The 143,434-nt window shown below is 37.6% G+C and overlaps 8 protein-coding genes, 4 long non-coding RNA genes and 1 pseudogene across 17 annotated transcripts; 8 read left to right on the top strand and 5 right to left on the bottom strand.

Annotated features, from left to right (window-relative positions):
- Positions 1–14,265: 14,265 nt before the first annotated feature.
- Positions 14,266–16,751, top strand: LOC148868661 (peroxidase 4-like). Of its 2 annotated transcripts, none has more exons than XM_088971206.1 (4): positions 14,266–14,736; positions 14,851–15,033; positions 15,776–15,941; positions 16,134–16,751. In XM_088971206.1, the coding sequence occupies exons 1-4, from the start codon at positions 14,527–14,529 to the stop codon at positions 16,520–16,522; spliced, it is 948 nt and encodes a 315-aa protein (XP_088827332.1). In that variant the 5' UTR covers positions 14,266–14,526; the 3' UTR covers positions 16,523–16,751. The 2 variants fall into 2 exon arrangements, with proteins under 2 accessions (XP_088827332.1, XP_088827331.1); XM_088971205.1 differs by having other exon boundaries at positions 14,429–14,736; positions 14,815–15,033.
- A 13,822-nt stretch (positions 16,752–30,573) lies between these two features.
- On the bottom strand, positions 30,574–32,166 carry LOC148868660 (peroxidase 4-like). Its single transcript, XM_088968057.1, has 3 exons — positions 31,863–32,166; positions 31,539–31,733; positions 30,574–31,297 (listed from the first exon to the last, which is right to left on the bottom strand). Exons 1-3 carry the CDS (start codon positions 32,079–32,081, stop codon positions 30,803–30,805), a joined length of 909 nt encoding a protein of 302 aa, XP_088824183.1. The 5' UTR covers positions 32,082–32,166; the 3' UTR covers positions 30,574–30,802.
- A 13,702-nt stretch (positions 32,167–45,868) lies between these two features.
- Positions 45,869–48,589, bottom strand: LOC148868658 (peroxidase RIP1-like). Its single transcript, XM_088970776.1, has 3 exons — positions 47,951–48,589; positions 47,607–47,801; positions 45,869–46,973 (listed from the first exon to the last, which is right to left on the bottom strand). Exons 1-3 carry the CDS (start codon positions 48,170–48,172, stop codon positions 46,416–46,418), a joined length of 975 nt encoding a protein of 324 aa, XP_088826902.1. The 5' UTR covers positions 48,173–48,589; the 3' UTR covers positions 45,869–46,415.
- On the top strand, positions 46,923–48,428 carry LOC148868659 (uncharacterized). Its single transcript, XR_016107429.1, has 2 exons — positions 46,923–47,064; positions 47,258–48,428. It is a non-coding gene; the product is annotated as an uncharacterized LOC148868659 (long non-coding RNA).
- A 2,112-nt stretch (positions 48,590–50,701) lies between the features above and the next one.
- LOC148868657 (peroxidase RIP1-like) lies at positions 50,702–52,789 on the bottom strand. The gene is made up of 3 exons (XM_088971829.1): positions 52,486–52,789; positions 52,155–52,349; positions 50,702–51,528 (listed from the first exon to the last, which is right to left on the bottom strand). The coding sequence occupies exons 1-3, from the start codon at positions 52,708–52,710 to the stop codon at positions 50,980–50,982; spliced, it is 969 nt and encodes a 322-aa protein (XP_088827955.1). The 5' UTR covers positions 52,711–52,789; the 3' UTR covers positions 50,702–50,979.
- A 5,025-nt stretch (positions 52,790–57,814) lies between these two features.
- LOC148868656 (uncharacterized) lies at positions 57,815–58,929 on the top strand. The gene is made up of 3 exons (XR_016108284.1): positions 57,815–58,053; positions 58,336–58,630; positions 58,722–58,929. It is a non-coding gene; the product is annotated as an uncharacterized LOC148868656 (long non-coding RNA).
- A 1,274-nt stretch (positions 58,930–60,203) lies between these two features.
- LOC148868655 (cationic peroxidase 1-like) lies at positions 60,204–62,742 on the bottom strand. The gene is made up of 4 exons (XM_088973955.1): positions 62,379–62,742; positions 61,270–61,461; positions 60,993–61,158; positions 60,204–60,822 (listed from the first exon to the last, which is right to left on the bottom strand). Exons 1-4 carry the CDS (start codon positions 62,604–62,606, stop codon positions 60,437–60,439), a joined length of 972 nt encoding a protein of 323 aa, XP_088830081.1. The 5' UTR covers positions 62,607–62,742; the 3' UTR covers positions 60,204–60,436.
- Positions 62,743–69,443: 6,701 nt separating this feature from the next.
- LOC148868654 (mitochondrial import inner membrane translocase subunit TIM23-1 pseudogene) lies at positions 69,444–70,480 on the top strand (annotated as a pseudogene). Its single transcript, XR_016108283.1, has one exon. The product of XR_016108283.1 is annotated as a mitochondrial import inner membrane translocase subunit TIM23-1 pseudogene (transcript).
- A 2,416-nt stretch (positions 70,481–72,896) lies between these two features.
- LOC148868653 (sororin-like protein) lies at positions 72,897–83,430 on the bottom strand. Of its 2 annotated transcripts, XM_088973953.1 has the most exons (4): positions 82,920–83,430; positions 82,467–82,608; positions 73,625–73,700; positions 72,897–73,216 (listed from the first exon to the last, which is right to left on the bottom strand). In XM_088973953.1, the coding sequence occupies exons 1-4, from the start codon at positions 83,188–83,190 to the stop codon at positions 73,079–73,081; spliced, it is 627 nt and encodes a 208-aa protein (XP_088830079.1). In that variant the 5' UTR covers positions 83,191–83,430; the 3' UTR covers positions 72,897–73,078. The 2 variants fall into 2 exon arrangements, with proteins under 2 accessions (XP_088830079.1, XP_088830080.1); XM_088973954.1 differs by lacking the exon at positions 73,625–73,700 and having other exon boundaries at positions 82,920–83,370.
- Positions 83,431–83,557: 127 nt separating this feature from the next.
- LOC148868652 (Pseudouridine synthase family protein) lies at positions 83,558–115,474 on the top strand. The gene is made up of 7 exons (XM_088973952.1): positions 83,558–83,914; positions 84,004–84,036; positions 84,837–84,949; positions 85,270–85,418; positions 86,853–86,997; positions 91,523–91,969; positions 114,900–115,474. The coding sequence occupies exons 1-7, from the start codon at positions 83,653–83,655 to the stop codon at positions 115,320–115,322; spliced, it is 1,572 nt and encodes a 523-aa protein (XP_088830078.1). The 5' UTR covers positions 83,558–83,652; the 3' UTR covers positions 115,323–115,474.
- A 4,908-nt stretch (positions 115,475–120,382) lies between these two features.
- LOC148868651 (uncharacterized) lies at positions 120,383–121,715 on the top strand. 2 transcript variants are annotated; one of them, XR_016108282.1, is made up of 4 exons: positions 120,383–120,401; positions 120,480–120,992; positions 121,101–121,191; positions 121,331–121,715. It is a non-coding gene; the product is annotated as an uncharacterized LOC148868651 (long non-coding RNA). The 2 variants fall into 2 exon arrangements; XR_016108281.1 differs by lacking the exon at positions 120,383–120,401 and having other exon boundaries at positions 120,443–120,992.
- A 3,142-nt stretch (positions 121,716–124,857) lies between these two features.
- Positions 124,858–125,745, top strand: LOC148868650 (uncharacterized). Its single transcript, XR_016106550.1, has 3 exons — positions 124,858–125,049; positions 125,197–125,290; positions 125,408–125,745. It is a non-coding gene; the product is annotated as an uncharacterized LOC148868650 (long non-coding RNA).
- An 11,168-nt stretch (positions 125,746–136,913) lies between these two features.
- Positions 136,914–141,719, top strand: LOC148868649 (BTB/POZ domain-containing protein). Of its 2 annotated transcripts, none has more exons than XM_088968166.1 (3): positions 136,914–137,233; positions 140,367–140,540; positions 141,104–141,719. In XM_088968166.1, the coding sequence occupies exons 1-3, from the start codon at positions 137,051–137,053 to the stop codon at positions 141,560–141,562; spliced, it is 816 nt and encodes a 271-aa protein (XP_088824292.1). In that variant the 5' UTR covers positions 136,914–137,050; the 3' UTR covers positions 141,563–141,719. The 2 variants fall into 2 exon arrangements, with proteins under 2 accessions (XP_088824292.1, XP_088824293.1); XM_088968167.1 differs by having other exon boundaries at positions 136,916–137,751.
- Positions 141,720–143,434: the final 1,715 nt, after the last annotated feature.

Below are 143,434 nucleotides of genomic sequence, written 5' to 3'. Positions count from 1 at the left end.
AAGAGCCTAAGGTGTTTGACTTGTAGGAGGAATCTGATTCCCTCCTGTCCCTACACATGCATTTTGTAAAATAAATCAAGGCTGTTAATAAGGTAATATGTGACAATTTGCGGGTGGTTGGTTATGACAGAAACATTATAAGAACGCTAAAGCAAGTATATATTTTAACAGAAAAACCTTATAGTAAAAAAAAAAAAAAGTTGTCTTATTTCATATTCTAGTGAATACTGGCTGAATTGACTGATTACTTTTCTATAACCCCTAAGCTCAAATAAAAAGGGGAAGACATAGCCCGCGTTGTTCCCAAACCCAATATATAATTATCTCACCCTAAACCACTCAACCCTCCCATAAACAAGAAATATATATATATATATAAAACGAATAGAATCTTGAAACAGGAAAAGTAGATCTATCGAATAATCACCTTTATGTCTTTTAGTGACTTGTCCACTAAAAAACAAGGCAAATAAGTCATTCAGTCAAGCCACATCATCTGTTGGTTGAGTTGGTAGTGAGGTCTGTTCAACGACATATTGGGGTAATGAATACATTTGTTAACGGTATGGAATTGCCGATGTATTTGCATGGTGCGAACTGATTGACTGGTATGGTCTCCAACTGGTTGTAAAGGAGACTTGGGATTGAATACCGTCTCCACTAGGGTTGGGGGGATGGGCTACCTCATGTAGTGTAGCCCGGCCCATGTTGTCTCCCTTTTCTCTTTCACAAGTGAAAAATTAAAAATATATAATTTATCATACATGTCTCCTCATAAAAACCTTTTATATCTTAAATTTCCTTATTCTTCCATAGTCAATGTTTGTAATATCTACCTTCCTCATTTCAATTTAAATATCTTTGAACCCATTTTGGCCCTCTAATAAAACATGGGTAGTAATTAAATGGATTGGATGGGGTTAAGTGCCAACCAAGACCAAATTTCTACTCAACCCCTTGCAAATGCCCATGTATTTGCATAGCTTCAGTTGCTAATTTGTTTTTAATTTAGTCAGCATCTCCTGCATATAATGCTTAATATTTCTGATGTGGTGTACCATGCAGCAACTGTTCCACCACTTGTTTATGAAAGAGGAACATTGAGGGCCCATTCATATTTTTGGATTTTGAAAGGGGGAATATTGGTAAATGGGATTTTGGTTCCCATTGACTATGATGCCTATGTTATTTTTTCAAATTCATGTGAGGTCTATGGAAAATTTATTTTTCTTGGAGAGTAAATAACTTTTTCACCTTGGAGGTAAGTTACTAACACTTGGATGGGACAATATTATTCCTTTTAATAACAAATTTTTATGGTTAAAACAGTTAGTCTTATTTAATTGATAAATGAAAGAACATGGATAGATACACATCCCTGGACAAGTGTTTTTTTATTTAGTAAGTGCATTTATTCGAACAAATAATTTACCAAAAAGCAAACTAGGCCTGTAAGGATTCCATCACTTTTCATCGATGGGGTGATAAATGAGATGTGCCTCTGTAGCATCTTATGGGTATCAGACCTGGACTGATCTGAAAGTAGACAGATTTGCTATTTGTAGATGAAAAAATTGCCTGTTTAAATTTCAGGCTGTGCAACATGGACAGCCAAAATATCTCCCTCTCTTTACAAACAGGTATGCCAACTTCTGATTGGGTTTCGTAGCCAGTGCTAGAAATTTTGTTTTTATTTGTAATTGTAGTACACTCTTGAGTCATTTTATATATGCATGCGCTCTCTATTGTAATTTGCCGGAAATGAAAAAGTGCCTCTGAAAAGGATAGGCGGTTTAGGAAAAAACAGGCTGGGCTGTTTGGGAGTTCAATCCCAGAATCCCTTGCTTATCTATTTAACTAGACCAGAAGCCGCTATTCTTTTACGCCATGCTTATGGTAACCTATTATTTGCAAGAGGCATCCAAACAGTCTAAATTGTTTTTACCAAAACAGCCAATACTCTGTTTTGCGGGTTTTTTTTTTTTTTTTTTTTGTTATGATGGTTGTAAGATTAAGAGGCCCATCACATGAAATGGATTGATGTTAATCATATGGCATATATCTGAATTCTTTCCTTTTCTTTTAAAATGGAGAATCAAGAATGCGGGAGGTCAGGTAAACCCAAGTCCGGTGAGAAGCTCATAATCCTTCATATAATATATAATTTATAAGAAGCAGTGATCTGATGAGATCATAAAAATGATATAAAAGTATACAATTTCTATGCTTTCTGAGTATTCACGCCTGCCTGAATACAGAGCACATACAACCTCACTACGTCTCAGCCCAACCCAATAAAATAAAAATAGAAGAATTCAATGAGTTTTAAAGAAATTAAAAACAAACATTATCCCATTCAAAGAAGAGGGAGCTATTGGTTAGCAATACCATTAGGAAGCTAATGCGCTGAAGTATAAGGTGATGAAGTTTTGTTGACCTATTCTTCCTCTATAGTCTAAGCAATCCGCAACATGGAATGAGAGAAAAATTTAATGACACATAGTTGAACCCCTTCTTTTAATTTCACACATTATATATACATGATCTTTTAAGGATTTTCTAATGGGTCATGTAGATCTAGTTTTTCGCTATATAGGGTTGCTCTGGCATATTGGCATTTGGATGATTCTTTGTTTGAGCACTCTACTTTGTTTTTCTTGCAACTTTTGCCAAATGTTAGTACTTTAGTAGTGCCTTAATGGTCAATAAGAAAGTATCAATTATATAAAGGAATCTATCACAGTTAATTAGAAACGGGCAAGGACTTTTGGGGTCAAAACAACTTGCCCTAATTCTTTTTTTTTTCTAAATAAATAAATAAACAAGAGTCTATTTCGCTTTCTGTTTCAGATAGTGCATCCAAATTTCAAAGCAATTCAACCATGCCAAATCTAAACCTGATCGATCTTGGGTTTAAAGTCTAAACTAAATATATTAAAAGCAAAAATAGAAGAAGGCCAATTAGAAATTACTTTCCTCCAGGAAGATAAAAAAAAAACACATTACGATAAAGTGATAAACCAACCCAACAAATTGTACAAAGGGTGTCGTTATTATTTTCAATTATTGCCAATTGAAAGTGCCAACTCAGTTTTATTGTTGGAAAAGCAGGGGGTATCAAGTCAATTTTTCTGTAGTACAAAAGAAAAAAAAATATAATTCTTTTGTAGTAATCAACAATTTTTTAGTTCAACCGTTCAGATGGCTAAATTAGGATGAACAAGATGTCGATTCATTCAATTGTGTATTGAGTTTAACCAACACAAATCTTGTATTTGTCACGACCTGATAGTCATGAATTGAATAAAAACTTAACCTTATATCAAAAAAAGAAAAAAAAAAAAAAACTTAATCAAATGGCAAAATAATGACATTAAAATCATGAAATATTGACTCAACCCTAGAAGCATCTTGGTCAAATTTTCAGGTATTAATCCACTACTTACATGATAATCATATAGTGGGACTTGCTAACTTTATTATGAAGCGATGGAGAGGTGGGATGTGATACAGGGGGTGAGAAAAGAGGAGATAAGCCGGGACACTTTTGGACCAAAAAGCTAGTACGTCCACTTATCATTTTATTGGCGGAACCAAGTCTGGGTGGGGAAATGATTTAATTTTGGGGTCAAAAGGATCAGGCAAGAACAACCATTTTTATTTATTTTTTTCCTTTATGTGGTTGTGGTTGTGGTTGTGGTTGTGGTTGTGATTGTGGTTGTTCACAGTTCACCTAGCTGCTAGTGCGCCAGTCGGTACGATCAGATAGGAAGTATATGCTTAAGTTCCACAGGTACGATTGTCCACAATTTCATGGCTCTCTACTCTCTAGGACTTGTTTTATGCCATTGACCGGTGTCTAGAAGGGCTGGATAGTGCGTAATACGCAATTACCCACCCACCCATCCACCACCCAACTCACAATCCAGCAACCTCTCTCTCTCTCTCAATAGAAAGAAGTAAACAAACATCCCACGTGAGGTTAGCCCAACCAACCACTAACTCAAAGAAAGAGTATATAGATCACTTTATCCGACGTAATTAATCAATACCCACAAAACGTGGGTTACAATCCATTGAATTGAAATAAAGGAAGAAAAAGAGAGCCCCATAAGCCTATTTACAGCAAAGACTACTTGGCTAAAGGAAGCCTCCTTCGTTATTTCTAACTTCCAATATTGATATTTGTTTAATTTGTAGAGCTCCCATGTGGATAGATATATAAATAAATAGCATTTTCAATTTGTTTAACTAAATTACTTGCCTAATCAGCATTACTATGTAACCGAGGGTGTTAATTTCATTTATTAATTATCAAACTTAAATGTGTAACAAACACTACCATATGACTAACTAGTTATTGTCTGAAACCAAACCAAGAATAATAATGAAAGTTTGTCATCCCATGCTTCTATCTATTCTAATCTGTCTACCATTTATCTGGATTCTGGACAACCACTTATGCATTTTGATATTTTGTTAAGAATGAAGAAGGTGTTAAAACGTTGTGCAATTAATATAGCTAAATGGGGGTGAAAATGTAGTCTGTTGCACGATTTTTCTGTTGTAATATATAAAATATTAAGAAAACGACGGTCATAATAATCATTGTTAGTAGTAATAATGCGAACAAGAGTAGGGTCTTATTAATATTAGTTTTCATCAGGCCCACGCAACAAACCAACCTAGGTCCTAGTTCCTAGGTCCTAGCTAGAGTATGGGCAAAAGCTAGCAATGTTACGTTGTGTCTCTTGGAGCAACGAAGCAACCCATTTGTCAATGTGGCCAATGGAGACACCCAACCATTAATGACTGAAAGCTCAGGCTCCAGAGTTGAGAGTGAGACAAAACCCTCTACGTCCTCTTATATTACTTTTTTTCATTCAGAGATTGAGCCAAATGTCCACTTTGTTTTATTATTATAAAGATGCTCAACAAAAGTAGATGAGGACATTTGATGGGTAGTGCCATTAGGAACAAAATTGTCTATTGGCCACGCCACTAGCTATTCGGGGAAGCCAGAAAACAAATTATTGTGGTCATCTTCAAGCAATAACTAGTAGTAATAACGTCTTGTGGGAAGGGGTGATCAAAGTCGAGACTTCAAAAGTTGACTGGATTTATCTGACCCCATGTAGAGTCAATTCTTCTTCGTCTTCTTCTTCTTCCCACTTAGCCAACTCGACCATTTTTTTTTATTTCCCAACTGGTTTGGTTGACTGATAGTCAAGTTTATTACACGAATATATACATAAAAATTTAAAAGGCAAACCTATTAAACCATTAATCGAGATGTCTGGAGAATACTACTACTAATAATAACTACGGTTGGTTGGGAATTGGAACCGAGGACAACGTACCAGATGATGATGTGGGCGGTGCTCTGTAATTGATCATCTCGAACTTCAACGGTTTAAATAGAAATTGGAGTAGCAATATCAGACGTACAAAGCAATGCCCGATCATTTTCAAAATTTCCACATATCGAGGTAATAAGTTGAAAGGATCCATAAGTCAAACGAGTCCAACATGACAATGAACCAACACTAAAAGAAGGCCCCATCAGCTACAGGCTACAGCTGAGCAAACAGCTCAGTCGAACAGGCCGATACAGCAATGATGGTCCCGGCCCTAATTAATCTCCCTCTTCCAACTGTTTGAAAGAGTTATGGGTTGGGTCCACTGGTCCACCAGGTTCGATATGATGCTAAATTGCTAATTAACTCACCTACCCAGGAGGAAGAATTCATGCATGCACACAGTGGATGCCACGTGTGTTCTAGATTTTCTTCTTGGTAAGTGCAGTGCAGTCACTGCAGTGGATGATGGCGCACTCTCGTTTTACTAGAACTTTAGTGCAAACCCATTCCAGCAGCTAGCAAATAATCAAAGTTAAGGGACGATTGGGGGACGTCTGCATCAACCAACTGGAGACAGACTGGAAGCTGAGATCTTCCACCAAGTTGGGAACTTGCAGTGATGTGATGCTGATGAAGCAGAGAGCCAGAGACGAGACCTTAGCCCCCCACCCTTGCCCTTGCGTTGGCCGTTGGGCTACACCATGGCTCAAATCTGAAGACGACATTTTTACTTTTTAGGTCACGCCAATCGATATGATGGTTATTAATGCTTATGTCATGGAAAAAGGGATGGGTTAGAGATTCTAGAGTTTGGGAACATAATTCACCAATATTTGCGCTCTGGTGGCCATAGTTTGCCACCTGTCGCATGTTTTCTGCATAAGGACCAATACACATTGGACAAGTTAATACGTGAAAATATCTGTGTGACTCCATGAATCTCTGCCCTCGCTTGTTCTCTCTACTTGAAAAGGACTTTTGTAGAGCACTTATATTTATTTATTTATTTTTTCCACAACCAACTAGAAAACTGCCTAAACAAAGAGCTGCAGTATCGGGCAGATTTTTGGCCCATAGCCATATAATCTCCGTCAAGGGGAATTAATATAAGTACCTAGTAAATGATAATGGGAAAGTTATTGGAGCCCTGATGGATTACTGATCCTGTAACCCCAGACCCACCATTGACGAGTGTGTGCTCAACTGTGCATTGAATCAATTATTGTTCAAAAAGAAAACAAAAAAGCAGAATATCTTCTCTATTTTCCTTTTTGTATTTCCTTTAGATGGGGAATGTTCGGTGGCAATTCCCAACTCGCCAAGAAAATTTTCCGTTGTGAATATTGTTTTGCTTTTTGTTTTCAAAGAATCATTATCACTTGACTCAATTAGGTCAAAACCGGTTTCATGAAATAATACATCACAATCAACTCTTTTTTTTACTTTATTCAATCTATTTATCAAAACTCTAGTTCATGAGATTCTTAGTTGGTTGGCAATGGCTACTTATTATATATAGTATGTAAGGGGAAAAAAAAAACTGTTTCAACAAAATACCATTTATGTTCAATGGATACTTTGCCGTAGGGCTGTTCATAAGAAGGCCCAATCCGACTAAACCAACCAATTCAGACCAATCCAATCTGAGCCGGACGGGTTTTCATCAGTACGGGTCGGTTTCGGGTTATGCAAATTCCTAAACCGATGATTCGACCGGTTTCAGTTTTCACATAAGGAAATCGAAACCGACCCGAACCGAACCGACTTAGTTACTAGTTCAAACATGAAGTTCCAAAGCCCATTAGGCCACCTAGTTTTTGAATGGTTGCAAGAAACTTTAGATTAGTGAAAATTAATATTCAAATTCGAATTCAATTAAATATTTGAATATTTGATTCAATTGAAATTCGATCAATTAATTATTTTAGGTAATTAAAAAATATATAAAATAAATAGTTTGTTTATATAAATTATTTATATACTTTAATTGTTATATATAAATTATATAAAATATTTATATATTTTACATATTATATATAAGAATTAAAGAATTGATCGAATTTGAATATTTATCAAATCAAATCAGGTCGTGTCTGAATTCGACTAATTAGATATTCAAATTATCCGATTTTAATTCGATTACGTCAAATTTTGAATTATAAATTGGATTTTTGAATACTGTAGACACCCCTACATTTATCATTGCCATGGTAACGGATGCTTGAATGTTACAAAATTGTCCTTACTGTTTGTTAGGGCATCTTCCAGCATAATTCAAAATACCAAATTTGCCCTTCTAAACTTCACACGATCCTTATGAACTTATAAAATAAAATTACATTACTCTTTTCCGACCCCAGGAATTTTTAAGTTAAAAGTAGAAATTCTTTCAGGGATATTTTAGAAAATCTCTATCTGTTTTGATAGATACAAGGGTAAAAAGGCTATTTTCAAAATTTAATGCATTGGGCCAACATTTTCCATTTGGACAATGACAGAGGGGAGTTAATTGTAGGGAAAGGTTTTTGTTAAAGCGAAACTTCAGGAAAAGTTTTTATGATTGTCAGAAACCTCAGGGGAGATTTTTATATTTTACCTATTATTTTCTCTGATAGGGTGTTATATCCCCCTTAGGTAGTTCTTATGGTTGTATTTGGTTATCTAATTATATTTGTTTCGTAGGTGCGGTTGGGGCCTGGGGGAAGATTCACATCTCAAGGTTTAGTGGAGGAAGCAGAAGTAATGGCTGTATATAAAGGACTCCAGAAGGAGGTGCAACAGCAATGGCATGGCCTTTTAATATTTTTGGAGTCGAAAAATGTTCTACCAGCTTCATAGTTCAAATTTTCTCTCCCGTGGCAATGCTTGGATTAACTTTACTAAGTCTCTTCTTCACCGCTATCTTTTTTGTTATGTAAATACAAGCTCCAATTATCCTGCACCTCTGAAGGCCAAGGGGGGGGGGGGGGGGGGGCTCATTTTGGGTGCCAAATTAACTGAACTTCCTTGTAATGACCCAACTAACGGATATAAGTTGGGCCAGACAAGGAAAACCCAAGCCCAGATTAACTCAATTTTGGGCCTGGCCAGAAATCGGGCTGTATAGAGCATTGCCTTGACCAACCCAGTCCATTGGTCTATACGTTCAAACCACAAACATACTATCGTAACCATCATGTTGAAGTAAGCTATAAACAGTACGTCCAGTATTTAAACAACATTGTCTCCTCCACTGAAGAGGTTTTTGTATCCCAAAGAGGAATTAGTTGGGCTCTTTGTATTCAAAAATCAGAGCGGGTAAAACAAATACAATGCTTAATTTGGGAACGAAGAGTAGTTACAACATAAGAGTCCAAGTTATCTTAGCAATGTGGAATATGGCGCATGTGATATGGGACTTGGAACTCCGGACCCCTTATATAACTTCCTTCTGTAACTTCAAATTAACCCAATTTCATTCAATAATTCATTCTTTAGAACCATAACATAACAAAATTTGCAATAATCTAAAGGCTGAACCAGGCATCTTCAGATTATTTTCTTTGGCTTTTGGAGGGGGACTTCATTAAGTGTTGATTTTCCTTGAAAAATGTTGATTCTCCGCTATGTTGCCTTGGAAAATAACGAAAAGGATTTAACAGATTAATTAATCTTTGAAAGCAACTAAGTAAAAGGGCTAGCATAATTTAGTTTGCCTTAAACTAAAACTTAAGAAAGTGGAAAATCCAGAGGACCTTATACATGGTTTTGATTGCCCATGTACGGAAAAAAGTGCTGGCATAGTCAACATTATGTATAAATAGAAAGACTATTTATTATTTTAAACGTTTATCTATACTATCCTAATTTAAACATTTCTTGCTTTATTTTGTTTAGTTGTGCACACTTTAAACACTCATAAAATCATGCCACATTAGCATTTTGTTTCAAGAAATGTTGGGGTGTTAGGGGAAACGAAAATTTGACATTTCCCCAAATGCCCCATGCACAAAAACCAAGCATTTCAGTTTCTTAGTATTTATTTGATAAATGATGAAATCAAATTGTGGTTTTATATGCAATCAACATAAATGCCCATATGACTTTGATGGGTGGCATTTTTTCAATAAACGCTAACGGAACCAAACATCTCTTATATTTGATGCTTCTGATTAACCCACATTCTTTTTTTCCATTTACAGCCAATTGAAGTAGCCAAAGCCCAAATAAGAATAAACATGGTTTAAGAATTAAAAATTCTCAGTTATTATTATTTTATTTTCTAAACAAAAGCAATTGCCAGAGTAGCAAAATCATGTAGAGAAATGAATGAACTGATGAGAACTGAATTCCCTAAGGCTATATTTGGTTTGAAAAAAAATGTTAGAAGTAAAAGGTAAGATACCTATACAAGGTTTGTACAGGTTTCTAAACCTTTTCTTTCAAACCAAACACAACCTAAATTCATAACAATTAACTTCCCAACTATATAAGGCTGCAACTTGGGTATGCTCGGGTTAGGGTTAGGGTCGAAATTCATAAACCTGACTTTACTTCAGGTTGGGTTAGGGTTAACCTCTCGGGCTACTCGACCTAACCCAAACCCGAATCTATACTACATGTCATATATATAATATATCATACATTGATTTGTTTAGATGCATGATGGTTATATAGCCCTCACCACATAGTATCATGTATTTCTTTTAAGATAATCACTTCACTTAATCCTAATTGGAAAAAATAAAACCTTAATAACATATTTTATGCTTTCTTTTGAGTATTTTATTCTTCATCTCTTCTTTGTTGTTTGCCACTCATAAAAGACCTATCATAGTTATAACTCATAATAAACTATAATCATTTCAAACACTTATTGTTCTGAATGTTGTATTAAAAAAACCAATAAAAATGTCAACAAACAAATACTAATGAAACATTAGGTTAATATATATAATGAAAGCTGAGTTAAGATTAGAAATTGAGAAATGCTATTAGATTTTAAGGGATGGAAAGATTGTTGGATTGGGTCCAACCTGAGCCCAACCCAATCCCAAGTTGACTTCGAGTTGCATTGGGTTGGGTTAAGGTTAAAAGAATTTAGTTAAGGTTAACATTAGGATTGGGTAGATCGAGTTGAAGATCGGATTGGATTAGTATTAGGGTTGGGGATTTAGAACTTAAGATTGAATTAGGGTTGGCCTCAACCCGACCTAACCCAACCCTACTTGCATTACATGCTTTTTAACTGTCTAGTTTAAAAGCCGTGGTGTCATCCTCCTACATGAAATGAAAAATCTTAGGTGTTGAGATGAATTAATTGATTTTTTATCTTAAGAGTTTCTTATAAAGGGTTTCTATGTACAAAAGTTTCATGGACCCTGTAATACCTATCTTTTTTTTTTTTTTTTTTTTTGTTGAGGACCCTGTAATACCTATCAGTCCTGCAGCTGAAGCCACGGTCCATGTTGCCTATACCAAGGCTGAAAATATTTATTTATTTTCCATATGTGTTTGGGTTGACAAATAATGCTATGAACTACAGCCCAAAACATTCAGTATTGCCCTTTGAATAAATATGGGGCCATCCAGAACAAGGAAGATGCGAAACCAACTGGTGGGATCGTTACTTCATGCTCCGACAGCTCCGTACCCGATTCCTAAAATGAATCGCGTTAGTTTGTTAGCCCGTGGTATCTAGGGGAGCATGTTGGGCAGGTTGGGTCCGTTTATAGCATAACCGAGATCCAATCCCTAAGAATAGGGCTTTGGATCCAGGCTCAGATAAGGATAAAAATCCTAGCCCATCCCATATTAAATTGTGAGCTGGATTGGGCTTGGGTTGAGCCCACCCAAATTACAGCCCTAGTAGCATGGGTGTGAGGCTCTCCAGAGTTGGGAAGATCCGGAAATCGTGGTTGCTTGAATTGGTCCATGATCATCACTAGGACTCCGGGTTCCTGCCCACAATAACTCTGGATCTCCGTGTTGTGGGAACATCTTCCTGTGCATAATAACATATAAGATGATTTGATGTTCTTATGTCTAGTTGCGATGTTATGTGGGTAGAATTCTCGTGAACAGGAAATCCGGACTCCATCACCAGATACCAGACCTTTGTCAAAATCCATAAAATTATTCATTCAACTATAGATACCCCTCTTTCCTTGAGTGTAGCAAATATGCTACAATAAAACCTGTTTTCTATTACCGTTTCCCTTGCCTTTTGTACAAATGAATTTTCTCTATTGCAAGGTTCAAAGTATCGACACATATCAGACTGTATTGGCCAATATGTATCGTTCCAGTACCCCTCCGATACGCCCCTACAGTGGGTGTATCGGGGGTCTGACTGGTCCAGGGGATGGAGGAGACCTAAACCGCCCCCCCTGAACCGAATGCAAAAAATAAATAAATAAACATATAGAAAAAGGGTATTGGTTCACTCGATATGCCCATACCGGCATGTGGTAGTTAAGCATAGCATTTTCTGGCTCTTTTCCTCGAAACTTGAGGATTCTTCAATCAGATATAGCAATGATGGTTATAATTATTGTGTGTTACTTTGCACCATGCATATAAGGGTGTCAATGGACCTGTTTTGGATTGGACCCTGTCCAGTCTAAAATCAATTTGGACAGATTTGAGGGACTAGCAAGACATTTGGATTGGACCAATCCGGTCTAAAATATTTATTAGATTGGATTGGACCCTGGTCCATCCATAATAAAAATATATTGGATTGGGTTGGATTAAGCCAATATCTGGTCCATTGAACTGGATTTGGGTTAAAATCAATCTAAATCAAAATGAATTTGGATAGATTGGATGATTCAAACATTGAATTGGATCAATCCAAACTGGTCTAAAACATTCATGGGATTGGATTAGACCTAATCCATTTATAATAGACTCACATTGGACTGGATCAGATTGGGCCAAATCCAGTCCAATGAACACCCCTACGTGCATACAAAGTACAAGCAGATTAATTGATTAAATATGCTAGGAATATGTGAGTGAATATAGCACATACATATTTGAGAGAGCTCCATTCCCACTCATGTTTCTCTCGTAAGAAATATAATTTGCTTCTCAAATAATAACAAGCAACTGTGTAAATAGGCTAGTCCGGGTCCATGAGCCCAATAGTAAAGCTAAAGCCTAAGTGTCATAAGAGTGAATATATTAAGAATTTTATAATTGCCTGAATTATTAACCACTAATAAGAACTAAAATGAAGGAAAATATAAAAAAAAACAAGAATAATAAAAATATACAACAATAGATGAATTGACAAATGAAAAGAGAGGAAGGAGCTTCTGAAAGAAACCTGAACAGAAATTTTTATAATCTCCTGGGGCCAAAGTATATTGATAAGATTTTCAGATTTTGGGTCACTTTAGATAATAAATTTCCGTGGGCCAAACCCAGGCGACATTCAATAAATCGGGCTGGACTTGTAAGTGAAGCATACCTGTTGGGGCCTATAGGACTAGGGGCAGGTGTGGACTATCCATATCAAGGGAAGGAATTTCTGTATCGAAGAAGGTAAATACTAAAGGGTTCAACTATGATATGGAAAATAAATTTTTTAGGCTTGGGTAAAATAAACTTCTTAGTCCTTTCAAACAAAAAAAAAAAAAAAAGAAGAAAAAGAAAAAAAAATGAACTTACTTAGTTAATACAATTTATAAGGAGCGATGGATTGTTATGTCAAATGTGTTTTCGCTTTTTTTAATTTTGTCCCTTATTCCTTTTATATTCTGATTTGGCCTCTTCTAGGAGGTTGTTTGATTCTCTCCCTCTTTTTTTTTTTTTTCTCTCTCTCCCCATGCCGGACCGAGTATTGAACGTATGGACAACAGACAATTCATCATTCACATGAGAATCAATATAAAAGGGTCTCCCTTAACTAGCTCCATTATTGGGAACTTTTCGACCCCCAAACCAGTTATTTTCTGTGCTATCTTGAATTATTAAAGATCTGAAAATTTGGATGGAATTTCAATTTTGGAGAGTTCTAACAGCATGTGCGGTGTACTATTTATATTTGTACTCTTCCCAAACTAAGGCCATTACCTCAATTGGGGAAGAGAGAATGTGGATGGGCATATGATATCATATCAGGAGCTTCTCCATCTGGGATGGTCTAGATCAGTCTTATTCACATTGTTGCATATCTTTAGAGAAGAAGCATTAGTCCAAGCACATGGCTAGAGGCATGTTTTTTTGAATGTGGGCTGAGCCCACCATAAATTTTACTTTGGATGCCCACGGAAGCCCAAACAATTAGCTCAGATACTTTGGATGCCCGGGTTGACTTGGCCTGTGCATCTCCCTCGCATATGTCTGCAGCAGCTGATCCAATGTTTGGAAGAACGTCGTCCAAGTTCAAAAGACATTCCAAATAAACATTCAATTTTTATGTAAATTGGAGATTCCAACTATCTCGCTCTCTAGGCCTATCTCATATTTGAACAGAAAGTAGTACAGATCGACGGAACAAGGATGAAAGTTGAACCCCTGTGTCTGTGTCCTACAAATAGAGTAAAAACTAGAGAGAGAGAGAGAGAGAGAGAGAGATTCTCGAAGTTGTAAGTGAAAAAAAAAAACTTAAGAGGGAGGGAGGGAGGTTGTTTTCAAGAGTTCAATCAGTCCTCAAATTAAGGGGTTTCCCATATGACCTTTCTCCCGCAAGAAGACATGAGATTAGGCACCCCACATTGACGTGTTGACGAAATGAATTGATTTAACGATGGTCGATGGAGAAAGCACGGATAGGCCACCTCTGCCTTTACTAATGAGTGGTAATTTCTCCTGTGCTTCGTCCCTACGAAAATGACCCCATTGACATGACGACACGGTACTCCAACATTGCTTTTACTTGCTTTTATAAAGTGGGGGGAAAAGTATTATGACACCTGAATCGCTTGATTTTGGAAGGTTAGTGCAACTGGGAACCATTGGATCGGAGGTTGGGCCCCAACCAAGAGTTTCATGGTGAAATCTACCTGTTTCGTCGGTGCCTTGTCTTCTGAATCATTCGGAACGTTCCGATGTCAATACAAATAGAAGTATATCTCTGTACTTCGTAGGTCCAGCTGCGTAGTATTTAGCAGGCTTGCAGCGTGAGAAGGACCTCCTCTGTGTCGGTGTTGCGGAAAGTATTATAATAACCATTTTCATGTCTCCCTACAGCTTAGTCTGTCGTACCCTCATCATTTTTGCAGGTCTTTGTGCTGTTGCTCAATGCAAGCTTTCATCTAATCACTATTCATCGACATGCCCAGAAGCTCTTTCCATTGTCAATAATGCTGTAATTGCAGCTATTAAGAAGGAGATGCGAATCGGTGCCTCTCTACTTCGATTACATTTTCATGACTGTTTCGTAAATGTAAGCATTGTTTTGACCCCCGACCTATCATGCATCAATTTGTGTTTATGTTTAATGATTAGGTTAACGGACTGGCAGCTAATAATCGATCGATGCACTGTTTCTGATTATAAGGGCTGCGACGGATCCATACTTCTGGATGACACGGCGAGCTTCACTGGGGAGAAAACAGCAGTTCCCAACAATAACTCTGTTCGAGGGTTCGACGTTGTCGATGACATAAAATCACGCTTGGAGAAGAAGTGCCCTGGAGTTGTGTCGTGTGCTGATATTCTCGCTCTAGCAGCTCGTGATTCGGTTGTATATGTGAAGAAACCCCACCACATGAACATTGTCGATTTTTCTGTAGTGGCACTACTCTCTCTCTCTCTAGAAATGGACAGCTGGGTCAACGTTATTAGCTGTGTCGACTTCACTATTCAGCATTGAGTCGGCACGGATGAAAACTCAGGCCCTTCAACTTTGGTCGGCTAATCTTGTTGATATTTGATTACCTCTCTCGAGTCAGCTACTTGAGACTCCGAGTTAACTCTAGAATTTGCGACACTTGAATTAATGTTGGCAACTCCTGGTCTGTCTCAAACCTGTCTTGTATTTCAATGCAACCCACCCAGTTAAAATTAGGATCAAAATTATATTATATATGATAATCCGATATTTTCAGTTAGGGTTGAGTACTGGTTGATAACGAGTTTTTGGTCTAAGGTAAGGTAAAGAAACAGTTTGTTTAGCGTTTGCGCTGATTGAAGAAGAGTTCCAAAAGTGGAGTTGCAATGAGAATGAGATAGCTACTCTGGCACACGTTTGCTGTGATTTTGTGGACCGAACCGTTGAGCCGGGTCCGATGGTGAACAGCTGGTCAGCTGGATGTGGGGGACACCGACACCCTATACAGAGAGAGAGAGAGAGGGGGGGGGGGGTTATAGTTAATTTCTGGGGGTAGCTCTGGAAATCCAATATTAATTATCACCTAAAATTTGTATTTTGATGATTTTTAGATGAATTGAAATTGACGTGGAGTCTGGTCTGTATTTTTCAGCTGGGTGGGCCTTCATGGACAGTTGAACTAGGAAGAAGAGATTCTATTACAGCCAATTTAACAGCTGCAAATTCTGATATCCCAGCACCCACCTCAAATCTTAGCGTCCTTGAAACTAGATTTGCTGCGAAGGGGCTTTCTGTGAAAGACATGGTGGCTCTTTCAGGTACGTACGTTTAGGATGAAGATGAAATGAAGGTTGGCTCTTGGCTCATGAAACGAAACTCCTAATTAATTATTAACTTATTTTAAAGAGAACGGCACTGTTGTATATCCCCTATTAATTATATTTTGAAAAGTAGGTAGTAAAATTAAGATTTGTTTAATTCAACTGGTTCACCCTGGCCGGTTATTGCAGGTTCACACACAATTGGGCTAGCCAGGTGCACAACGTTCCGTAGTCGGATCTACAACGACTCCAACATCGATGGCACCTTGGCAATGTCGTTGCAGCGCAAGTGCCCAAGAAGTGGTAACGATAGCAAACTTGCAGGCCTCGATGCACAAACCCCAACATACTTCGATAACTATTATTATAAGAACTTGTTGAAGGGAAAGGGGCTTCTTCATACTGATCAGGAGCTATTTAATGGAAGCTCCTCCACTGATTCTCTGGTTAAGAAATATGTCGGCAACCCATCCAAGTTCTTTAAGGATTTCGCCAAAGCCATGGTTAAGATGGGTAACATTAGTCCTCTCACAGGTAGTGAAGGGGAGATCAGACTCAATTGTAGAAAGGTTAATTAATTACGGTCGATGCATTGGGTCTTGGAGTGGGTCACGCTATGCACATGCTCTCTCACTCCTGCAGGATTTGGCTTTGATCGAGGGTCCCCCGCCAAGTGCGAAGCCTCCTACATATCTTATATTTTAATTATCTATCTACCGTATAATACAATAACACTTTCATTAATATTTGTATACATTAGTTTATAATTAGCTTGTCTTTTTAATCAAAGGAAATTTATTTTCTGTATATTTTAGCTCCTTAAGATCATTAATTAAGAGAGAATTACAAGGAACAACCTAACCTGTTCCTGTTAACAACTTAAGATAGGGCTAAGGTACCAACAAACGATCTTAATTATCACTTGCATGGTTAGATGGGAGATTTTAGATCTCTTCAAAATCCAATAAGGCTGCGTTTGATTTAAACCAAAAAGGCAGGGATAGCCAGCAAGGGTGCATTTATACTAGTGCAATTTTATTTGCACTAATATAAATACATGGGAGTGCAAACAAAAAAATGCAAATTCTAGTTTAATTTTTTTTTGGGTTTTACTTTATTCTGTTTTATATCTTAATTTTTATTGCAATTAAACAAAATAAATTAAAATTTGAAAGAAAAATAGGTCAGAAATTACACTTAAATTATTTGCACTGTCATAGTTTTGCATCAATATTATAAATTTATTTGTATTACAACTAAACACAACTAAAAGAATGGATATTCCACTAGAAGAAAATTGTTGGGAAATGGGGTCATTGAAATTTTAGAGGAGAAGCTCTGAGACGCATCTAGAGGCACCGTCTTTAGAAAGTTATTTGCCCCCACTCAATTTCACTGAGTTTGTTATTGGGTTATAGGCAAATCCATTCTCAGGATATAACAGAGCCTTGAGCAAGAATCTACAACTAGCAAAGTTGAAGAGTGTTTGAAGAAACATTCTATGAGACTGTAGCAGACCGGATTGAGAGAGAGAGAGAGAGAGAGTGAGTGAGTGAATTTTGAAGTTGTGTGTGAAATGCCTGATTTATGCTCTTTAAATAATTTCTGAAGAGTTATGAAAAAAATGTAGGTGTTAGTTCAGAAAAGACACTTTGAATAGTCACAATTTCAAACATTGTGACTGTTTAAAAGGTAATTAACATTAATGATTGTTAAATTTGAATTGTGCATCTTGATCATATTGAATTGAATCATGACCTTTGATTCCCATCAACGGTGATCAACGATCAGCATCGCATCAAAACCAAATCCACCCTTTGCGAGCCACACGGGTGCACGCAAAGTGCACCTCTAAAGCGTCTCATTGCGCCGCACAAACACGTGCATTGGACGGTATCAAACCTCTATACTCTCCTCTACTATTTCTAAGAAGTATAAATCGGCTCCTATTAAAGAACCCAAAACAAAACTTGCAAATGTCCAATGTGAAATAAGTTCAAAACTAGTTTTAACAAGAGAAAAGTTGTTTCCTAAAACAAGTGTACATATGCAATTTTTCATGTAATTGTCCAATCAAATCCATTGGATTTAATCTCTAATGAGATTAAAATCCTACAAAAATCTTCAGTACTATTCCATTTATTGAATCAATGTGAATAAATGCAAATAGATGTTTTTTCCTACGACCAAGTAAGCTAATTAAAATTACAAAGAGACACTCAGACACTAGCAGAAGTCATCAATTTATTTTTACTGAACCATAACCATAACCATTAAAATCAAAACCAAGTAAGATTATTACTTGATGATACTTATATGTAGCAAAACCACAACTGAATGGTCCAGTACTAAAAGAAAACTGAAAACAACTAACAAGAGAGTTTTAATATAATTAATAATTAATATCCAGCTTAATTTCTTTAACATACATCTTTATCGAAACTAGTATGACATCTCTCCATCCGTGGTTTCTTCACAAATGAGAGATATGAAACTCTTATATATTTCATGCTTAACAAGATACGTTGATATGACAGAGTAAAGCAGATCGACCATGGGTTGCCTACATCTGTTTTCGATTCACTTTCCTACAATTATTAACCCGAACTTGTCCTTGATTTCCGGTCAATGTTCTTATATTTCCTATTTTAATCAGACTTGGCGAAATCTATTGAGAAAGCGCCTGGGTTTAAGCTGTATTTCTTCACTAGAGCATCGGTAAAGTCATTAAACAAAGCTTGATATGTGGGAATAAAACCATTATTCCTCACCAATTTCTTTAAATATGTTACAGTTAATGCGCTAAAAATTAAATATTTTATATTTTATTTTGTTTTCTCTAGAACATGTAAAAGATAATTTTAGTTGAGTTTTCTATCATTTTTGTAAACTTGGTTAGTTGTAAAAGAGTACAAAAGAAGCCTCTATTCGGCTTGTTTAAAAAGCTATCTTTTGGTATTACTCTTTGTAAGAAATCAGAATACGTATGAAGATGATTTTTTTTCAGCCATTCTCTTGTTGTTTTTGCTTTGTTTCTACTTGCATGTAAGTCCTCTGTTTAGAATATATTCTCCACTTTACATGCACCCATAGTTGGTTGAAACTACAGCCAAAATCTAACAAGACCTGCATGGATCGTTAGATTGTGAAAATCAAACAATAACCAACACTAACATTGTTAATTTAAGCACTGATGAGGGCAGATTTGGCCCTCTAGTGAAATTGTGACATGCGACACCTCGTGACAACTAGGTAAACACCTAGCTAACAAACTTACGAAGTTGGTGACACACCGGGCACCAGTCTAGCTGGCCTGGCACGACCTGCGTGCGGCCTGACACACGGCCCACGCGAACTGCGCGCGGCCCACGCAAACTGTGCATGACCTGGCACACGGCCTACGCGAACTGCGCGCGGCCTGGCACGCGGCCTGCGTGACCTAGCCGACCTGGACCAGCCTAGCACATGATCCGGCCAAGCCGCCCATAAGACGCCCACTGACAAACCTGGCCTAGACACTGACCCGCCGGCTGACACAGGCGCCAACCTGATGACCTGGCCTAGACACTGACCCGCTGACTGACACAGGCGCCAACCTGACGACCTGGCCTAGACATTGACCCGCTGACTGACACAGGCGCCAACCTGACGACCTGGCCCAGACATCGACCCGCCGATTGACGCAGGCGCCCCCCTAACAACCCGACCCAGGCGCCGACCTAGCCGCTTGACACAAGCACCAGCCTGACGACCTCGAGGAGTTCACCACCGTACCCCGGTTCTGACAGGATATGACGAGTCTTACCGTTTGGAAGCTTTTCACCCACCTAACCCGCGAGGACTCCGGTATATAAAGACCTCACCCCCCAAAGGGGAGGAGGATGGAAAAAAAAGGGAAGTAACCCCTACTCTCTAGCTCTCTCATATTATCTTCAAAGTTCTCTACAATAAGAGTGCTAACTTAAGCGTCGAAGAGCCCCCACTAGGAAAGTACCCCCGGGACCTCTGATTCGTTTCTCGCAGGTCCCTCAGCTCCCACAGCCTACAAAGAGGAGGAAAAGATGGAGTTCTCGCAGGTCCCTTAGCTCCAGCCACCTACAAAGAGGAGGAAAATATGGAGTTCTCACAGGTCCCTCAGCTCCCACTGCCTACAAAGGAAAGAAGACCACCTCATGCTGAGTGCAGTCGGATTGCGCCACACCAGAGAGCTCCACCATTCTCTAAGTCACCGGCCGCCTAGTAGGGAGTTCGCCACCAGGTAGCTCTCCGCCAGGCAGTTCGCCACCGAGTAGCTTGCCACCAAACAGTTCGCCACTGGGCAGTTCACCACCAGGCAGTTCGCCACCGAGCAGTTCGCCACCGAGCAGCTCTCCGCCAGGTAGTTCGCCACCGAGCAGTTCACCACCGGGCAGTTCACCACCATCGCCACCGAGCAGCTCGCCATAGGGCAATTCGCCACCAGGCAGTTCGCTACTAGGCAGTTCGCCACCAGACAGTTCACCACCAGGCAGCTCGCCACCAGACAGTTCGCCACCGGGCAGTTCGCCATCAGGCAGTTCGCCCCCAGGCAGTTCTCCACCAAGCAGTTCGCCAGTAGGCAGTTCACTACCAAGTAGCTCATCACTAAGGCACGCCACCACCGGGTCAAATGACGAGGTACTTAGCCAAAAAATTTTACATCACAAAACATTGGTACGTGGCCGAAAACGGTTACATCAAGCACAATCCAAGTTCCTATTTTTTATGGAGAAGACTATGATTTATGGTATGATAAAATGAAAACTCTATTCTTGTCTTTGGATTTATTGAATATTGTTGTCCTTGGATATGTAGAACTAGAAAATGTAGTAAATCTCACAACAACTCAACAAAAAGAATTAAAAGACAAGAGAAGCAAAAATGCAGAACCGCTTTCAATAATTCAAAGAGGAATTAGTAGATTTATTTTTCCAATAATAATGAGTAATGAAAAGGCAAAAGAAGCTTGGAATACACTTTAGTAAGAGTTTCAATGAGATAAAAAGGTATGGGCTATTAAACTCCAATCTCTTAGAAGAGATTTCAAAAATATGAAAATGAAGGAAAATGAAAATTTAGATGATTATTTAATTAGATTTATGGAGTTGATAAATCAGATGAAAGCACATGGTGAAAATTTTGATGATAGGAGGATTGTTGAGAAGATTTTAATTAGTTTATCTGAAAAATTTGATCATATTGTGATTGTTATTGAAGAAACAAAGGATCTCAATGAATTAAGTGTTCAAGAATTGTTAGCATCACTAAAATCATATGAGCAAAGATTGGCATGCCACTCCAAAAAATCAATAGAGAATGCATTCCAATCCAAGCTCAATGTTAGATCCAAAAGTCATGATAGAACATCCTCAACTCATGAACATGGAAAAGGAGACTCCTATAGAAGAGGTACATATGCAAGAGGAAGAGAAAGAGGTAAAAACCAATGAAGAAAAGGCAAAGGTACTTTCAACAGAAAATCTAGTGATGAAGGATCACCACAACGGTGTTCTATTTGCAAAAGAAACAGCCATGTCATTTTTGCAAAAAGTTTACAAAAACCAATGATAAGGATTGTTGGTTTAAAGAAAAAGTACAATGTCATTTTTGCAAAAAAGTTTGGGCATCTACAAAAGGATTGTAAATTAAAAAACAATCAACAAGCAAATTTTACAAAAGAAAGAGAAGATAAAGGAAATTTGTTTTATGCACGTCAAAGAGCCATGGAGGAAAATAATGATGTGTGGTTATTAGATAGCAGTTGTAATAATCATATGACATGGCACCCAAATATTTTTGTTGAGATAAACACATCATTTAGCTTAAAAATGAATTTAGGAAATGGAAAAATTGTTGAAGTAAAAGGCAAATGCACAATTAGTGTTGAAACAAAGGAGAAAAAAATTTATACATGATATTATTTGTACCTAAGTCGAATGAGAATTTTCTCAGTGTTAGACAACTTTTCAAGCATAGTTATTCACTCCATTTTGAGGATCTTCATTGTACCACTTATGACCATGAGAAACATGTGATGAAAATATGAAAATGAAGACAAATAGAATTTTTCCACTAGTGTTTAATTATGCAAGAAATGTTGTCAAGAATGCCAAGGAGATTAATGAATCTTGACTATGGCATAGAAGATTTGGCCAAGTAAATTTCAAGGGGCTAAATTTCTTATCACAAAAGGAGATTTCAACGGCTTTCAAACATTGAAAAAAAACATAAAGTTTGTGAAGGTTGTGCATTAGGAAAATTTCCTCGATAACCATTTACAAAAGGAGTTGTATGGAGAACCAACAAAGTATTGGAATTAGTGCATAACGATGTGTATAGACCCATGAGAACTCCCTCTCATTCCTAAAACATATATATTATTCTTTTTATTGATGATTATACTTTCATGACTTGGGTTTATTTTATGAGAAAAAAATTTGATGTATTCACTATTTTCAAGAAATTTAAATGCCTTGTTGAGAAACAAAGTGGTTTTTACATTAAAAATTTGAGAAATGATCATAATAAGAAGTACACTTCAAATGAATTTGACAAATTTTGTGAAAATGAAAAAATTGAAAGGTAACTTACAGTCCGTTATATTCTTCAACAAAATGGAATATCAGAGAGGAGAAACCAAACTGTGATGGAGATGGCTAAATCCATATTACATGAGAAGAAACTTCTCAAAAGTTTTTGGGTTGAAGCTGTAAACACGGCTGTGTACTTGATGAATCGGTACTCCATTGTTTCTATTAAAGGAATGACTTCACTGGAAGCTTGTATTAAAGGAAACCATCGATTAGACATTTGAAAGTGTTAAGTAACATGTGCTATGCCCAAATTTCAAGAGAAAAAAGATCAAAGCTTAATGAAACAAGTGAAAAGTGTATCTTTGTTGGTTACAACACTATGTCAAAGGGTTATGGGTTGTACAGTTTGAAAACAAATAAGATGATTATTAGTAGAGATGTATTGTTTGATGAAAAAGCTGTTTGAAATTGGAAGCAAAAAAAAAAAAATTTAAAGAAGAACATGTTCCCGTGTCTAATTTAGAAGAGAATACAACTCAACACGATGGGGGAACTTCTCGATCATCTCCAAGTTCAAGTTTATCTTCATTTAGCTCAACTCCAAGAAACATAAGGAGCTTGAGTGATATTTATGCAATCTGCAATTTCTGTATTATGGAATCGAAAAATTTTGAAGAAGCTATTAAGGAAGAAGTTTGAAAAAATGGAATGGAAGAGGAAGTTTCTATCATAGAAAATAATAAAACTTGGGAATTGGTTAATAGACCAAACAACAAAGAAGTGATTGGTGTTAAATGAGTTTACAAAATGAAGCACAATTCTAATGGTTCTATAGAAAGAAACAAAGCAAGGTTGGTTGTTAAGGCTATGCACAACAACCCGGTGTTGATTACTTTGAAACATTTGCTCTCATAATACGATTGAATTTTGTTAGAGCTCTCGTTGCACTTGCTGCCCACAAAAATTGGTTGTTATGGCAACTTAATGTTAAATCAACTTTTTGAATGGAGAATTAAAAGATGTGTATGTAGAACAAGGACACGGCATTGTGATTCAAGGTAAAGAAGAAAAGGTGTACAAGTTGGAAAATGCTTTATATGGGTTAAAACAAGCACCAAGGGCATGATATAGCCAAATTGATGCCTACTTTGTTGAGAAATGATTCATGAAAAGCAAGAAAGAGCCTACTTTGTATGTGAAGAAACAAGGTATGGATGATGTTTTCATTGTTGCTCTTTATGTTGATGACTTGGTTTTACTGGAAACAATATGAAAATGATTGAAGATTTCAAAAATGAAATGGTGAAAAAATATGAAATGAGTAACATGTACATCACTTTTTTGGTATTGAAATTTATAAAGGTGATGATAGTGTATTCATTTATCAAAGTAAATACGCTAAAAAAATTCTCAAAAATTCAAAATGTTTGGATGCAAACCTGTAGCTATTGAACTGGTTGTCAATGAGAAATTAATGAAAGAAGATGGTGGTAAAAGATGGATGAAACCTTGTAAAAAAGCTTGGTTGAAAACTTATTTTATCTCACTATTACAAGACCGAACATCATGTTTGCTACAAGTTTACTGTCCAAATTTATGAACAGCCCCAGTCACATCATTTTGGAGCTGCAAAAAGTGCTAAGAATGTGCAGGGCACTATAGATTATGGAATTAAATATTACAAAGGAAATGAAGTAAGATTGATTGGTTTTTTTGACACTGATTGGGGAGAATGTGCTGATAACATGAAAAACACCTCCAGTTATTGTTTTTCCTTTGTACTCAAAGAAGCAAAAATCAATGGCTCAATCTTCAGCAGAAGCAAAGTATGTTTCATCTTCAATGGCAACATCTCAAACAATTTGACTTAGGAGAATTATGAAAGATATTAATGAGAAACAAGAGAATGCTACCGTGATTAATTGTGACAACAAATCTGCCATTGCTATGTCAAATAACCCATGTTATAATAGTAGAACCAAGCACATTGCTCTCAAACATTACTTCATTCGAGATGTCATTTGAGATGGAGAAATTAAACAAGTGTATTGTAGGATTCAAGAGCAATTAATTGATATTTTCACCAAATCTTTGGCAAGAAAAAAGTTTGAAGAATTAAGAGAAGCATTAGGAGTCAAACAACATCACATTAAGGGGGAGAATGTTATAGTTCATGTGCTAAAAAGTTAAATATTTTATATTTTATTTTATCTTTTACTATAGAATGTAAAAGGTAACTTTAGTTGGGTCTTTTCTACACTTTTTTTGTAAAATTGGGTTAGTTGTATAAGTTATAGAAGAAGTTTCTATTTGGCTTGCTTAAAAATCTATCTTCAGGTATTACTCTTTGCAAGAACCCAAAATATGTATGAAAATTTTTTTCTGCCCTTCTTATGCTCTACTTTTGCTCTGTGTTTTACTTCAATTTATTACATGTAAGTCCTCTGTTCTAGAACATTTTCTCCACTTTGCATGCACCCACAGTTACTGAAACTATAGTCAAAACCTAACAAAATATGTTGTGTCAAAATGCGCAGGTGTGGGGTCTAAGGGTCCCAAAGTAACGCCACCACTGCGGCATGCAAATCCGATTGTATGACCGCCAGAGAGTGCCACCAAATCTCTCTAGCTAGCGTCCAATTGTTTCTTGAAGTTAGCGATGAGGCTCGATGATGGTCGAGGGAGGTGTTGGATCTCATTCGGGTAAGCATAGGTCGAGTCTCTCCTCCCTAATGGAATTGGTCCACCCAGATGTAAAGATTTTCAAACCCAACAATGAGCTTCAACAATTATATATAGCAAAAGTCTCTGGTGGAGAGTGTTTGTTATGTGGTAGATGGCTGTGGTTTGATGGTGGAGAGTGTTTGTTATGTTGTAAAAGGTTGTGGTTTTGATGGTGCACATTGCATAATGCATATATACGCACCGCCACAACAGAGTCCCCAGCCGCAACTGCGAGGATGTCAGCACATGATACTACGGGCCCCCGCAACTTGGTCCATGGCTGATTTGGGGCCTGTTTGGCATGTCTTTCGGTTGTTTACAAGTTAGGAAGACCGAAAATTGGTCTACTTCTGTTTGGTATACGAAAGATCTAGTGGCCAAAAGACGGAACACCAAAAAGACGCATGAAGTTCTTTTTGGGCTGATTTCGTAAAGCTCAAAATGAAGCTCCTGTGTTTTTTGCATTTTAATCTCATGCAGAATGACTTGAAACGATATACAGAAAGACACGTGTCTACCAAACGGTCTTCGAGCTACACAGATCTTATTTTAAAAGTTGAATGCATTTTTTGACAGTCAAAGGTACAAGAAAATCTTTTCAAAAGGACTTTCCAAACAAACCCTTGATTTGATCTAATAATTTATTGAGTTCACACCTGCACCCCACAATTTCCCACAGTGCATCCCTGCTGTGTATTGGAAACATCTCCCAATGATATATTAGACCTTGATAATGATAGAGATATTCCCAATACAAGGCAGAGATGCGCTGTGGGACGTTCTTATTAGGTGGAATAGTCTTCACCGTTGGAACAAGTGGAAAAATTATAATTAACTAATCTCATGATGATGAGTCCATCGGATCGCGGAGAGACATGTAAAGAGATGATAATGTGGAGCAAATTAATTAACTAATCTCATGATCGATCATCGAGGGCATCGGGACACACTTGATCATAAAAAACTGGGGGACAGCGAGCAAGGGGAATGCTTTGAGTTTGAGGAAGCTTTGATTGCTAATGAAGAAGAGGTGGTAATACATGAAGCTACGTAAAAGCATGCAGCCATATCTCTCTCTTGTAAAAGCCTAATTGCCGGCGTTAGCTACTAAATACTAATGGTGTAATGGTGTAATGGTGCATGTACGTATTCATCCTACGTACGAGGGCGTCGTTGATATTTATATATAGACCCAAAACCCGATCATTACATTGACTTTTCCAAGCCTGAACAAATACTACCTACCCAACTTGTAATGCTAACTTAAGTGCTGGATGCCCAAATCATCAGATTACTTGATTAATTTGATGGCTCTTAATGTTTTCTCTTATCCACAGATGCATAGAATTAATGAACATTCATGCATCAACGATCGTACGTCATTGTTATGTTGTCTAGCTACCATGCCAGCATTCCTCGCTGCTGGTTAATAGCCCTTAATCTACAGAGTTCGTGGGTAGGAGTGTTAATTGGACTGAATTTGGTCCAATCTGGTCCAATCCAATATGAATTTATTACAAATGGACTTGGTCCAATTCAGTTCAATGGATATTTTGAATCATTTTGTACCGATTTGGAGACTGTTCAATCTGTTCAAATTTTTATTAATTTAGATTGGTTTTAACTCAAACATGATTCATTGACACCTATGTTCTTATCTTCTATCAATGGATCAGATATTGGTTCAATCCAATATAAATTTATCATGGATGGACCAGGTCTAATCCAATATATTATATTGGTCCATCTAGTCCGTCCAAATTCAATATGTCTTATTGGTCCGTCCAATTCGTCCAAATAGATTTTGATTTAGACGAAATCCAATACAAAACCGGTCCATTGACACCCCTATTCGTGTGTTTGTGAAAGTTGCATGCAAAGTATTAATTAAAATTTTTAGCTAATTCATGTCTGTGTGATGGTCACCAAGCTGCTGCTATAACATGCTGCTATAACACCTTTGAATAAAACAGCCAACCATCTCTGCAACTCCGTCATAATAGATGTGGGATCTTGCTGGTCGACTGTAGAGAGGCCGCTGTGTTTATTGCTACCTCAATCATCCTTATCAACTGCACAATATTTTATAGCTATCCGTCTAAGTGCTGCGAATAGTCATAAGTTTTATAAAGAAATATAAATTGTGATAAAAATCTTATTTTGTTGTTGTTGTTTGTTATTATTATATACATTATGGTAGTCATTTCTTTGCCCAACGCTGTTATGTTGCCGAAGACGGAGGCAACAAATGGCAGTGGCAAGTGGTGGTGGGCAGCGGCGGACTGCGGCACTGGTAAATAAATGGCAAGAAGAAGATGATGAACAATGTTTTTGCCTTTTATTGATATTATTTTTAAAATATTAATCTATTTTTAAATTTCTTTAAAAAATATAACTTTTATTGATATTAAACCCCAAAAATTGCCCTTAAATGCTATTACCCCTTTTAAAAATCCTGGATGTCCACAATTCAGATAGTACGAAGAGTGAATACAGTAATTGAATGGATATTCAATTGGATTGAGTTAATTATTTAGGACCCCGGGTCCACACCCTCCAATTGGCATGTAGCTTATTAATAAGTGATACTATATATATATCCACTATCCACTACTCCTATACATTCTACCCCACCGTGTATTAATTATCAAAGCTTTCGCAAGGTGATCATATTAGCGTATTAAGGTGTTTGGTTCCGCTTACATTTATGGCTGACTGTTTATTTATGTTTTTTTTACTTTAAACATTTATTCATATTTTTTTCATTTTAAAAGTTTTTTAGTTTAAACGTTTTCTGTTTTAATTTGTTGTTTGGTTGAGCTCCATTTTAAATGTATTTTATTCTCTGCCTTATATTATAGTTGGTTTTTTATTCTACACCTCATATTAGTACTCATTAAAGTGTGATATATCAGCATTTGGTTTCAATAAATATCGGGATATTAGGAAAATAAGAATTTAGGGTTTTTTCAATTACCTCATGCACAAAAATTAAAGTGTTTCAGCTTTTTAGCGTTTATTATAGTACTGACATGACATTTTTTCAATAAATTAACGCCAACAAAACCAAACACATACTTTTTGAATGATGAAAAATATTATCATTGCTATGCTAAACATTTATTTATTGCATTAAGATAATTCTATGTAGCTCATTTGAGAGTTTAGCCACTTAGAGTTTTAATGAATAATCTTCATTGGTGAGTGCATGCCTTGATACAAGTGCGCAAGTGCAGGAGACTAACGATCGATCTACCAAATGAAATGAAATTATATATTCTTAGAATCATAACTATTTTAGCTTAGTTAAATTGGCAAACAAAATTATGGTTTTACTGAAATAAGTATCTTGTGTGATCAAATGAATGTGATTTATCATCAACATAATGACGAACCAAACGAGGCCTAAGAGCCGTCCTATCAATATTCTAGCTGAACATGGATTTAATTTAAACAAATCTTTAATAACCCAATTACATGACATGAATGACATAGCAGTTTGTACACAAGAGGGTAAATGGATCTTCCTCTTGACCTTGCTGAGTAATGTGGGAGGGTAGTCTTAAGAGATTTTAAAAACAACATGGTTGGTTTTGTTTTTAAAAACAATTATTATGGTTTTCAAAGCTGGACCAGACCGGAAAAATCGGGAACCGGTCATCTGACCAGTTCCATTTTCCCCCAAAACCGCTTTTTTCCTTAAAATCATTGATTTTGGTTAGCAAACTGCTGAACCAGCCTGTTAATTGTTCGAACTGTTCGAACAGTTTTGACCGTTTTCTAATTTTTTTAATCTTTTTTGTCAGAACGGGCCGACCGTTCGGGTTGGACGGTTGGACCATTTGAATCAGTAACTGGACCCCTGACCGGTTCATTTTTAAAAACCATGACAATTATCACATCAACAAAAAAAATATGCAATTTTACTGATGTGGTAATTGTTTCTGCTTTCAAAAACAAAAGAGACCATATTATTGAATATCCCTTACTTTGTCAATATAGATGTCCAAAGCCACGAGGCTAAACATGTCTGTTAAGGGTGGGCCTAACAATAAGTTTGTAAGAAGCATAGGAATTTGTATCTCATCATCGCAGCCATGTATTGGGAATATCTCCCATGAATAAAAAATACAGGTATGGAAATGAACCTAGTGCAAGGGTGCCAGAGGTGTGAGGACAAAACTCCAATTCCAAGGGTTTCTTTTTTTTTTTTTTGGATTTTGAGAGGAGGGAAAGTTGGTCAATGGGATTTTGATTCTCATTGACCAATAATCACATGTTCTTTTCTCAGATTAATGTGAGGACCAGGAAAAGTTTATTTTCTTAGATATACACATCTACTAGGTAGGTGGTAAATAACTTTCCCACTCAAGGGGAAAGATTCCAACACTTAAATAGGACAAAAATGTTACATTTAATAATGGATTTTTATGGCTAAAATGATAATTTTCTTTTTTACTTGAAAAATAAAAGAACATATACAAATACACTTACTTGGGTAAATGTTTTCCAAGAAAGACATACCCAGATAACATCATTTAGCATTTACCTGGATAACTAACTTATGGAACAGCAAACGGGCCTAAGTGTAAAACATCAACCCGTTTAGCAAGAATCTGGCTTGGACTAGTGGGTTCTGCCATGCTCACTCCTTAGTGAACAGTGATGTTGTGCAGGGTTTGGCTTAGCCCCAATTACTGGAGGATTCTTACTCAACAAGGCCCTCAAATATATTTTATATATCTATCTTACATATAAAAGTGATGTAAAAGATTCATTTATACTTTGTATGTTGGGTTATATTTACATGGACAAATGTCAATTGCCAAGACAAAGCTGAATGATACTAATGGAGTGAGTTTAATTAATATTAACTCATCGGCGTGCATATGTAAAATCTTGATTGGCTACATATAAGTAAATTTTATAACTATTAATCAGAACACAGAAAAATGAATAAAATTTTTTTAAGAGAAATTCTGTTGATACGAGCAAATTCCAGTGTTCGACTTTGAGGTTGAAATTTGCATCGCATGGAAAGGACGAGAAGCCGAGAAGGGAACCAACCCACACACTACGTGTTAGATTTTTCTTCATGAGCTATAGAATGGATGACTAGTGCCAGCAACAAGTTTTTGTTAGATCAGTCAGCGTCGTAAAGTTAATATTTTTTTGTTTAATAAAACTAAAAATTTGAGCCGGGCCAACACGAAACTTCCTATTTAATAACGGCGCAATTTTAACCCTACACGATTCTTCCTATTTATCTACTTCTTTCATTAGTATTTAACGCGATGCTCCACTTCTATCAGACAGCCAGACCACAATATCATAAAGCGGACCACTCTTTGGTATATTTGTAAATAGATGCTATTAATCCCTTATTTATTTATTTATTTTTTTTCTTATTATCAACTGCATAACGATTATATAACCAACTTCTTAACAGCTATATTATGAGATCAATATCTGCATCTTTCTCTTCACAGATGAGAGATGAATCTCTTATTTCATCCTTGATGAAAATGTATATATGTACGTAGCTAGTAAAGCAGATCGACCCACAGCGCGATTGCTCTGCTTTTAGTTGCGCTTCCCACAATTAACACGAATTTGTCCATGCGTTCCGGTCAATGGCCTTATATTTCCCATTTTAATCATAGATCTGGCGAAATCTGCTGAGAAAGCTCCTGGGTTTAAGCTGTATATCTTCACCAGAGAATCGGTAGAGCTACCATTAAACAATGCTTGATCTGAGGGAAGAAAACCTTTCTTCTTCACCAAGCTCTTAAAATAAACTGTGTCAAAGTGTGTAGGTGTGGAGTCTAGAGGTCCCAAAGTTTGGCCACCTCTGCAGCAATCTGATTGCTCTGGTCGGGCAAATCTGCACTGTGCTAATCCAATTGTATGACCACCCGAGAGTGCCACCAAGTCTCTAGCGTCCAGTCCTTGTTTCTTGAAGTTAGCGAGGAGTGTGGAGAGGCTCGATGCGGGTCCAGGGAGGTCGCTGGTCTCATCCGGGTAAGCATCCGTCGAGTCTCTCCTCCCTAATGGTACCTTCCATGTCGGTCCACCCAGCTGTAAACATATTCAACCCAACAACGTAATAATGGTCAGCAATTGAAGAGTATATAGCTTCAAGCCTCCAACATGTACAATTACAGCAATAGTGATCACTCATCATTGCAAAACCAGCTAAAAAGTTAACTTTGTTATGCATCAGATGAAGATTAATGAGCTTAATTTACAACTTTAAAACATTTCTTCAACTTATTATATTATAGGATCAGTAGGATGCAGAGAATGGATGGGTACGCACTGCAACCACAGAGTCCCGAGCCGCGACTGTGACGATGTCAGCACAGGAAACCACGGGCCCCCGACAAACTTGGTCCACTGCAGATTTGATTTGGTCTATGACTTCATATCCTCTAACAGAGTTGTTATTGGGTGCAGTAGTCTTCTCGGTTCGAATACCCGGCGCCTCATCCAGAAGAATTGAAGCGTCACAGCCCTACAATAACAATAGCATTAACATTACATGATGTGGCATGTCAAGAATATGTGTAATAAAGTGATGATAAGGAAAATATAAATGTGTGGCCAGTGGAAGCAAAACCAATTAATCTCATCAACATCTTACATGGACGAAGCAATCATGGAAATGAAGACGAAGCAAGGAGGCGCCCATTCGACGCTCCTTCTGCACTGCTGCTTGAACCATTTTCTTAATGGTGGGTAAGGCCTGGGGACACACTTTGTCATAGAAGGTAGGAGAGAGAGTAGCGTGAGAGGAAGCTATGATCGCTAAAGCAACCATGTTGCAGAGGTGGAAACAAAACAACCTATTTGAATAAGTCATTTCCACTCAAGCTTATTAAGGCCTAAGGGTATTAGTTCTAGTAACGACGTATTGGCGTCTGTATTCGTCTAATTCACAGCCCGGCCAATGGAATGGATGATATTTATAGGCTCAAAACAAGAGATTAGAGTGAGTGTGTGTGATGTCCATGCGCTCTCGTGTCTGTGTTGGGTTCATTAATACTTTGAACTGTCCAAAGTCTAAGAGCATGGGCGGACCTTCTCAAGCGGAAAAGTCTTAAGCCATTTACAAATACTGCCAAATGGAACACAATTTGTAAAATAAGATTTTCAGGGTGAACTCACCCTGAATATTGGCTTAATTTTGTTCTGTTAGGTGCAGATAAATGGAATGAATATTCATCTTCGATCGCCATGCATTATTATGTTGTCTACCATGAAAGCATTTCTATCTAAGTAGCCTAAAATAATCCTACATAGTCAGCGAAGATTACTCTTAATAGTTAGATAATTAGTGTCTGCAGATAGGGTTCCCTTAAAAACCTTCCTTAGTTTTTTATATATAATTTGCCCATTTATCGTTGGAGTATATTTATAACTTTTTTATAAATAAAAATAAATAGGATAAAAAAATCTTAATTGTTGTTAGTGTATTATGGTTACTTGATTTCTTGCGCAAAATTTTGATCGATGATCATTATGAATTTAACAATATCTTGTGTCTGGCAATTTAGAGAGTGAAGAGTAAATACAGTAAGATGGTTTGAATTATCTAACAACTGGGTTGAGTAGTTATTAAGCAGGTGGGCATCCATATCAGGTCTCTGCCCCACCTTGCCACAAACTGATGAATTAGTGATCCAATATTTCAAACTTCACTGGAAAAATGGACTTGTTTTTAACATTTAGCAACGGTGGGTTTTGGTCAGAAATTGACCCGTCCATGGAGGAAGGACAGAAGAAGATATTGAGTTTATTTTTACTCCGCTTCACAGCATATTCCAATTCCAAAATGTATTGTATTTGTATGATGACAATACAGAAGATGTTTTCGATGCATGTATGTACGCTGAGATATGCACATGGAGCGCATCTGCGCCACCGCATATCTCTGCCTCTACCGTATGTCCAGAACATCTCTTAATGTAGTATCATTCCCGAAGATGTCATTATCCTTTCAAAAGATATTTTCAATACATGGGGGATGTACTGTGGGGCGTTGTGGCGCGGAGATGTGAACTCGCATTCCGCCGCACTTCTAGCTACGTTACTTCACTTTACATCGAAGGCGGCTTTGATTTCCCAGTTATAGCGTGTTTCCCGGGATATATGTCCTAAAGACTCCGCCACTATACATATGGGCTATTCTATCCACATCAGCAATTTTAATCGGGTCATCATCCTCATAGTTATCATTGCCTATTGACCAGTAAGGTCAATTATAAGCAACTTTGTAAAAGAATTTTACATCAGCCATGAACCAACCCCATATCTGACTAAGGGTCCGTTTGGAAGGGTTTCAGCTTTTGATTGAACTGTTTTTACAAATTATTGATTCCAATACAAGGCTACTAAAATTTTAGAAAGTTGAGTTTTATTGGCTGAATGAAAGCGTAGGAAATTTGGATTTGGTCAGTGAGCATGTCTCACACTAACCTTAGCAGCGTTGCATTGGGAACATAATAAAATTAAGTAGGAGAAAGTTTGATTTCAAGCATAGGAGGCTTTTAAGATTTTGTATAGGTCATAAAAGTCAAATCCAAATACATATATATATATATTATGATTATATGGTTGGTTGTACTTAGCTACACAAGAATATATTACTATTCTTACACTAATGAAAGCAAATATTAAATTTTAAAGTGGTCATATATCAACCTCAACTTGGATTGGATTAAAGAAAATAGGGGACAATTACTATTTTACTCCACATTCCCAAGAAAGTTAGGCTCCCAACAGCCAAAGTTATTCGGAATAGTGATTGTATGCTTATTCAGTAGGATCACCCAACGTGACTACAACATCCAAACTACTAACATCGCACAACAGCTTAAAATTATTTCAACCATTTTGAGTTATGCATTATCTTGAGAGAGATTTCTCCAAGTCTGCAAGAAAATTAAATAACCATTTTCCTGTAGGACCTAATTGTTGGAGAATAAGTGGTTACTGTAACTTTGGAGGAGAAGCTTTGAGGCGCATCTGAAGACACTGTCTTTAGAACGTTATTTGCTCTCACTCAGTTGCACTGAGTTTGCTGTTGGGTTACAGGCAAATTCGTTCCTAGGATACAACAGAGCCTTGGGCGAGAATCTGCAACCAGCAAAGTTGAAGAGTCTCTAAAGAAACATTCTATGAGACTATAACAAACTGGACTGAGAGAGAGAGAAATAGTGAATTTCGAAATTGTTTGTTTTGAAGTGTGATTCATGCTCCTTAAATAATTTGTGAAGAGGTATGAAGAAAAGGTAGGTGCTGGTTTAGAGAAGGCACCTTGAACAGTCACAATTTCAAACATTGTGACTGTTTAAAAAGTAGTTAACAGTTGGTGACTGTTAACTTTGAATTGTGCCTCTTGATCACACCCGATTGAATCGTGACCGTTTATCTCATCAACGGTGATCAACGGTCATCAGCGCATCAAAACCAGAGCCGTCCATCGCGATCCACGTGAAGTGCGAGCAAAGTGTGCCTCTCAAGTGCCTCATTACGCCGCACACACGTGCGTGCGCGTTACGTGGTATTGAATCCCCATACTCTCATCTACTAATTCTAAGGAGTGTAAATCAACTCCTATTGAAATATTGAAAACAAAACTTATAATTTTCCAATGTGGGACAAGTTCAAAACTGGGTTTTTGTAAGAGAAAATTTGATTTTTCAATCAAGTGTGCAAGTGCAATTTCTCATGTAATTGACCAATCAAACCCATTGGATTTAATCTCTTATGATATTAAAATCCAACAATCTCCCATATTGATTGATCAATTACATAGTTCTCTCTCAATCCAAACTACATGACATAGCTATGCATATAAAAGGTGTTTATTAACTTAAACCTCTTGTTAGTATAGTTATCTCAGAGCCTTGTCAAAGTTGCTGGTGGTAAGACCTTAAACCAATTACTCTCAAGACAGACTGGAGACACCTATACACACAAAAATGTCCAGTCTCTGCAAGAGTTTCAAGTTTTACTCAGCACTGTTATGACCATGTGCTTCTTTTCTGGTTTCATGAACAATCCCGAGAGCAAACCCAAACCCTCATGAGAAGCGGCACCACTTCTATGTTCACATAGGTGAAGTTCCACTATGTGTTCCGTTATTTGACACATTCCAGAACTTCATTAAGAATTTATCTCAATCTCATCATATCAGACAGCACTGTTTATGTTGTGATGGGAAATTTCTCAATGTTAGTGCTAACAGTCACATTGCTGTAACTTGTTGTTACCTATTAAACCCAATAGTGATGGTTTTCAGTTTATGTTGGGTTACCATTACAGGTGACTAGGTAATGGGTTACCCATTAAACCCAATACTAATGGTTTTCAGTGCTAACAGTCACTAAGTACAGGTTGGGTTACCATTATAGGTTGTCATTCTTACCAATTCTCTGGCTAAACCCTAGGTAAGAGGATCAGCCAAGTTTTTACTTGACCTCACATAGGTTATAGTGATGACTCCATCTTGAATCAGTTGCCTAACAAATTCATGTCTCAGACTTATATGTCTGGACTTACCATTGTAGGTACCACTATAGGCCATTGATAGAATTGCCTCACTATCATAGTAATTGGAAATTAGAGGCATATGACTAGGCCAAAGTTTTATATCCAATAATAAATTCCTAATCCATCCAGCCTCTTTTCCAGCAGCCGCTAAGGTTATGAATTCGGATTCCATGGTTGAGTGAGATATACAAGTTTGTCTCTTGGATGCCCAAGAGATTGCACCCCCATCAAGGACGAAAATCCATCCAGATGTGGACTTGTTATCTCCATTACCAGTAATCCAACTTGCATCAGTGTACCCTTCTAGTACAGCTGGATAATCATAGTAAAACAAGCCAAGTTCCACGGTTTTCTTGAGATACCCAAGAACTCTCCCAATTGCCTTCCAATGCTCTGCACCGGGATTACTTGTAAACCAATTGAGTTTACTTACTGCAAATGCAATATCAGGTCTGATACAAAGCATAGCATACATCAAGCTTCCTACTGCATTAGCATACTCAAGTTGTGCAATTGCTCTATTAGTATTTTCTACTAGCTTTATACTAGAATCATATGGCGTGCTATGTTCTTTAAACCTAAATGCTTAAATTTCTCAAATGCTTTCTCAATATAATGTGATTGGCTTAATGCATAGCCCCTACTATGCTTTTTAACTTTTATTCCCAATATGGTATCTACTTCTCTTAAATCTTTCATCTTGAAGACAGAGGATAAGTAGTTTTTAGTTTCATTTATGCCAATCATATTTATACCCACAATAAGCATATCATCAAGAAAAAGACACACAATTACTCCATAATTTTCAGTGAATTTTGAGTAGATGCATCTATCAACATTATTATGTTTAAAACCAATAGCTAGAATGCAAGAATCAAATTTCTCATGCCACTGTTTAGGTGCTTGTTTTAAACCATATAGTGATTTAACCAGCTTACAGCTTTTCTTCTCGTTTCCAGGAAGAACAAATTCTTATAGTTGTTCCATGTAAACCTCTTCATTTAAATCACCATTTAAGAAAGCAGTTTTAACATCCATTTGGTGAACAGACAAGTGATAAATGGATGTTAATGTTATGAGTGTTCTAAAAGAAGTTGTTCTAGCCACTGGTGCATAGGTGTCAAAATAATCTATCCATTCCTTTTGACTAAATACTTTGGCTACCAATCTAGCCTTAAAAGTTTGTACAATCCCATCAGTGTTGTATTTTCTTCTAAACACCCATTTACATTTTATTAGTTTTGATCCTGGAGACAGGTCTACTAGTACCCATGTGTTATTTGACATTATTGAATCCATTTCATCATTTATAGTTTCCTTCCAAAAGGCAACATCTTTAGAGGTCATGACCTCACTATAGGTTTTTGGATTATTTTCAATGTTTAGGACAATAGGTATCTTATTTAAAATCTTCTCTCGATCAGTCTCAACCAAAAATACAATTGACTGAGTAGAGATAAAATCTGAACCTAAGTGTTTCTCTATTCTTTGTCTTTAACTTCTTCTAAGTCCTAATGTAGGTGTTACAGTGGTGTCATTTCTTCTTTCAGTCTCATTATTATCAACAGGTATTGAGATCTGAGTTTCTCTGTCATTTTCTGTAGATTTAGAACACAGTTTATTTTCAAAAAAATCAACACCTCTAGTTTCAATTATTATGTTGGACTCTAAGTCTAGAAGCCTATAGGCATTGCTATGTTCTGCATATCCAACAAACATACTTTTCTTAGCTCTGAGTCTTAATTTGGTTCTTTTAGGATCTGGAACTCTATAATAAGCTAAGCACCCCCACACTTTTAGATATGCTAAATTAGGCTTTCTTCCTGTCCATAATTCATATGGGCATTTGTTATTAACTCTAGAAATAATTCTGTTATGTAAATGGCAGGCTGTTAGGAGTGCTTCCCTCCACAGGTTTAAGGGTGCATTAGCTTTTAACAACATGCAGTTTATCATTTCTGTAAGTGTTCTATTTTTCCTTTCAGCCAGGCCATTCTGTTGAGGGGTATAGGGAGCAGAACACTGATGTATTATTCCAAATTCTTCACAGAAAGAATTAAACTCATTTTTAAAGTATTCAACACCCCTATCACTTCTAAGGATTTTAATTTTCTTTTCTAGTTGATTTTCAACTTCAGTCTTATACAGTTTAAACATGTCAAAGGCTTCATCCTTAGTTCTCATAAGGTAGACATAGGTGTACCTAGAAAAGTCATCTATTGTTATGAAGTATCTCTTACCCCATCTAATTAATACACCATTGAGTTCACAGATGTCATAATGGATTAGTTAGAAGTTGAGAATTTCTCTCAACAATAGGAAAATGTTTCTTAGCCATTTTAGATTTTACACAAATTTCACATTTTTTAGTTAATTCATTACTGTTAACTATTATACCAAGTTTGCTCATGTTCTTTATGGATTTAAAATTCAAGCGTGCTAATCTATCATGCCATAAAGAGAAAGAATCAATAATATAAGCATAAATTTTTTCTTATTAATACTTAATTTGAACATACCATTACAACCATATCCCTTTCCAACAAACATCCCATTCTTGGATAGGATTAGTTTGTCGAATTCAAAGACAACTTTGAATCCCCTCTTACAAACAAGATTTACTAAGACCAAGTTCTTTATAATATCAGGAACATGGAGAACATTTAGGAGAGTCAGTGTCTTTTCGGATGTGAACTTCAACTCTAAACTACATCTTCCAACAACTTTGGCACATGTTTGGTTTCCCATCTGTACATCCTACCCATTAGTCACTTCTTCATATGTCTTGAACAAGGACTTGTCCTTACAAACATGGACTGTGGTGCCTGAATCAAACCACCATTCAGAAGACGATTCTGCCATATTGATTTCAATAATCATGGCCACGAGATTGTCTTCTACCATGTTTGTAGACTTGGTTCCGCCTTTTCGATATCGGCAGACTCGGGCATAATGCCCATTCTCTCCACAAACATAGCAGGATCCTTTCTTATTCTTGCTTTTCTTGAAGTTCCCATCATTCTTCTTTACTTGTAATGCAAGGTTAGTCTTCTTCGATCCATTTTTCACAAAATTGACCTTAGGGTTCAGCATACCGGTCAAGGTCTTATCTCTACTGTCTCTAATTCAAGACTCTTCTTCAATACAAAGGTGTTGTTGAATTTGCTCCAAGGTAAATTCTTCAGCCTTGTGTAGAAGCTTCTTCCTGTAACCTTTCCAAGAAGGTGGAAGTTTGGTAATGATTGCTCCCACTTGGAAAGATTCAGAAAGGATGATGTTAAGGGATCAAATTTTGTTGACTATCACTTGTAGTTCATGAACTTGCTCCAGTATAGGTTTATGGTCGTTAATGGTGAAGTCAAAGTATTCTACAATAAGATAATTATTCGTACCTGCTTCTTGCACCTTGTATTTGAATTCCAGGGCCTTCTAGATTTCTTTTGGAGATATAAGTTCCTTGTAGAAGTTGTAGATCTGGTTTGATAAGGCATTCAGTATGTGTCCTCAACACAGAAGTGAGTCCTCTTCCCGTTTTACTCTTTCCTTCTTTAGTTTCTCTGAGTCTTTGTCAGTGGGTTCAGGAAGTGATTGCAGATTTGGGTCCAGCAGATAGTATAGCTTCAGTGTGGTCAAAAAGAAGAATATCTTGTCTTGCCATCAGCTGAAATTTGCTCCATCAAACTGGTCTAGTCGAACAAGATCTTGGTTCATCATCTTGATCGAAGTCATGTTTGCTTCCGCCTCCATTGCAGAATAACGTTCTAAAATTGTTGGAGAATAAGGGGTCACTGTAACTTTGGAGGAGAAGCTCTGAGACGCATCTGAAGACACTGTCTTTAGAACGTTATTTGCCCCCACTCAGTTGCATTGAGTTTGCTGTTGGGTTACAGGCAAATTCGTTTCCAGGATACAACAAAGCCTTGGGCGAGAATCTGCAACCAGCAAAGTTGAAGAGTCTCCAAAGAAACCTTCTGTGAGACTGTAGCAGACTAGACTGAGAGAGAGAGAAAGAGTGAATTTCGAAATTGTGTGTTTTGGAGTCTGATTCATGCTCCTTAAATAATTTGTGAAGAAGTATGAAGAAAAGGTAGGTACTGGTTTAGAGAAGGCACCTTGAAATTGTGACTGTTTAAAAAGTAGTCAACAGTTGGTGACTATTAACTTTGAATTGTGCCTCTTGATCACACCCGATTGAATCGTGACCGTTGATCTCATCAACAGTGATCAACGGTCATCAACGCACCAAAATCAGAGTCGTACATCACGATCTACTCAAAGTGTGCCTCTAAAGCGCCTCATTGTGCCACATACACGCGCGCACGTGTTGCACGGTATCGAATCCCCATACTCTCCTCTACTAATTCTAAGGAGTGTAAATCAACTCCTATTGAAATTCTGAAAACAAAACTTATAATTTTCCAATGTGGGACAAGTTCAAAACTGGGTTTTTGTAAGAGAAAAACTGATTTTTCAATCAAGTGTGCAAGTGCAATTTCTTATGTAATTGACCAATCAAACTCATTGGATTTAATCTCTTATGAGATTAAAATCCAACAACTAACACATACAAACCATGGCTTTTTAATTATAATGATCAAGTTTATGCATTATTGTATTAGAAATGCATTAGCTCGAGAAGAAAGGGAGAGTAGGGGTTTCAATTGGACCAAATTTGATCCAATCCAACCGATCCAATACGAGTCAATTACAAATGAACCAGGTCCAATTCAACCCATTGAGTGCTGGATCCGGACCATTTTGGACCAGTTTAAATCAATGTTAATTTGGAGCTTTCAATCTGTTCAAATTAATTTTAATTTAAATTGGTTCCAATCCAAAACTGATCCATTGGCCCTTATAATCTTATCTTTTATCAATAAGATTATATATTAATTAAATCTGATCCAATCCAATATAAATCCATTGTGGATGAACCTGATGAGTAGTTAGTGATGCTGTGGATAGCGCCACTATGTCTGTCTAACGTTCAGCACTTTTGTTTAACTTTATGGAAGTTAATGATGATGCTGAGAGGTCAGTAGTCCCATTCCGGCCGGTAAGCAGCCATGGAGTCTCTCCTCCCTAATTGCACCTTCCTTATAGGTCGATCCGCCTAGCTGCGTAATGGGTTTTTCAGTTAAAAATATATAACCCAACAATTAATATTATCAGTAAATTAAGAGTTTGATCAGAAGTCATATATATGTAATGTAATTACGTATCTGGTATGGAATTTGTGGTAACTAATAATTAAATTGGAAAACTAGTTAGGTGGTGACATTAATATAAAATGAGTAGGCAAATGCACCAAAGCCACAGAATCGCGGGCTGCAACAACCAAGATGTCTGCAGATGACACGACTGGGGTCCTGGCGGATTTAGTCAACGGAAGAAGCCTTATTTTATGCTCTAACAGAGTTGTTATTGGGTGGAGCGGTCTTCTTGGTCTCGTCGGAGCTCCGTCTAGCAGAATTGAGGCATCACAATTCACAACCCTTGGAAAAAAAGTGACCAAGATTGCGTCAATCCATGGAATGGCAGACGCCTCCCGACTGATCAATTACAGCACAAGGCAAATCAATTAATGTGAAATTAAAAATATCTTTCCATATATATCTTTCACATGGACGAAGCAAGGAGGCGCCCATGCGCCGCTCCTTCTGCACTGCCTCTTCCACCCTTGGCAATGGCCCTGGGTCACACTTGATCATATAAGGTAGGAGAAAGAGAGCAAGAGGACACTGTTGCAGCAGCCATGAACAAGATGGAAATTAAGGTGGAAATAGAAAAATTTATGTTATTCGTGAACAAGCCATTTCTACTTATCGTCACTAATGATTGATTTGTGTTCTCATCGAGATCGGATTCATTCCTCACAAGACCATGTTCACACAGTCCTCACAGTCACTTGGACCTGTGCATTAAAAATGTCTTTCTATCAATGAATTAAAATATGTAAGTATATATGAAGATATTTATAATACAGCCTTGCAAGTGGCTGTGAAGAAGATGGTGTGAACTGAAGAGGTGTTACGTTGTGAGGATTGAATCCGACGAGTTCATTCTCATCTTAAGAGAGTATGTATACGGATATTTATGCAAGCTACGTAGAGCTTATCGTAACAAACTTACAATATACTCGTTTTCTGTAACTGTGTTTGTATAACTCTTGCGCCCACTGATCGCTCTCCTGTAATGGGCTGAGCATTTATTGTTTGAACAATTGAAATTTAGAAGCACGGACCTTCCCCAATGGAAAAGTCAAGCCTAATTAACTCATTTATGTCGTCTCGTCTGTTGAGGAACCAGTGCTTAATTATGACTCTGCATCAATTATTCTTATCCTTATCCCATTATTTTCATTGTAATTCTTCACTCTTATATTGGAATTGGGTTTGACTATGATATTAGAATTGGGTTTGATAGATGATATAATCTTGACATAAGGTTCGACTACCATGCCGAAAGACATTATATTCTAAAATCTTTTGACCGATCAAATGGTATTATAAACATGATAGCCAATCAGATATTATTTATTAAAATTCATGAGTGAATCTTGATTGATCAAAATTTTTTCCATATTATTTTTTTTTCTTTTGACATATTGCAATCTAGATAATGCAAAATTAATAAACAATGGATGTTACAATTAACTATCCAAATGGGTAGAAGTTGTTATAAAGGACTCCTGCCCATATCCACCAATTTAATTATGTATATTAGTATGCTTTTATTATTTTGACTTCTACTACTTCCAAGTTCTACAAATATCTTATGTTATCCTAGTCCACATGGTCATGGTTTAACTAAAGTCTAATTAGCCGGTTTGGTCCAACTTTTTAAACATTGGTATTGTATATATATATTATATAGAATAAATTATATACTTTTATTTTCATTTTTAAGCTTTTATAAATAAAAAAGATAAAAATTATATTTTGAGGCAGAAAAAGGGGTGTTTTGGTAAAATGGATAAGCCAAGGTGCCTTCACCCCATGAAGTGCTTGGATCACGAAAATTTACCCCATAATTAAATAAAAAATATCACCCCAATCTGACCACCAAGCACAAAGTTGTAGCTCTAAAAGTTTTCATATAAGTTAATTGTCAGAACCCTAATTAGGTAAAACTTATCAATAGTTCAACCATTTTGGTCAATAAGTTATGACTTGTTCTCGAGTTTCAAACCATACTTCTATAGCTTAGGATCATTTTAGTTGTGTTGAAAATAGTAGTGTTTTCAACTCGTCATTGACATGGTCGATTGAATCGCTCAAACTGCCACCTAGTCAAGATTTTGGTTTCAGTTTAAGGAAAACCCAAAAAAAGGTCAAAAAAAATGTTAACTTGGTAAGAAACCATCTAAACTGGATGGTTGGATCGTTGACATGTTCAACCCGGTGACCGAATCATAGGTTGCATACTATGTATGCAAATTTTAGGAGGTCATGATTTTGCAGTCCAATGTTCAATTGAGGGGATTTTTTTTTTTAATTTTGGGTAACTTTTTGAGATCTATGTCCCAAAGCCTTGCCTTGCTATTATTTTGCAGAAAAAAAAAAACCCTTTTTGGCCTTGAATTGCAATTTTTAATATTTTTTACAAATAAAAAATTTAAAACGAATTAAAAAAAACATAAATTAATTATAAACTATTTCATATATTATATGTAAAACATAATTATATATTATTTATTGATAAAATACATGTTTATACATTCCTACACACACACACATACATACATATATATATATATATATATATATATATATATATATATATATATATATATATATATTTATATATTTGAATTTCCATATGGCTGATGTGACATGGTCTGACCTAGTCGATCAAGCTAATGACTGGCAACCCAAAGACAAAAATGATTTGGCCTCCAGGTCTGTTTTTAAAACACTAGAAATTAGTGTTGAATAGGGGTGTCTATGAAAAACCAAAAAATCAAATCGAACCGAGAAAACTGAATCGGAAAATGTAGTTAACCGAACTGATCGGTTCGGTTTCGGTTTGGTATTTTTGAAAAACTAATGGACCGGTTTGGTTTTTTGTTACCCTAGAAAAAAAAAACGATGGTAAACCAAACTGAATAGTATATATTTATATATATACTTTATATATATTTTATGTATATGTCACATATTTTTTATATATTGTATATAAATATATATGCCTATATTATATTTGTAATAATTTATTTATAACTATATTATATATTTTTATAATATTTATAATATATTATATATGATTTACTATTTATGATATAATATTATATAAATCCAAAATTGAAAAACCAATAGGACCGGTTTAGTTTGCAAAAATTGTCCATGGTTCGGTTAACCAAACTATGGAATCCCCTAGTTGAATGCTAAAAAGTAAAAGAAAAATCAAAGAGTCGAGAGTTTAGTTGACTAAGTGTTGAGTTCTTATTGGTAGTTGTACGGGCATTATAATTCCATATTTGTCCTTGATATGGTCTCCATATTAATTATTAAATTATTACTTAATTATTAATTCATTAATAGTATTTATTTATTTATTTTTCATAATTGTTACTTTATTAATAATTAGTTTATGAAATTAAATAATTTAGCTTAATTTTTTATATTATTTTTCACTAGTAGTTAACTATTGACTGATTTTAAAAATTAGATTAAATTTTTATGATTATTTTCAACTAATTAAATAATAGTTAATATTTATTCAATTATATTTTAGAAATTAGTATCTTTTATTAATGTACTTATGAAATTAATAATAATTTATTTGCTAGTTTAAGTATTATTAAATACCAATCATTAATTTATTATTATTATTCTTCATTATTAAAGAACTAATAATTTGTTAATTTTAATTATTATTTATTAATCATATTTTTTATTTTAATAGTTTCTTAGTGGTTAATTTACTTTTAATGGTAATTAATAAATAATAAATATTTTTAATTAATATATATTTTTTATTATTATTACTTATTAAATTTCCATGCATTATATTAAATTTTAATAATTGTAATAAATACTTAATATTTTATTATTTTATATGAAATGTTTTAAATTAATTAATTTTTAATATATTTATTATTTTATAAATATATTATAATATTTTCAAATAAACTTACAATAGCCATACATAACTTTTAGCCACGGATAAAGTGTTACTTAGCCACGGATAAAACGACTAGCTAAATATAAACCACAGATAACTGAAAACCGTGGTTGTGGTTGTAAATAACTTTTACCCATAGAGAAAATGCTCTTTAAATGCGAACTAAATGACCGTAGTTATAATAACTTTTACTGTTGTAACTTATATAGCCACGAATACCTTAGAACCGTGGTTATATGTATGTTTTAGCCCCGGACAAACATGTTTTAGCCACGGCCAAAATGCCGGTAGTTAAAGTTCATCTTTTTGCTACGGACATGAAGCATTAAGTTAGTGCACTATACTACTTTGTTGGGCCTGAGCCTGAGCCTATATTTAAGAACACAATGACCAAGTGTTGAGGATTTAGGTGAAGCTGTGGTAGCTAGAGGGATACAAGGACTCTGTTTGGGCAGTAAAAGATTGCTCGGTCATTCAGAGTTGTGCGCTGAATGATGAGGATGGTAGGCATATATCTTCCATTATCGTCAATTAAAACAGCATTTTAATTAGTTGCATCTTAGGAGGATCAGAACACAAAAATGAATCCGAATTCCGAAACCAAACATCAGCAAGAAATTACTTTTATTACTGTTTGGGAGATTGCCAAAAGACAAAAGTAAGTGAAAGCTTCTCTCTCACGGGGCCGGGTAATTAACATGAGCAAAAGTGCAAAACTATCACTTTCAAATATATATATACATATATATAATATTATGTTTCTATGTGCTGCTTTGTTTTTGTTTTCAAGTCAGAATGATCACTTCAACTTCAATGGTAAAGTCCCTTCATTTATTAACGGACCATATCCGCTATATATGTATCTTATGGCGCCACGTTACGTTATACTCATCATCTAAGCCATTATACAAATGTACTCTGTTGCCAAATCAAAGTAAACTTTTCATCACAGCACAAAAAGAAGAATAAACAAACAAATTAATTTTATCCCATTCCAAATATCAGGTCGGAGTTCCATTAATAAGATAAAGAAGCAGAACCTCACACATCTTATCATCCATTCCAAATTTCCAACGACAAAAAAAATATCAAACTAGGGATGACAGCCAGTTGACAAAAGATGTCTGCAACTCCAGCCTGCATGCGCACCGACACACCTCCAACCAAACATCAACACCACAGTGTTAACACGGCCGGATGACAAGTTTTCAGAGAGAGATTAACACGATCCATCCATCCCTTTAATTATTCACATACAATTTACGTCATTTTCAAAAAAAAAAAAAGAAAAAAATTGGACAATTAATTTACGTAAGAACCATAATCATACACCGCCTCTTCCCTCTAGGCCTCTACCATATAAAAATAGTACCATTAATTATTTATTCCCTTCCATAATCCCATTAACATGCGGTGCAAGTGCATGTTTACCCCGGGCCTCGTACGTACGTACTCACTCACTACTCACGAGTCACGATGGAAACCATCAAACCATTTTGTGAATAAAAATGAATCAACTATTGACCTTCCTACAGTTTACTCGAACCTGCCCCTGTTTTCCGGTTAATGGCCTTATATTTCCCATTTTAATCATAGAGTTGGCAAAATCTGATGCGAATGCTCCGAAATTTGAGCTGTAGGTTTTTACCAGCGAATCGGTGGTAGATCCAGCAGCTCCATTAAACAATTCTTGATCCGAGTGGAGCAGACCCTTTCTCTTCAACAAGTTTTTAAAGTAGACAGTGTCGAAGAGTGAGGCTGTGTGGTCTAGCGGAGCTAAATTGTTATCTCCACCAGATTGGGGGCAAATTGCTTGCCTGTTACGGGCGAAGCTAGGGTGGATGTTGGTATCATTGTAAATGTGGGCTCTGAAGCTGGTGCACCGTGCTAACCCAATTGTGTGTCCTCCGGACAGCGCCACTAGGTCTCTAACGTTCAGCCCATGTTTGTTGAAGTTGGTGATGAGTGCCGAGAGGTTCGATGCTGGTCCTGGGAGGTCCGTAAATTCATTTGCGTATGCACTGCTCGAGTCTCTTCTCCCCAATTGCACTTGCCATGTCGGTCCGCCTAGCTGTGTACAGTTACAGTACAGCTTTTAATTTTCACTTTTCAGTTGAAAACATACTCACAACCCAACAACCTTCACTACATCAAATTAACCGGTTAGTTTCTGTGTACTGGGTGGGTTAATTATTTGATTTTATTAGCTACTGAACCAATATATATATATATATATATATATATATATATATATATATATATATATATATATATATATATGTATGTATATATATATATATATATATCGATGGCTATTGGCTAAGAAATAAAAAGTTTCAGCTTAATTATATGCAGATCGAGGGGGGAGGGGCAGCAATGGAAATGAAGTGAAAACGTAAAGGTAGTCTTGGGGTTGAAAACGTAGAGAGATTGATTGACTAAAGGCAGTGGAACTGAGCGCTTGCTCCAGTGGAACTCGATCGTCTCCCTTTTTAATTAGTTATATATATATATAGGAGCAATAGATGTATATATAGGGGGCGGGCAGCCACCAGTGAGGTGACGCCCCCCGGGAGCCGGGGAGACTGATCCGGCCGGGGATGATTTGAGAGAGAAGTTGGAGTTGGAGTTTTTCATATCATACATGGATGATGGATGTATATGCGCAGATAGCTAGATGCATGCATGGTTAAGCCATACGCACCGCAACCACTGAGTCGCGAGCTGCAACCGCCAAGATGTCTGCACATGACACTACTGGACCCCCGCAGACCTTGTCCACTGCAGCCTTGATTTGATCTACGACTCCGTATCCTCTAACGGAGTTGTTATTGGGTGGAGTAGTCTTCTCCGTTTGAATTCCGGTGGCATCATCCAGAAGAATTGAAGCATCACATCCCTATTTAATTAAGAAAATTGTCAGTGTTACTATATATATGTTGACATGCCAAGACTTAGGAGATGGGTGCATGAAGTTGAAAATGTACTACAAGGAATTAATAATGGAATGGGTGTAATGTATATATATCATCAGCGATATGATCTTACATGGACGAAGCAATCGTGGAAATGAAGACGAAGCAAGGAAGCCCCCATACGACTCTCCTTCTTGACCGCCGCTTCCACTGTTTTCTTAATAGTGGGTAAGGCCTGAGGGCATACTTTGTCGTAGAAGGTTGGAGAGAGGTTAGCGTGAGAAGAAGCTATGAACGCTAAAGCAACCATGTTGCAGAGGTGGAAACAAAACAACCTACGTGAATAATAAGCCATTTTTACTCAAGCTAGGTAGCTAAGGGTATTGGCTTTAGTAATGGTGCTTCTATTCGTCCTAATAGCCCATGGATATTTATAGACTGAAAGGTGCAGATTACAGTGTGCCATTGTGTTTGTTTGTTTGTTTGCTTGTTTTGTTTCGGACATTTAATACCTGTAACTGTATTTTATAAATTAAGCTTAAAAGCATGCAACACAGCCACACTGAAACTTAAAGCCCTTTTAGGCTTTTACAAATAAACACATTCAACTTGTAATATAGCATTGTAAAGTAAACCCTGGAAGAATTTGAATGGTTCTTGTTGTCTTGCGCAGATAAGAACCATCATCGCCATTGTTATGTTCTTAACCGCTGCTTTCTTAGTAGCTTAATGTAGAGAGAGAGAAAGAGAGAGAGATAGAGAGATAGAGAGAGAGAGATAGAGAGAGAGAGGAAGGCAATTGATTAGCTAGATCAAATAAAGTCCAGCTGGATTTGAAAGTTGCATGTCAACAAAGGACCTATTAAAATTTATAGTTAATTCCATGTGTGGTCGTTGTTGCCTTAATTGTTCTTATCATGTTTACAATATTAATTCACGATATATATTTGGTAACAAAAGCCTTCCCAGTGATGGTGGATCAGTTGATACAGAGATCTGGGATCAAATTCCGCTGCCACTAACGTTACTAGGGTTTAATTAAGGGGATGGAACCATGGAGATGGAGTAAAAAAAAAAAAAAACTTCGCAACATGGTAATTACTCAGATTAATGTAGAGAATGAATGTATGTATGGGTACGTATGTTAATGGATATTTATCATAAAAATGCCACAACAAATACTTTTTTTTTTTTTTTGCTTCAATATGGTGCAATGATATTCAAATTAGGAGTTGGCCAATTAGTATTTGCATTCGGTGGCCCTGAAAGCCGTGGAAAATGGCGCATCAATTATTGGAGGGCCGGCCAAATAATAAATTGGTTTTATTGTCCAACCCACATGGTTTTTCTTTGATAGGCCTCTAACCCTATTTGGCTAATATTCCTTGTTGCGTGCATTACCGAATGACCTGAACCAACCATTATGCCACTGCGCCCTCTCTCTCTCTCTCTCTCTCTCTCTCTCTCTCTCTTAACAGGAAAAATCTCAAGAACTATGATCAAAAGAATTAAACCTCCCTGCAAGTTTCTTTTAAATGATGAAATTTCCCCTCCCTTCCTCATCAGTCAGAATAATATATGTGGGAATCATTAATTAAAAACTCTCGTCTCTCTTTTGCCCATGTTAATTTTTTTAATTTTCAAAACACTGGAATCATATCAATCAGAAAATAAAGCCATACAGATCAATTGGGCTTCAAGCCGTTGAGTTCACATCAAAAGTGCTCTTTCAATTGATTTTGGCAATCTATCATGGATCATGATGGTACAGCATTAACATTCTGATACTTGTTTTTTTTTTTTCTTTTTTCATTTTTTGTTCCTCTGAAACATTATTATGCAAATTGATCTTTACAAGGTTAAAGTTTTTTTTTTTGGTGGGGGTGTTGATGTTTGGCATCAATGATGTTTTTCCGTAAAATGCCTTACGTTTGGTTAGACATTTTTCTGAAAAATGTTTTTTCATACCATGTCTTGAAAATTGGGAAAGGTATAGTCAAAGAAAACACCCTTTTTGGTTTTTCTAAGGTTTTTAAAAATGGATCCAACAAACAACCCGCTCTGACAAATAAAATAAAAAATTAAAAAACAAAAAATAGCCAAAAATCATTGTTTGGTTCGACAATTCAACCATCCGGGTCAGCAGTTCGCTGACCAAATCAATGGTTTAGGGCCAAATAGCAGTTTTGGGGTGGCATTGACCGGTTCCCAATTTTTCCAGTCCGGTCTGGTCTGCTTTAATTTAAAAACACTGGTGTTTTCCCATTTTTCTTACTCTTACTATCAACATTATGCTGATATTGAGTCCAGCTTCGGTCAGGGCAAAGTCTATTCCAACAGCCTTTACAGCTTTACATTGGGAATATCTTTATAATTATGTGATTTATTTTATGGGAGATATTCCCAATGCAAGGTTGCAATGGGCTGCTAGAATGATGCAAGCATCAACTTGCCCTGACAGAGACGGATTCAATGACATTGCATTGAAAAATGCCTAAAATGCGGATTGTTTATATTTTGAATGTTTATAATTCTACAGTGTAAATTAGAAATCTACATTAGGCCTGTTCATACTTTTTCTAAATAAAAAACCCAAAAAAATATTTTATGAAAAACAATATATGCATACACGGTCTAAAATAAGGAAAGTTTCATATGACATCATCAATACCATATGTAGGTCCTAGTCTATTACGAATTCACATTTTTATTACGAAAAGTGAAGGGAGGTTTAAGCACCGAAGAAATATAAATTCACATTTTTAATTATTCTAAATATGTTCTTTTAATGGAAATATTTGGACAGTTGTCAATTGTTCTAAGCTCTCAGGATAAATGCACAAATAAAGATGGTCAAATCTATCCGGTCAGAGAGAGAGAGAGATACATTTGAAGTTTTATGCTAATCACATAAATAACTTGACAGATTTCTTTACAGCTCTGACGCTTAGCGTCTCTGCAATCTCCATCCGTTTCTTCACGGAACAGAGATACAAGTCTTATTTCTACTCATGACGAAATTAACAAAACCAGAATCTAGGACTAGAGGAGACCCTCCATTTGCACTTGCGCTCCTAAGTCCAGACAAACATTCACAACGCGCACACGCACTCGCACTATATGAATTTCAAACTACTAATAGGATCACAGCAGTTTTGAGTCCTAGTTCACCTTCCTACAATTTACTCGGATTTGTCCCAGGTTTCCGGTCAATGGCTTTATATTTCCCATCTTAATCATAGACTTTGCAAAATCTGCTGCGAAAGCTCCGGCATTTGAGCTGTAGGTCTTTACCAGCGCATCAGTCGACCCACCATTATGTAGAACCTGATCCGAGTGAAGGAGACCCTTTCTCTTCACCAAGTTTGTAAAATAAATTGTGTCGAAGCGTGACCCTGTGTGGTCTAGTGGTGCAAAATTGTTGTCACCTCCAGAGCGGGGGCAAATTTTTTGCCTCTCACTAGCAAAGTTTGGGTGAATGTTACTCTCATTGTAAATGCGGGTTCTGAAGGTACTGCACCGTGCTAATCCAATTGTGTGTCCACCCGACAGTGCCACTAGGTCCTTAGCGTCCAGCCCTTGCTTCTTAAAGTTATCGAGGAGGGCGGACAGGTCCATGAATGGCGAAGGGAGGCTATTGATGGCTGCACTTCTGCTTGCTGTGGTTGAGTCTCTCCTCCCCAGCTGCACCTTCCATGTTGGCCCACCTAGCTGCAAATTAAGGTTTTAAATTGATGAATTTATATTCCTTTTAATACTCATCAACAGCTACAGTTTTATCAAGCGATAATAAATGCATGTGGCGAGTGTAAAGCCGATTAATCACTGATACTGTCATATTAATTTGATAAGATTAATGAAAAAAAAAAACAAATGGATAATAAACAATTCAGTCTTTCTTTAATTTAAACCAAACCATTGATGGATATGCTCTGTTTTTCAACGCAATATTATTCATTATACAATGCCTATGAGCAAGTATATATCAGACATATATGTCGGCTATATATTGACGTTTCAAAATGAATTAATTAAAGCAGCCAGCCATATCCAGTATCTACTACAGCCGTTGCCGTTCCATGGATATGATTTAACTTGCTGTTTTTGTTGTAATGAACAAGTGTTTGATATTTATATTTATATAATGATAAATTTCATCAGTTGTTAGAAAAACAAAAGCGAGGATTGTTAGTTAAGCTTCGAGAGTCGTAAAAACCAAGTGCAATTGATGCAGAAGATAAAGATAAATAGATAGATAGATAGATAGAAAATTAATGGAATCCTGCATATATGCATGCATGTGATTGCGGAGCGGAATGTTAGTACTTAGTACTCACCGCAACCACAGAATCGCGAGCCGCGACGGCCAAGATGTCTGCACATGACACAACGGGTGCCCCGCACACTTTGTCCACCGCGGACTTGATTTGATCGACAACATTAAATCCTCTAGCAGAGTTGTTGTTGGCAGGAGCGGTTTTCTCGCCAACAAAACTAGTCGTTTCATCTAGCAGAATTGAAGCATCACAACCCTGCATGGCCCAAAGTCGTACGTATATACGTCTTTAATTATTAATCGCCCAGGAATTAATAATAACAACACTACTTTCAGTTCAGGGAATTGAACAACGTAACAATATTAATTAATTTCTATTAATTCTATCTTACATTAACGAAGCAGTCATGGAAATGAAGACGAAGCAATGAAGCTCCCATGCGACGCTCCTTCATCACAGCTGCCTCCACGACTTTCTTAATGGCTGGCAAGGCCTTGGGGCACACTCTGTTGTAGAAACTGGGGGAGAGATTTGTCGAGGAGGTAGCTGTGGTTGCTAGAGCAATAGCCATGATCAAGAGTAGGAGATTAATCAACATTCTGCTATGTGAAGCCATGTTTATTGGGCCAACAAGGCTCTCAACTCGATCTCCACTAACTAGTATCAATGTCTAATGTTGTTGTGCGTACATACTTACGTTATGATCGATGCTATTAATATTTATAGATCGATGTAGACATTAAGATAGGGATCGATGTAAATGTTTCAACCACCCCTCCCCGATTTATTTGATTTTCACATTTTAAGCATGGAAAGAGGATAGTGGCCACATTATCTCCATTGGTTTGGCATCTGTGGTGGGCTTCTGTTGTCCTTTATTTCCATATTTTTCACTTTTTTTTTTTTAGAATTAGGTACTAAAGTACGTAATACACACACTCCCTTACAATTCAGGGGGGCTTTTGGAAATTTTCCAAAAGATAAAAGAAGGGAAGCAGGGGGGATTGGGGATGTTTGGATGTTGGACTGTTTTTAATATTGTGGACCTTGGAAGAGTGGGTAAACAGTCAAACCTTGCAACCGCACACCACTTGAAAGAGTCTGGTTTAATTCAACATTGTACAGTTGTAACCCGAGTTGCTTGCTGAAAAGAAATAGCTAGCGAGCATCCTGTGCTTCTTTGAACCAGTCTTAATCTTAGGGAGACTGCGCGCCTAACTACTTCGTCTTCGTAATTAATTATATATCATACATGTTGATATGTATGTATGACCATCATCATCCATCTTATATGTAAATTCTGCATATTGATTGAATATATATCGACCGTCATCTACAACATATAACTTTTTAAGCTAAGCAATAGATTAACGGCCCGTTTGGTGCATTAAGATATGAACAACCCAAAGTAAGATTGATAGATGTCCATTTTTCGGTGTGTCTTTCTGTGTGAAAATAAAAGATGAAAGACATAAAAAGTTTTATTTGAAATTTTCCAAAATTAGTTCAAAATGAATTTTTCGTATCTTTTTGATACTCCAATTTTTTATGACTAAATCTTCTGTGAACTAAATAGAAGCAGACCAAAAATTAATATACCTGACTCGTACCAAAAGACCGCATAAAAAAATATGCCAAACGGACCCTAAGATTAGAGTCAGAGTAGGCTTAGGAAAAAGTGCCACTTGAAAAAGGCCTTTTTAATTTATTTTTTACATCGAGTCACTGAGTTGAGATGGGGACTCGCAGCTGAACTGGACAATCTTTGAAGCAGACAGAAACCAAATCGTTGGAGTATTAATTAATGTGTATGAGTAACTAATAATTAAGGCCGCCGCCACACAACACCAACACCCAGATTATTGATGCTTTGACAGTCATTTTATCTTGTTAGCCATTATTATTTGGAATGACTAATATTATATATTAATTTAGAATCACCTCTGAAATCAAAACCAGCATACGCACGCTAGTTGCTGCTGGTCATCAGTATTAATTCTAAATTCTAATCATGTTGTTTAGTAAAATAAGGGTGACGTGATTGCATTTATATATGTATAAAGAAATCTGGCGTTGTACTTTCTTGAGCTCAAAGGAATTAATGGAGAGAACCACGTCTCCCGGCCGGCCGGCCCCTCTTTGCTACAGTCGAATGGCTGTTTTGGTTTCAATCTCTCTCTCTCTTAGTCTCATTTATCCTATCTAATTATATGTTTCAGTATAGTATAAAGAAAGTAGACTCCCACAAACTCCCAGAGAGAAGATAGAAAAGCTGGAGCTTTCAAGTCGGCTGTGGCCTGTGGGTCAACTTTGCTTAATGCACTCAACCACCTTCAACTCTTTCTTTCTCTCCATCTCTCAATGCATGATGGTCACATAAATGAATGAATTCTTTTAATGAATAATGAGATTGATTGATCCTGTGGAATGCCTAGACGTGACAAACTGACTATGACCTGCAATGGAGCCATGATGATCTGACCTAATCCCGATTATATATTCTTCTCTGATTGACAACATTACTGTATATTAAGTTAAATTCAAACTATATTTACTAGCAGCAAAGTTGAGTGAAAAAACAGCTTGAGTTGAGCTTGTTAATGGAATATGACCGACCGACAATCTCATAGAAACCATCTTACTAGCTGATTTTTTATATTATGAGTGACGACGTATCTAAACAATCAGATCCTATATATTTACACCTGTCAAAACAAACAATCAGATCAGATTTTATTGGAGGCAATTCGATTATAATTGCACGTATATCTACTACCTAGCTAGCTCCAAAACGGTGGCTGCTACCTCACAAATAGGGAATATTCGTCCAAGAAGAAAGAAAATGCCACAAAACATGCATTCACGCGCGCGTTGGCTAGCAGCTACACTTGGAGAGTTGAGACTGACAACACGATTAGATATGTGACCCCACGAAATAAACAGGTTTAAGGTGGTAGATATATCTGGTCAGATTAGAAAGAAACGCCAAAGTATGTTAATTGCATTATGTCTTGTAACAAAAAAAAAAAGAGAATTGGTCCACTGCATTAATAAATTAAGCAAACCGACAATTGGACCCAATTAAGCTCCATGCACAATTTCTCAATCAACGATTGGTTTGAAAGTTCTCTGCTTTCCCCCTTTTCTATTATTTATTATTTTATCAATCGAGATAACATTTATGCATAAAGAAGAAGAAGAAAAAGAAGAGATGGCGCCCCCAACTATTAACATCAAGATTCAAGGTCAGCTAGGGAACCAAGGAAAATTGGGTAGCACAACCCCATCTACTCATCCATCCTGAAAACGATTGATTGAGATGTATTTGGAGGAGGGAGGACCACCACCCCAAGCCAAGATGGTCCAATTGCTTGTCTTCCATGCTATCACCCGAAGAAAAGTCTTTCAAAATTAAATTTTAACAAATTAGCTAGGGGCTGCCCCCATGACTGTTTCACAGAAAGAGACACTGAATAGACAAAACCAACTGATGGTTATTAATAGACGCGTGGGTTTTTGTGGCTTGTGTTCTGATCTCTCTTTACCCTCTATTTGTGGCCAAAATTTCAGTCCACAAGCTCCCATGCATCAATTGAAATATTTCGAATTTAGTATCTCTTTTAGGTTTTCTTTTTTTTTTTTTCTAAATTAATTAACCTGCCAATATCTATATTCAATGTGTAGAAACCAACCCCGCATAAAAACGAAAGGCATATTTTTAGTGTTTAATTTTTAATCTAAAATTTCTTCCATGATGAACAGAGTTATGAATTTGGTATGTTCATATGACAACTCCAAACCACTTCATTCTACCATCTTATTTGCCTGGCAAATTGAACGGAAAGCAGGGGTTATCATCTGGCTGGATTTTCTTTTTCAGGCCAAGCTGCTAATCCAATTCCAACCATAAAATGTACGTGGTCCTCATTGCGGGCCTAATTTTGGATTTGAACTGAAACATGTGGAATCTATCAAGCCCCCAAAATGGTGACATGTCGCATGGACTCTGTCATGAAGCATGTCGGATGTATATTTGGTGGTGAGGGAAGTTAAAGTTGTCTGTAAACAAAACTAATGAAACAGCTATATATTCCTTCCTGTTTACCTCTCAAAAGTGGTTCAAGCAATAATGCAGTTTTTTTTTTTCCTCTTTCAAAATTGCTACGCACCTTCTAATACTAAGGCCTCGTTTGGTTTGCATGAATAGGGTCTGGAATCAGAATCGGAATGGGTTAATCCAATTTAACTGTTTGGTTGGGTGGAATCGGAATCCCATTCCTTTGCTGCTGGAATGGTCATCCTTGGGAATGAAATCCCATTTCTTCTGATTTTAATTTTCATTTTCATTCCTGTCTGAACCAAACAGACTATGAGAATAGGCCATTCTGATTCCAATTAGACGATTCTTGATTGAGGATTTTGATTTCAATTCCAACTGCAAACCAAATGGACCCTAAAATTACATAATTTGTTCGTACATATGGGTCCCTATTACTTGCCATATGTTTCATGTTTTAAACCATTGGAACCTGCCACTGTATGGGTCCAACCCAACCCATTAGATTATCTAGTCTAGACATAAAAAGTTATGTTTGGTTTGAAGGAAAAAGCAGGAAAAGAAAGGAAAGGTAGAGAAACTTATACAAGGTTTGTAACGGCTTCCCCACCTTTCCCTTCCTTTCTCTACTTTTCCTTCAAACCAAACACAGCCAAAAAGTCAGGCTTCAAAGAAAATCATAGCCATCTGATATTAATATATACATTTAATTGGACAATAGAGAAAAGTTTCTTTTCACCAGAAGCTCTACAAACAAGAACAATGTTATATATAATCAAACGGACAAAAGTCATCCGAGTGTACTGCCTTTTGGGTTGGTATACTAACATTTCAGTTGGGAGCCATTCAACCGTGGGCCGGATTAATTTTCAAACATGGAATGGGTTGCATGAGCTTAGACCCATCTACATTTCCTCTTGATCCATTTGCACAAGTAGTGTAAGCCCATCGACAATGGACAAATCGGTTGCAGAGGTTCTGGTTCTCCCAGGGATTGAGGAGAGATGATTGAAACGAAATGGGAAGGATAGGAGAGCTGGAAACCTGGTATTAGTCATGATCGTTATTACTTGCTTGAATGTGTAATATTTGGTGTTCCACAAAGCTTGCGAGGACAATTATGTATGTACTATGTAGGAATCAGGATCATAAAATGCGCCAAGGGCCCGTTAAGGCATTTAATCACACCACGATATTCAATTAATTGGCAACTCACATTATTTTAAATCAAAAGAAAAAAAGAAAGGTCAACTAATATTTATTAGAACAGAATTTGTATGCTTTATGTCTGAGAACGCCCCCATACCAGGCCGCTTATTTTGGGTTTTGACTGAATCTTATTGATACTCATCTGTCACAAAGCTGTGAATTATTTTAATTACACGTTCATATCATAATGGTTCCAATAAAAGTTTGCTTGTCGTTGAACAAAATCACTTTTGTTTACTTATTTACAAGATGTTAACATTGCAACAAAGGTGTTACATAGAAAACCATTGGGTTATTACTGACAAGACCAAGACATTAGTGACCCTTATATTTCATAAACCAATAACACTGAATTGGTTAAAATATATTGTCAAACCGATGGTGATGGGAACAGGTAAGCTAAAGTTTTGTGATCCTTCTTCTGTATAAACAACCCCCCCCCCTCTCTCTCTCTCTCTCTCTCGCTCTCTTTTTCTTATCATCATCTCCTTCATGAACCACCGCTAACATCCATGGAACCATGGCCGACCTTGTTACTGTTGTGATCCCCTCATGTTCAGCCCTGCGGCTCCCGAGTTCTCCTGAGGCCTTGCAGACCATCAATGAAGATTGTTGAGCAGGCTATTGAAAATAAGCCAAGCTTTAGAGCATCATTAATTGCTTCGTCTGCACTTCCATGGCTACCTTGTCAACGTAAGTTTAGTGAATTCTTACTCAGATATTTAGGGAAAAATCCACCTTCATCTATACAATGATTAGGGCAGTCGATGGGCCGGGTATAGATTAAGCTATAATTAGCCTAGCCCTTTTCCACCGTACCAGAATTGAAGGGGTTTTGCTAATAATATATTTCAGACCAAGCCCATTAGATTAGTATAACTTTAATCCGAGAGCCATTCAGTAGTTGAAGTTTACCAGGTCGATATTAAGCTAGCCATGACTGAGACCAGCTTTACAAATTTCATCCATGTTCAGGTACTTTCTTGGGCCTATAAGCTCGGAGCCCAACAGATCATTGAAATCCTTGGCTTCTAACTCGCTATCAAGCCCACCCAGAAGGTTTCAAGCATCTTATGAATCATGAATGTCTTATGTTTATTTTACTTGCACAAAAACATGTTGCTGTAGTTGAAGCTTCCTCTTGAGAGATTGAAGGTGAAAGCTCTATCATGACAGACATTTGCTTCTCAATTGGTCGTGGTTAGACTCTCAGGGCTGTGATGGTTCAGTTCTTTTAGACAATACCCCTGACTTTACTGGGGAGAAGACGGTAAGTCCCAACAGAAATTCCATTAGAGGCTTCAAAATAAATAGATGATCAAGGAGAATCCGGATTTACTTCTCATGTTCTCCATGCACAGCTAAAAGCGCTGTGAGGTTGGTGTGAGGCACGCTATGTGAGGAGCAAATCTAGATTTGATCAAGGAAGCTGTTAACTCGTTTAGCTATGGCAGTGTGGTCTCTTTGATTGGTATCTTGGCTGTGGTAGATCGTGATTCTGTTTCTGCTGTAAGTATCCATGGACCAAAAATACTTATATATGAGACTCCTAGTAATTTCAATGGTGCAGTTGTGCAAGATCCGCAGGCTCCCATTCTCGGTCCAACAGCCCCTAACTAGGCTGGGCGTGTTGGTTTACTCTACTTTTCTTCTTTGTTAATTTTAGGAGTGGCCATTCTTGATCCAGAAAAACACAGTAGTCCAGCAAAATTGCTTACTTCCTGATCCGGCTAGAGAGCTTTGTCTTTCTCCCTTTCTTTCTTTCTTTCTTTTGTTTTGTTTTGCTTTTTTTTTTTTTTTTTTTTATTTATTTTGGGATGGGGGTAAATGGGGTAGGGTAGCCCAACCCCAAACCCGGGTGAAAGTGGAACTCGATCCCAGATTCTCAGGTCTCTGCTACACTCAGCTAGAGACTTCACCAGAAGGCTAGTTGGCACCTTCGGGTAGAGACCTAGCTAAAACTCCCTATCTTCACCGTTGCATTCACAAAATCGGAGTGGAAAGTTGCTGAGTGACTGCTGTAGGTTATTACTAGAAAGTCATTGGAACCATTGATATTTGGGCTTTAATATAGGCCAGGTCCTAAAAACTTGGGGCTTGATCTTAACATGGGTTCAGACATTGGGTAGTTTTAGCCCGAGCTTAAATGCATGGACACCTAACCCGAGCCCAATGAACCTTTAACAATGTGTGTGTAGACATACATTTGTTTACATAAATTTAATAGTATCTTTCGTTAAATTTATACAATTGACTTAGGCCAACACTCATGCACAATAGACATATTATCCATTCCATGTCTATACATTTCTTTTTCTCAATGATATTTGCATGTTTTATTTTATTCTATTACACCAACTCAGATCCAACCAAACTAGCCTGAGCCCAGTCCGAATTGAATTGGATTTAGCTTGGGGCCTTGGGCTTGTTTTCTTTTGGCAAATTCGGACTTAAATATCAGATTATTGGACCAGCCCAAATTAAACCCCTAAACCTGGTCCAAACCAAACAAGGCTTTGTTTTTTTTTTTCTTTTTTCTCTTTTTTTTTATTTGTTTTTGGCTTCGCAAGGGCACAACACAACTGGAGGTAGCCCGTCCCCCTTACCCATCAACCGAGTTAGCCAAATGTCAGGACGCATATACAAGGATCACCTTTTGATGTAGGGTCATCCTATTGGTCGATCAGTATGCAAATACGTACTCACACAGGTGCTGTCGGCATCTCGGCTGGAAAGCTAGGCTGAAGAGTGGCTCTCCCAAACGGAGAAGGATGGATATGAAATTTCTCCGTGTAAATCTCATCACGATTCAATTCAGTTCAGTAACATATCAAGAAAGAGTCTGTAGCCAAAAGAACCAAGCTAGTAAAAGCAACTTTAAAAAGAACAACAGTACAATCTTATGAACACCACTGCCCGGCCATTAATATTAATACACCAAACCCAATTTATTTTCTTTCTTAATTAAGCTAGCTAAATCTGCGCTCCAAAGAAGCCAAGAGAAACTAAACACTTAAAAGAATGAAGGAGGTACAACTCCGACAACACACAACAGTAGTGGTGATCTCTACTAGGCTTAGTTGGTTTTCCTGCAATTGGTCCTTACTTCACCACTACTGCCGGTAAGTGGGCTAAGGTTGCCCATCTTCACCATAGCGCTTGCGAAATCCGAAAAGAAAGTTGCGGAGTTGCTGCTGTAGGAGCTAACTTGAGAGTCCGTCGAGCCAGAATTGTAGAGCTGCTGATCCGAGTGTAAGAGGCCCTTGTTGTTCACCAAATTCGTGAAATAGGCATTATCAAAAGTTGTAGCGCTTGTAGCGTCAAGAGGAGAGAGGTTGTTGTCTCCACCTGCACTCGGGCACTTTGACTTCAACGATGTCGTAAATGAAGAATTGATGTTGGTCTCGTTGTAGATACGATCACGGAAGCTTGTGCACCTAGCTTGCCCAATGGTATGAGCTCCTATATATACAAGGAAACACAGAACAACATAGCATAGCAAGAACGAGAATGATGCTTTGGTCGGTTTTAATGCATGGGATATCGTCATTGGCTTTAGAAACCCACTACTTGAATTCAGAAAAGAAAAAGGCAGTACGTAGCTGATTCTCATAAATTAATGTTTGTTTTACCTGAAAGAGCGACCATCTCTTTGGCAGTGAAACCTTTGTTTGAGAAGGCAGATATAAGGCCACTAAGATCCAAGGTTGGGGCAGGGATATCGCTGTTTGCAGCACTTAGACTTGCAGTGGTCGCATCTCTTCTGCCCAACTGTACAGTCCATGTAGGCCCACCCAACTGAAAACATCAAGAACAAAAATTAAGCTTTAACTAGCTTATCTAGAAGGGTTACAAACCATAATTGGAGCTCATGAGCCTAACGATATTGACAGGTGACGTTTGGCTTACAGCAACAACGGAGTCCCGAGCTGCAACAGCGAGAATGTCTGCACAGGAAACAACTCCCGCGCAAACACTCTCTACTTGACTTTTAATGGTGTCGATAACATCAAACCCTCGCAATGAATTCGCGTTGGGTGTTGCCGTCTTCTCCCCTGTGAAGCTCGTGGTATCGTCCAGCAGAATAGAACCATCGCATCCCTGTTCAGAAACATACACACAGTTATCATCATCGTTCTTAAAAAGTACAATCTCTCTCTCTCTCTCTCTCGGGTCGGTTGCATGGATCGGGTTAGGGGGAAAAGAAAAAAAAAACTAGTGCTATAACCGTGTTATTCCCCATTTAGCTTATTCATGAACTAACTATATAGGCTAAGAGAAAAGAACCCAGTTGACTGGAGGATGTACTAGTTTACATCAGACGGGTTCTTTTTGTCAAAAAAAAAAAAAAGCATCAGTAGCCGGTTACAAGAAATAGCTGGTTCGTGTTGACACATGGCATATGTCACAAAGAAGTATAACGCGAACCCGATATGAGTATACGTATGAACTCGTGTCGCAAACTCGGAAGAATTTTCTAACTGCCGTGTCGCAAACTCAGGACCATAGAAAATCCCGAGTGTTTTATTTCTGTACTGGGGATTCACGTATGAGAGTAATCGAAGAAAATCTCACATTAGAAAAGTAGAATAAAGGTGCAAGGAAATGGCCTATAAGGAACTAATGCTTAAGCAATGAATGAGGCAATTTGGTCCATCATCTATATGCCACAACCAATCCTAAACTATGGGAAAACTGCCCAAGACTGCAGTTATCTGTAGCTGTAGCATTGCAAAGAAAATACGTGCATGGATTAACTCCAGTGCATCGGGATTTGCTGGCTCGCTATCTATAATCTATTATATGTGATTCATTGAATGAATGCACTTTCACGCGGCAATCTGTACTTCTGTAGGTGCATTCTTATGAACCAGCGGATGTAGAGCGAACGAGTAATTCTCAGCTATATATATATATAAGGTCTAATTGAACTAAATTGAGCCTGCAAACACCAACACACACAGAGTTGGAAAATTAACGAAATTAAAGGAAGGATTAGTAACAAGCAAGGGACTTGCGTTGACGAAGCAATCGTGGAAATGGAGACGGAGCAAGGAGGCGCCCATGCGGCGCTCTTTAGCTACAGCAGAGGTCACCGCAGATTTGATGGTGGATAGGGCTTCGTGGCATGAGGTGGAGTAGTAAGTAGAGGATAGCTGAGCAGACGCCATCCCTGAGATCACCAGCAACATACACAAGGACCACAAGCTTATGGAGCTGGAGGAAGAGACGGATGCCATTGCCATGGACTTCTGAGAACAATAGCTAGCTACGATGACACACTATTCCTATTGAAAACAAAACAAATAGACAGAAAGTCACAGAAGACAAGAGCTTTGCTGTTAGCTCTGTCTTGGCTCTCTGGGTTTGAGTGTTGGTCGGGCTCTCTGCACTCTCTATTTATAATAATTAATGCATGCATATATCTGGTTTATTTTGTGGGCGGTGCACTCGCAGCTCGCAGCCTCGCAGGCGGTGTTATTTCCAATTCCAAACCACCAAGGTCAAAAAATGAATGAGAATCAATTAATCAAATAAAATACGAATCATCGGCCTACGCCATTTTGTTTAAGTGCGCGACTGCGCGTTATCTTTTTCAGTTGTGTTTACTTTGCACGAATGAATCATCGGCCACGTCCAAATAATGATCAATAGCCCAGCCCTACTTGAAGCTTCGAAACAAAATGTTGGATCATAGACCCACCAACTAGGAAAACTTGACTATCCAACAAAATCGCCATCACCATCAGTGAAACACCCCAGAACATCAGCATTCCGTTATGTGTGTGTGAAATCAACGAAGATGATGGAAATTTTTTTTTTCTTTTTTGTCCGGTGAAAAGGTTCGAAAGTTGTAACTTGTAGACCAGGGCCTACCACACAGCAAGTGTAGCATCTAGCATGTCCCACAAAATAGAACTCCATTATGTTGATCAAACAATGTGGCATGTGGGTCCATGATCCATATCCTCTCAACATGCAACAAAATGCCCAGGGCCCGGATTCCTCCCTTTTTCAACAAAATATGTTAGGTGGGGACCCATTGGTTTTCTCATCTCGACAAATACCTGGAGGCTTCCATGGCGTACCAACAACATCAAGGAATCTCGATGACGCTTGAGTTATTCTCTTCAAATTGGAGGGTATTTCATGAAGAGTACGTGTGAACGGAACCTCGTAAAGGGAATCTCAGTTTTGAGTGATTTGGTCAATGAAATCGTTAGCTAGAGGCTACTACTACATACTTAGCTTCTAAGCGATCTAATTTAATTTGGAAGCTCCACAAACTCGGGTAACTTACAAGTCAAAACCTACCTAATGGTGGAAGTGGGTTGGGTAGGACGGGTCGGGCCACGAGTTATTAATCCATTTTATTATTGCTACCACAGTACCACTTACCCATTAATTCCATCATTAAATTGCTCAAAATTTTTGAAAAGAAACGAAAAAAAAAAAAAGAAAACGAATTAGAATAGATGACCATGCATTGAAAGAAGTCTTTATTTCATGGGCTTGTGATTTTTAAAGGTCCCACACGCTTCCATGATGGGCTGGTTATGGTTAACCATGTCAGGCTCCATGGTATTTTCTGCTGTGAAATGTGGATGTGAGTGAGTTACTTCCTGGCTCCTGCTGCAACCATTCCTAAGTCTTATCTTTTCACACTGTTTTTTTTTTTTTTAATTTATCTTTTATGAAGTTGTGGATGATTAATTAGTCTATGGATATGATCTACTTAGTACTGTATGTATTCCATGGTGAGTAAGGACATGTGTGAACTGTGGACACTCAGCAGGGCAATGACAAAAAGAAGACAGTGGATTCGAATGTGGTAGCTGAACCGCGTGATAGCTGCTGATGAATTGGTTACTTCTAGGAAAGCCGAAAGTACTCAAATCGATCATATATATTGTTTAGGTTGTATGAAAAGCTAAATCTGATAAAAAAAAAAATCGGTCTAATTAGGATGTTGCTTTTATATAAATGCCCACTTAATTAAGCTACATATATAAAAAAATTAAAGCTGGATGTCATTCCCTTTGACTCATGGAATTTTTAATTTGGTTTACTCATCCTTACATATATAAAAACATTAAAGCTGGTAGGCATTTAAGATTAATCTAATCATAGCTTGGAGGAACCACGAAGCTAAAATTCAAAAGATGCATGCATGCCCCTCTCCTCTCTGCAGATTGGTTCCAGTGCAAGCTCCCCTACCTCTAACCTTTCTTATTATTATTACTAAAATATGAATATACCAACAACCATTCCATTGAACAAGGAGTAGTGGTGTTTTCTGCCACGAGCTTAATACAAAAAATAAGAATGGAATGGTTGTTTTGTTTAGGCTTAATTTGAGAGGGCTTGTATTTTTTAGTATACAAAAAAAAAATGGGGGTTTTCCACTAAGGATTAGGACGTGAGAACACTTTTGAGATTCAGACACGCCTCCGCCCTTTTCGTCTTTCTTGACTTGTGTTCACCAACAAATTCCAAGGTTAAGGTTCTTCTTTGTCAACGTCGACCTCACAAGTCAATCTTACGCGGTAATGGTAAGATACTAAGTCAGAACCATAACTCCTCAACCATTGTCATGGACTATTTGGTCACGCATCCCACAATCGTAACATATGCAAATAATTAAGGGTCGGATTGGTTTGTAGTTGGAATCACAATCAAAATCTTTCAGAATGTTTATTCGTTTAGACAGAAATTGGAATCAGCTGAAATTTGGAACGGGATTTCATTCTCATGGAGGGCGAGAAAATGATCATTCCCTCAAATGGGAAATGTCATTATTCTGATTCTGTTTAATTAAACAGTTGGCATCGGAAATTCGGAAATAGCATACTGATTCCAGTTCCTAGCCTTTATTTCTGTGAATCAAACCGACCTTAAATATTTTTTTGGTAACAAATGCATTTTCACTCTCAAAGTGGAAAAAGTAAAAAAAAAAGAAACTTTTATCCCCAAACACACACATCCCTTAGACCCTTGATTATTTGTTAATATGTACATATTTCGAAAGACAATGGAACCCCAAGTATTAAACTTTTATCGGTTACAGGCATGGATACAGATGAAGATCAAAATTGACCACAAGGGTGAGGATGTAAAGCTGCTGGAGTTGGGTGTCACCTCTCTTGTTGAGAGAGACCTCTAACCATAAGAAATGTCAGAGGCCCTGGGTGAGATGAGGCAAGAACTCGTGTAGAGAGCTAAAGGGCTTGTGAGGAGAACTAGTGAATTTGTAAGGAGAGCTAGACACCCTACCCCAGGCCATAAAGCCCAATAAAAAATAACCATATAGAAATATGTTCATAAATTCTTTCAAAATTTGAGTGACCTCTCCAGCCAAGATGCAGGATAGAAACCAAATTATAGGCCATCGTCCAAATGCTTGTTAAGGACTGATGTAGAGCCTAATGATTGGGTAAAGAAAATTGACTAGAAACATAATAATGATAATTTAGACCTCTACGGAACCATCATTTTGATTTTTGAAGCATGCAAGTTTATATATATATATATAAACTAGCATGCTCAGTAGAGATTCAACTTAGGATGCCCAAACAAAAGAAGCCTAGGTCCGGACAATTAACCATTGTTCTTACCGCCCACAGCTTGACAGATTGAAAAATGACTAAGCTCCATAGGCCCAAAATAGGATTCCACCCATGAGGCCATGACACAATCGAGGGAGCCAAACAGTTGAAATGAACCCGGCTAAGGTTTAAAAGTGCAGCTAACGAAAGGCGAACTTGCAGAAAAAGGAGGAGAGAAAAGGGGGGGGGGGGGGATCCTTTGTTTCGTTCCCTGGTCTTCTCTTAGTAGTTTCTCTGTTGCAGTTTTTTATCCGGTTTTTTTCTGGTTTTCTCTTAGTAGTTTTCTCTATTCTAGGCTTTAGCAGTTTGTTTTGAATCTTGCTCCAATTTTAGATTGTCATACTTCTCCTCTTGTTGTCTTCTCCCTTCAGTTTTTTTACTGGTTTTGTGTTGAGTGTTTTCTAACAATTCTTTATGTAGGTTGGATCATGGGAATTAAAGGTAACAAAAGGAAACGCAAATCGTGTATCCAAAAATGTTTTAAGGATCAATGCAATGTTTTCTACTCTAAGGAGTCTGAGGCTAAACCCATCAAAAAGAATGGTGAATTCCCTCTTCACAATTAGGATACCAAGTGCTATGAAACCAAGATGATGGAAAAAGCCATTGTAGATCAAACATGTGCAAATTATAGAGATCTAAGAAGAGCTTCCATGAAATAGTTAAACGATACTTAAGGAATAATGGGTATGAAACTGACAAGGAATCACAGAAGCAACATTGTGATCCCAGACTGAACAATGCAGGTAGCATTTGCTTTCAGTTCAAGGGAAACTCTTCCTTGTCTAATTTCCCCCATGTTTGTGAGATGGCAAACGGGAATGTGGTCAAGGAATGTCCTGCTGGCGAAGTCCATTCAATGAAAGATGTTGAGATTTTTAATCGGGGAAATTTCTTAGTTCAGACATGCAATTTTTTTAGCATAAAGAATGGACAAATTCTGCTATGGGACCAAATTAAGAACAACCACAAGTTTTCACCATGGCGTGAAAGGATTAACATAAAGATTAAAATGGTTGACGTTCAAATAAGAAGAAAGGATCAGTATAATGAAGTGGGCAGTAATGAAAGCTTGCCGAATGTCCTTTCTTATGAAAGGGTGAGTCTTGAACCCCCCCCCCCCCCCTCCCCAATGGTAGGCATGTGCTTGCATGGGCTTAAGAGCAATGGGTTGCTTGGCAATAAGATTGGTGGTTCGATGACCCAAATGAACGGAATTGAGAAAATAACTGATGACGTTTTGGCTCTCCATTGTCCCCAAATAGAAAAAGAAAAAGAAAAATCAGACTTGAACGTTGATTCAAAGAAAAACATTTCCCATGCAAGGGTGATGGGTATGTCAAATAATATCTATTTTCACGTCCCAATATGCGTTGATGTTTCTTGTCATACCAATGGTATGTGATTATGTGTATTATTGGTGCGGTGGCTAGGACCCATAGGGGTGAGATTCTAGATTTCAAAGGCTATCTCTTGGTGTTTCTACGATCAACAATGCAGACGCTTGGGCTGGGTGGGAGGCTTACAACCTAACGACAAACTTCAGAGAGGCGGAGGTGGTGATTATTGAAGGGGATTCAAAGCTTGTTACCTCTGGTCTCAGGAACCAGACCCATCCTCCTTGGAATGTAAGGAATAGCATCCAAGATTGTCTAAAGTTGAAGGATCGACTAGAGGGTTGAGTAAGCTACAGACACGTGTTTAGAGAGGCAAATCAAGAGGATTGCTAATGAAGCTCATTCTAGGTTAGGTTGCTTGCATCTTGGATCTTTGTAATCTTCCGAGTGGTTTAGTAGCTATTTGTATTTGTAAAGGAGACTTTTGGGGACGTGCTACCCCCAGGCTTGTGTAGCACATCCAGGTTTCTATGAAAAAAAAAAAAAAAACTCAGGATGCCCAAACTGATATTGGGCTTGGGTTAGAGTTTGGATCCATTCAAAATTTAACAAATGATCGATCAATCCAACCCAACCAAACCCATGTTGCACTTGCACCTCCTACTGCTTGGATAGTTCTCTTCTTTGATGGAAAGAGCCCCTTGAAAATTGAAACCATCCAATTCTCCTAGTTTTTGGTTCACATGTATTGACAACAACCTCCGATAGAGGAAAACTCAAAGATGCGTGAGAATGGCATGGCACTTCATTCAAAGTTCAAACTGCAACCCAGTAGTCACCCTATACCGAGGAATTGAGCAATTTTGTTTTTCCAAAATTACTACGCTGGTATATCTGGATATAATTTCCTAGCCAAATTCCCAACTACAGACATAGTACTTCAAAAAATTATTTTTCCCTACAAAATTAACAAAGATTGGTTAAACGAGTCTAAGGTGGCATTCGGTAGTGTGTCCACGATAAGTTATGGTGCTCTGCTATCTATGGACGGTCCCCATCCACAAAGTAGCGTGAACAAGGACGGACCATACCCCAATTTATCGTCCACAGTATTTTCTCATGGATGGTCCACACTATGGTGTGGACAGTTTGTGGAAAGGTTTCAGTGTAATACACTTGCGTCACATTTGTCCAATTACTCTCATTTTATTTAATCTTTTAATATAATTTTTAAAATTTAAAATTTTAATATTTTATCAATAAAATAATAACTTTTAATGTTAATTCTAGTACAGGTCTGATGGTTCTCCCTCTCAACTATTTTTTCATTATTTATATATTAATTTTTTAATATTTTTATCAATAAAAATATTTTATTTTTTTAAATTAAAATAATATTTTTAATTATTTAAAAAATACAATTATTGTTTACATATTGATGTTTTTTTTTTCAATTTATTTACCATATAAAATGCAAAATTAGACATTCATGACCGACTATGTAGATCTCTCATAAAATGTATATGAGATACATGGAATAAAAAAGTATGGTGTGGAGTCCACACCACACCTACAGAATGCCACCATGGGTGTGGACTATTCCGGTTTACACAATCTATTCATAGTTCAGAACAACTGTGGACTGTGGTGTGGTGTAGATTGGTCGGTGCTACAGAGTGTTGTGTGGACTGGTCCACATCCACCAATTTCTCATCCACACTACAGAATACTCCTAGATCATCTGTCAACAAAATATGTTCCAACACCCTCTTCCATTTTTATTATAAGTCCCAACAAAATTTTCTCACCTCCCAATCTCACCGTGAGATGCATGGTGTTAGATCATATCGGGAGGGTGTTAGAACATATTTTGTTGGTAAATGACCCCAACTCTGATTAAGTTAGGTGTGGTGTCAGATCATATTGAGAGGGTATTGGAACGTGTTTTGTTGGCAGATGCCCAACTCTAATTAGGTTAGGTTGTGAAATTTGCTGCCTTGATTGGCTTAAAAAATTAGAAATAGGGAGACGGACTAATCTGTTATCTGTCCAGCAGTCACCATGCCCACCCACGAAAGTCTGTTTTGAAGTGGGCTATACATATAAAAGCCCAGTTGGACATATTAATGCTTCTTGTGGCCTGGCCTTCTGGGCCTTTTGAAGTTAAAATTTAAAACCTTAAACCCTACCAAAATAAAACCGCATAAAACTTAAACCTCATAGCTGCTGCTAGGGTTTTTGGTCTGAAAACTGTGACGAGCTTCCTCTCTAAGTCCCTAAATCTCATTATTTTTAGTCTGCAAGGAAATATAACATTACCTTCTCTCCTCGATCGCTTCTAGTCACCCCATTTTCTTTCTACTATGGCGGACTGGAACGAGCACTCTGATCGCAAAACCCGTGTCTACCATCCTTACCAAGACCTCAACGTCCCGATCCAAAACCTCTATAACCTCCCAACTTCCCCTGAATATCTCTTTGACGAAGAGGCTGTCGTTCAACGCCGTACTTGGGGCCAGAATCTGACGTACTACTCCGGTTGTGGTTACCTCGCCGGCGCCGTTGCTGGTGCCGCCAAAGGATCCGTCGAAGGCCTCAAAGCTGCCGAGCCCGGTGATACTATGAAGCTGCGGATCAATAGAGTTTTGAATTCTGGCGGCCATATTGGAAGAAGGTACGGGAATTCGTTTGGTATTGTGGGTTTGATCTTCGCCGGATTGGAAAGCGGGATTGTATACATGAGAGACAAGGATGATTCATTGAGCAGCGTTTTGGCTGGGCTGGGCACTGGAGCTCTCTACAGGGCTGCCTCTGGGCCGCGCTCTGCTGCCATTGCCGGCGCAATCGGAGGATTGGCTGCAGGTCTTGCGGTTGGGAGCAAGCATGTGTTCAAAAGATACGTTCCGATATAGAACCTATCCTTTACTTTCCGTTTCTTCTTCTGGGTTCAATCGTCTTGAGTCTAGGCCTCACAGAGATTATTTTATAGTTTTATGGGTTTACCTCCTTTCTTGTTACAATTGATGGGATTGGTATATTACTGCTAGATGTAAATCAATCCGTCGACTTGCCTAGTTGCCTTTAGGCTTTAGTGCTGATCCGATCCTCTCTGCAGGGTATTTTGATATAGAGATTGTAACCTCATTTTCAATCAATCAATTCAGAAGTTTAATGCTATGGGTTTTGATTTTTCTGTGATGTGACCATCACCGTGGTTAAATGTAAATTGTTGAATATGGATCATGGGTTCCTTACTTTGTAGATGGGCATTTTGATGTTTATGCAATGAGCATACTAGTTTATTATATTTTATATGGAATTGTCTGTATTTAAGCGGGGTAAGTTGGTACCATTTTCATTGATAATTTCTGTAGCTTCCAGTCATAGCGGGGACACATCACATATGGAAGAGATTGTTATACTTGTTAGGAAGTAGGTTAATTGCTGTTGTAAAAGATTGGATATAACTTTGTAAGTACGATTCAATGCATGGAAAGTAATAAAAACAAAAAAATGAGGGAAGTGATTGTCAGGTATGACGGCCTTTCTGGTGCAATAAATTTTATCTTTGATTGGATGGAGCCTGTTGTTATTGTTTGGCTTCCTTCATTCTTTTCTTCCCCCCCCCACCAATTTAGAGTAAGCAAATCACTTGTGAGATATGGCTTGCAAGGATGCTCTAAATATATTGAAGGCAGTGTTGAATCTGGTCAGACACCTTGTAGGCTTGTTGCTTAAATATTGGGAGTATGCTTGAGTTTTAATCCTCTTACAATTGAATGTTGCAACTGGACTAAGATAAGTATGGTGGCAATCAAGCATTAAATTTTGGACGATTATATCCTTGAAACTGAGATGGGATTTGGAATGATAATCAGAGGTATTGAGGGAATGTTGCGTGTTATTCTTTGTGCTTTAGAGCATAAGAGAATTTGTGGTATGGAGGTGTGGGAAGGCATTGAGTCATTGTCATAAATATTGCTTGTTTAGTGGTTGCTAGATAATGATGGTTTCATGGTTATGTTGATTATCTCTGTTGTGTTTAGGGTATCTCTGGAAGCCTTGCAGCTACTTTACAAGTCCCTAGTGAGAAAAAAGTTCTGCCATATTTGTTTACAAGATAGTTGAGCTGCTAACATTTTTGGTATCAAGAACCACTTGAATGAATTCTTTTGCATAATTTCTTGCCTTCCCTAAACGATTGGCCTGTTAATGGTTTGAAGCTGTCTTGGGGATTTTGTGGAATATTTCCACTACCCTATTGAGTGTAATACTGATTTTCTGAACTAATGAGATGCTTAAGCACTTGGCTATGATTGGGATTTGGGAAGAGGCTCAGCCTATAACTTTTCCGCATCTGAATAGTATTCCTTTACCATAGTTTTGTTGCATGACCATTTGCAGCTAAGATATTCATCTAGTAGTTTTTCAAGACACTTTTAACTGTCTACCCCATGAAAATTTCCCAACTGAAGTATTCCAACTAATACTTATACCTCCAAAAACTTTGTTTTTAAACCCCTTCTAACTTCTAATTTGTAAAGGGGCAAAAAATATAACTCAAATGTTTCAGCATGAAACTTTTTTCCAGCCATTTTACATTGGAACAACCCAACAAATGGGCTCTAAGATTCTATTCTACGAGGTAACCATCCCTGTCACACTGTCACAAAATATATAAGCGACAAATACATACATGCATTACTCACTATCTCATGAGTTTGGATCTGCTGACCACATTCATTCAGCCGCAAGTTGAGAATTTTGGTGACGCAACACATCTTATGTTCCATATGGCTAGGAATGTGTTATCGTTAGTAAGGTTTAAAGTATTGGCCGATAGGTATCGTTCCAGGACCTTTCCGATACGCCCTTACAGTGGGTGTATGAGAGGTCTGACCGATTCAGGGGGTAGAGGCTCTAAAATGTGTATCGATTTGCCTGGTATGCCCCAATCGGTGTATTGGGCATATTGATATTTTGAACCTTGATCGTCAGCAGATTCGAATCCCTCGAATCCATGCTCTGTTATGAGACTGGAGAAATGATCGCTATTCAGTAATCATCCCTCTGTAGTCTGGAATATCAACAGCCCCATCTGAGATATTTTCCATATAACTCACAATGCTCCGCTGTATCACAATTTCGGTTCTTTGCGTGGGTTCCAAACTGCCTTAACAAGTTAACAGAGGAAAGAGGTATTTTAACAGCTCGTCATCCCGCAAGGGTCGCAAGTCGCAACAACAAACTGTGGCTGTAATCAAATGCATGGTTTTGTTTTTGAAAACTAAGAAAATGTTACATAAGCAAAATCATCTGCCTCTAAAGAAAATTGTCCGTGTTCAACTGCCTGTATCGATTGAGAGAGCTCGTCAACAGTCAACAGCACAGGCTGCTGAACGTGGAGCTGTTACCAAAACTCAACCAATACAATTGGATAATTTAACTGCGGGAACTCAATTACAACTCCAGAAGAGTAAGCCATTTGGATCAGAAAATATGCATTACGTAATGATAGAGAGCTCACAGTTTCATCACTTTCTGATTAAACTCTTATTATAGTAATTTTGATTTTGATTAAAGAACATAGGCGTCAGGTAACTATGGCTCCCTGCATTGGTTAGAAGTTAGAACTACATTGGTCCAATATACATTGCGTAAACAGGCTCTTTTGGCAAGTTCCAAATTGCACTTTCTTTTAACCAAATCTTTACACCGACTATCTATCATACAACAAACCAAAAATATTAGCTATTTCCTAATTTGTCTCTTCGTCTATTCTGATTCGCTAGTTGTAACCTCCTCTGGCAGTTCAAACGCATCAACCTCTGCGAAGTATGCTCTTTGTTGGTCGATAAAATCTTGAGGTAAGGCATACTTGTTGCTACCTTTTCCAGGCACTGGAAAGCACTCCTGTAGAGAAAAATGGTAGGTTGAGAAGTTAATGTAAACGTGCCCTTATCAAAAGAAAAGTGTTTTGAATAAAAAATTATGAATGTAGAAAACCATATTACAAATTGGTACCTAAAGAACTGACACAAAAAAGCAATGACATTCAATAATCAAAACTGACACGTATTTTTCAGTTGATACCTAAAGAACTAACAAATCGGCAACTAAGCGAGTTAGTAAAAAAAAGGCTGCTTCAAAGTCCTAGTCTGAATACATTATATTAACATTGGAGACCTTAAAGAATGGGAAACTAATACTAATGAAAATAAAGCATAAGAGGCCCAAAGCAGCCAATGTCGAGTCTTATACCTTAAAATCCTTCCAGGAAAATCAGAATTTATGAGTAGATAGAGGGTTCAAACTTCAGACCTTTTTTCTTTTTGAACGAGGAACCGTGCATGTCTTAGAGAAGCCAAATTTCTTATGTTCTTCATTGGTTTTATCCCTATTTGAATAACAAAAGCAGACAGAAAATGTTAGATTATACATTAATGGTTAATAATATACCCTAAACATTTTCAGTATCTTAGAAATGATACTCTCATTAGAAGAAATTCAAGATCTTAAGGTAAGAAAAATATGAGAAAGAGAAGGGAAGGGGGTGAGATCAAAAGTTGCAGACACAAAGGAAAACAATTACCTTAAGGATAACAAAAGTCTGGAGAGAAGGGCATTCATGAAGAGGAATCAATCATTGAAAGCTGTTAGATTCTTTCTGCTCAAGGAAAAGCAAAAAGAATCTAACTCTATAGGCCGTGTCTCCAATAGATGTACTGACATAACACAGTTTTCATCATTGATTTTTTATGGGCTTTTATTTATTTATTTATTTATTTTGTGTATGCCCAGCATAAAAGCTAACAGCATATAGATAACCTATTGACGGCTACTTAAGGTAAAACACACTGATAATTCCTATATAGTAATTCAAGCAAGGATGCTAGAAAGCTTTGATTTCTTATTCTCTAGACGCTTGTTCTGGCTTTTCCTCTGCCAGTTAGGAATGGCAACCAGGTGGGTTCAGGGAGGGTTTTGTAAATTCTACACCCTATCTGCTTCCCTATACCTTCCAATCCATACTTTCCCTAAAACCCATAACAGGTTGGAGTTTAAAATCCAAACACTTCCTATACATGAAAATGCAAAATCCTCCCCAACTTTACCCTCTCTACATTTGAGGGTGGGGTGGGTTGGATTGGCAGGTCGGATCCAGAACCCACATCTAATTTCCTATTATTTTTTGTTATATATAAGCAATATACAAATTAAATAGCATGAACAAACATCAAAGTTTCCAATTATTTGATTAAAAGATATAAAAACGCAAACTATCAATTATCTTTACATACATTTCAAAATATTATTACACTCAATGCCAAATATATAAGTTCATATATGCCTTCTAACAATGAATTGGAGAGAGACCCATCTCCACCCCACCCCAAAATCTGTTTTCAAGCAAAAACCGCCCTGGATAGGGTAGAAATTGCATCTCTACTATGCTAAAACAGTTCTTGCAGAAAGCGAACATACAAGACAACACAATTTGTTTATATTATTTTCTATAAAACAAAGAAAAAAATCAGGTGGAAAGGATAAATACATGACTCCGTTTATACCCTAAGACCGCGTTTGTTTGCAGTGTAAATTGGTATCAATGTAAAATTCCACTGCTGGTTCATTTTTGTCAGCATTTGTTTTGCACTGTAAGTCAAGATTAATGTAAAACTCCACTTCTGGATCATATTCGTCGGCATTTGGATGGAGTGGAGTTTTACATTGTAAATCAATGTTACAATGGAGTTTTACATCAATAATCGACATAAATACTATATTGATAAAATCGATGTAATTACATCAATTATCACGTTTTTCAAAGCACAACGGTTCATATATTTTAAACTATCAGTGTTGAATTCCGTCGATAGACTTTTAAATCAATAGGGTATTACACCGCTTCCAAACGCAGCCTAAGTGATGACAAAACCGTGATATAAGCATTGCATCACTTAAAACAAGTGAGGCAAACTCCAGTTCCATTATGCAATTAAACAGGAGACATTCAGTTCAATTAGGAAGGATAATTTTGCTGAGTATACGGTTTAGAAAATATGCAAAAGCCATTTCTATCTTAATGATTAGCCTATTCAGAATTCAGAATGCGGCGAACACAGATCCTCAACTCACCAAACTAAAGAATAACAAATAAAGAAAATGGCAAATTTCTTGAAGTACCCTTATGGTTTAACTAATTGACTAACTATACCCCTATTGTTTACATATTGTCTTAAATTACCCTGAATTTTTCTGACAATTGACTAATCCTTCTTTGTCATTAACCGCGCCAACGGATATATGAAAAAGACTATTTTACCCTTCACTTTTCTTTAAATTTTCAAAAATACACCCATCTTCATCTACTATGTCGACATCCCTAGTGTCAACAATGTTATTCGACCAACCAAGACTGGTCACCCATCTTCATTGTTGACGAAACCAATGATCTGAAGCTCGATAGAAGTCATTCGCTTGAAGCAATCTGAAGCCAAAAAACAATTTCTCCCCATTTTCGCTCTTTGCCATTCACACCCATAAACATAATTTCTCCTCTCACTAGAGCGGAGAGACAGGAAGCCGACACTGCTGGAACTGCAGATCAGACAACAGTAATCTCAAATCTCTCACCAGATGGGAAAAGCATATCAGAAGAAACAGGAAGCCAAAACCTCCTGAACTGCCGGAACTGTAAATCGGACAATAGTAAGACTCCTCCAGTTATGGTCGGAACCACCGTAACTGTAGATCGGACAACATAAGACTCCTCCAGTTAGGGCCAGAACAGTAGATCTCTCAGATCTCTCTCCCTCTCCCTCTCGTTCTCTTCTCTGGAACCGTTGGAACTGCAGAGGTCAGATGCTATAGGGGAATCGCAGACTCGCAGTTACGGCCTTTCCCCCTCTTCCCTCTTCCCTCTCCCTCTTTGGTGCCATAGGGGAGCCGTTGGAACTGCAGAGTTTCAAGATAAAGAAGCGATGGCACAAAGATCACCGACGAAACTGCAAAAACAATTGCTAGTCAGGTCCATTCTTCTCTTGGTTTCTGATGTGTGGCTCACTGTGACACTAGCAAGTGCATTAGCCGTTCAAGTAATAAAGTAGTGAGTGAAGTATCGTTCCCACGAGGATTTAGGAAACAAGTATCCATACTAAATTGAGTACTTCTTATCTGATTAACAAATAAATCAAAACTTTAATGAAAGCTAAAAACCCTAAATTAAAATCTATCTAAATCATTGGTCCAATTGCCTTCAAATCAGGTTAGAAGAGTAAGCAGTAAATTTCAATATCAGAATTCAGCAATCTATCAATTTGGATCATTCGAATAAATCATAATTAAGCCTTGGTTTGGTGAAACCCCAATGTCATGAACAGCCTCTCTCAAGCGCATGTTCATCCTATGCATGAGTGACAATTCTTCTATCTCTAACAAGAATCTAATCCCCATGCATGCATTTCTTCAAACACTTCTAAGGCATCAATTCAAAACTGAATTGATCACCAACTGAATTGTGCAAGTTATCTCTAATCTTGCATCTAATTCGGTTCTTGAATAGTAGATCTGAATTCCTAGAGTCTCTCTCAAGCGCTCTAGGAATTCCAAGCTTTAGATCCATTCAGCCAATCTGAAAATTGCAGATCTGAATTATCTTTCAAACAATTCAGATCTTGCAATCTCAGATATGAGAATTCAGATCTGAGTTTTGAAGGTTAGTTGGCCGAATTAATATACAAAAACACCCTTATTCAAGAAACTCCAAGTATAATTCATGACCATTCGAATGAATAAAAAAGAATTAGATTGTTGAACTGAAATTTTACAAGCTGAAATACATCAAGGAAAAATGGAAGAAGGAGAAAGAAGAAAGAAAATATAACAAAGAAACAGAATTCAAATTAAAGGAGAATGAAACTACAATTGAGTTATTACAAATGATCTTTTAATCACAAACCCCCAATTTCGAACTCACCTTCTCTTCTAGCTTGCTTGTCTTGAACTTCCTTCAACCCTTTTTCTTCTTCTTCTTCTTCCTGGCGCCTAACCTTCTTCTCTCAAGGTGGCCGAACCTCTAAGAGTGGGAGAGCCTTCCTCTCAAGCAATTGAACACCTCTCCCCCCTCCTAGAGGCCTCATTATATAGTTTTTCAAGGGGGCTCTTGCCCCTTCTTGAAACATCTAGAATGGGGTGTATTACACCCCTTTCTTGAGCTTTCTAGAACTCTCTTGAATGCCTCCTAAGGGCTGCTATTTGGGCTGCACTTAGGCTCTCTCTTAGCACATGATAGTTATACATTGAACTGCTCTTTTGGGCTGAGAATGAGCCTTCCTTGTTGGGCCGAATTCTACTCTTAGCTAGGCTTTCTTTTCTTGGGTTTTCTCAAGGAATCCACTTGCTCTTCTTGGGCCGAAGTGCTCTCTCTTACTTCCATAACCGGGCTGGGCTGAATTTGGTCTTTTTGAACCTTATTTTTTTGCCTTTTTTCCTTCATTTTCTTGGATTAATTACCCCTAAAACTTATTCTTAGCATTAAGCTAAATTATGGCAAAAATTAATAAAACCGGCATAAAAATCCATGCTACAGTCCTAAAAAATTATAGATTAATTGTAGGTTCATCAAATACCTCCACGCTTAAGCTTTTGCTTGTCATCAAGCAAAGACATCAGTTATAAACTGAACATTCCCCCCTTCTGTTCTCACCATTTATCTGGTGACCTTTTTAAGATAGAAATGCATTGAGTAATCGGGGAACTTTTGTAAGTGTTCAACTCTTATTCTTGTAAATTACCATTTAAGATATGTATAAGATCCAAGGAAAGGAGAATATGAATTTCATCATAGTCTAGCATTCACTCCTAATTCATATATAAATCAGCTCCTTAATTGTCAAGGTTAATAATCAAATTTCACTAAGTTTCACATCTGTAACTAAATCTTAATGAGAGTTCAACTTTAGAGTGCCCCTTTTGAACCTCAGCTATCACCACAATTTCTTAATTCTAGGGGTGAGTGCATCTTATACTTCATCTCACCCTTTTCTTCTATTTTTTTTCGGTGTGAGTGCATTTTATGCTCCATCTCACACACTTTTCTCTCTCTTTTTCTCTTTTTTATTTTTATTTTTATTTTTTGCTGTGAGTGCATCTTATGCTCCATCTCACACTGGTCACTTGCTTGAGGTAAGTAAATAGGACTCATGTTCTTAGCTGCTAGTTTTACTATTCAGTTCAAAATAGCGGAGTCAATTTGGGCTTTTGTCATTCTTTGCAATTATTGAACCTCAAGAATCAACACTTCAGATGTGCGCTAGCTTTCTTGACCATTAACAATGAAATCAAGGGCTTCCATACACATGAGGGAAGTTAGGGCTAATCATGCTGAAAGGCATATTCAACTCTCCTTTTCTCATGCATATATCAAACTGGGTTATTCACAAGAATAAAAACTTAACAAGTACATCAGTCTCCCTCAACTTATTGAATTCCTTCTTAAAAATCATCAAATAAATAGTAATGAACTTGAGGAGTTCCAGTCTTTTTTTGGTTATGTCATTGCCTGCATATGTGTGTTGAGGTGAATGAGGTGCATGGTTTCAGCCCCCATACCCTAGCCTCGGGCTCACTCCCCCACACTTAAGATGAACATTGTCCTCAATGTTCCTAGTGTTAGGGGATCACAATAAAACCAACAAGAGAAATACCAAGTAAAAAAAAGGGTAAAGAGGATTTCTTGAAGATTAATTTCCAGATATGCAAGAGTTCTTTTGGTGGGAGCCTCTTCTGCTAGAATTTATTTGCAACAGAGATCAGAAGCTTTGTTCTAAATAAAAATAATTTAAACCAAATAATAAAAAAGACTACTATTCACAATTCAAAAGAATGTAAGTAATCCTAATCTACCATCTATACAAGAAAAATTTACAAAGCCAAGTAATTAATAAGACAAATCAAAGTCATTTGCTTCACTCTTTTCTCTCTCTCTCTCTTTTTTTAAACAAAAAAAACATAACTCCATTACTGAAACCAGCATTCAAGTGTGAAGTAGATCATTAATGAAAAAGAAAACTAGCTAAATTAGCAATAGATATTATTACACACTATTCTAGACTAAATAGAAATAACATATCTAACATCTACTGTAATCAGATCTAAAATCAATTACTGAATATAGTATCTTTAGGCTGCTTTTCAGGCTCTTAATAGAATCAAACATGAAGTCTTAGCTTTTGAGAACAGTCTTACAAAAAAAACCTAACATCAATAAGTCTGAATTATGATGCAATTAGGTTTGAAATAAGTCCAAACTCAAGAGTTTAAGATTTCTTATTTCAAGTCCCAACTTATATGTCTTGTATGCCTCAACAAAGTGCAGATGCATGAAATTAGATCTGCAAACTTACCTACTGAGAACAGTCACCTTTGGATCTGAGTTCAGATCTGAAATTACAGTAGTCATTTATACTGAAATCAGTGGTTATTAGCATTCAAATAACCATTGATTTTAGATCATAAATGATTTTGATTATTAAAAAGGGAATCCAAACCAACAATCTTATTTACATTCCTTAATTATAGCATTTGAATTCAAATGCAATTTATTTGAATTCAAATATGCAATTAACAAACCATAAAAATTGGAGTCTGAATTGAATATACTTATTGGAACTATTGCACATCACCATTTACATCTACTATACTGTAGGCTGCTATTCAGAGCTGAATTGTCAATGTGCCTTCAGAGGATTTAAATTGGGCTACAACCAGACCTAAGCTAGGTTTGGATTCAGGTTTGTAAGTTATGCAAGTATATGGCTTCATAATCTTGAAGACTTCTGTGACTTGAAATCAGGTCTGCAATGCATACAACCTGTAAATTCAGCCCACAGTTAGTTCAGCCCATGTTTTGTTTCAGATCTCATATCAACCCCTATCAATCCATATCAGCCTAAATTTGTCTAGCTCAAATATATTAAGCTGTTCAGTCCACAAATTTACAGAAACCTGAAATCAGGTCTGCACTGTTTGGCATTGTTACTGCTACAATTTAGCAGTGTTGCAGAACAGAACTGAGTCCAATTTCAGATCAGATCTCAAAGCAATCAGAGCTGGCCATCTAAACTTTGATTTTACTAATGGACATCCAAGACTATGTGCAAGAGGTTTAAAGCAGAAACCTAAAATCATAATGGCTCAAATTAAGTAGTTGCAGAAACTTGAAATCAGGTCTGCTAACTGTATACTATAAGCAGCCCTGAATGCTAGTATATTAAAATATAAAATATGAAGCTCTTTTTGGACCTTTCAGGCCTTACAAACATCAATCCTAATCTAATCAATTCAGATCGGGTGCAAGAGATTTAAAAGATAACAAAACATCAAGTTCAAGACAAGCAAGCTAGAAGAGAAGGTGAGTTCGAAATTGGGGGTTTATGATTCAAAGATCATTTGTAATAATTCAATTGTAGTTTCATTCTCCTTTAATTTGAATTCTGTTTCTTTGTTATATTTTCTTTCTTCTTTCTCCTTCTTCCATTCTTCCTTGATGTATTTCAGCTTGTAAAATTTCAGTTCAGCAATCTAATTCTTTTTTATTCATTCGAATGGTCATGAATTGTACTTGGAGTTTCTTGAATAAGGGTGTTTTTGTATATTAATTCGGCCAACTAACCTTCAAAACTCAGATCTGAATTCTTATATCTGAGATTGCAAGATCTGAATTGCTTGAAAGAGAATTCAGATCTGTAATTTTCAGATTGGCCGAATGGATCTAAAGCTTGGAATTCCTAGAGCGCTTGAGAGAGACTCTAGGAATTCAGATCTACTATTCAAGAACCGAATTGGATGCAAAATTAGAGATAACTTACACAATTCAGTTGGTGATCAATTCAGTTTTGAATTGATGCCTTAGAAGTGTTTGAAGAAATGCATGCATAGGGATTAGATTCTTGTTAGAGATAGAAGAATTGTCACTTATGCATAGGATGAACATGCGCTTGAGAGAGGCTGTTCATGACATTGGGGTTTCACCAAACCAAGGCTTAATTATGATTTATTCGAATGATCCAAATTGATAGATTGCTGAATTCTGATATTGAAATTTACTGCTTACTCTTCTAACCTGATTTGAAGGAAATTGGACCAATGATTTAGATAGATTTTAATTTAGGATTTTTAGCTTTCATTAAAGTTTTGATTTATTTGTTAATCAGATAAGAAATACTCAATTTAGTATGGATACTTGTTTCCTAAATCCTCGTGGGAACGATACTTCGCTCACTACTTTATTACTTGAACGGCTAGTGCATTTGCCAATCAGGTCCATTCTTCTCTTGGTTTCCAACGAAACTCACACTCAAACAACTGTCTCTACCACCTCTGCACTGATTTGTAAGACTCATCCAGTCAACTTTCACTTTCTCCTTGAACCCAGGAAGGTCAGCTTTGAATACATGGGCTTTTGGGGTCCCCTTCCAATCGATGCAAGCATTGGCTAATGCTGCTGCCTCAATTGGGAATTGAGGTGTGGTAAGCGCAGAGGTGAAAGGAAAATCCTGAAAAGGATCCCAAATGTCTAGAGAGAAGGGATAAAAAACATTGCTTCGTTGGCCACCAAAGATGCTTGGGATGATCAACATCTTTGCTCCTAGGATTTCGTTTGAAATGGATAAAGAAGTAAGAGAGAACTGAAACGCTTGCTAGCTACGTGTAGAAGCCTTTGAGTTTGAGAATGCTGGAATAATGAGGAAGAAAGCCTCTAGACGAGACTGAGGCTGAGACCCGGAGATGGAGATGGAGAGGTTTTTGGGATGGTATTTTAGGAATAGAGGTTAAAGGGTAATTTTAGGAATGGAGGTGGAAAGGGTATTTTAAGAATTTTTGATAAATATATCAGTCACGTGATGTTACATAGTTACTTGATGCTAACGGTGAATTAGTTAATTGTCACAAACAATAGGGGTAGCATTAGACATTATGTATACGTATAAGGTAGTTTAAGAAATTTACCTAAAGAAAATAAAAATAAAGAAAACTAATAATTTTGTTTTAAAGCAAGCAAAAACAGAATACAACCATGCCCAAACGAGCCATCGGAGAGATGTGAAGAACGTGGTTAGATGGGCAATTGGGCATACAGGAGAGACGGAGATGGACATACCCAATGCGCGTGATCCTTCGCACAGGAGGGCAACTGGATGCTTTTCCCACTGCAACCGCCTTTCCTTCATTCTTTCTTTTCTCCTCACTCCGTGTTCGACTATAGACTTTAAGAATTGCGGAATTATTACCATGTATAGCTTCTACAAAGACCAAACCAAAGATCCGTGGACTTCAGAATTCAAAACCTCTTGTAGTCTTGTTGCAATTAAAACATAAATAATCCACGATTTGGTTGAGAAAACCAGCAAATGATTCACTAAACGACGTCAAAACCCTAGAAATTGCACGTAAACGAATGAGCATTAATACTAATTTTGGGGAGCAAGAGGGCCAACTTACGGGCCAAGGGTTCCATATTCTAGATCAGAATAACAACTAATCAACTTGAACTGAAGTCAAATCCGAGCAAGAAATCTGAAGAAGAACGGGAAGAAGATATTGCGAAAATTACCAGAACTAACAGATCTTGTTTGTTGAGGAGGAGGAGTAGAAGGTGAAATTGAAATTCCAGGGTTTTCGGCGGCATTGGATCCGGTGCTGGTATCATACTTGAGGGAATTGTTGTCGGCTGCTTTTGTAGAGCGAGAGTGCTTTCTGGGTTTAGCGTGAGAATGTGAGGAGATCCGAGAGCTGACGGTGTTGGTGCAGTCGGAAAGGGGTTTCCTCTTCTTCACCCTTCTCTCATCTTCCATGACTTCCCTCCCATTCACCATTCTGCTCATACGAAGTTGAGTGAAGCTTCCAAGCTTGTCCAAGAGGCTAACTTATATCTATAATTCCATCTCAGAGAAGGATAGATGGCGGGAAGCTTGTTGAGATAAGGACGGGTGATATTAACCGTCAGAGGTCGAGGGCTTGTCAGTTTCCACAGACGATGAGATCTCCATCTCACTCGATCGTTCGTTCCTTTCAAGTTTCAAATGGACGAAGAAATTTTATTATGATTTCGACCTTATCGTGACAAATGTATGGTCGCATCGTGAGCGCTTAGATATTTTTTCTATTTCTTCTGATTCGTTATTCATTTGATACTGAATTCCTACCCGACCTATCAAACGGATATTATTGACCCGGTTTACTGAATTGCCAAAAAGGGACAATTTGCCCGCTCCGCCGCTCGGGTCTTCTTTATCCATACTTAACTGTAAACTGTCTTGGGAGGGGTTTGTCTTTGCAATGTTTCCATGGCCGTCTCTTCTCTTCGGCTACCGCTCTCGCCGTGGATAAGGAAGCCGAGCTCAAGTCTCCTGCTATCGAAGCCTAAGTCCTTGAGGATTTTTTGTTGTTATTTTTGTTCTTCTTCTTTCTCGATCTCTTCCCAAACCCTACCATCGTCTTCGGAGCAGCCGGTCGAGGCTGTCGGACCGGCTGCCGGACATAAATGGGAGCCCTTTCGGAAGAAAAAAGTCGTAATGCGTGTCGGATATGTTGGAACCGACTACAGGGGTAAGCCTTTGAAGTTTGTTGATGAAAGAAAGAAGATATGATATGCTTAGTTTACTTTGCCTCTGATTTCTTATCTGATTATTTTACAGGTTTGCAAATGCAACGAGATAGCTCATTATCGAGTAAGCTTCTGGACCCCTCCCCGAAATAAATAAATAAATAAATCCTAGTCTCTTTACTTATTCTGATTTTTTTTTTTTGCTTTTTTACTTCTGATACATGTGAACCTCACATTAGGTTTCCATTTCATTTTCTAACTAAGGAAAACCCCTGAAACTAAGGCTATGTTTGGTTTGAAGGAAAATGTACGGAAAGGAAGGGAAAGGTAAGGAAACCTTTACAACCCTTGTATTGATTTCCCTGTCTTTCCCCTCCTTTCCCTACTTTTTCCTTCAAACCAAACATAGCCTTAGTTTCCCATGATTCTGTATTAAGAAAATCTTTGAGTGGAAACCTTTTGGTTGTGACGCTTGCATTCTGAATTTAGATTTTATTCTTTGTATGTGTTTTTAATCTTTATGCTTCTCAACTGGTTGACTAACCAAACGCACTTTATATCTTGAATAAAAGCTCTTACCATAGAAAAATGCGCCAAATATGGATTCAAGACCTTTACAGAATTGAGTCTGAAGCTTCATTGGCCCCCTTTTCTTAACTAATTGAAATACATTCACCATTAATAGATATTTATAATTCTGGCGTTACAAGAGAGGTAAGGCAATGTTGAGACTATGATTCTGCCGTGTCAATTTTTATAACAAATGAATGATCTTTATTCATCAGTTCTTTTGATGAAGACCCTTCTTTTCTTTGCTTGTTTATTGTTTCTTTAGTCAACAAATGTATCAGTTGCACCACACATTTCATCAGCCTAGCTACCGTTGATGGGGTTTTGATAAAGCATTACAATCTTGCCATGTAGCCATTGAAGCAGAATTGGAAACTGCCATCTTTAGAGCTGGTGGAATTCGAGATAGTAATTTTGGAAATCTGCATAAGATTGGGTGGGCAAGAAGTAGCAGAACCGATAAAGGAGTAAGTATATTTATGATGCGTCCCTCCTCCCTATAATTGCAATAGAGAGAAAACAAACAATCGTGCATATACAAGTTGTGATCTTATAATGTTTTCTTGTTCCAACTGGCTTCTCATCTGGAATCATCTCCTCTATGAGACTCTACACTTATCATTAATATTTCCCCTCCTTTCCACTTTAAAACTCTTAATTTATCCCTAATTGCTTGTATATTCAGCAATTCCATTGCTCAGTATACCCATTTTTGTACTTTTTTGCCTACTTCGTAACATGTGGTGTTCTAATTAATTTGCAATTGTTTCTCTGATTGGTTTTCTAGGTCCATTCCTTGTCAACTATGATATCTTTGAAAATGGAGATCCCAGAAAATGCATGGAAAGATGACCCCAATGGCATTGCTCTTGCAAACTATGTTAACTCTAATCTTCCCACTAATGTCAAAGTTTTCAGCATTTTACCTTCCCAAAGGTGAGAAAAGGAAACTCCTCTTCCTTTTTCTATTAAATTCTTACTTCTACTTTTCTTTTAATAAATTGATTTCTGTTGTTGATCAAAAAAGAAAAATCTTTGGACTTCTAGCCAATAGTAAATTAGATGTAGTCTACTAATGAAGGGTAAAAAGGCACAGAGTTAGACCCTGTTTCTTTTTCAGTAAATGGAGGGGAGGGGTTGGTCAACATGAAAGTGGTTCCCAGTGACCAACAATCTCTTGTTTGCCTTTCAGTAAGTTGTGAATCTCACAGTAAATTGCTTTTCCTTGGGATCACTTAACTGGCTAAGTGATACCCATCTCCTAGGTGGGCAAGTAACTTTCCCACCTGGGGGAAAGTTGCCAAAACATTATGGGACAAAATTACCCCATCTAATAATTGCATTTTATTGGTAAAAATGGTCAAAAGAACAGTTACCTGGGAAACACTTTTGATCAAAGAACATGGGTAAATGCACTTACCTGGGTAAGTCTTTACCCAGGTAAATGGCTTACCAGAAAATGAACAGGGCCTTGGTGTCAATGTTTCAAAGGTTATAATGATAGATGAGTAACTGCAATTATTCCTCAAATGATTGATCGAAAAATTATTCCTGAAATGATCTAAATGGGCTTTTAAGGCATGAGCTCTAAACAAACAGGGGGAAGTTGGGGGAATTAATATATTGGTATATCCTTGAAATGATTTGAAGCACATCTTCTGCAGCCTTTGCAATATGATCACTCTGAGATTCCTAGCAATCACACCAAAATATCATTAGTTGACTGTAACAGTGCTTACACATATATTTAATTTCACACATGTAGGTCACGATAGTTAACTGGATGTAGTAACTGAACTTCCCCTGCTTAAAAAAAAGGTGAGAAATGAACTTGAACAACTCCTAGCTTACTGGCTGGATGACAATTAAAAATAAATCATTACTCATCAATTTCTAATGGCCAGATTGCACAGTAAATTTATTAAAATGCAAAGATACCCCTGAAATCTCCAAAAATAACATGATGACCTAACCAGTCCGCACAACTCTCAGCCATGTCAAAGCATAATTGATTGACCTTCTTCCTTCTAGTATATGTCCTTAAAGGCTTAGGACCCCCATTTCTCATTATACACTTCATAAATACATACAAATAGGGTAGACAGAAGTCCTGTCTTCTCAAGAAGATCCTGTGTTGAGAAGAAGTGGATAGACTTGCAATAAAACTCTCTACCCTTGCAACTATTCCAATATATGTGTGGCCAAGGACTGCTCTCTCCAAATACTATTCTATTCAATGGTCCTAAAACCAAATTATACAATAAAGGCATGATTTGGTTATTATATTTCTAAAAGCATATTTTTGTATAGTTATCGACCAGGGTTCCCATTTTCTAAAAGCATTTTTTTTAACATTTTCTCTCTTATTAGGAGCTTTGATGCTAGAAGGGAATGTAATGTACGGATGTACTCTTACTTACTTCCAGCTGAAATTATTGGGATCAAGGGTGGCCTCAGCCCAGCAGAGGTGGATCAGCATTTGTTAGAGTTCAATGATATATTGAAGGCTTTTGAGGTATGAGCTTTCTAATGCTTTTCTTTTCCTTTTTTGGTCATCAAACTGGTCCAATGAAGGCAAAATAATGCAACCAGGACCATGAGACTAAAAAAGTTTATATCCATAGACCCCATCTTATGAGCTTCCCAACATAGTTTTCAAGGAGCTAGGTCAAGGATGGGCAACAGTAGATGCCTTGTTAGTTGCTACAGGTGACTGTCTGCCTGTCTAGCATCACCTAGGTGATTTTTTACATTAAAAGTCAATTGCTCTGGTATTAAATAATGTAGGACCATCTATTTTGGTACCAGTTATTGTAAGACTGATATGATCCAAGATTGGATTGGTGGAAAATTTGAGGAAAAACTGAAAGGGAACTTATATTTTAGAATGGTCTAGGTCTAAGGCTTGGATTTGTGGAGCTAGGGGCAGATCCATGGAATGGATGAGGGTTTACCTAGGATTATAGGACTCTTTGATAATATCATAAAAACTATTGTGGGACTAATTTTTTGCAATATGCAGAAATACCTAGAGAAAGGAAAGAGGAAAAAAATTAAATATATTGAGATTGTAATCATAGTTGTCAAGGCAACGCCTAGGCAGGCGCCTAGGCAACAAGGCACCCTTGGAGGCTCGCCTCGCCTAATCACCTTGCAGTTTTCTCTAGTGTGTTATAAAAAAACTTTTATATTCTTAAATTTTGAGGTTATAATTATAAAATACATTTTTAAACTAAAATATTCATTTTCTGTGTTTATATACTAATTTCTTTTTATTATTCTCTTATTTGTTAGGGTTTAGTCAACACAAACATTGCTAAATGCTGTGTTAAACCCTCAAAGACTTCAAAACCAGAACCAATAAGGAAGAACATAAAATGTTGTCTAGTCAACTCATTTTCTTCTTTTTCTTTACTAATTTTGTGTGTTTATATACTAATTTCTTCTTCTTCTTCTTCCACCTTTTCTTTTCTTCTTTTCCTATAACAGAAATAGGGGTTCAACCCCTATATTTTTTTTTTATTTTCTTTTCTTTCTTCTTTTTCTTCTCATGAATATGTTGATTTTCTATACTTCAACATGAAGCTTATACTTTTCTTATGAAAACTATGGATATTAAGGAAATATGATTATGAAACCTAGGGAACGACCCTTGGATACATGTTTTTACTTAAAAAAAACCTTCGCCTAGGTGACGCCTAGGCGAAAAGGCACCTCATCAAACTCTTGTCGCCTAGCCTCGCCTTGGCGCCTTGAAAACTATGATTGTAATTTGATTAGAAAAAAAAGAAAAGCTTAGAACTGACCCGCCATAGGGGTTTCTTTGAGGGAAGGTATCCACCAGATGGATACCTCTCTATTCTTAATCTTGCCTTCAATCCTCATCATCTAAGGACCCATAAGCGCCTGCAAACAGATTTATAGAACTTCCTCTGGTCTGATTTCATTGAAACATTCCTCAATCTCATCAAACTCTTCTGTTTGCAATAGAAACAACTGTTGTTGCTTACATTTATGTTCGGGTGCAAATTTCTTGTTGCAATTGTATCAGAGCCCACACTTGCAATGAAATTGCATCTCAAACCAACTATGCTTGTGAAGAGGTCTAGTAGTTCTATTGCCATTTGTTTTAGTGAAATTGGATTCAGGACAAGATGGTGGTGGTGTTTTAAGAATAGGATGTAGTCCCTTGTTGACTCTTCTCAATTGATTCAATCTGTCTTCATAGGGTCAAGCTAGGCTAGCAGCTGCCGTGATAGTAATAGGTTGCATAGATTTTATCTTTAAGTGTATATCTTCTCTCAGCCCACCTACAAAGCAGCCAACTAAGGCTCTTTTAGGCCAGCCATACTCGAGAAGCTAGCTTCTGAAATTCATTTTGTTAATCCCTTGTAGTTCCAATTTATTGCTTCTCAAATTCATTTTGTTAATCCCTTAAAGCTCCAGTTTGTTGAAGTTTAGACAAGGATTCATAAAAATTCTTACATCCAGAAGGGCCAAATCTGGTAGACTGGCACATAAGGCCTCTGTGAAGTCCGGCCATGTCAGGTGTAGGGCTGTCAATGGGTCGGGTCTGACCCAGTGGACCCAAACTGATTGGGCCGGTACTGGTTCCAAGATCTGGTACCGATGGGTTGGTTCCAGTTCCTAATCTATTGTCGTAATCATTATCGGTTTGGAACTGGTCCTACCCAGTCCTGAACTGACTCAGTCCGAACCTGAGCCATATATAATATTTTCTGAAGTTTCATTATAACCGGATCCATTGGATCCGACCCTATTATCCCAAGAAACAATCGGTTCAGTTCTCGGTCTAAAACTACAGACCTAATAGGATCTGGTTTGGTTCCGGTTCCTTAATATTTCTTCTTGGGTCGGTTCCAGTTCTACCCAGGCCCAACCCATTGACAGCCGTAGTAAGGTGAGGGTGGGATCGTCTATACCACTGATACCACATAATCGCCTCCACTTCCATGTGAACCAAAGCCACAGACACTTTCTGGTGTCCAGGGACCTCATTGAATTCAAAAATTCATTCAGCTTGAAAGATCCAGGAGATCAGATCATCACCTAAAAATGGTGGGAAATCGAGCTTGGCTGTTTGAGGCTTTTTCCTTCACTATCTCGATTACTTGCTTAAATCAGTCATTGACACTATGTGGCCACTGTTGACAGGGTATCCCTAATCTCTTTAAGATCACCAACAAATTTGTGCAATTCTAGCTCAATCTTTTCAATTCTCTCCTCCATCATCACAAATCTCATTACTGGCATCCTCTGTTCTAGATCAAAGCTTTGATACCAAAATTGATGGGATACTGGCATACTGCCCAATGCAATGGTTTCTTCAAGGGAACCCTTGCCTCTTGAAAGAATTCAGGGAAGAGAAGAGAAAAGGAATTTGAGAGGGAAAGCTTCAAACTAGCCATCTCTTATTCAAACTTCTATTTAAAGGATTGTTACATCAGCAGGCACGTGTTAGAGCATGTGAGAGTCTGTGGTCATGAGCTTTGACCAATGTCAGGTCATCTTGGGCTAAAGCTAATTGTGGATTGGGTCTTATCCATAGTTGTCAAGGTGACACCTAGGCGACAAGGCGCCCTTGGAGTCGCCTCGTCCAATCGCCAAGCAGTTTTCTATCGTGTGTTAGATAAAATTTTATATTCTTAATTTTTTGAGGTTATAATTTTAAAATAGACATTTTTAAACTAAAATATTCATTGTGTGTTTATATACTAATTTCTTTTTATTATTTTCTTATTTGTTAGGGTTTGATCAACACAAACATTGCTAAATGCTGTATCAAACCCTCAAAGATTTCAAAACCTGAACCACCTCTTAGTCTTAGTCCACAATTTATCCCTTTCCAATGAAAACCTCCACAACCACCTCCCCTGTAGAGCCATATTCCTTTTCTTGAAATTACCAATCCCAAGACCTCCTAGTTTTTTACACCTAGTGACCACCTCCCAACTCATCCTATGATCTCTCTTCTCCTCTCCAGGCTCCCACAGAAAGTTCCTTATTAATTTTTCCAAAAGATTGGAAACCTTTGAGGGGATCTTTAACACTGAAAGATAGTACTATACAGGCAGTCCATTGACTTGTCGTCTGAGGATTCTTGGAACTGGGAGTTTAGTGTGGATGGTAGTTTCTCGTTTAGCTCTTTCGCGGAGGTTCTAAATGAAGTTATGCATCCAAAAATTCCAAATGTGAAGATTTGGAACCCTTCTATGCCTTCAAAAGTCAATGCATTGGTTTGGGCTGCATCTCTCAATAGATGCCTTATGAAAGACTCCCTGGTTAGAAAGGGGTGTTCAGATTCAGGACCAGCTGTGTGGAGAAATGGAGGATGGAAAGCACCCATTCATTCACTGTTCGGTTATAGCTGCAATATGGAATCACTTTTTATCAGGGGTGGGGCTGCAATGGTGTATGCCTTATTCAGTTCTGGACAAGATATGGAGTTGGAAGCTGAAGGGTGGTTCAAAATTGGCAAATTGCATTTGGAGTGTCATGCCTGCAGTCATCTTATGCACAGTCTGGATGGAAAGAAACAGAAGGATCATTCAAAATAAGGCCTCTAATGGCCTAGGCTCCTTTGTACTGGTTCTTATTTTAATAAATTACCTTACCTTTTCAAAAAAAAAAAAAGATGGTTACCTAGGTGGCGGCGGCGAAGGACATTCAGGCTTCAGTCCTCTGTTCTTATTTTAATAATTTTTAACAGATCTTTGCATAGAGCGGTGACATTTCCGATTACTCATTCTGTAATTTTTGTTTTTCATTTTTTTGTTTTGAGGTAAGAATGCATTGTATCAATCGAATTTGAATAGAATCGAATATTCGATTTTCTAATCCAATTCGAATTCAGTTTTTATTTTTAAATATCTGTCGAAATTCGAATCGAATTCAAATCATCATACCTCTAATCGAAATCGAATTTGAATATTGAATGATCCGCTTCGAATTCAATTCATTTACACCCCTAGTTATAATCTGTGCTAGTCTCACCTTAACCCTTGTGCATTTGTTTGCAGGGTGAACATCCTTTCCATAATTATACTGCAAGATCCAAGTACAGAAAACGGCTTACTGGGAAAAACTACATTGATAGAAGGGCACAGACAACTAACAAATCATCATTATTGTCTGAGTCTGAGGAAAGTGATCGATCTGAAGATGAATCTGAAAAAAGTGGGTCCGATGTAGCAGCTACAGTAGATAGTGTTGGCAGTGATCTGAATTCTTCATACTCCTGTGGCTTTGATATGCAAACAAATGAACAGGATGGAAATGACTTGAAGAATCAAGATTCCCTTTTAACAGTACGTGCCAGATGGTTACACATGCCTGATGAGACAGACAGACTTAGTGCATCCCATTTTAGAAAGATTTTTCTCTGTTCCTGTGGGAAGCTGAAAAAGTCACTGGATATAGACTACATTGAAGTCACTATCCATGGCGAGTCCTTCATGTTGCATCAAGTAAGTGAAATGAAAATTCTTGTAATTATGAAGAAAAATGTGTCTCTTTGCTTCCTTCTATCCAGTTCTTGGACTATTATCTCATTGAAATAGAATCAATGGAATTTAGGAACAGAAGAGTTTCACTGGTGTCCATTGTGGTGACAAGATGCAACCACCATTCAGTTATATGTAACATAGTAGAAAATCAGCTGCTATTTTATTTTATTGAAAATTCTTAATGGAACCATCATTGTTTGATTTACCTATCAGAAATTGTCATGCATATAGAATCTTTTTTTACTATTCCTACTGATTTGGACCTTTTGTATCAGCCATGTTCTTTTTTTATCAGTAAACATGTATTTTATTAAAATTCAGATTGTAAGCAGTTTATACAACTTGGTGATGGGACTGTTGATCCCCTTTAATCACTCTATTCTATCCCTCATTACAGTGCAGCCCAAAATAATTGTTGTCTCAATGCCCCCTGTTTCGCTAAACCATCAGCTAGCCCATTTGCACTTCTTCGGATCCATTTAAATTCAGCCTCAACCTCCTTTGCAATCTTCTCCACTTCCCTAATCACATGTTTAAATGTCCATGGGGTATGGCTGCTGTTTGCTGCCCATGAAATTACTACTTTTGAGTCCCCTTCCACTTCAACATGCCTGCATCCTAGTTGTTTGGCTAGCTTTAACCCTTGTAGCAATGCCAATAGTTCAACCTTCAGCGAGTTTCTAGTGCCAATTGGTCCTGAGAACATACCCAATATCCTCCTTTCAAAGTTTCTTAGTACTCCCCCTATTCCTGAGATGCCCAGAGTTCCAAAGGAGCACCCATCAAAATTCAGCTTTACTTTATTGCCTTCTGGTGGTTTCCACTCCAGCCTTACTTTATCTCTTACTCTCGAAGACTGTGCTACTTCGGACCATGTTCTTAGAATGTCAGTGACTGAGAAGACTTGGAAGCTATCCAAGGGTTTTACCCAATGGGTTGCTTTCACCTTGATACTATCAATCATTTCCTCTATTGTTCTACCTTTTTCCAAGAAAATTTTGTTGTTCCTCTCTTCCCATATTACCCAGCAAATTGCTGCCTTTGTTGCTCTCCACATTACCATCCTTCTTTTCTTTCGCTGTCTCAAGAATTCATGATTAAAGAGTCCTACCATATCTTGAGGGGGAACCCACTTGCAACTAAAGAGAGTACAAAAGAATTCCCAAATTCAATGCACAAAAGAACCGGATATCATTAAATGAGAAAGGGTCTCACCACTTTCCTTACATAATGAACACACATGAGGAGAGGCAAATATATGGCCTTTATTTTCTACAGCATATCACAAGTGTTTACCTTACCAAGGAATATTTCCTAGTAAAAGGCTTGGATCTTTGGGGGAATAGGCTTGCACCAAATTTCTTTCATAGGGAAAACCCCACCTAGAAAGTTGGGGGAAGCAAGTACTTTGAAGAAAGATGACCAAGAAAAGAGGCCGTCTAGAGAGCCTACCCAAATTCTAGAGTCTTCCAATGAAGGGTCCAAGTGGATTTGCCATAGGAGGCCCAACAATCGGATTAAAACTCATACTTATTTTTCCTTAGTCCCCTTCTAAAGCCCAAATTCCAATTCACACTGTTTGGACATAGTGTTCCCAACAAGGATATAGCTTCCCCCTCGAGGTTAGATAATGCAAAGAGATCAAGAAATTGGTCTTTTAGTGGGGTTTCCCCTACCCATATATCTTCCCAAAACAAAATGTTATTACCTTGTCCCACATCTAACCAGATGGAATTGAGGAAAGTAGGGTAGATTTCATGAATTGCTTTCCAAGGAGAAGCTGAAGAACTGTGAGGGGAAACTTTTGCATCCTAACCATTTCCAACCACCCCATTAATGCTCTCAATCACTTTGTTCCATAATCCGTCGCCCTCAAAGGGAAACCCCCAAAGCCACTTACCTGGTAGAGCTGTGTTCCTTAAAAGGATGTTCCCAATTCCTAAACCCCATTGTTCCTTAGGTTTGCTAACCTGCTCCCACTTGATCAAGTGGCCCTTCCTTTCCTCCCTTGGGTCCCAAAGGAAATCTCGCAGATACTTCTCTAAGCACCTTGCTACCTTAGAAGGGATTCTAAAGGTTGAAAAGAAATAGGTGGGGAGGTTTGCCAGAGTGGCTCTAATCAAGGTTATTCTTCCACCCAAAGAAATATAATTCCTCTTCCGACTCCCTGATGATATGAATATCTGAAATTTCAATACCTTAATTTATAAAGCTCCAAAACAAGGGTCTTATTCTGGCCACATGCAATAGGGTCTAAGCTGAAATCTGCCTCTTGAGTAGAGTTTGCAACTGCCAATGATCCAGTAACTGAGGTGGTCACTCAGAGCGGCTCCAGAAAAATGGAGGTGTGGGATCAAATTCATGGAACTGCAGGGTTTATAATATATATAGTGTTGGGGGGGAGGGTAACCCTCCCCCAGATCCTGGTGAAGGTGGGATTCTATCCCAACTCTCCACTACAACCAGCCAGAAAACCTTACCAGTAAACTATCTGTGACCTTCAAAACATGGTTAGGTTTTCCACCCAGAAAAGGGGCTTAATAAATTTTAACTCAAAGTCGTGTTGTTTCCTGGTTGGAGTTAATAAGTTATGTCCTTATCTTTCCATTGGTAAGTTACATCTTTTAGTCATAAATCAAATCTAATTTAGTTTCCTAACTCAAACGGAAACACAAAGGTTGTTTAATGTAGAGAACACTAAAGTGGGCCCCACAGCTACGGTCCCATTGTGTTCGTAGGGTAGAAGATATTCTAATCTGCCTAGGGTTAGCTATTGGTCATTTAGTTGTTTCAGTTATTTATTTCAGTCTTTGTTTTACTCTATTTGTTAAAGTGGCGGCGGCAGAACATGAAGCTTCTGCTCCTCCTTTCAACCCTTGTGTTCTACTGCTTCTTCTCCCTCTTTCTCTTCTCTCCTCTTTCTTTCTGCTTATCTTCGATCCTGAGATTCATTAGGGTTCAAGACTGATAACAGTCCTGAACTTCTAGTTGGTATCAGAGCCAAGTTCTCTCATGTGAGTCTAGTCCAGTCGACCACATGAGAACCATCTAAGGCTGGAAGACTGAGAAAGCAGAGTTCGTTGATTGGTTCTTGGAGATCTCCAGAGGATTAGCAGCTGTTTGAAGAAGTATCACAGTTGTAGCAAGTTGGTGATCAGGAAGAATCAGAGAAGGCTAGGGTTCGGGTAACCTTGGTAGGCAGCGAACTGCATTCTACTGTAAGTTTTTTACTTTCTGAGAGAAGTAACATCAGAAAAGATAGGTTGGACCTATCCAGTAAGGGTGGCCGAACTACTCTAGGGTTTTATCTCTCTATTCTCTAGGGTTTTATCCTATCCCTACGGCAAACCCTAGTATTAGGCCGAAACTTGTGATCTTATTCCTGCGGCTAACCCTAGAATTCTCCTCAACATTGATCAGTTTTAGGGTTTCATATTAACCCTAATACAAACCTTATCCGTAAGGCTCTTAGGACTGATTAAAACCTCGAATTGGCTTCAGAATATCAGATTGCCCTTCAAACTGTGTTTCAGTCTTCTTTTGGGGTTTCAAACACTTTTGAAGGGGTGAAAACAGTTCGGACTGTTGCTGTTGTGTGTGGTTATTGATTTCAGATCAGTCTTATATATATTTCATGCACATCTGTCGTGAGTACAGATTGGTTCTCCACTGATTTTGTGACTGTTGTTGGGACTTCTAGTGCTGGTTTTGACTGTAGTAACCATAATCTTTGATACTTCTGGTTCTTGACTGAAATGGAGCTTAAGAATCAGACAGAAGGCAGTTTTGGGAACAGTAGTTATGGTGGTGGTTCTGAGACAGGTTTTCAGATTACAACCGTAGTTTGATGGATCAAACTACTTGGAATGGACCCAATCAGCCATGATGGCTATTGGGGGAAGGGGCAAAGTAGGATATCTCTTAGGAGATGTAGCAGAACCTTCCAAGGGAAACCCTACGTATACCAAGTGGGTCCAAGAAAACTACTTGGTTATGACATGGCTCTGTAATTCAATGCAGCCCCATATCGGCCGAAATTACTTATGGGCAAAGACAGCCAAGGAAATATGGAATGTGATGAAAGAGACTTACTCCCAACCCCTTAATGTTGCCAGAGCATATGAGTTGAAATGTGAGGTGAATGTCCTTAAACAAGGAGAGAAACCGGTGTCGGTCTATTTCTCTAACTTGCGGTCCCTGTGGCATGAGATTGATCACTTAGAGACTCTTGAGTGGGAGAGTCCCAAAGATGCTCAGATACATAGAAAGCACATTGAGACAAACAGAGTGTTTGAGTTTCCGGCAGGACTGAATTCAGAATATGATATTGTGAGGCAGCAGATCTTGACCAGAGATAGTGTGACCCTCTCTTAGGCATACTCCTTAGTGCACAGTGAAGAGACCAGGAGGAAAGTCATGATGCAACCTCAGCCGCTTACACCTGCCTTGGTAGCTGTCAAACCCAAAACAAATGGTGATTCAGAGAGGGATAGAAAGAAGGAAGATAAAAGGGATGTGGTGTGTGAGCATTGCAAGAAACCTAAACACACAAAAGAAACATGTTGGAAGCTGCATCCACATTTGGTCCTGGCAAAGTTGAGAAATAAAAGGAGTAATGCTCATGTGGCTACGACTACTGATTCAGCATCCTCATCTGGCACAAGAGGCACATCATTAGAGACCTTAGCTGCAGTTCGGGCAGCTCTAATACAATTGGAAAAGGAAGTTGGCAGTTCAACTCAGTTACCGCAGTCATCATCAGCTCCAGCTACATCAGCCTTTGCACACTCAGGTACTCGAGCCTCAGCCTACCATGCCTCCGCTCCAGGTACTACTGAACCGTGTTGGGTAATAGATTCAGGTGCATCTGACCATATGACCAGCTTGCCCTCTCTGTTTACTACTTATCACTTATCTTCTGGTAGGGATAAAGTATCTATAGCTGATGGCTCTCTTGTCCCTATTTCTGGCAAAGGTGACATCAAACTGTCAGATACTATATCCTTGTCCTCTGTCTTGCATGTTCCTAAACTGGATACTAACCTCCTTTCCGTCAGTAGCATTACCAAACATCTGAACTGGTCAGTAACTTTCTTTCCTGACCGATGTGTTTTTCAGGACATGGAGACGAAGAAGGTGATTGGGACTGGCTGTGAGACAAATGGGATCTATCTGCTCGGGGAGAGTTCTCGTCGGGAAGAGTCAGTGGATAAGAAGTTACTTGTTTCTCAAGTTGTGAGTCCGGTTATGTTGTGGCATAACCGATTGGGTCATTTATCTTTTCGGTCCTTGAAGAGTCTGTTTCCTACTTTGTTTGAGTCTGTTGAGTCATCTCAGTTGAAATGTGAAAGTTGTGAGTTGGCTAAACATTGTAGAAACTCTTATTCATTGAGTAATAAAAGGAGTAATAGTTCTTTTGATATTGTGCATACTGATGTTTGGGGGCCATATCACATTCCTTCTATGGGGCTGTACAGGTATTTTTTGCTATTTGTTGATGACCACACCCGTTTTTCATGGGTTTATCTTATGCGATCACGAGATGAGGTGCCTGTCCTAACCCAAAACTTCCACCAAATGATCCTAACACAATTTGATGCTAGGATAAAAGTACTTAGATCTGATAATGCAAAGGAATACTTTGCCAAGCCATTGGCATCGTACCTCCTTAATCATGGGGTTATCCACGAGAGCACGTGTCCTCATACACCTCAGCAGAATGGGGTTGCAGAGAGGAAGAATAGGCACATCTTGGAGGTGGCTAGAAGTATTATGTTTACCTCCAATGTCCCTATTCGCTTCTGGGGTGATGCTATCCTTACGGCGGTATATCTTATTAATCGGATTCCTTCTTGGGTTCTTGATATGAAACCTCCTTTTTCCCTTCTATACCCCAATGAGGAGTTGTTCACTATTCCCCTCAAAACATTTGGTTGTACCTGTTTTGTTCAGCTTCTTGGTCCCAATCACTCCAAGTTTCAACCCAAGGCCTCCAAATGCATCTTTCTTGGTTATGCACAAACTCAAAAGGGTTATTGTTGTTATGATCCTATCTCAGGGAAGAAGTTTGTATCCATGGATGTCACTTTCTTTGAGGAGACACCCTACTATTCTCAGGTCTCTCCTCAGGGGGAGAGTAGTGAGCGTGGAGATTTGGGTCTTTTTCTTCAGGGGGAGGAGGAGTGTAGTGAGGACAGGATTAATACCTTTGGGGTTGTTCCCTTACCTATTCCAGTTGATGATGAGGGCTGTAGTAGCGAGGGTGGTCAAAGGGATCGGGAGTTGAGAGTCTATCATAGGCGATGCAGGCAGATTGATCCTGGTCATCAGCAGTCCCAGCCAGCTACAATCTCTTCTGCGGCTCCAAGTCCAGATATTACAGTCCCAGGACCCACAGAGACTCCTTCCATTGTTGCTACCTCACCCTCTACAGATGACCTTGACCTTCTCATTGCCCTCCGTAAAGGAAAACGGCATTGCACCACATTTACAACCCACTGCATCTCCCAGTTTTTGCCCTATGATCGCCTATCTCCCTCCTACAGGTCCTATCTCACCTCTGTTGTTGATGTCCCTATTCCGAGAACAGTGCAAGAAGCCCTATCAGTCCCGGAGTGGAGAGGTGCAATGCAAGTTGAAATGGATGCCCTGTTGAAAAATAATACATGGGAGCTAGTTGACTTGCCCAAAGGAAAGAAACCAGTTGGATGCAGGTGGGTATTTACTGTGAAGCATAATGCGGATGGTTCCATTGAGAGGTACAAAGCTCGGCTAGTTGCAAAGGGGTTCACTCAAACTTACGGTATAGATTACTTGGAGACATTTGCCCCGGTAGCCAAGATGACCACCATTCGGGTTCTATTATCTCTTGCAGCAAGCTACACTTGGCCTTTGTACCAAATGGATGTTAAGAATGCTTTCCTGAACGGGGACTTGCAGGAAGAGGTCTACATGCAGTTGCCTCCTGGATTCTATGATACAGAGGCAGGTAAGAAAGTTTGTCGGCTCAATAAGGCTTTGTATGGTTTGAAGCAGTCACCTAGAGCTTGGTTCGACAGATTCAGACTAGCCCTTGGGAAGTTCGGTTATGTACAGGCCCAGTCAGATCATACATTATTCATCAAGAGGGTGGAGTCGTCACTGACACTACTTGCAGTTTATGTTGATGATATTGTGGTCACAGGAAACGACAACCATGAGATTGAGTCCCTCAAACAGTTTCTTCATCAAGAGTTTGAGGTGAAAGATCTGGGTACACTACGGTATTTTTTGGGTATTGAGGTTGCTAGATCTAAGCAGGGGATCTTTGTCTCTCAGAGGAAATATGTGTTAGATCTCTTGGCTAAAACTGGAAAGCTAGGTGTCAAACCTGCAGATACACCTATTGAACAGAACCATAGGATTAATGCAGAGAGTGGGGAGCTGCTTGAAGACAAAGTTATGTTCCAGCGGTTAGTGGGAAAGCTCCTATATCTATGCCTTACCCGACCAGACATCAGTTATGCCGTTAGTGTTATCAGTCAGTACATGCATTCTCCTAGAACCACACACCTTCTAGCAGCAGAAAGAATACTAGCATATTTGAAGAGATGCTCGGGTAGAGGTATACTGTTCAAGAACAATGACCACATGAAGGTGGAAGTCTATACAGATGCCGATTGGGCTGGGAGTGTTGATGACAGAAGGTCTACCTCTGGATATTGTGCTCTTGTGGGAGGTAACCTGGTTTCTTGGCGGAGTAAGAAACAAAGTGTTGTCTCTCGATCCAATGCTGAAGCTGAGTATAGGTCAATGGCTAATGGAGTGGCTGAAATTCTTTGGCTGAGATCACTACTTGAGGAGTTGGGTGTTGAGTATGAGAAGCCCCTGATGTTGTATTGTGATAATCAAGCGGCTATTAATATAGCACACAACCCAGTGCAGCATGACAGGACTAAACATATTGAAGTTGATCGACACTTTGTACGAGAGAGGGTCTCATCACAAGAAGTATGTCTCCCATACATCACCTCCAATATGCAACTGGCAGATATCCTCACTAAAGCTGTATCACGGAAGAAGCTAGAGGCAGATCTATCCAAGTTGGGAATGATAAACATTTATTCCCAACTTGAGGGGGTGTAGAGAACACTGAAGTGGGCCCCACAGCTACGGTCCCACTGTGTTCGTAGGGTAGAAGATATTCTAGTCTGCCTAGGGTTAGCTATTGGTCATTTAGTTGTTTCAGTTGTTATTTATTTCAGTCTTTGTTTTACTCTATTTGTTATGTAAAGACTAAGGGCAGATCTGTCCTTTCCATGTAATGAGCATAACCTATAAATATTAATTAAAGTGGCGGCGGCAGAACATGAAGCTTCTGCTCCTCCTTTCAACCCTTGTGTTCTACTGCTTCTTCTCCCTCTTTCTCTTCTCTCCTCTTTCTTTCTGCTTTTCTTCGATCCTGAGATTCATTAGGGTTCAAGACTGATAACAGTCCTGAACTTCTAGTTTTAATATTACAAATTAAAACTAATTTAATATCCTAAATAAAATAACAGACCATCCTAAATGCATTACGAGTTATCATGTGAGTAATAGGTCCCAAACAAAATCCTTATATATAGTTTCCATACTCAGCACAAGGTCATTAGCTAGTTATATTATATATATATAATGTCATTTATGCTTTGTTTTGAGGTCTTACTATTGAAATATAAAGGATCCATGAGTTTTGAGAAGTGAAAGGAAAGAATAGATGCTCCGCCTCCTGTTCTTTTTCTCTTTCCCCTATGTCCTGTCTTAAACTTTATTACTATAAAATTATAACCTTCTTTAGTTGCTAATCTGATATAAACTTACTCTATTAAATACTTGTCATGTTATAATTTCAATAATTATAGTATGGGCAATCCTGCAGCTTCAGGTATTGGTGGTGTCTTTAGAGACTATAGAGGGAGCATAATGGCTTTAGGACCGATTAGAAGTTTTTAATCCATCAGGGTGTAGGTATTAGCAATATGGAAGGCTAAAGGCTTAACATTGGCAGACAGCCTGAACATAAAGAAACTCATTGTAAAGGGGGACTCAAAGATGGTAGTAGAATGGCTGCAACAAAACGGGCGAGAAGAGCTTGGGGCAGATCAATGAAAGACATTGATTAGAAATGGACGAGGGCAGGTTCAAAGTAGTAGGAAGGTGGAGGTTTGAGGTGTCGATCGAAGCCAAGACTTTCAAGTTCGAAGAGGAAAGGATCAAAGGTGAGGATGTTTTGAAAATCAGAGAGAATAACAGGGCGACTGTGTTGGTGTTAAAGGCGGTCTTAGTCTGGTTGAAAGGTTTCATAGATGGGGCTATCAACTCTGGTAAGGTGATTGGATGGACAAATTCTTTGGCTGTACCAGGTAAGAAATATGTAGCAGAATTGAAAAGAAACAGAAAGGGTTGGTTTATCTCTGTGGTGGAGTTTTTTGGAACAAGTGGAAAGCAACTACTGTGTGTGCCAGAAGGGAGGCTACGGAAAGGGTGGATGGATTTTGTGAAGGTGCTACAGTCTTTTCTTGTAGCCTTGGAAGTGAAGAGAGCAGAGGGGATGAAGAGAACTGGTCAAATTTCCAAAGACCAGGGTAAAAAAGCTCAGGAAGGGGCAGTTTCGTTTAGTTCCTCTGGGAGCGTAGAAGTGCAAGGCACTCCGACTGAAGTGGTGGTTGCTTGCGCGTCTAGTCCTCGAAGATTATTGGTAGGAGCAGGGAAGGATGAGTGTAAGAAAAGAATGGTTTTAGTGGTCGATAGAGGAGTGACAGACTGGAGAAGGGTTCTGTGTATAGTGGCAGGGGAGTTAGGATCTGGGAGTGAAGCTATGTTGTTCCCTTTTGCAGAGACAAAAGCTGTGCTTGATGTAGGCGACCAGGAGCTAAGTTTTAAGGCAGTAGTGGTGGATGGAGTTCTGATACAGGTTCAGAACTGGAGTCCATTTTGCAATGAAGTCGAAGTCCAAGATGGTTGTGTCCGGCTGAAGCTTGTAGGCCTTCCATTTCACCTCTAGCGGAACTCTGTTCTTGAACACATCGTGCATTGTCTGGGAGGCATCTTGATGAAAGCTGATAAACGATTTCTGGGTGCCGCGGAGTTATAGGTTGCTGGTGTAAGGCACGAGAACTTGTCGAGGGTCATTGAAATATGCTCGGATGATGCCTGGTACAAGGTGTGAGTGGCCTCTGAAGTTGAATGGTCATGGTGGGGAGGTGTTCCTAAGGTAGAAGATGATGAGCTGGTGGGGTGGTGGACACGTGGAGGGTGTTTGTTGGGAGTCGAAAAGGTGTAACAGATGCAAGGTTTTTTTGGGGTTACTAAGCCGGTTGGGGAAAACCAATTGACAAGAAATCCCATTAAGGAAAATTTTTCAAAGAGGTTTGAATTAAGCAACTTAAGGGCGGGATTCTCTTCCTTTGCTGACGTGGCGAAATGCAGGGTGGGTTGGAGAGCCGAAAGGTTTGGTCTGAGCCATTGAAGGTGGCGGGTGGGTCGGGTGGGGTGAAGGGTGGGGTGAAGGTTGAGCCGGGACGGAATTGGAAGGGCCCACGTGACAACTTAAAAGGTCACGCGGGCGAGTCAGGTGGGCGTAACACTGAAAGGGGGATCCATTTAAAGGACCCACGTGATAACTTAAGTCGTCACGTGGGTCGAGGCAAAGGGGCCTCTCTTGGGGCACTGATAGACAGTGCTAATGGTCTATCATCGTCCCAAGTCGTGAGAAAGGGGGGGGCTTGTGCGCAGCGACGAAAGCTGGAGAAGAAACCAGTGTTGCAGTGGGTTTCCCAGCGATGTTTGGAGGAGCATAGCCAACTGCGACGCTCCTCAGAAAGGCCGAATCCAAGATTCGATGGGGATAGAACTGAAGAGAGGGAAGAGAAGGATGAAGGATGGGCGCAGTGCAGTGAAGGAGATGAAAAAGCGGAGGACCTTTCTGCTGATGGTACTAGCGTGGGCAGTGTAAATGACGAAGGTAGTTGTGCTGGTGGTGACGTGGATGGGTGGAATATTGCTAGCTTATTTCAGGGTGTAGGTTGCAATTGGGTCAACTCATTTCCAAGATTACAGAGCGTGCAAGGATTATCAAAAGGGGTAAACCGGGAGAACAGGAAGCTGAGCAGGAACACACCATCTAGGGGTGAACCAGGGGTAAAGGGGAAAGATCACCAGGTTGGCCAAAGGACAGAAATACTTTCAAACCAAGGGAGACAGATGTTTACCAACCTCTGGAACATGAGAGGGAGGCCGGGAGGAATCCTTTTCTAGCCTGTCCACCAATCCCAGGTAACCCAATGAATTCAGTTTGTGCTACTAATGTGTCTCCTATGTCTTTGGTTCCAGATTCCGTTTTTGTTCCATGTCCTGGAGCCCATGAATATGCAGTCGGGCTAGAAGGCGGGCTCTTCGAGGAGGGGGAGAAGGGGATGAAGGAAAGTGGGAAGGTGAGGGAAGGAAGTTTTAGGAGTGAAAAAGTGTGGGAAATCATTGAAGAAGTGTTTAAGGAAGTGGAAGGAAAATTGATTTGGAGGGAAGGGGAGGAAGGAAGAGGGGAGGGGCTAGTGGAGAGGAGGGAATGGTTTGAGGGTAGAGATGGAGGGAAAGGAACAGGGAAGGAGGGAAGTAATAGGAGAGGGAGGTTGGATGGAGAGGAAAGAACAAAGGTGGGACCATGGGAGAGGAAGAACGGGCAGATGGGAAAAGATGGAGGGGTTTTTGTAGGAAGGGTAGGGGTGGAGGACTCGGTGAGAGAAGACTTGCTAGCTGAATTTATAGAGAAGTTGGGTTGTAGGTTGGAAGATTTGAATGTGTTGAAAGAAAGATTACAGAAGAGGAAGAAGGAGATCAGAACAAAGAAGAGGAGATTGAGTGAAGTAGAGAGATTGAAGAGAGATGTAGGAGACAACAATCTCGGGGTAAAAGGATATAGGGGGAAAATAGTGGAAGGTGTCAAGGGGTTTAAATAAGAAGTGGAATGAAGATCCTTAGTTGGAATGTGAGGGGAATTGGGAGTGCAAGGAAGACAGCGACAATAAAAGAGGTAATAAAACAGTTTGACCCAGACATTGTGCTGTTGCAAGAGTCTAAGAAATGGAGTTTAATAACAATTGGGCACAGAGTGTTTGGAAAGCCAGGGGAATCAGTTGGGTGGCTGCTCCCTCTTGGGGTGCATTCGGGGGGATTATAACAATGTGGAAGAGGGATGTGGTTGAATGCTTGGAGGAGTTGATCGGAAAGTTCTCGGTTTCCGTGAAGTTTAAGCAGCTTGAGGGTGATTTTTACGTGGGTTCTCACAAATGTTTACGGACCGAATAACTACAGAAAGAGAAAGGAGTTGTGGGAGGAATTGGCGGATGTTAGAGAGTTGTGGGATGGGCCCTGGTGCATGGGTGGGGACTTCAATGTGATTAGATTCTCGAAGGAATCCCAATAAGGTTAACCAGAGGGTGACAAAAAGCATGAGGAAGTTTAACAGCTTTGTGGATGACTTTGAGCTTAAAGAGATCCCCCTAGCTCATAAGACATTTGCTTGGTCAAATCTCCAATCTAGACCCATTTGCTCTAAATTGGATAGATTCCTGTTCTCTGTGGATTGGGAAGTCCATTGGGGAACCTTGGTTTCTAGAGCTCTTCCAAGGGTGACCTCCGATCATTGGCCCATAGTGTTATGTAAGGAGGAAAGAAGGCGTGGAGGTCCTACCCCCTTTAGATTTGAAAATATGTGGTTACTCCACCTAGGGTTTAACAACAAAGTGAGGGAGTGGTGGTTTGAGTGTAACCCATTGGTGGAATGGGAGGGGATGAAATTCCATAAGAAACTTCAATTTTTGAAAGCAAAAATCAGGAAGTGGAATTTGGTGGAGTTTGGGAGGATAGAAAAAAGAAAGGGAGATATGCTGGATAAGATTGAAAGCCTTGACTCTAGAGAAGAAAGGGGAGAACTTGGAGAGGAAGACATTGAGCTCAGGAGAGATTTAAGAAGATAGTTAGAGGATTGCTTGCACAAGGAGGAAATTAGCTGGAGGCAAAAATCTCGGTGTAAATGGGTGCAAGAGGGGGACAGAAACACTAGGATTTTCCACTCTCTAGCAGAAGGCAGCAGAAGGAAGAACCTGATCTCCAAATTGGTAGTAGATGGAGTTGAGCTAGTGCATCAAGAGGAGATTGCCAGGGCTTGTGTGGAGCACTTCAAATCTATCCTAAGAAGGTTTGTGTGTAGAAGGGTGTGAGTAGAAGGATTGGATTGGCCAGATGTAGGGGTGGAGAATAGGAGAAGGTTGGAGAGAAGCTTTAGTTTAGAAGAGATCAAAGAGGTTGTATTTTCTATGGATAGAACAAAAGCCCCAGGGCCAGATGGGTTCACAATGGCTTTTTATCAGGACTGTTGGGACATTTTGAAAGATGATCTTTTGCAGGTATTTGAGGAGTTTTACAGGAGAGGAATTGTCAATCCGGGTGTGAATTCCACATTTATAGCCTTAATTCCAAAAAAGAAAGATGCTTTCCATCCAAAGGATTTTAGGCCAATTAGCTTGGTTAATAGTTTGTATAAGATCATTGCAAAAGTGTTGTCTTTGAGGCTGAAGAAGGTTTTGCCAGATATCATTGCACACTACGAAGGAGCTTTTGTGAATGGAAGACAAATTAATGATCTGATTTTAATTGCTAATGAGAGTGTGGAGAACTTTAAGAGGGATAAGAAGAAGGGAGTGGTTTGTAAGTTGAACTTGGAAAAGGCTTATGACTTGGTGGACTGGGAATTTTTTAGGAAAGTTTTGACTAAATTTGGGTTCGGGGCTAGATGGTGTAAGTGGATCATGGGTTGTGTCCGGAATTGTCATTACTCAGTGCTAGTGAATGGGACAGTGGTAGACTTCTTTCCAGCCAGTAGGGGTATAAGACAAGGAGGCCCCCTTTCTCCTTTCTTGTTCATTCTAATTGCGGAGGCTTTGGGGAAATTGATTCACAAAGCAAATTCTAGGGGGCTCATTAGAGGCTGGAGAGCTAACGACACGATTCTGTTTTGTGAAGGCGGTAATGTGAGCTTTATTAGGAATTTGAAGTCGGTGATACAACTGTTTGAGAAAATATCCAACTTGAAAGTTAACCTTGGGAAAAGTTGTGTTGTGGGGGTGAATTTGGAGGAGGGAGAGATCAGGGAGAGTGCTGAAGTATTGGGGTGTGAAGTCCCGGGTTGGCCTTTGAACTACTTAGGGTTGCCTTTAGGGGATAATCCCATGAGAGAGAGCTTTTGAACCCGGTGGTGGAAAGGTTCGAAAAAAGACTGGTGTCATGGAAAAAGAACTACCTCTCTCTTGGTGGGAGAATTACTCTTATTAAGGCTACGCTTGCTAATTTACCTATCTTTTTTCCTGTCGGTGTTTAAAATCCCAGCGAAGGTTGCTAATAGATTGGAGAAGTTAATGAGAGATTTCCTATGGGAACCGGGAGAGGAAAAGAGGGATCATAGAGTGAGTTGGGAGATAGTTTGTAGGAGTAAGACATGTAGTGGCTTGGGGCTTGGGAATATTAGGAGAAGGAATATGACTGTTGGGAAAGTGGTTGTGGAGATTCCCCTTGGAGAAGGAGAAGCTTTGGGCTAGAATAGTGGCAAGTATTCATGGGCTGGAGCATAATGGATGGGACGCTGGAATCAGAGCTAGGACCACAAGCAATTCTCCTTAGAAAGCCATTCATGGCCTACTACCAATTTTCTCCCCTATTATCAGGTATGATTTGAATTCCGGTAACTCCATAAAATTTTGGGAACAAACCTGGGTGGGGAGTGCCCCTCTAAAGGATCAGTTTCCTTCTTTGTTTGTTCTTTCTAATTTGAAAAATGAGCCAATCTCGTCTTTTACCACCCCATCTTCTTCCATTTCTGGGATTGGGTGGAACTTGGGTCTAAGAAGGGATTTGAGGGACTCAGACTTTGACATTATTTTGAGCCTTATTGCAATTCTTGATAACGTTGTCTTAGACCCCACTAGGGCGGACTCTAGAATTTGGACACCTTCTCCCAATGGCATTTTTACTTGTGCTTCTTTCTTCAAAGTCTTAAGTTAGTCCACCAGTCCTACCTTCCCTCCTTTTCCTGTTGTTGAGGTTTGGTGCATTGCAATACCTCCTAGGGTTGGTAGTTTTTGTTGGGAAGCCTATCTGGAAAGAATCAACACTGGTGATTTACTCCAAAAGAAGAGACCCAATACTTGTTTGTCACTTCAGTGGTGTGTTCTTTGTAAAGCGGATGGGGAGACTGGTTTTCACCTACTGGTGTCTTGCCATTTTGCGAGGTCAATTTGGGAATGGGCTTTGTCTCTATTTGGTTGTTGTTGGAACCCCCCATCAGACTTGTAAGGCCTTTTTTCCCCTTCTTTTTTCAGGTGGCGAATAAAAAGGGAAAGGACAATGTGGAGAGGACTAAGGGCTGTAGTATGTTGGACTCTTTGGGAAGAAAGAAACTCCAGGATATTCTCAGAAGCTCAGAGAGGAGCAGCAGATCTGAGGGCTATCATTCATAGTAGGGGGCGGTACAGTGACTGAAATCTTTGGAGCTTTTCACAGATTACACTGTGGATGACATGTTGAGGAAGTGGGGTGAAATTGCATGTTGCACACAAACTAAGTCAGTAATGAGTGTGGCTTGGACCCCTCCACCTAGTGGATTCGTGAAACTAAACTTTGATGGGTGTAGCAGGGGAAATCCGGGACAACCGGGGATTGGGGGTATTTTTAGGGATGAAAATGGGGTCATTTCTGCCATGTTCTCATGACCAATTGGAGTGGGTGACTCCCTTAGAGCTAAGATCTTTGCAGTTATGGAAGGAGTCCAAAAAGCTAAGGAGTTGAACATCAGGAAACTCTTAATTGAAGGGGATTCAAAGATGGTGATAGGGTGGCTGCTTAAGGATCACAAAGGCTTATGGAAGTACAATAATGAGAGGAGGAAATTCAAGTGGCTGGTGCGGGAGATGGAAGTTAAGTTACGTTGGGTTAAAAGATCGGCTAATTCCCTAGCTGACGGTTTAGCTAAACAAGGGGCAGAAAGGGATTCACTTTTTTGGGCCAAGCTGTAACTTTAGTGTGTTTTCTTTCTTTTCTCTTTCTTTTTTCCTTTTCTTGAGGTTCTTTGTTGCTCTTGGAAGATAAGCGTGTTTGTCTTCCTTTTGTAAATCTTCTATTGATGAATAGAAGATTTACTATGTTTCAAGAGGAAATTTAATGTTAATAATAATAGTTTTTTTAAAATATTTTATAGGTTTAAAATCTATTTCTTTTAGAAATGATGATTTTCTATGTTTCAAGAGGAAATTTAATGTTATTAATAAGGATAATTGCTATGTTTTCAATTTATATGCATGTTGATTGGCTTTTAAACAAGGGAACTATTGTAGATTTGGATTTTTATTGTATAAAATTCTATCACCTAGGCACCTTCCTGGGCAACTAGATGCTCCACTATCACCTAGAATTGTGTTTACACTTTAAAACTATGGTTACATGGAAATCTGTTACTAAAAAAATAGATTACACCGAGGATTTCTGGGTTCTTTAGACTCCTTTTCCAAAAAACCAACTAGCAGGCACTTTTCTGTCATCCACAATAATCTGCATTTTGTTAAAATTATAACCCCAGATAAGAAGCCTCACGCTTCAATGTTTCCTGAAATGAAGTACAAGCAACCTAAGGTTGAAATGCAGACTACAAATTGAACAAACACTTCTTTGCACATCAACCCAGCAGACTCATCTGCACTATAACATTACAATAAATCATCGCCCAAAAGTACTTTTTGTGATTACTGATCAAAAAACTATTTTTTATTATTTTAGAGAAAATAAAGAGAAATGTACATACATGCATGCCATGTTGGTAGTGTCTGCTTTTGTATGTAAGGACCCCAGTTCTATATCATGTACACTGTATTTTTTCATAGGAGCTGCATTTGGCATGTCTGGCAATCTTCTGTACACTCTTGCAGCCTTGCCTATTCTTTCATTTTCTTAATTCTCTAGCATAATTATGTGGAGGTGTAGATATTACATGTATACCATTTTCATTTTCATAGTTATGTGCTGAGTCTGTTGGAGAGCAATAAATCTTCGATTAAGGCATTAAATGAATTTGCCATATAACCCAACAATTATCCTGTCAGTACATAGTAATGATCCTATCACTTTATTGTGTGGAAATGAAAATATCACAACTCCTTTTTCTGTGTTTGTGTTGAGGCGAGGGGGCTACATGTGAAATCTTTAGTTTGTCATGGTTGGTGTTCAGTCTGATCATAGTTTTCAAGGTGCTGAGGCGAGGCTACGCAATAGGGGGCACCTTGTCGCCTAGTCACCTAGGCGATGGGAGTTTTTTGAATCAAAACCATGAATCCTAAGATAATTCCCTAGGTTCCATAGCAAGTAGCAACCATTTTTCACTATTAATTGTCTATAATCTTCATAAAAAAATTATAAAGTTATTTAAAAAATAGAAAATAAAATTGAAGAAAGAAAATAAATTTCAGAAAATAGAGGGGCTGAACCTCTACTTTTGATCTAGGAAAAGATGAAAAGAAAGGAAGGGATGAAATAAGAATTGCTAAAAAAAGGATGGAAGAAGAAAAGCAATGTGTTGATTGGACAAAATTTTGAGTTCTTTCATGCTTATTAGTTCTGGTTTTGAAGTCTTTGAGGGTTCAAGACAGTATACATCTTGATTGAACCCCAACTAACAAGAAAATGATAAAAAGATACTAGTCTTTTAACTCAAACTGAACAATTTAGTTTAATAATGTTTGTTTTATTATTATAATCCCAAAAAGTTAAGAATGCACAAGTATTCAAGTACATCATGTAAAAAAGTGAGGGACCCTTCATGAGTGCCTTATCACCAAGGCATCATTCTAAATGTTAAGTTACTTTTACTTGATTGACATAGGTAGTCTATCTCAGAGGTAGTCTCTATTTTATATGGTAGTGGGTTTTTCTTGTATCATTTAGTAGCAATCAAGGTTCTAAATATCGACACGGGCTGATATGCCTGTGTCGGTGCTTTTTTTATGTTTTATTTATTTTTTTCAAAACCGGTTCAGAGGGGTCGGTTTAAGTCCCGGCTACCCTCTGAACCATGGTCTGACCCGATACAACCCCTGTAGGGGCGTATTGGGAAGCCATCAACACGATACGTATCGGCCGATACGGGATGATACGTGTTGATAATTTGAACCTTGGTAGCAATATTTGACATGCCCTCACTGCGCTATTTAGTTTTTCATTTGATTGATAGCAGCACATTTGTATTTTATTGGATGGTCGGTCACAAGAATTTGTTGTAGCTTATGCTCATAAAAACCAACACCTAGGCATGCATCCGCTAGGTGATTTGGTTTATCTTTTATCACATGATAGCAGGTAGTTCATGTATCTCTTGGAGTAATAATAAGAAGCATGCACTCATTAGGTAATTTCTTCTTTTATTTGATCATTTGATTGATAGAATGTATATGTTTTATTAGAGGGTTGCAAAAAGTGTTGTGACCATGTGGACTAATCAAAACTAAATCACCTAGGCATGCACTTACAAGATGATTTGATTTGATTATTAGCATATTCTTGACTTATTTAAGGGTTACAAGAAAGTATTGTGACCATGTGAACTCATTGAAATCAAATCACCCAGGCATGAACTCACTAGGGGATTTGGTTTTTCTTTTGATTGATAGCATGTCAGTGTTTTATTGACAAGAAAGTATTGTGAGCATGTGAACACATCACAATACATTTTAGGCTACCTTGGAATTTCTTTGTTTTTTTTAGTATGGTAGTAGACTTTATTTTTTCATATATATGTAGTGCTTAAAAGTAAGTGCTCGTTGAATAAGTCCAACATTCCAGCTTTTTTTAAGTGCTTATACAATAAGCACTTATTCAAAATTTTTCTCCCAGAATTGTCCCCCGTCAATTTTTAAAATATCTGTTATTACCCTTTCAATGTAAAAAACATTGGGCACGACCAATTGAGGTAGCAGGTGAGACTGAGAGTTTCGGCGGAGGCAAAGACGAGGAAGGAGTAGTCATTCTGCCGCCACTCTTGGCTACAGATTACACAACTAGTGGCACTTCCAGTGACTTCCTGGACCAGAATGACGACATGCTGCTCAACAAATCGTCCAGTGACCCTATTCTTCCGTGAGTATGGATTCTGATTCCAGCAAGTGCCAAAACCTAAACTTTTGTGTTTGACAGAGGTAAGAAGAAATCTGGCATAAAAGAATATTTACAAATATTTTCAGGAGCAAAGCACTGTGTACCTTCTTCAAAACATTAGCCGAGGTTGTCCCAATGCTTAGATTCCTCAATTGATGGTAACGAGGTGAAAGGCTCTGCTTCTGAAGGATCCATTGTATCAGATTCATAATTTTCCTCTTCTTGTGACCTAGCACAGGGTGTCTCTGCAGACGAGTCAACACGAACCAAAACTCAGTTTTCCCGGCCTCATTTGCCGAATTCAAACAGAGTTCCAGATTGTTCGAAGACACATTTTTTCTCAAAAAAATGGCTGCAATATAGAGAGTGAGAGTGAGAGTCAAGGACAAAAGAGTCACAAGTGCTTATTGGAGAAACAGACCACCAAAACGCCCAATATGAAATAAGTGCTTGAAAAAGCTAGGTGCCAAATGCAAATAAGTTCTTATTCAAATAAGCACTTATTTTTAACACAAAAGCTCCCAAACATGGCCTTAGTGTATTTAGTATATAATTGGGCTTCTAAACAAGGCAGCTTTATGTTGGGCCTAGAGTAAGTGCATTGGAGTCAGATGAAATCCAAAATCTGAAAAATCCAACCAGAATTGAACTCAGATGCATTGTTCATACATCCATTCGGATTTCAGATCGGATTTGGATGCCTTTAATTCTTTATCAGATTGAACTCAGATTTTGCTGAATCCAATCTGATTGCAGGCCTACTCATGTTGGATTTCTTGGATGATGGTTGTGGTCTATCTTCATTTTCTCCTTCTCAGTGGCATAGATGCGAGAAGATGGATAACAATAAAACTGAAGTAACAGAGGTTCAGACTTCATCAGAGGACAAGGATGGATTTGCATGGAGCACAACTTCATACATTTACAAGAAGAAAGAATGGAAAGAAGGGTAAGTCGAAAACAAAAGTTGGAGGTTCCAGATTGTGTGCTCTCAGCACTGTAGATTGAGAAAAGAGAAATTAATGGATCTTCCAATCATGCAGGTTGCAAAGAAGCAAATTAATGAAGTAAAGGGTTCTTCCTGGGATGCACAGAATGTCAGGATGATTCGTGTTGATCCTAAGATTGGGAAACCATATGTGGAAGATGGAACAGAGGCAGATGTGATTCAACAAGGGGAGATGGTTTGTGATGTCAACATGGGGGAAATGAATGAAATCAGGTTGGATAAGAGAGAAGATGATTTAAGAGACCAAATGGTTGAAGAGGGAAGGGAGGTCGGGACAGTTTGTGATGTGGCGGAGCTGTCAGGTTCAAAAGTGTACAAGAGAAACAAGAAGCATGGAAGTTTCTCTGTTAGACAAAGAAGAGGGGGTAGGATTGAAACCAGAGGTTGAACCTTCAGAAGTGGAAGATGAAATTGTTTTGGATGAAACTTGTGAAATTGCAAAGGAAATGAACTTGGAGGCAGTGGTTAACAAAGAAGTAAAAGTAAGTAAAATTTTGGGTTTATTTTTTTCTTGAAGTCAGGAATTTGCAAGGAAGAAGATGTTTAGAGAGTTGGAAGAAGAATCTTGTAGGAAATCACAGAGCAGAGAAGAAGCTAATACAAAACCAGATAAAGGGGGTTTCACAAGTAAGTTGATGGAAAAGAAAGAAGAATTGAGGAATCCTGACGCTGAAGTTGATGCCTATGAAGATGTTGGAGAGTGGGAGGAAGCTCAATGTTTTGAGAAAAATGCAGTCTTTTAATTAGAAAGACTAAATGACGGTAGTAAGGGGATTGGAGTTGATGAGCAGACAGATACCTAATGCAGTGAGAAGGTTTAGAAATAAGAAGCAACTTCGAAATGTTCAAGTGTCAAGAGCTTTTAGAAGATTGAAGATGGGACTTATGGGGGGTGGTCCTATCAAGAAAATTAAGAAATCTAGGAAGCAGAAAATGTTTTTTTTTTTTTTTTATATCTTGTGAAAGGGCTACACAACAGGGGGTAGCCCATCCCCCAATCCAGGTGCAGGCGGGATTTGATCCCAAGTCTCCGCTATGACCAGCAGGAGACCTTACCAAGCAGCTGGTTGGCACCTTGTGCAGAAAATGTAATATTTCAATCAACAAGGGGGCTTCTAGTGGTTTTTTTTTTTTTGTAGGGGTTCGGTTTGGGTTGGGGAGTTTCTTTTTCTGGTTTTAGGGATTTGGGTGGATCTTACTTCAGGGTTGTGGTTTGCTGGGGTTTATTTTTTTATTTGATTAGCTGTTTCATTTTTTTTAGTTGAAGGGGATTGTTTTGATTGATCGGGCCTGGATATTTAGGCATTGTATTTTGGTTTTGAATGGAAAGGTTCTTGGCGGGTTGCTTGGTTTGGATCAGGTGTTTCTTTTGTTGTTGGGTGATGCCTTGTCACCTTTTTGTAAATCCTTCTCTTCTTAATAAATTTTATTGTTTATTTATATTCAAAAAATGTCTGTTTTATTCGAGGGTCGCAAGTAAGTGTTGTGATCATGTATGTGAACACATTGAAACCAAATCACGCAGGCAAGCACTCTTTGGGTGATTTTACTTTTTCATTTGGTTGATACATGATAGCATGTCATATTTTATGGAGAATCAAAAGAAAGTGTTGTGATCATATGAACTCATTGCACCATATATCTCTGTATTTTTTAACTGTCAAAGTAAGGCAGTGGACCCTAGAGGCATAGTTTTCAAGGCATTGAGGCAAGGCTTTTGAATAAAACCCACCTTTCACTATTAATTGCCGCCTAGTCACATAGGTTTTTTTTTTAATAAAAAACATGAATCCTTGGGTAATTTCTTAAGTTCCATAGCAAGCAGCCACCATCTTTCGCTATTAATTGTCTATAATCTTCATAAAAAATGTATAAACTTCATTTGAAACATAGAAAATCAACATATTCATGAAAAAATGGAAGAGAGAAGAAATTTCAGAAAATAGAAGGGCTGAGCCTCTATTTTGGTCCTATGAAAAGAAGAAAAGAAAGGGAGAAAGAATCAATATGGTGATGAAAATAATCAATATGTATTAACTGGATAATATTTTGAGTTCTTCCATGCTTATCATTTCAAGTTTTGATGTCTTCCAAGGTTCAAGGCATTACACATGTTGATTGAACCCTAACAAATGGAAAAAATTATAAAAAGAAACTTGTATTTTAACTTAAATTGAATAATTTAATTTAGTAATGTTTATCTTATTTATTACAAAAGTTAAGAATATAAAAGAATCTAAGAGCACCGTGTAAAAAACGTCTTGGCGATTAAGCAAGGCAACCCTTCATGAATGCCTTAATGGCCTAGGCACTGTCTTGACAACTGAGTGTGATGGTAAAGTCTCAGGATGAAAATCCAGCACATTGGTTTGACTATATGATTGATGTTTCGTTGACAAACAGTGATTCTGTTCCATGTATGTCCACTACCTGTATTTTTTGTGCTTTCACTAGACCTAACTTGCAGATCTGTCTACAAGACACAAAAACATATACCATCCTTTTCATTTGTTTCTTACGGTGACAATTCTCACCTGGTGTTTGCAGGTGGTCGCAAATATATTAATGAAAAACTTGTAAAAATAAATGCAGACCAAATTTTATTATTAACAAGCTTTACTTGCTTTGGTGATGTGTTTATCAATTTGGTTGACCTGTATCTTCTACTTGTTTCAGATCCGCAAAATGGTGGGTACTGCAATAGCAGTAAAGCGGAAGTTGCTACCACGAGATATCATTGAATTGTCTTTGTCCAAGTTTTCACGCATTGTACTACCCCTTGCCCCTTCTGAAGTCCTGATTCTGAGGGGAAACCAGTTTTCACTGAGAAGACCTGGCAATATTACTAGGCCCGAAATGCTGACATTGGTTGAATCAGAAGAAATTATCAAGGCTGTTGATGAGTTCTTCACATCTGTGCTTTTGCCTCAACTGTCAAAATTCTTGGAGCCTTCAGAATCTCCATGGAAAGATTGGGTGGAAAAATTGGATGCAAACACGAGTATTCCTGATGAAGAGTTGGAGGAAGTAAGGAAAGCTTGGAGGTTGTGGAAGAACTTTTGGAGGAAAACCGACGATATACTATCTATGGGAAGATAGATCAGGGATGAGCCGATGAGGGATGGTTTATACTACTGTCGGTTTTGTTCTCAATCTCATGATAATTTATTAACGGTTCAGTTGTCACTTTGTTACATACATGAGAAATATTTGGTAGTTGTCAGGAAGTAATGGTATTTTTAAAAAGAAAAGGAAAGAAATCAGATTGATTGGGATTGGTTTCTCAAACAGGTCAAGCAGACCTCCCCAAAGTTATGGAGAGCAATCAGATGGGCTTTGTTGCCCAGATGGTACTAAGGGACTCGGTCGATCACCATCACAAAACTCTTTTAGATGAGAAGTGAATAGACTCTTGGGAAAAAGAATTTAAGGTGGTCTAGGTCTAAAACATGTAAGATCAATCCCTACTGAAAAGAAACGGGCATGCATCTTTTCTATATGCTTTGCCAGTTCAAACAGACCTACTCAGAGAAACTGCAAACAGGTTGCGGGAGTTTCAGACCTGAATGGAATCTTGGTTTTTAACCTTATGCTATGGTACGCCAGATAGGCAAGGTTCAAAGTATCGACTCGTATTAGCCGATACGTATTGTTCTAGGACCCTTCCGATACACTCCTACAGTGGGTGTATCAGGGGTCTGACTGGTTCAAGGGGTAGAGGAACCTTAAACCGCCCCCCCTGAATCGGTTGCGAAAAAAAAAATAAAAAAATGCATCAAAAGCTGTATCGATTTGCTTGATACTAGGGCTGCAAGTTGGGCCGGGTTAGGTTGGGTTGAGGCCAACCCTAACCCAACCCTATGTTCCAAACTCCCAACCCTAACCCTAACCCAACCCGACCTACCCAACCCTAATCCTAACCTAACTAATTCCTTCAACCCTAACCCAACCTGATGCCAACTTTGGGTTGGGTTGGGCCCAACCCAACCTTCCCATCCCTTAAAATCTAGTAGAAAAATAAGTATTTGTTTATCGTGAGTTATGACTTATGATAGTTTTTTTTCTCAAAAATATAAATTCATGAATCAACAATAATGAAACACAATAAATCACTAATAACAACTCATAGGATCAAGCAAATAATTTGAATATATTAGATGGATCACACATAAAAATTACAAGACAAAAGGAAAAGACAAGTAGTCAAGTACCTGTGAATAACTTAAAGAAAGGGAGCTATACAACTATCATGCATCTAAACATATCAATGTATGTTATATATATAATTATATATATGACATGTAGTAGAATTGTAGACTAGTAGTCTAGTACTATAGGGGGCCGGGTTTGGGTTGGGTTGGGTTGCCAACCCTAACCCAACCTGAACTAAGGTCGGGTTCAAAAATTTCAACCCTAACCCCAACTCAATCATCAACCCGGCCCAACCCAACCTGACTTTTTTGAGTTGGGTTCAGGCCAACCCGGCCCAAATTGCAGCCCTACCTGATACTCTGATACCGGCGTATCGGGCGTATCACTCCCACGCTCCTTGGACTTCTATTGTGTGGTCTCTGTATAAGGTGCGGTGTGTTTGATTCCACTGACCTTCATTGTGGTTTGCTTGAAATCACATGCTTTGGAACACACCACACTCCATAACTTGTTTCACACTGTGGTATCATTTATTACATCACATATGATAATCAGACTGTGGTGTGGAATATTCCATGAAGGCCTAATGGGTGTGGTGTACTTCAAACCAAGCAATCCACAGAATATTCACAGTACAGAACCCTCATTTGTTGACACTCCAACTATGGTAGATATTCTCAATGCACATTTTAGTGGGACATTTTTGGAGCGTATTCTATGGGGGCAGATGTGAACTCATATACATTGTAATGGCTTGCTGTGACTATGTTGGCAGTGTGCATACAGAGGCGTTTTGAAAATTGCTTTCCTGGGAGTTCTACATTTTAATGCAGCATTTGCAACCTGCGGTCTAATAGACTGGTTGGATTGGTTGTCCTGTCATCCAGGATCCAACCAGAATTTTGGGTGCACTTCATCATCGAACTGTTGGCTTGTAAAATATTAAAAAAAAAAAACATTGATCCAATCAATGACCCCGAGATAAAGACAGAGAATCATTAAACTATTTAAACCACCCGATCAGTGAGTCACAGGTATCGATTTTTTATTTTTTTACTTTTTGTAAGTTTAGATATTTTTATAATTATATATAATATTATAGATATATCCAATTTATCTACAAATTTAATATAATTTTCTTTTTTTGTATTTTTTACCTTTTTTATATTTTTATTGTTTAATTATGACTTTACAAGTTTAACTTTTTCTCAAAATGATTGAACCACTAACCCAGCACCTAAATGAAAAAATGGTTCCATTTCTGACACAATTCGACAGTCATTAAACCTTTACTACACAAAATTGTATTTCATTTTCATGGTAGTATGCATTAAATATTCATAAGCACTAAGTTTCAATTGAAATAAATAATTTTAATTTAACAATAGTAAAATAAAATAAATAAAATTGTACTCTAATAATTAATAAATACTTGAAATATTTATAAATGTACATATATATATATATAATTAGAAAAAATATTTTTTTATAAATATAATGCATGCATGTATGTATATCCTATTCATACCGAATAGCTAATCTGTTTTGAATTCATATATGACCTGATTTGATTCGATAAATATCCGAATTCGACCGGTTATTTAATTCTTATATATAATATATAAAATTTGTAAATATTTTATATAATTTATATATATAATAATTAAATTATATATACATATTTTATATAAATAGAATATTTATTTTATATATTTATTAATTATCTAAAATAATTAATTAGTTGAATTCAAATCGAATCGAATATCCGAATATTTAATTGGATTCGAATTCAAATATTAATTTTCAATATTCATGAGATATCAAAATTTTTAATCGGATTCGAATTCAGATATTGTCTGTTCTGATTTGAATTCAATCCGTTTAGACCCTTTATTTATTTGGGTAGGCACAGGTTAGACCGGAAGAAGTTTAGATCAATCTCAGGCTACCTAAGGCCTCAAATATAAAATTATATAATATTTAATATAAGTTTATATTTGAGTTGCGGCAATAAGTAGAATACTACACGTGGCATGTGCTAGTAAAGGATGACTGTGCGATCAAATAGTTGCAAAGGATGAAAGGAGATTGGGTGAGAAGGGTTGAGTGGGTGGCCTGACTGGAACACACAAGTCAAACAGAGTTACTGAAATCAACCGCATGATTAGAAAAAGAGGGTGGCGTTTGGAGTGATCACAGGGAAATTGCAGTTGTTTCAACTTTCAAGCACTCTCAATGAATGAAATATTCTTTAAGTCAGGGGTGTCCAAACCGAACCGTGGGGTTTTTATAGGACCGAACTGATATTATGGGATTTTGGAAAACCGGTAATTGAAATTGATTGAAACCAGTTGGTTAACGATTGATCGGTTTGATTGACTGTCGGTTCAGTTCGTTGGTTTTTCGATTTTTAATTTTTATAATATATAAATATATATAATATTATATTTTAATTACTAAATAATATATCATATATTATAAATAAATCAATATATATATATATATTAATTTATCATATATAAAAAATATATAATATATAAAATATATAGAATATATGTATACCGATTTCTTACCACTACTTTAAGCCTTAAAAAAAAAGCTTTCAAGCACTCTCAATGAAGGGATGAAGTCGGGATAAGTGACAACCGACAAGGGTGAGACAGTTGCACGGGGGTATCCCTAGATTTCTGTAGCCTCACTCAGTCCAAAATAATGCTGACGGAGACCGACCGAGAGTTGAAAGTTGAAACTTGGAACTTAGAAGTTTCAATTTATTAGAGACACAAATAATAGGAAAAAAGGAAGGCCACGTTGCATAGGGCTGTTGGAGTTGGAAATCGAGGTAATTCTGCTTCTGCTACATGAGTTATTTCCCCGTTCGTTATTAGGGCTGGGGGTGGGGGTAGAGGCAGGGAACTTTCAGATTTTAATAATTTTTTGGGATAAATAAATTGTACTCCCCTCATAAATCTAAAATTACAGCCACCCACTAGCCCTCCATAAACCACATTTTGAATGTAGATTTGGCATCAATTCACTGTTAGGACTCATTTCACCCTTAGATTTCTAGGAATAGACTGAACAATTAAGTTAAAACCCCTAGTTTTTAAAGGCTTGAATTGAATAAAGCAAGTGCCAAGTGGGGATAGGAGATTCCAAGTGTATGCTACGGAGAGACATTTCCCCATTGAAAAGAAATATTTGGGCCTACCCATTACCCATTACCCATTACCCCATTACCCATCCAATCATTTCAGTCCATTAATTATACCATACTACATAATTTTGAATTCCATAACAATCTTATATAATTGAAAATGACAGATACCCTATCAATACCCGTCACCAATTCGGAACAGGCACTTATATATCCCAACTATACTGTGGGGTTAAAAATTGTAGGGATGTACTGCTCATTCTCCCCGCAAAAGATAATACAACCCTAACCCATGCCAATCCCGCAAGAAACTGTAAGTCCCCTGTAGTTCCATTCCACTACTCCTCCTCCTCCTGTTGTACACATCACATGACATGGTTTCGCTTGCCCACCGTTGCCCGTACTCCCGGATTAGATTTTAGAGTGGGAGTCCCTCCTTTCTTTATTGCCTTTCGTCTACTCCCACTACCTGCTACAGCTAGCTAGGACTGGCCCACTCACTTGTAATCGTGGGGCCGTCAGCCCCGTGTGTTAACCTTTCATCCGTCCCCTATATTATGATTCATCGTCTAATTTAAGGATGATGACAATGACGGCCTATCAAATTGCTGGATGTTGTGGGCGTTGGCCTCCTGGAAGTGGAAGGAAGATACATGAATTATGAGTTTGGATGGACGGATAGGATTATCCATCCGCATGAATACCATGAATAGCATGAATAGGAGGAGGATATGGATTGGCATTTGGCCAGACAAAAAAGATGAGTTGAGCCTTGAGGGTCCCAACTCCCAACTCCCAATCCCATTCCCCATTTGATAAGAATGGTAGCTTCTTCTTGCCTGGTTGTCCTTTGCAAAATTACAAATTCGGTACCCTCTTTTCTCTTTTACATTATGGGTTTCTTAAGATTAATAATCAGACGTCTGACACCTGTTCTGCAAACTCAGCAAAACCACTTTTTTCCACGAGATCCGACGGTTCTCATTGCTTTGTCGACGCCGATGCTGCAGCCTGCAGGCAGTGTTAGCAGATCCCCAAGTTGTTTCGTCATCTGGTGTGTACTCTCTATTCTGTTTCTCAATAACCCCTAACATTGAGTTTGGGTATCTGCTGTGCTGCCGTTGGTTTTCTTTTCCCTAGTCCTACTACTAGTTAAAAAAGTTACAGCTTCCCCAGGTTTTGAGAAGCAGAGAGAGAGAAAGAAAAAGGAAGCGCAAACCAGGGGCTACGCAAACAAAAATGTAGCCGGCGAGCGCGAGATGTCCTATAAGTAGGACTCTCCATCCCTCTCTTCTTCCACACTTCACTCTTCCACTCACGACCATTCAATCAAATACCCAACCTTCATCCGATCTGCCTGTCATTCAGACTTGTCTGCTATTTTCCTTTCCACTCAATTGTAATTAACAAGATGGATTCCTTGAAGTCTTGGGTTTCCGAGCACAAACTCACCAGCATTAGTAAGTTCACTTTACCATCTCCTTCGATTATTTGCTTCTCTCTCTCTCTCTTGAAAACATCTTTACAAGACTAACTAAGATGAAGGTTTGTCTGGTGGTACAAATCAGGCGCTCTGTGGGCATCTGCAATTGGGGCATCACTAGCTTATACGCGTTCGAGAACCCCACTTAAGACAAGCATGAGGCTCATCCATGCCCGGTAAGCCCGCCCCTTGCTGCATCCAGAGTTCGTATCCCCAACTTGTTGCTCACTCCTAACATTCCCCCTCCTACTCTTCAACAATCTATCTAGAATATAAAGAGCAGTGTTAATCTAACAAATTAATTTGATGGTACAGGATGCATGCGCAAGCTCTTACCTTGGCGGTGCTCTCCACTGCGGCCGTCGTCCATTACTATGAGACCGACCATCCTGCCGATCAAGTCCAGAATTCCAAAATACCCCTCAACTAATTAAGTTCACTCTTTGCTCTATTTCTTTCGTATTAACGGAGGAGAGCTGATTATCTTTAGCAAGTAGATGGTGTTTGTGAGATGATTGGGAGAATGAGAGCGAGAGGCGTTCTCTCAACTCTAGTTATTCTTAATGCTCTGTTAGATGATGACGAAAAGGAAAAACAAGTTTTACCTTGTAGTTGTAGGGAAGCTACGAATTCTACTTCTATGTACAAACAACTACATGAATCAATAAAATTTGTATTTCTCTCTTGGTTGATGTTTTAATTCAGTTGTAGATGAATAATAGATTATTGTTTTCGGAAAACAGGGCAAAAACATCCGATTCTTACTTCATTACCAAGTTTTATGTTATAAGTTCTCACTAGTTGGTCGGTTCCACCTTGGATTTCATAAAATGTTGTTGTGCACTTTGTGCCCTTGAATTTTGAAAGGCTACCCCTACCTACTGCCTGCTGCCTGCTGATACAATTGGATGTATTCCCCACCCCACACCAGTTAAAAATCAGTCATAAGGAACTCGATCAGAATATGTACAAAATGCAATAACCATCTACAATTACAATGAATGCGTTAAAATCTTGGGTGCTGAATATGCATGAGATTTAGGGAATGCATCCGATAATTCAGCTTTATTTAACGGTGTAATGTATGTTGATAATATGGGATGGAATTAGACCAGAATGCAGATGATGGCTTGATTAGGATTACCGTGTCTACGTGCATGTCATAGACCCAGAGCCAGTTTTTTATTTTCTTTTTCCGGTATTAATCATAATGTTATAGTCAATTATAAGCACATATATTAATTTATTTTTTCATCAGTTCCTACTAGCTATATATGCATTACAGTGAACTTGTATATCCAGCTCCAACTTCGATTTACTCATAATTATTTTGTCAGATGTCCTGAATATGGCGTAATGCACTAATGATATTAGTGATAAATGAGTCCGAAGAACTTAGAAATCTCTTTGCCAACAGCAATCAAGAGATCAACATATCCAAATTCTTTTCAAGCATCTGATCTTTATGAACATGAGCACAGATGCTGTAAACGGCCTACATGATTTAGCAAATCTGGGTGGGCATGCCGTTTTAATTTCTTCCCTTCCGGTTTGGTTTAGCTGCTGTTATTGATTGTGCCTTCGACGGATTCGTATTGGGATTTTGTCAAAACTTGAATGGATCCGGTCTGAAAAATCGGCCAGATGCTATCTGAAATTTCAAATCGAGTATTTGACTTAGCACCCCCTAAATATAACATAATCCCAGATTCTCACGATCAGGATATATTTTCACCTGTTCCTGTTATTTTAGAAATTCTTATTCGAGAATAAGAATTTTATTTTTTATTCTTTAGGAGTAATATATATGCTTGATAAATTATTTTTGGAGAACGACTTTTTATTCTCTAAGAACAGAAAATAGCGCTTGCATTTTGCAAATCCACTCGCATTGAACCTAAAATTAGCTATAAAAAATATGTATCATTGTTATAGCGATGTCTTTGTATTGTCACCCCCTAATCCTTAATTATTTGAGGATTAAAACAAAACATATAAACAATAAAACAAAAGCCTAACATGCTATGATGCAACAACACCCACAAACAGTAATGGCTACAAAAACGATTTCAGATGAATCATTTACGGTGGGAGAAAAAATGATTTCAGATGAATCTGATCAAAGAAAATATGAGTTTAAAACAGAGCACACGATATAAAACCAAACGCTTTTTACCGTTCGCTCTCGTCCAGTTGGAGAAATTTATTGTCAAACGAAAATGTTTAATAGGATTTTTTTCTATTATTTAACGTGAAATACTCAAAATACCCCTTCTTTTACACGGAGAGTTGTTAATAGGAATTAACATCGTGAGAACCACGTATTCTTTGGGAGCATCGATTTTTCACTCCAAAGGTTGTTTTCACGCGAGAACCTTATTATTTTTTTTCATTTTTTACCAAACATATCTTTTATTCTCCATAAAAACACTGAGAACGCGAAAAACGTTCATTGACGACGAGGGCGTAAGTGGTCAAATGAAAAATGTTGATAAGTCCAAAGAGGAAACCATCAAATTATTATTAACGATCAATGATCAGAAAATTTCTAAAACACCTGGCAGTCTTAAAAGAACTTAGCAGTTGAGCCTCCCCCTAACTTCATTTGAATAAGATTGCTTTACATGGTTTCAATTTTCTACTGTCTCATATTATGGGCCGCTTTGAATATTTTCAAGCGGATTTGAATTTTGTAATGGTTCTACTACACTACTACTCGATTCCCCCTACCGAATCAAAGCCAGACCTACCCATTAACCCAATTACTCTGCCCCTTGACTCCGTTTATAAGTTTATTCCTTATTATTAGTAACCAGATAAAGAGTGAATTCTGAGATGATGTGAAATTGCGAATTATTTGTCTCGTCAGCTTGGAATCTTCAATTCTTCACCAGACTACTACCATTCACTTCTGTTTTTATTTGTAGTTTAGCTATCAGGCTGTTTGAAACATTCTTCATTTGTTACTCTTGAGTAGAACCCATGTGATAGGAGAGTGCTCTACCAAGATACGACGACTTAGATAAAATGGTTAATTTGGGGTATCCGTGGTCCATCGGCTCGTCTGTTGACACTTGACAGTGTTGTATTGTACCAATATTCCCGCCCGTTTCGTATAGTCAGCAGATCCGGGGGTAAGAATTTCGTAGAACTTGGGTCATTTTTTTTATATATTTTGGTAAACTCCAGTCTAAATTAATATCTTATTATCAATCCAAAAGAAAGTGGTAAAGACGTGAAAGTAAACTAGATAAAACCCACGAAATCTACGTGGATGAATCACAGTTCTCTGCAGAAACCGAACGGTTCAGATTCTCTTGAAAACATAAGAGAAATAAAGGAATAATGTAAAAAGCAGTGAGCAGCGGATTCGATGTGGATAATGTTCAACAAATAAAAAATAAATAAAAAAAAAAAAAGCTAGAAAAACAGTGAAAGCAGACACGTTTTTCCTGAAGGGCTCGGAAAAGCTGAGTAACCCATTACCAATTGGTGGGAGTCCAACGGGTCAGAAGCGGCACTCAACTATGACCACATTTTTTAATTTTGATTTAAAAAAAAATCTGAATCTGAAAGCGTTCAAAGAAAAAGACACCGTAACCTCAGACAGATGATGATGAGTGTTTTACCAAAATATTAAAAAAAAAAAGACAGATGATGAGTGGAAATGGAATTCATGGAATGAAAGAGTAGTAAAACTAAACCTAGCAAAAGAGGGGGAGGATGGGCCACTAGTTTTTATCCAAAGCTTCCCAAGGTTTAATAAGGAAACCAGGGGGCCCAAACAGAAAACCCCCCAAACACATGTTATAAATGCTACCCTATCCAAAGCTTCATCTCTTACCTGAGCCTCTCCTATTCTGAGCTCTGTCTGTTTGTCTGCCATTATATCCTTCCATTCTCCTCTCATTTCCTCCTACTCTCTTTCTTTTATCAGTGTCCATATTTTCTTCTCAATAATTTGTCCTTAGAAAACTTTTGAAGAATGGGGCCATTACAGTCCTGGATTTCGGAACATAAGCTCGCCAGCATAGGTAATTAATATCCGGAGGGCACATGCATGCATGATTCTTATTAAGTTCTTGTCTGTGAATAGTCATTAATTAATAAGGTTGATTAATTAATTAACTAATAAATATTATTTTGGTTAATTTGGTTTTGGGTGGTGATGGCGGGGACAGGCGCAGTGTGGGCATCGGCCATAGGAGCATCCCTAGTAGCTTATACACGAGCTAAGTCACCCCTCAAACCAAGCCTTAGGCTTATACATGCTAGGTTGGTTCTTATCCATCTAATTTGTATTTGTAAGCTTAGCTAGTGATGATGGATTGATGTGCCATGTACTCGTGTGTGCGTGTGTGTTGAGACACTGCCTTTCCTCCGATTTTGCAGAATGCATGCTCAGGCCTTGACCCTGGCGGTGCTATCCGGAGCTGCGGTCATGCATTACTACGACAAGAACTGAACCGCCGAGGAAGTGGCGGAGGATGCTTCTAAGATGAAAAATGCTTAAATAAAGGAGATGATGATGATGAAGATGAATAACTAGGACTAGCCAGTAAACATAAGAACAGAGTGGCCATCAAGGATGTTTTTTCCTAAATCGTGAAAAAAAAAAACAAGGATATAAATGGCAATTTCACATCGTAGACTGTAATAGCTAGCTAGATAGCTGTCATGTATTTGTTTATTCAAAGAAATATGGATACATCCGATGCAGATTTCTGAATTCCAGCCCTTTATTATTAGTCCTTTCCCCTTATAAATCACATTCTGTCCGTGAATTTAACATCAATTTGCGGTTAGGATGCATTACCCTATACTTTGGGACTATAAAATTCTGATCTAAGCTGATTGGTCATTCTTACAATAATTTGGGACTATAAAATTCTGATCTAAGCTGATTGGTCATTCTTACAATAATTCTGGCTTGAATACCAATTAATCTTGGATACCAGACGTGCGGGCATGATGCCGGAAAAACTTACAACTAATCCACGGTATAATAAAAGTGAGGTTTTCATCAAAATTCACAGCAGGTGGAAAATAGTGAGAGTTATAATCTGCTTTACTAATTATGTAAAAAAAAGGGATAAAATACTTAAACCTCTGCTGTGGTTTCTGGCATAGTTCTTGTAACAAAGACAAGTATGTTGACATGATTAGTCTTTTATGATTTTCTTTTACACATCAATTCATTCATTTCCACCAATTACAAGAGTTTTAATCACCTCCTATTAATTGCTAATTGTATTTCATTCTTCACCACCTCCTATTAATTGCTAATTGTATTTCATTCTTCACCGCCAAATAGAAGACAAATCGGGTTTTTCACGAACTATTCGACTTATGAAAAATGTGATTTAGATTTATCAATATCAAGTTTTGAGCTATATAGGTTCATTTGTTAATTGAGCCGAACTCGTGTTTAATAAAGTTTGGCTTATGAGTTCCTTATGACAGATTTTTGTGTATACTTATTCTGAATTTTCTTATGACAGATTTTTGTGTATACTTATTCTGAATTTTCTTATTACAGATTTTTGTGCATATTCTTAATTTTTTATATGTATAACTTTCTTTTTTTTTTATTTTTATAAGAAGCTTACTTGAGCTGAACCATTCAAACTTGTCAACTTTTTGAGTCAAACTGAATTTGAACTCGAATCGAATTAGAGCTTTATAATTTTTTAGCAAGTCAAATTAATATAATCAAATATTTGGCTGGGCTCAGATTGAATCCATTACTACCACCGAAAAAAACATCTTCATTGTCCATGGGCCTCAAAATTGGAAAGAGAAACAAAAATGGGCATTGGGACAAATGTAGGTGATATTCATGGTAGGGGCTCCGCCAAATTGCAAGCTAAAGTGGATTGAGTCAACGTTTCAGACATGTAAAGAACAATCAAGGGATAAATAAATATTTTCATAAATTTCATTTATCTTTACCAGTCGGGTATTTTGTTGGGAGAATGATGGTTCAGCCCAATGTTGGAATTTTTAGGCTCAAAGGTATAATTGGGGTGGGTGCCAGTTCGGAGTTTGGAATTGATGCCAATTTACAATAGAGTGGGGGTTTTTGACATTTTAAATGTTTATCGCTTTGTAATGGAAATCAGAAATCTGCATTGAGCCTGTCCATACTTTTTCGGTATTTTGTCAGGGGTACTACCGTACTATTAGTCATTTTAGAAAAATAAAAGGTATATTTTAGTATTTCAGTACTTATTAGATAAGAAAGAGGTGGTTTAAATATTTAAGCCAAGATTTATATTATAGGGAAAAAATATTTTCCCCAAGATAAAAAGATATTTATATTCTAAAAAAAATGTGTATATATATAATTAACATATTAAGGATTAAAATATTTGAGACAATTACCTTTTTATTTCAAAAAAGAATGAAAGATTCTCGATTAGTATCCTATACCTTGGGCCTAGTGTCACTTTGGCCCCCAAACTTTAAAATGCAACAATCCAGTACTCGAATTTTCAAAACATGTCGATTCAGTACCTATCGTTAAACAACTGTTATGTGGCATTTGAAAAAGACACAAATGCTCTTCATGTATCATCTAATTTTCTTTATCAACCATCCAAATGTTGACAAAAAATTAACAAATCCAAATCCTTGCTTCTTCTATTCAAGAAAGTTGGGGTCACGTCTCAATGGGCATTATGGACCCCAACTTTCTTGAATAGAAGAGGTAAGAATTTAGGATTGTTAATTTTTTGTCAATGTTTAGATGGTTGATAAAGAAAATTAGATGATACATGAAGAGCATTTGTGCCTTTTTTAAAGGCATTTAACGGTTGACACATTTCGAGAGTTTTGGGTACTGAATTATGGTATTTTAAAGTTTGTGGAATTACCATTTTTTTTTCTTTTTGAAATATGGTAGATGTTAAAGACACAACTACCCTTTTAAACATTGGCATTATATCATACTATTAGAATATTTTAATTTAACTTTTATTATTTAAATATAAAACTAAGTTTAATATTAACTCAAAATTGAGATACGAAACGTGACACATGAGAATTAAACCTTCATGGGTTGGGTAGCCCAACGGGTTGGCTCAGCCCAGCCTGTTATTAAGTCGGACTTGGTCATAATTTTAGGCCCACAGGTTCGGGTTTGACTTTTTTTTGGGCCGGGCTCAAGTTTTCTCGAAAAAGCCCAACCCGAGCCTGAGCTCAGCTTGATACTATATATTAAATAATAAAAATATATTTTATTTAATAAATATATATATATATACAATATTTTTCTTTGTTCTTCTTATTTTTTTTCAAATAATAGTGAGATGTTTATTAATTTTGAGTTTTGAAGGTTTTTAATATAAATAAAATACTTTTTTTATTGAATAAAAAATTATATTTTCAAAATTCCAATCAAACTCGGGCTCAGGCCTAAATGTATTCTATTCATACATATACAAAACCTGCCCGCCCCATGAACAGGTCTAACGAGAAGGTGACCAAAGCAATCAAGTTTGCTTATCCTTAGTTCCGCTTGAGTTAAAAAATGAAAAAAAAAATTCCGAAAAATACTAGGGAATAGGAACAAAAGTAGGAAACTGAAAATACTTTGACTGTTCAACGTACTGCCAAACTAATAATAAGATTCCATGATAGTAGTAAATTTATGGCCCCACTGTGAAAAGTACGGACCCATGTATTTGGGTCCTCGAGGATATCGGGACCAAAAACATTGATCCATAAAAATTTACTATATTCATGTTGTTTTTTAGCGTGGTTGAAATCCACAAAACGAAAGCGTTATCTGAATACACATCTTCCCGAAGATGGAAAGAAAATGTACTGTCAAGTAGGATGCAATTTGGTGGGTTTAATCGAGCTCACTTTCGCTCATTCAAGGACGGAGCATTCGTCCCAAGATTTTTATTGGCCAGCCGGATTTATTAATCCACGTCAGAGTTGCTTGTCCCAACGTTTAAATGAGAAACTATTGGTTACGGTGTTTATCTAACGACGTCAGATTTAATTTGAATAATTCCAACTATTTTCAATTTTTATGGCTTGCATCTATTAGGGTTTGAGCTTCTTTTTTTTCCCAAAATAAAAAAGCAAAGAAAAAGAGGGAGACCGACCTTACTCCTCCCAATCACCATTGCAGAGCACATGAAAAGCACAACCATTTGATTTTTTTATTGTCTATTTTTCCATTCTGATTTCTGTTACGCCAATAACTCTGTCTCACCATTCTGAAACCTATATAATATCAACTAACCAGTTCGTATTATGGAAATGGTTGTGCTTTTCATGTGCTCTGCAATGGTGATGGGAGGAGTAAGTTCGGCCTCCCTCGTCTCTCTGCTTTTTGATTTTGGAAAAAAAAACTCAAACCCAAATAGATGTAAACTATAAAAGATGAAAATAGTTGGAGTTATTCAAATTAGATCTAACTTGACGTCGTTAGACAAACGCCGTAACCAATCGTTTCTCATTTAAACGCATTGGAAAAAGCAATTCTAACGTGAATTAATTGATCCAGCTGGCCCAATAAAAATCTTGGGACGGATGCTTTAGTCCGTCCTTGAATGAGTGAAAGTGAACTCGGTTTAATCTGAGTCCAGACTGATCTAGAACGTAATCGTGCATCGGTTGGGCTTACATTTTCAATTCACATGTTGGGTCTCTGTGCCCAAAATCCCGGATTTTTCTATTTTTTAGACCGGGTCCATGTCTAATATTTAGGTGGCCCAAACCTAAGTTACGATTATATATTTAATAGATACACATCTGTAGATAAATATAAATCCCCATGCTTTAATATGTTATCTAAATAAATAAAATCCTTTTCACCTAAAAAATTAAAAAGTTTCGGCTAAATCTGAATTAGACGGTTCAGAGTCCAGATTCGTAACTTATAAGCCCTATTCGCGTTAGGGTTGGGCCTGGGTTGACTTTTAACCCAATCCGATTTGCCCAAATTGCACCTACTGTCAGCTATCAACTGCCCCAAGGCTTTCCATGCATTCTTTAATTTACTTTATACTTTATACACGTCATGTTGGGTGTAGCTTTACATGCTACCACCCGTATCTTTCCTATTTTGTTCTAAAAACTAGGACGTACACTAAAACAAAATTTAACTTAAAATCTGTCGTCTCTTTTTTATCTCTTTTTTTTATTGTACAATTTCCTTTTTTTTTTTTTTAATCTGTTTAACCTTTTTAACTTTCGTTGCACGAGAGGTATGCATAGCAAGTAGCTTTATGCTAATAAAAAACTGTAATGGATCTCCTATATATAAATTTATTGCCCACCATTAATACTTCGGCATGTGCCAACCTTTAAAAATGCTCCGCTGCTCCCTGAACATCTAAAGGAATTGGCCTTCTTTACGTTTTTGGCCCATTATAAATATGAACTTTTTTTTTTTTATTCATTTATAAATATTAACTTTCACATGCATATCCCCATTTTGTGTAACAAAAAGGGTCTTACCATGGTTATGAAAACCGGATAAAAAATTGAACTATTTTGGGTCAAATGATTTGACCATCTGGTCTTAGCCTGGATTAAACAGTTTTGGGATCCGAAACCAGACCCAGATCCATAACTGTTTCCCGGGTCAACCAATCCGACTTTCTAGTCGGATCCAGTTTTTAAAATCATGAGTCTTACCTCTCTCATACCCTTTATTTTTTGACAGTCACAGATGCATGCCCCCGTCATGTATTTTTATATTCTCATATAGTCATATGCATGCATGCATGCATGAGTATATTAGACACATGATGACACAAATGTATAGGGAGCGTTATATCAAGTTTCATCATTTTCTCAAGTTAGTAGTTTTTTTATACATAAAACAAACATAATAATACTTCATTTCCACTCTCTATAACTTCCGGTTCTTGAAACCCTGCCCTATCCATTCACTTCCAAAACCTTCTCCCCTCTAACTATTATCTCTTTCTCTACCCACAAAGACCATCACCCGATTCACCCCCAATGCCTCTGCCTTGAGTGCCTTCACTACAGGAAACTGACATATACCAATGGACAAAAACCTTCCGTATAGGAGAAAATTTTGTCGATATAGTCCTAAATGAGCTACTCCATCAGTGTAGTCTCCAACCTATAACGATGAAATTCAGTGGTGAAAGTCAATTGGTATATCTTGCACCTACACTGATGGATTTATCCATTGGTATTTTACTAAAGTAAATTAGACATCAGAATAGGTGTAAGTAGGACTGGCAATCTTGACCCCAACCTATTTGATCCATCCACTTTAGAATCTATCCATCTAAACTTCTAATAGTGGGTCAATATGTATCCAATGACTCATTGGGGTCAGGAGAAAAGGGTCAGGGCGGGATTGGGTCAAGGGTTACTCATTGGGTCAATTGAGGGTTGACGAGAAATTGGAAAAAAAAAAGAACAAAAAAAGGATTTGAGGTTTATTCTTTATTGAAATATAATATTTGGTCTCTCAAATCTCTTTCTCTCTCAACCGAACAATATCACCACTGGTAGAATAGACTGATGAAATACCAAGCTGGTAAGCATCACCAGCTCCTCCCTCACTCTGTCGAACAAGATGCTGCCACCAACCAAGATCGTTGCCAGTGGAGAACACTGATGGGATATCAAGTTTCATCCGCCAAGGTCTCTCTCTCTCTCTCTCTCTCTCTCTCTCTCTCTCTCTCTCTCTCTCTCTCTCTCGTGCTCGCTCGCTCAATCTTTTCTTCTTCTTTGTGTCAACATAAACAAGGCTGTCTCTTTCTCAATCTTTTCTGTTTATTCGATTTTTTCTTGTTCATTTTTGAAAATACTTCCATTTTTGCTTATGTTTTGTGTTTATTGATCTTTGAATTTTTCTATAATTTCTGTTTTTCACATATGTAATATACATTCCCTTGATCAAGTTTGTGCATTTACTTTCACGATTCAATAATTTTTGTATTTCCTATTTGAGTGTTCTTCAATAATTTCCAATATTTTTATAACTTCTGTTGTTTTCTGCAATTTCTATGTGTTTTTCTATAATTTCTGTTGTTTTTTCAACAATTTCTGTTTTCTTCAGTTTTATATTTTTTACAATTCACTTTACATTTTTTTTTTCTGAATTTTTATATAATTTATTACAATTTTCTGTATTTTTTAGTTGCAATATATAATTCTATATTTTATGCAATTAGGACATAGAATTTTTTTTTTTTAAATAGAGAGTCAAGTGGGTGGGTTAGGGTGGTTATGGTCAAAGTGGTTGTAACCCACTCTGACGTAACATGGGTGACAAATGGCTTAGTGGGTCTGTATGGGTGGGTTAGTACTCAGCACTCACCCCACCCAACCCAACTTGCTCATTTGCCACCCCTAGGTGTAAGATACACCTAGAGAAAAGGCCATTAGTATAAGTGTATGATATATACCGGTAGTCCTTGTCCATCATATAGAAGAGATATGACAACACTTCAGTCACTATATAGGTTCTATAGTTCTTTACTATTTTTCTTTCTTATAACCTGTAACCAAGGTTTTAAAAGGTTAAAGGTATAGTCAAGGTTCAAAGTATCGACACATGCTGATATGCCAGTAGGGTGTTATCGGCCTATACCAGTACTTTTTTTAGGTTTTATTTATTTTTTCGAAACCGATTTAGAGGGGTCGGTTTAAGGCCTGATTACCCTCTGAACCATAGTCAGACCCAATACAACCTTTGGAGGGGTGTATCGGGAAGCCATCAACACGATACATATCGGCCGATGCGTATCAATACTTTGAACCTTGGGCGTAATTTAGGCAAATGGCCCAAAAAGGTGAGACATAAGCCTCAAGGCGTTGTGAGTGTAATCCTCAAAGCTTAAGAATAAAATAAATTAAATTTTATAAATTGATGAAATAACATATGCATACAAAGATAAAATGATGAAAGTATAAATATCCACAGAACAAAAATTTATAAGAATATGTTTCATTGCTTAATCATTAAATAAAACAATAACTAATCAACTAACAACAATAAGCATTCTGCATTTCATGCTTCAAAGTGCAAATTTCTCAAATAATTCAAATGATCAATTTAGAATAACAGCAAACATATGAAGAATCATCCATATAATTGGGTATTAGATTTATGGCAATGGTTTAGAAGAGAGAAAACAACTTAGTTAATTTGATCTACGAAAAAATAATAATAAAATAAATAAATCCATTAGGAAAAGAAATGAAAAAAGCAACAAACTTGGGTATAATGATAATAATAATAATAATAATAATAATAATCTCACTTGATATATCCAAGAGAAACTAATAGAACTTGATTTCCCCTATTGGTTTTCCATTTTTTTACTTTTTTATTTATTTGGCCCATAAATTTTGAAGTGTTTTTTCTATATATTTTAAACTAAAATGCAATATATATATATATATATATATAGTCCATATAAATTGTAAAGTTGGATTAGTTTTGCACTTACAAATTTACCTTCTTACCAAACATACTTTTAGCTATAATGGATGCAAACATGAATTCCAATAAAGCATATGCCTTTTTTTTTTATCAAAAGTCCACTTGAATGCAAATTTACTTCTTTTTTATTGATGTAATTTTACAACTTATTATCAATGTACATATGCATTGGAAAATGTGTTTTCTGTCATTTGTCAATGCATAAATGTAATGTTGCCAAATACAGGCAAAAGTGAATCAGAGCGCAAATTACCCTGAATTGGGATTTACATTCCATTTGCATCATTTTCAAACACAACCTTAAGAATAAAGACAAGCAAAATCTGTGCATCTTGCCTCAAGGTGTAAGCCTCATACCTCAAGGCTTAAGCCTTTTAAATTAATGCATATAACTACAATGTTAGAAAAATTAAAGATTTAATATATACAACACTTGCACATTATTTTACAAAAAGAACATACCATTAACATGCTAAACACTCGATCATGAAAAAATAGTACTACGAGAGAAATTTATGGAGAGAGAGAGAAATGGCCATATCATTAGGGCTGTCAACAGGTAGGGTTTGGGTCGAGGCCAACTAGAGTCAGAACTGACCTGACATGAAATATTGAGGACTTGGAACTGAACCGGAACCTGTGATAGGGTCTGTAATTTTTAGTCCTAGAACTGAACTGATCAGTTCTCTAGACAATCAGGTTTGATCCGATAGACCCGATTATAATATATGTATATATTTAATCTATATTAGACATTATATATTTTATATATATGTATATAGCTCGAGTCGGGTTTGAATTAGTTTGGGACTGAATGAAATCAATTCAGAACCGACAATAAACAAGACACAATATTAGGACCCGAAACCGATCCGTCAGTCCAATTACTGGAGCCAGAACTGGCCCAATCAATTTGGGTCCGTCTTATGAGACCCAACCCATTAAAAGCCCTACATATCATCAAGTAGCCTGCTTTTCCTAAAGATAGGTCTTCAAGAAAAAGTTACATCCCACTTAACTGCTAGCTTGTTTTGGTAACTATATCTATCTTCACCTGCATACAAATTTTAATGAATAATAATAAAAAAAAAATATAACACTTAAAATAAAATTCTACAAATAAATAAAATAAAATAATAATTTTGTTAATGAAAGTGATGATTCAAATCGGAATAGTTCCACTAAAGAACTAAAGCAACCATTTGATAGAAGAAAAAGACAATCCAAATATTAGAACTTGGAAATAATCATTGTAGTAAGTGCTAAAAATAGGTCATTGGGAGAGTTTATTTCTTCTTCTCATAAATAGAGCAAAATTAATGATTTTTTAATCCTTTTTCTAAACAATACTACAATGTTAAAAACAGCCCTCCCCTTTTCTTTTGACTAACTCAAATCAATCAATACATATTATTCCAACAAGAAATAACCTCCTGAGTTCAAAGATATTAGATTATATTACTCAAGGAAAACGCAAATTTGCACCCAATCACAACTTCGCAAAAGGATGAATACACACCAACTGTCTCCAAAAGCATCAAATAAACCCAAAAATTACATATGTAAGATAAATAAGTGAAAGTATACTCATACATATGTCAACACCCACGAGAAGATATAATTGGCCTTGGTGAGTTGGTACCTAAAAAATTGATTGGGCAACAAATCTCTGGAATAAACAAAAAGTCTATATCTAATCCACGAAAACTGAAAAAATAAAATAAAATAAAATAAAATTCATTGGACTTGTTTGATTCATTCACCATGTAGATTGAAAGCAGGCAACTAAGATCAGAAAGTTGTGTTCCCTAATTCAGATGAGTCCTGATTTGGTTTGAATTATAAGATATGTTTGTTAATCAATTAACCTGTTTTTATTTAATTTATGCATGACTATGTTGGGAAAACTATTTTCTTGGTGCAAAAGAGGTTTACATGTCAAAGTCCTATGGAACCACCTGCTTTAGATCTAGAGTAGGAACAAAACCTGTGTGTTCAAACCAAACAGGTTTTGTTCAAACTAAACTGCTCTTTAATCCGTGTGGTGGGTACATATAGTTCAATATATGGGTTAAATAAGTTAATCAGTGGTTTGAAAATAATAAAAAAAATTAGATACATCTATAAATTTGTATATTTATTATGTTAAATAAAAACAAATATTATAATTATAAAGAATTTTATTAATGATAAAAGTAAAATACAAAATTTAAAACTAACCCAAAAACAAAACCTTTTTCCTATTTAAGCGGCGGTTCAATGATTGAACCTTTTAAGTCAACCGATCAATTTATATTACCATAATTAAATAATAAACTTAAAAAAAATAAAAGACAAATTATTAGAAATTTTACATTGCTTTAGTTTTGACAACAGTTTAAGTGGAAAACACCAACCGTACCGAACACAACGTTGATCACAAATAATGTGTATATTTGGATAAGAAATGAAGAAACGATGCAACTGATAACTTGTTTTTTTATCATCTATCAATCCTCATTGTTGACAAATTTTTTTTGTTCCAATTTTGCGTACAAAATGGAACCACTCTCCATGCCAAACGATATATATAAAAACAATTCTTGACCTCTACATCATTCAGATCAACCCATCAATGAAAAGAATTAAGAAGAAAAAGAAAAAAAGACTTGGTTCAAAATCACCGACTCTCATTGTCGGCTACCCTATATCCTAACCCAACATAATCCAAACCATCTCATCAAGAACAGGAAAATATGGTAAATTGTACTTTGGGTCAAGCAGAGGCATCAGAGTCTGAGGATGCGAAAAATTAATTCATCAATAAAAAAACAAAAAACTCAACACACAGAAGATAGAAGAGGGTCCTCCAAGCTCCAACTACCATTTTCTAATCACAATAATGATGATGAGGATGCATCATCCTCCAAACAAACAATGCTTAGAAAAGGTTCCTCTTCCTTAACGTATCACATTATTCAACTAGATGAGGAGACGCTCTTAACGCCTAAGCCTAGCCAACATTACAGAATAGGACCACTCTTTTATGCATTATTTATTAATTTATTTATACTAAGTTACTAAGAAAGGTGATAAACGAAAACAGTGGTGGTTGTGCCTTGTACATATTTGCTGGTCTCTTCAGTCTTAAGAGTTGGAAAGTCGTTTTCTTCTCCTACCTTTTGGTGCGGTTGTTAAGTAACCAAACTCCATTATTTATATATATATATATATAATATTATTATCAGTTTTAATTTCCCTTCAAACATGTCTATTCTATTGAGCAGCAGCAGCACCTAGTTAGCGCATTTCCAAAGTTCCCCCCCCCCCCCCCCCCGTTCTCAGCACATTAGCAGGAAACATGCCACTTAACCACGGTGGGCAGTTTTGTAAAATTAATGTATCATTGGCAGAGTTGTGGAAAGACGGCATTCCATAATTATGCAAAGATATAAACAATATTAAGAAGGCATGTGCATGTGGTGGCGTAATTGCAAGGTGGAAGGAAGATTATTATCTTTTGTTTACTTTTCTGTTTCCACTTTCCATCCCTCCATTCTCATTTGTCCTCCTCCTCCTCCTCGTCATTCTGCTCTCTGCAGATGGACTGCTCTGTCTGCAGTCCGGTGCCGATAATCCTAAGGCCTCACAGGAATACAATATGCCCGGCTTGCTATGAAGGAATAAGAAGCATTATGTCCTTCTTAAACAAGCTAGAACTCGATAAATGCATCGATAATAAATCCAACGCTGCTGCCCCTCCAGCCCAGTCCAATTCTTCCAAGGCAAGAACTGCTCTCATCCTTTCTTTTCTCGTTTCATTGTTGTTTTCTTTCTATTTTTCCTTTCTCTAGTTTGATTGTTGTGGGTAAAATTGATGGCTGGTGTGAACTTAATTAATTTTCGATTTCTGTCTTTCTCTTCCCAATTCCCAATTCCCAATTCCCAGTAGAGTAGACTATGTGTTGCTTTAATCGGCCAAATAGCATAGGAAATCCTCATTTCTGGTTCGTTCAAATACAGTTTTTATCGTACGTACCTTATATCTCAATTATCTGTGAGTCTACAAGGAACTTCAAGTACCATCCGTCCCATCTACTCATACCTCAAAATTTCCCCTGCCGTCGTGTCTTCGAAGACCCAAATGACCGGTCAGATACCACAATTTCATAGGTTGAATCCCCTAGCCTATACGAGTCTGAGCTACCATCGCTCTTGGGCGTCGGAGTTCGCTTTCGCTCCTTCCACGACGCTCAGGGAAATCAGATTTCCTCCTCACGGATGTTTCCAACTTGCGGCTGAGGTGGGTGCGACGACCAATTCTGTGAGAGGAAATCCGACCTTACGCTCTCTGGGATTGACACGTTTTGAGGCCCTTGTGAGCTTATGATTATTGTCCGTTGAAACGAGGATTTTCTCCAATTGTGCATTTAAAACAATTTTATATTCGCATGTTTTTATTTATTTAGGGGAAGATATTCCATTGCTTAGCATCAGTTTAATTAGAAAGAGTACGAATGCAAATACATACAGAATAATACAAAATACAAGATTTTGTATTTTATGTATTTGTATTTATTAGAATATAAATACAAATATGTATATTTATAGTATATATATTTTGTATTTGTATTCCTTTTAAATTTAGCCTAATCTTTATGTAGAGTGCAAAATCTTATATTTTATATTATTTTGTATGTATTTATGCTATATATATTTATATTTGTATTCCTTTCAAAGCTCAGTTTGAAAAAAGTACAAATACAAATATGTATAAAATAATAACAAAATATAAAGTTTTACACTCTATATTTGCATTTATATTCCTAAACTGAGCCTAAATAAATACTGAAAGATCAAAAAATAAATTCCTGAGATGGCTACCAACAGCCCAAACCATAAAATCAAAGCCTTCGATGAAGAGTTAAAATCAGAGTATCCCCCACAAGAATGTGCCCCACAACATCCCAAAGCATAACCCCGCCGTGTAAGATGATAACATTGTCATTTCTGAAATTATCATTAGAAGATATTTTCAATACACCGTAGTGATGTGCTCTGTAACGTTGTGGGGCTGATTTGATGTCTTTGATGAATTGTTGTGGCCCCGCCTTGAACTAGACAAAATAACGTCATGGTAGAACCACAGCGATAACTCCAACAATCGCAGTTTTAGCACCTCCCACCTGCGTTCATGCTAAGTCCTAACTACCGACTCTATGATTGGTTAATCCAATTATTCATGTTCAAAATTAAAATCATCAAAAGAATAGAATATAAAAGAAAAAAAAAAAAAAAACTGACAAATATCATCTAACTGCAGTGTTAAAGTAACACTGGGACCGATCAGTGTTTCATGCATATGAAGATCCACACTTTATATGTGCAAAATACTGATGTATTCACTTTTGGTGTTTGGCTTTGGTTAGTGAAATCCCATACTCATACCGTTCCAATAACTTTTTGCAATTTTGTATCTGAAATATCTCTAGTATATAAATATGAAAATATTTCGAATACAAGACTACAAAAGCTGTTCGAGTCGGCCTTACATAGATTGAAACCGAACTCTCAGTTTTAATGGATTCCTTAGCCTAGTGTGCACAACTTTGTTTGTAGTTTGACTTTTCACATATACATGGGTTACATGGACAATCTACAATGGTTTATATGGATGTTACGTTTTATCGTTTTGTGATTTAGGGGTGCAACTGAAAATTTCGGTTGGATTGGGTTGAAGGTCGTTCTAGTACTAGGGTTGAGGCCTTGAGCGACCAACCAACCCAAACCAACATTTTTTATTAACTTTTTCGTGTGTTCGTGTATTTATGACTTATTAGTATATCAAATAGATAAAAAAAAATGGAATTTTTTTTAAGGCAGGATAGGTGTTGATCAATTTATGATATTGGATCTTGGCATATAGTGGCATATTGTATGAGATGACCAATTTAACTGGTTTTCTCTAGTTAGATGTAGAGATCATATGCCCTTCATTGACTAGGGATATTAAGCTTCCAATTCCAAAGCTTTTTTTTTTTTTCAATTTTCCTATCTGAAAAATTTTGCATTCTACCAATTTATCACATGGGATATTCTTAATTTGTTATAGACTTCAATCTGGATTTGCAAAATCGTCTATCCGGAGTTTTTAACCATACGATACTCTTTTGTCATTCTTAATTTTTTTAGCTTGAAAAAATCATAGGTATGTAGGGAAGATATTAATGCTTAAACCAACTAAAATGTTGTAAGTCCCATTGTTTAGGGTTTCAGAGACCCTACTTTGCACCTTGTAAGACTTCTTTCTGCAAAACCAGGAAGTCCGTTTCTTACTACGATCAGATTGGTTGTTGGTGTAAATTTGTCAACTGGGCTGGAATCAGCCCTAACGCAATAGCCCAGTCAGCCCAATACGGAAAAATTACGACCCACCCAACAAAATATTCGGACTGGACACTGGACAGTTGGTAATTGCTATCAGGTTGGCCCAACATGTTACAATCATAGCACTGCGAAATAACAGAAGTGACTACATCGCTGTCGTTGTGATTTTTATGTATATTAAATGTATTCTTGTGGGAATAATCAATCTTTTAATAATTTTACAAGCGGTTGGAGAAAAGAATCACGATTAGAGCTACGTTTGATGGCTGTGTTACGGGCTGTTTAACCAATAATAACGCCCCACGTAGCAAAAACTTTATACATAATTCAGTCACATATTGGCAACATCTTCCCATGAATTTAGCATACAGGTATGGGAGATATTCTTAATGAGAAGAATTTTTGCTTACAACAAATCCGAGTTCCTAAAAAAGAGCCACTTTAGATAATACATGAAAGGTTGATGATTTATAATTATGGGACTTTGTTTTAATTTTTCATGGCAAATGAAGTTGGATTTTTTATTTTTAGGGAATTGCAAATGCGTTGAAGTGGATGAAGGAGATGAGGGAGATTGAAGAAGGGTTGAATGAGAAACTGGCTTTCCTTAGTGAGTTAGTTGTTGCGTTTAGAGATGGAGTCCACACCGATATTCAAGTGAAGCCAGGCAATGGACCTGCTATACCGGCCCATCGAGCTTTGCTGGTGAGTTCTTTTCTATAAGCTGTAAATTAATTCTTTATGAGTTATGACAATGCCAAAGTAAGGGAAGGTTGATTGTCATTTTGAGTTGGCAGAGTATCTGTTTTAGTTTCTCACAGCCATTTCAAATCCTGCACTTCTTTATGAAGGTGCATTATTAGCCACCCAAAATAAAGAAAGCCATCTCTCAGATTGCTACTTGCTAGTAGGGGTGATCATGGACCGGGCCGGGCCTGATTTCAGGCCTATAGATATAATATGTATTATAGGTGTACAATACATATATACATATGTATAAATAACATACATAAAAATATATGCGGACCGGGCCAGGCCGAGCTGAAGATGATCACCACTAATTGCTAGTTCTTTATACAGAAGTTATTTGATAGGGAAAAAAAAAAAAAAAAAAACACTGGGCTGGGCTGGGATGACAGCATCAGGCCTGACTAACATTCCCAAGTGTGGACCAAACACTTGATTATGTGCCATTGTTTCAGAAAAAAAAAAAAAAAAATTGATGATGAATGTTGAGTTTTGATGATGAGTTGATTCAAATGTTGCAGGCATCAAAATCCAACATTTTTAAGAACATGCTCGAGTCGGATGGGTGCAAAGCTCCACCAAATGATACAATCTGCTTGCCAGAATTGAACCACGAGGAGCTTGAGTCCCTCTTGGAGTTCCTTTACAGCGGAAGCTTGCCAATAGAGAAGATAGACAAGCATGTCTATTCCTTGTCGATGGCAGCTGACAAATACGAAATCCCGTTCCTGCAGAAGTTTTGCGAGCAGCGAATGCTCGAGTCCCTGGATTCGTCTAATGTACTTGATGTTTTAGAGATCTCAGAAGTTTGTTCCAACCAATTACTCAAGGAGACTGCCTTGAACTTCGTAGTAAAACACATGGAAGATGTAATATTTTCAACTAGATACGATGCTTTTGCATTCAAGAACCCTCATTTAAGTGTACAAATCACAAGGGCTCTGCTGATTGAGATGAAGAACAGAAAAAGTGTTGATTGATTGACAGATCGAGAGAGAGAGAGAGAGAGAGACTATACCAATTAAAATGGCACCAAGCGATTAATTTTTTGAATCTTTTATTTTGAGAGTTGATGTTCCCAACCAATGTCCTCTCGTGTAAAAGAGATTAATATAGATATGACTTTATACTGTCTAAGATATGCTCCCGACATGAAAATCATCACATATGTCCCACTTGAAATTCCATCTTGATCATACTAGTAAACTGTAGATGGATAGATCATTGATAGCTCATCTAAGATAGTTAATTAGTGATATAGTTTTACTAGTTAAAATAATACATTTCTACGTGAGGTGTCGTTGGCTTGAAGACTTAAAAGTTCAACCTTAGTATCATTTAAAGATGGTGTACAGTAATTCCACGCTCAACAGACATTCCATGTTTTCTGGGAAATACTACCAAATCCCAATTAGTTCCTTTACATAAATACAAGGTTCTCTCATGGTTCTACCTAGCTTCTACTTGATTTTATAAATCCTGATGTACAATAATGCTCTAATGCAAATATGATTGTCTCGATACGTATGTGTTTAGTGGCCGACCAGCCTCTCTGCTCCACATGCGTACAGATGTAGAGCAGTTTATCAGCATTTGGCTTCTTTTTCTTTTAGTAAGAAACTGATTAATCGGTCTTAAAGTCCAAACCATTCCTTCTGGGTGATCAATTACAGCCGATTGGCCCATTGTTTCCCCGTTCCGTTCTCTATTTCTTTTATACAAATGGAAAACGATGTGTTTAAATTTTTTTATAGGAGCTTCCCAGAAACTAGTTGGTTAAATATCATTTTCAATGAATGTTACTGTTTATATTTATTTAGCAATCACTAAATGCATCATTTTTCTTGAAAACGAACCAGTTTGACGATTCCGTGTAAGTACAAACTTTATCACTTTCATTTTTCAACTACATTCCTTTGAACTAATTTTTTGTAAACAAATTTAGGTTTATTTATTTTGGCAATACTAGAAGATGGGTAATGAGAGAAAACGATGTAACATTGAAAGGTCTATACATCTCTTAGGAAGACCATTATTTTAAGTGTTAGCACCACTTCATCCCTAACACTGAAGCTCTTTGATTGGATAATGGATTTTCCTTAGGTGTTAATCCGAGTCAAACTGGTGTTTATGGTTATGGAAATAAGCCAAGTTTTGTGTTACACAATCAAATGGCTTCCTATATTCAAAAATTTATTTATTTTTTTCTTTGAAACCAGATAACCGACAAAAATTAATTGGCGTTTACCACGATTCAGCATATGTAATTTTCATTCACACGTTTTAGATATTTCCGCATTGCTTCCATGGCAGCTTGAAATGTGCTCAAACTTATCCTTGGCTGACCCTATTGATCCTATTGATCCTATTGTTGATGTTGATTCATCTCAAGTTTAGATTGACAAAATTATAAATAAATCCCCTTCCAAACAAATGTTAGAGGAGAGAGGAGAATATGTATCATGTAGGTAGGTAGGTAGACTTTTTGCTTTCCCTTTGCAATTAAAACTCACTACATAATAATAATAATAATAATAATAATAATAATAAAATATTAATATTAATATTAATATTAATAATATAGTTTTAGGATTAAAGAGGCCTTTCAAAAGGCTACATCTATTTTTAGGAGATACATTCCTACTTGCTTTTCAAACTCAAGTACCAATTAATGTACCATGAAGATACCATGCCATTAAAAGATAAATGCATGCTCCATTTTTTAATTATGCTTTTATGAATGGAAAAGTTCAAGAAAATTCGAATGCTTTTGACATGTTTTTTTAGAATTAATTCTGGTGAATTTTGTGGTTTTAGGAATCATTTTTAAGTTTTAATATATGAAAATCATT

The sequence above is a fragment of the Nelumbo lutea genome, chromosome 2, assembly GCF_056320005.1.
Source record: "Nelumbo lutea isolate HS-2025 chromosome 2, American lotus-T2T, whole genome shotgun sequence".
Lineage (NCBI taxonomy): Eukaryota > Viridiplantae > Streptophyta > Magnoliopsida > Proteales > Nelumbonaceae > Nelumbo > Nelumbo lutea.
The sequence above is the reverse complement of the archived record's forward strand: the minus strand, read 5'-3'. Positions and strand labels throughout refer to the sequence as shown.

What these genes read in the sequence shown, in the direction of transcription:
- LOC148868661 (XM_088971205.1), top strand. Translation starts at nt 14,527, where the DNA reads ATGTCTCCCTACAGCTTAGTCTGTCGTACCCTCATCATTTTTGCAGGT. An exon ending in TTCATGACTGTTTCGTAAAT is followed by an intron (nt 14,737 to 14,814) that starts GTAAGCATTGTT and finishes ACGGACTGGCAG; the next exon opens with CTAATAATCGATCGATGCAC. An exon ending in CTCTAGCAGCTCGTGATTCG is followed by an intron (nt 15,034 to 15,775) that starts GTTGTATATGTG and finishes TGTATTTTTCAG; the next exon opens with CTGGGTGGGCCTTCATGGAC.
- LOC148868660 (XM_088968057.1), bottom strand. Translation starts at nt 32,081, where the DNA reads ATGACTTATTCAAATAGGTTGTTTTGTTTCCACCTCTGCAACATGGTT. An exon ending in TCCATGATTGCTTCGTCCAT is followed by an intron (nt 31,734 to 31,862) that starts GTAAGATGTTGA and finishes TTGTTATTGTAG; the next exon opens with GGCTGTGACGCTTCAATTCT. An exon ending in CTCGGGACTCTGTGGTTGCA is followed by an intron (nt 31,298 to 31,538) that starts GTGCGTACCCAT and finishes ATATGTTTACAG; the next exon opens with CTGGGTGGACCGACATGGAA.
- LOC148868658 (XM_088970776.1), bottom strand. Translation starts at nt 48,172, where the DNA reads ATGGCTTATTATTCACGTAGGTTGTTTTGTTTCCACCTCTGCAACATG. An exon ending in TCCACGATTGCTTCGTCCAT is followed by an intron (nt 47,802 to 47,950) that starts GTAAGATCATAT and finishes TTAATTAAATAG; the next exon opens with GGATGTGATGCTTCAATTCT. An exon ending in CTCGCGACTCAGTGGTTGCG is followed by an intron (nt 46,974 to 47,606) that starts GTGCGTATGGCT and finishes AACTGTACACAG; the next exon opens with CTAGGCGGACCGACATGGCA.
- LOC148868657 (XM_088971829.1), bottom strand. Translation starts at nt 52,710, where the DNA reads ATGGCTTCACATAGCAGAATGTTGATTAATCTCCTACTCTTGATCATG. An exon ending in TCCATGACTGCTTCGTTAAT is followed by an intron (nt 52,350 to 52,485) that starts GTAAGATAGAAT and finishes TGGGCCATGCAG; the next exon opens with GGTTGTGATGCTTCAATTCT. An exon ending in CTCGCGATTCTGTGGTTGCG is followed by an intron (nt 51,529 to 52,154) that starts GTGAGTACTAAG and finishes CTTAATTTGCAG; the next exon opens with CTAGGTGGGCCAACATGGAA.
- LOC148868655 (XM_088973955.1), bottom strand. Translation starts at nt 62,606, where the DNA reads ATGGCAATGGCATCCGTCTCTTCCTCCAGCTCCATAAGCTTGTGGTCC. An exon ending in CTCGGGACTCCGTTGTTGCT is followed by an intron (nt 61,159 to 61,269) that starts GTAAGCCAAACG and finishes TGATGTTTTCAG; the next exon opens with TTGGGTGGGCCTACATGGAC. An exon ending in AGAGATGGTCGCTCTTTCAG is followed by an intron (nt 60,823 to 60,992) that starts GTAAAACAAACA and finishes TTGTATATATAG; the next exon opens with GAGCTCATACCATTGGGCAA.
- LOC148868653 (XM_088973953.1), bottom strand. Translation starts at nt 83,190, where the DNA reads ATGAGCAGAATGGTGAATGGGAGGGAAGTCATGGAAGATGAGAGAAGG. An exon ending in CGAAGGATCACGCGCATTGG is followed by an intron (nt 73,701 to 82,466) that starts GTATGTCCATCT and finishes TTATTCAAATAG; the next exon opens with GGATAAAACCAATGAAGAAC. An exon ending in CTCGTTCAAAAAGAAAAAAG is followed by an intron (nt 73,217 to 73,624) that starts GTCTGAAGTTTG and finishes TTTTCTCTACAG; the next exon opens with GAGTGCTTTCCAGTGCCTGG.
- LOC148868652 (XM_088973952.1), top strand. Translation starts at nt 83,653, where the DNA reads ATGGCCGTCTCTTCTCTTCGGCTACCGCTCTCGCCGTGGATAAGGAAG. An exon ending in AGCATTTTACCTTCCCAAAG is followed by an intron (nt 85,419 to 86,852) that starts GTGAGAAAAGGA and finishes CTCTCTTATTAG; the next exon opens with GAGCTTTGATGCTAGAAGGG. An exon ending in AGTCCTTCATGTTGCATCAA is followed by an intron (nt 91,970 to 114,899) that starts GTAAGTGAAATG and finishes TACTTGTTTCAG; the next exon opens with ATCCGCAAAATGGTGGGTAC.
- LOC148868649 (XM_088968166.1), top strand. Translation starts at nt 137,051, where the DNA reads ATGGACTGCTCTGTCTGCAGTCCGGTGCCGATAATCCTAAGGCCTCAC. An exon ending in CCCAGTCCAATTCTTCCAAG is followed by an intron (nt 137,234 to 140,366) that starts GCAAGAACTGCT and finishes TTTTATTTTTAG; the next exon opens with GGAATTGCAAATGCGTTGAA. An exon ending in CGGCCCATCGAGCTTTGCTG is followed by an intron (nt 140,541 to 141,103) that starts GTGAGTTCTTTT and finishes CAAATGTTGCAG; the next exon opens with GCATCAAAATCCAACATTTT.